The sequence below is a fragment of the Danio rerio genome, chromosome 17, assembly GCF_052040795.2.
Source record: "Danio rerio strain M-AB ecotype USA chromosome 17, GRCz13ab, whole genome shotgun sequence".
In the NCBI taxonomy this organism is placed as follows: domain Eukaryota; kingdom Metazoa; phylum Chordata; class Actinopteri; order Cypriniformes; family Danionidae; genus Danio; species Danio rerio.
In genome coordinates, this window is record NC_141037.1 from 30,502,620 (window position 1) to 30,640,000 (window position 137,381).

Genomic DNA, 137,381 nt, shown 5'->3' on the forward strand with positions numbered 1-137,381 from the left:
TTATTTGGAGAATTTATTCATAAATTCATTTAATCAATTGATGTGAATAATAACAACTTGAATTTGCTAACTTTTTCTAAAAAACAGTCGCCACTGGCTTGCTTGCTTGGGAATTGTGGAGTGATGGATTTGCTCTTCAGTGTTTGGACTTTCAGCAGTGAAATTTAAACCATACTGAACTAAACTGAACTCTGAAAACTGGACTGACACGTTGTCAATTAACTAGGACTTCTATGTTGGGCTGCTTTGACACAATCTACATTGTAAAAGCGCTTGAGAAGTAAACATGAATTTGATTGAGTTGAAATTTAAACATAATAAAACTATAAGCTGTAGGTTCAATCGGACAAGGACAAAAATCGGAAAACCAAATGAATGACCTATTGCTCTACAGATAATGTTTCTGGTAGAATGTCCCATACACAATTTGGCTTGTGTGTGTTCATGTGGCAAGAGCCAAAACATTGATCAAGTTTGTAATATTTTGATGAACTAAAAATATATATAGAACACTAAAACAGACAAACTGTTCAGCCAAAAATCAACAACAGCACCAGAGGCTTTATCATCTTACAACACTGATCAGAAAGGAGATTCACCTTTTAGATTGACTTGAGAAATTTGAAATAATAATCATAAAAAATAACAAGAATAACCACCACTGTAATAATAGTAATACTGACATTTAACCAGAACAACTTATAGTCATAAATGACCTGTTACACAGCCACAGTCTTTTTATTTTATGGAATGATTCAAATGCTTTTATACAGTTGACGGAACATTACAAAACACTTTATCTCTCCACATCATATCTGCATGATAATGTTATGTATGTTTCGCCGCTCACATCCATCTCCCTCAGGGAAAAAAAAAGAGAAAAGAAATATCAACCACAAACAATTCTTAAGCACTTTGGGAGAGAGCAAGAAAATCTATTCCACTTAACAAACTGCTCAATTGTTCAGCCGCTACTATTGTGCTAATACTTGTAAGCTAATTTCCGCTCTGGTTAACGGTGCACCGTTTCAGATCTTTGACTTCTAAAACATTGTAAAATGACATCTTTCAACACCAGAGAAATTCTCATCATACTCTCCTGCAATTCGTGACAGTTTTAAAGGCTTAAACGATGCTAATGTATGCCCTCCTTCGCCGTGTGAAACCTGTAAAATGGAGTGTAACAAAGCAAAATGTCTTTAACAGTCCTGTAAAATAACAAAACATATTCCTCCTACAAAAGATCCGAAAGGTACTTTGGAATTAAGAATAATGCCTCACATCACGCTTTTTTCCAAGTTAAAAGTGACTCTGGTCTGCTTAAAAAAACATGAGGATAAAAAGGGGAGCAACTTTGATTTTTTTTTCACATCTTTCAAAGCTGTAGAAGTATGTAAAACAACTAAAATGTCCAGCATCTCTTGTGGAATGGGCCTAATTTGTATTTTTAGCTTGTACAAAAGCACATCAACAGAAATCTTCAAAAGGACTGGCACTTTAATCTCCTCTACGATCTCTCTCAAGCATTGTTTGCTTCAATACCTGGTGGATTACGCTAATGGGAGAAGCAATCTGTCAGTGATATCTTTATCTCACAGCTGTTCCCAGGTCAGTCAGGGCACCCAGTTGAGTGGTCAGTGATACACTCATACAAGCTGCAAGGGACGAAAGCCCCAGGACATGAACCCAAAAACTGCATCGGTCTCGAATATCGCCCTTTCCAGCCACCTTAAGATGAATTTAGATGTAAAGAAGCCTGGAAAGATTGTTAGAGGTATACACTGAAACAATGCTTTGCTGCAGTAATCACGCATAGTATTTATTATACTAATTAAAATGAACACTGGTGTGATTATATAAATAATTAAAAGAAAATTATCGCTACGTTCAGCAGTTGCATAACACTGTTTTATTGCCTAACAAGGAAGCTTATAGTTCCAAGATTGGTTCCACAAAGGTACAAACTGATAAATATTATTATTCTTACAATGCCGTGTTTGTTGAAGGGCAATAAATATTAATCTGCAAAGCACTTCTGTGTAAACTAGCTATGACTAATAATGAATTGTATATGGATATTTTATCTAACACTCTTAAAAATACGTTTTTTTTGCGATTGACAGTTCCAAGTGGAACCTTTAACATTTTTTTTTAAGTTGCATTGCACAAAAGGCTAGTTTGGAAAATTATTCTTTTTTTTGTTAAAACTTTATTTGCCCAATAAAATCCAAATATTCTTATAAACTTTTCACTGAAAGGTTCTTTGGGAAACCAAAAAATGGTTCTTCCGTTCTTGTAAAACTTTTGTAATCTTTAATTATAGCGTTTAAAAAGGAAGTGTGTTCACTTATTTAATTGTTTCTTTCTGTAGAACACACACACTCCTCAAAAAAGAAAAAAAAAAGATGCTTTGAAGATTATTGTTTAGCCAACAGTTCTGGTTATCATTCAGTTCTGTTGTATAGAGAGATTTTTTCTCAAAATATTTTATTTAATCAAACAGTTCTACGTGTTTTGGATAAACATCAGAGTGGGTAAATTATAACAGAATTATTCTTTTTTATGAACTTTCATGTTAATGAATATGCATAATCATAAAAAATTATATTTATATTTTTGTATTTTGGAAATTTTAGAACATCTGTTTTGTTGTTTTAGCTGCTGTTATTGATTGACACATACAGTAGTTAACATTTCAAGTGGATTAAAAATGTTTTTCAAAATATTCCTAGGACAATATTTGGGGGTTGTTCAATAGTTTGAAGACAACTCTGAAAGATTTTGATCCACTTCTGATGTTGACTACTGGATATGTGATAGCATTTTAAATAAGTACATTTTTAGACATTTCACTTCTCGACTTTATAGATATAAAATTATTCATGGTTTGTTTTTGTTTAGTCTTGATAAAGAAAAGGTTTAAACAGTAAACAGAAAACCTTGTTTGTTTTGGAAAAATACTGCGATATTAATACAATTTCACCAGATGACTTAATATCTCTATTTATAAATCATTTATAATGTTGGATCAATTGAAATGTTTCTGCAGTGGGAATGCATCTCCATAAAATCTAATAATCTATCAATTTCCCTAACACATTTTCGATGTGGTCTGTGCAATTTGCAGTGCATTTATGTATTATTATGTGTTGTATTTTAATGCACGTGTTTAGTCAATGATTGATGAATTGATGTTTACTATTTGCATCTCCATCAAATCTAATAAAATCTATAAACTTTGTGGGGTCCTACAACACATTTTTGTTGTGGTCTGTGCTATTTGCTGTGCATATATGTGCATGTGTTGTGAGTATTTTTATGCATAGCAATTTATAAATACAATCAACAGAAAGATACAATTGAAATGAAGTATTTTATCATTTCCCGAGTCTAACAGTATTGAAGTACAGTTACTGAATGATAAAAATAAAAATAATTCAATAAAATAATTACTTGTTAAAGTCACAAGTGGTACAATTTCAATATCTGAATGCTTTTAAAATTATTGTACAATCCCTGGCAATGAAAACGCATGCAAATAAGCGATTATTATACAAACTCATAATTGCAAATTTCTTACAATGTGAGTATTGCGAATGCTCAAATTGCGATATCAATGCTGAAAAGATACATTGCGCAGCCCTAATATACTTACTCATACAAAAATGTGTAAGATAAATATCAATTAATCAACAGTTTTGTGAATTGTGGGGGGTTCTTTTTTATTTGTGATTTTTCAATCCATTAGTATTTGAAAATTAAAAATAACATATAATAAAATACATAACAAAAAAGACACCAGCAGCTCATTCAGTTGTTTTTGTGTTTTGATTTACATAATATTTATCTTCAAACTACATAAAATGGCAATAAAACGCACAATGTTTTACTTTTCAACATCACAAGTTCTCGAAACAGAGGTCAAGATCTGAAAATGCAATTCGAAAGTATAAAAGAAAGGAAAAACACCACTAAATCACCAACTACAAGCAGTTAATTAACAGCTTTATTTATTAACGTGATCGCCTACTCTTAACCCCTGGCATATGCCAATATAAACTGTTAGGATCTATCATTATATTTATGTTCAATTATTTGTTTTAAAGAAGTGTGGATACTCCAACATTCATTGAACATGTTAAAAGAAAGCGCTCTCTTTCATTTGTAATTCAAACATGCCGGACAACTTTCCAAGCACCAAGTCTCCAGACAAGGCCTGTTATTTTTAGGAGGCCTATTATATCAGTTGTTTTCCAGATTTCCCGTAATTAGAGGCTGACTCAACTGATTTAAGACAAATGCTTTGAAAAGACGGCTCAAAACATTAATTTTGTCCTCTAGTGGGATGCGTGATTTTTTTTTTTCCAATTACAGGCTATTGTTGCATGTTTGGTCTGTTCATATTCAACCGTTGCTAATAGCAGGCCTGAGTGTGGCTGTCAGTGGTGTCTTCAGTTTTCATCAATATTCACCCCAGTATAGACACTCGTGCAAAAACTTTTGCCCTCACGACGTCAGTTACACCTCTGAGATGTCAGGTGTATATTAATCTGTCACATAGGGCTTTGAAGGTCACTTAATTACTCTCTAATCAGATGTATTTCAGTGGCTGAATGACAGATGTACACTATTCTTACTGATGTTATTCCATTAGTGGTCTTTGTGACACACTGGTCCCCCCTCCTTCCATTACATGCACCAAATGATTGTCATCGAATGATAAGCGCACAGGTGCTTTGTTACTCCAGTGCAGGTGCTTCTTCTTGTGTGTTTGCAACAAGAGTAATGATCGGCTGGGACTGGGCAATAATTGCACACAACACGGCATGGCTCCGCATATACATGAAACGCATTATCTTATAACAAAGCTTTCTGATAACGTCCACATGTCTTCTATCCACCCCTTCGTGACCTCACAAAAACTCCAAACGCTTTTGATTCATTATTTGTCTCTCCTCCTCGCAGATTAGCTGTCTGAAAACAGACACACATTGCGCGCTCTTGTGTATCCCGGCACATCTGCTTTGAATAAAGACTTCTCCTGTGGTCTCGCCCTTACTTAGCAAGACTCCCTGGTTGAATCCAAGTCTAATTTTCAGTATGACACCCTGAGGTATCGCTTACCTGGCTTTAGTGGTGGAGCGGCGGCTCTTTGTGGCCAGCAGGTCGATATATGAGAGTGTTCCTGCTGGAGCTGGGCACAGGTGAAAGCAGTAGATTAAGATAATGAGAAGAGTGAGGCTGGTCTTTGTGTCCCATGAACACATTCAGCATGTGACGAGGTGGGATGTGTACTTTAGCTGTTCTGCTGGCGAAGATGTACCATGCGAAGAAGGAACCATTGTGTGTGTACATTCGGAGATAAAAAGACAGGAGACATTTATTGTAAAAGGAAAGTGTGTGTTGTGTTGGCAAAGGTAAAAGTTCAAGAAGCTGTCGTAGCTTCTTGCATAGCTTCTCATAGCTGACTCATGCTTATAGCACATTGAAACATTGTTTTATTGCATACAAAAGAAACCAGTTTTATATAGATTATAACATTTTATTTCAACACTTCCTAGACTATACAAAAGTACATTCTAGACTTATATGAAGTATAATATAGATTAATAATCAATTAAAATATATATTTTCCTTAAAAAAAATGTATTCTGTCGTTGCTTATTGCACACCTGTAGGACTTAATCAACATATATTTTAAAGGATATATAATGAACCTTAAATATATATGTCATCCAAAAGTAACAATTCAGCCATCATTTATTGACTCTTGTGTCATTCCAAACCTGTTTGTCTTTCTCCTGTGGTATACAAAATATAGATATTTTAGATTATAGATAAAATAAAGATATTTTCAAAAATATTGTAAATCAAGTTTGTTTACTACTCGCCACTCTTCATAATAAGAAAAACAAACATTCGCCAAAACATCCAGGCCCGATGATATGAGTTTAGATGTAAAAACCTCTAAATGCCATCCAAAGTTTTACTCTAAATTGAGTATTTTTATCAAGTTCCTGTGTGTATGTTCTGTAATATCATTTTTGTAGCAAAGAGTAAGTTCTTTTCCTGGTCTTTAAACAAAGGAGCTGAGGAAAATGTTAATTTTTGATAGAATGTTCAAACGGCACTTCAAACTCTTCATATATTAATTGGAATATTATAGCATTGTTCATGACAAAGAAACTAGTAGTTTAGAGCAGATCATTGTATTATTGACACAATTAATAATTATTGTAGACTAATTGATTTTGGGCTGAATGGCAATAAAAATGGCGATTTGCTAAACTGAGTTGTTGCTGTTAAAATTGACTAATAATGAATCTTAAAGGAGTAATTCATGCAAAATGGAAAACTTATCATTTATCCACTCTCATATCACTACAAACATTTATGACATTCCTCTGAATACAAAAGAAGATATTTTAAAGAATATTAAACATGCAATTTTGGATACCGTACCTTCCATTTCGATTGTATGGAGGAAAATACACAAATATCTCAAAATGTCTTAATATTGTCCAGACCCAAGGATGTAGCCAAATGCAAGTTCCTATCTCATATTGATCAACCACAAATTGTTTATGGTCCTGTGAGTGAATGAATGATTTAATTTATTACATGATTTAAAGACCTTTAGCTTTTATAATCATAAAAATACATCTCGTATAAATACCCAACCAAATGCATTTTATTTCAAAATATATGTTTTTATTTTATTAATCCAATAAAACCCAAACCAAAACCCCCTCTGCCAGCAGCAGCAGCAGCAGCAGCGGCCAATGATGTTATGAATATTTCATACAGATCAACATATAAAGAGTTTAGATGCAAAAAAACTCAATGCAGTCTGAAATTTTGCTCTAAAATTTGTATTTTTATCAAGCTCCTGTGTTTATGTTCAGTAATAATACTTTTGTGGCAAAGAATAAGTTCTTTTCCTGGTCTTTAAAGTAAAATAATTCAACATAAACAAAGGAGGCTGAGAAAATGTTTCTTTTTTGATAAAAATTCCCGATGGTCCATAGAAGTTTTTGAATCTGAACTCCTTATATTATTAAGAATATTATAGCTTTGTTTATGGCAAGGAAATTAGTAGTTTAGAACAGATCATTGTATTATTGATACAATTAACTACTATTGTAGACTATAATTGATTTTGGGCTGAATAAATATGGGATGTGCTAAACTGAGTTCTTAGTTTATTATATATATAATGTAATGTGTTATTGGGCGAATTCCATTTGAAAATGAGCCTCACTATTCCACTCGCACAAAAGGGCACAGTGCACTCTTATGTTATCAAAAATCTTTATGACATTCCTCTGAATACAAAAGATATTTTGAAGATTTTTAAACATGCAATTTTGGATAACTTCCATTTTGATTGACACAAATATCTCTAAATGTGTATTTTAATAGTGTCCAGACACAAGGATGTAACCAAATATTCCTATCTCCTATTGATCAACCACAAATTGTTTATGGTCCTGCGAAGAAAGAATTGATTTTATTACAGGAATTAAAGATATTTAACTTTTATAATCATTAAAGCACATATAAAATACCCAATAAATGCATTTAATTTAAAAATATATGTTTTTTATTTTAATAATCAACTTAAACCCAAACCAAATCCCCCTCCGCCAGCAGCAGCGGCCAATGCGGCAGCCAGGTTCGACTGTTGTCAGTGTACGTCTCGCCAACTGAAATAGCAGTGGTGTAAGACTATTTCTATTTCAGCCGAGCACGACAAACTCCAGTTCAGTGGAGAGCAGCTCTCCCTCGTTTTCCGTGAGTCGACAATCACTGGAAGCGCGCACAACTTCGTAAGTGAGGGGCTGCCAGCTGCCACGACGGGTAAGAGCAGGTTGCCATGGCAGCCGCGTTCGGAGGAGAGCTGCAGATTGGCAGGAAAAAGCGTGTCAACAATTGCCCTGTTGCAGCGCTAGAGAGGAGCCGCTTCGTGGCCCTGCACTCCTGACGGCCCCGTGCCTCGCGCCTCAGCCACCCCATGCTGTTTAATAATATCCATTCGCAGAAAGTGATTGATCTTGGACTGTGTGGTAAAGATCAGCAGTCAGAGACTTTCCATTTTCTTTCCTCAAAACTCTCCAAACAAACATAACTGCCGCAATTAGTAAACAAAGGTCTGTCTCTGCACTAGGGACGCTTAAACGCGCCGGCAATTATAACAGATCTTTTAAACCGTGTGTGTCTTCACCACGTACAGTGACAAACTGAAAACTGCGCGAACAAAACACTGCTGTGTTTGGCATATTAGGGGTAACAAAAACGGTTTATTTTGCCCACTTCTGATCGAAATTATCAAGCCATTGTCAATTTAAAATAGTCGAGTCTGCATGGGCCTACATTCTCTAACCACTAATTCACGAGGTCGTGCAGTGTGCTCTACTACCTATAGCTACACCCGTGAAGTGAGATCAAATTCGTTTTGATTGCTCTACGTCATCGATCAATTGATTAATAGATATTATTTACCTCACCCAAACTAGTATATAATACAGGTTATAATGGATTTATTTATACTTTTTATGATGCATTCTGTGAACTGCTAGCTAAATTCGTTATTGTTTAAATTTGAATTGCTCGAAGATTCGAACGTTCATTCTAAAAGAACGTCCCTGGAATTCCTTAAGTAAGGGCCTTCCACAAATTCTTGGTATTGTGCATTTCACGTTCACTTCAATGTAGTTATCTTTCCGTTTGTGATTACTGGATCCCAGGTAACAAGTCTTTTCAATTCTTTTTTTGAATTCTGGGGTAAATTCAGTGAGATGTTAAATGATTTCAACCCAATATGAAATATTTCATAAACACATTCAAGCGTTAATGTCAGAGGTCTGCTTAAAATATATGTACTATCCATACGTCTTTTAAAGTTTTAAACTTGAGTTAACTGTTATGCTATAAAGGTAATATTGTTAATAAATCAATCATTTATACAAATCATATGAATTACAAACTTGACTTTTGTGTTCAGAGAGTAAATGCACTGTGCCCTTTTGTGTTAGTAGGAATAGTGAGGCTCATTTTCAAATGGAGTTTGCCTAATAACACATTACAATATATATAGTGCACAGAATCTACACCAAAGGTCAGATCGGGTTGTAAAAATGCCAGTCCACTTTGGAGGGCACTGTGAGCGATTGAAAAGTTTCGACGGTTGTAATTTCACAAATATTTTGAGTTTATTGTCCTAGAGCTTTATGCTGTTCTGTTTTGCTATAATGTTTAACACCAGTCTTCTTTCTTTTCTCATATCAGTCTTTATTTTCCGTATTTGTTCTCAGATGGGTCGATAAAACCAAACCTGTCGGCTAACGTTGGCATATTCAGCGACTCTTTATAGGCTACACAATTGTTTTGAAAATTGTCACAAATATTTTTCCATAAAACTGACGACAAAACAGTCCGAATGTCCTCGGTACCCTGCAATCATTGCGGATTTTTACACCTTATAAACAAAGACGGGGGGGATTTTTCCTTTGTGTGCAGACAAGTGCGACTTATTTGCCATACACCTCGTCTCTTCCTGAACACTCTCGGCTGAAACTGTGAATTTGCTGTCATCGGTCTAATCACCGAGGCATTGATTTTTTTGGGACTCTGGAGCCATATCTGCCCTAATAGCCGCACAAGTGCAATTGACTGGTCTGAATGACAGTCTTGTTTATTTAAAAAGCAAGTCAAAAGAATATGAATCATAAATGTTATAATCAACTGCAGCATGACCACGGATCAGCACGCAGAAGAGTTCGGGTGAATAATTAAGGCTAATAGGACACATGGCATAGATGTAACACAAGAAAAAGGACACCTGTTTTAAGACAGAAAAATAATCGATACATATAGGTGATGAGAGCGTAGGCATGGTGATCATCGATGGCGCTTTGTGATGCAGAATTGATCTGGGCCGCAGCCTGAGAGGGGCGCAGCGGGGCTGCCGTTTGTTTAGTAAACTCCCATGAATCCAAGTAGATAATTGCTCTGTGAAATTGGTGGCAAGGGCAGCTTGGGTTCCGTGTTCCGCCCACCTAGAGGGCCGAATGAACGTCTGCATCTCTTTATTTTCTCAAATGATCAGAAACCATCGCAGCGTGAGCAGTACACGAGGAGAGAGGTATTTTTATTTGGTGCACGTTGTGGAAAGAGGATTGCGTGCAGGCCGCTGAGTTGAAACTGGGGCTCGAGCTCTGATCCTCCGAGTTGAGTCTTTGAGATGATACTGCTGGTGATGATGATGACTGCGACTGTTTATTGACTGCAAAAACAACACATACGGCATAGCTGCTCTCTTCCGATACTCATTCAGAAAATCATCCTCTGTGCTGATTTCAATTTTTGTAAGTGAGGGACCTTTACAAATTATTTAAAATAACTTTTCTAACTTTAATCTCTCTCGTTTTTGCACCTGGCCTTTTTGTTTGCGAGATAGATTTTAAGTCAAGAAATAAAAGGTTAGAACGGTATTTTATTGTTATTATCCCGTTGTTCAGGAACTGCGGTAATAAAACCAAATTTTGTTTTAATCTAAGTTCAATTGAAAACGAAATATATAACATTGTAAATATATAAACGTAAAATTGAATTTAAATTTAGAATAAAATGTACACACATTCAAAATACACACAAAAATGAACCGTGCTATTAATATAATACAATCATAAAACAGATCATAAATATGGACATTTTACATCAAGTTTCATATCATAACATTTTGATTAAATGCACTTATTCGTTCACATACATATTAAATATATGAATGCAATTACATTTGTAATTAATTTCTGTGGTTACATCTGTAATTGTTGTTGGCCACTCATCTCATTATACTCAAACCCAGCCATATTATACATATCGCTGATATTAACTGTATCCAATTACATCAAATGTGTTTTACAACTCAACACAAACACAGCAAGTGCGTTTTACCTTTAACTTTTTTTACATATGTATTTCATAGACACCTAATATAAAATTGGCCATATATATGTTTACCATATATATTTACATTTTGCAGCAGGATTGTTTTTTCACACTATTCCATTATGATGTTTTCTCACCTACTGTAAGAAAGCAACGAAAGGCCCTAATTATCTCCTGCATGATGTATTAGTTGTCTTTGAATGAGACATGTGTTGTTTACTTTCAAAACTGTAGACAATAAAAGATGATATCTCTGGAGACCTGTAATGTCTGCAGTGAGTGAAGCCTCTGGGTGTTGAAAGTGTGCAAGCTTAAACCTCTCACATCACTTGAGGGAAATGTGCCATGATACACATTTACTTTTTTTTTTTTTTTTTTTTTTAGAATAAATGCATGAGATCTCTCATTAAAATAGCTGCTTTGACACTGATCCATTGCGTATGTGTGTGTGACTAAGGAGACCTTTGTTTAAGGTTTACAAGCTGCCATACACAAACACGCATAAATCTGATATTATTTAGGCATCAGTCTCATTTCTGTCAGCAAACTGGCCAAATGTTGGGAAACATTTCAGAAAATGCAGCAATCTAGAAGCTTCAGTGGTCTTGCAAAAGCTTCTCTGTCTCCCCAAAGGAATTAACGACAACAGATATGTTTTTTATCTCCCAAAGTAACAATTTACTGGGTCACAGTAGATCAGCATGTTTCCTTCTTTACAGCAAAAACATTAGCAACAGGGGAATACTGTCTTGACAACAAACAAAATGTCACAAAACATTGCTTGTAAAATATACAGTTCTTCATTTGTTGCACAATGCCAAGGTTTTCATTTCTAATTAATTTAAATTATAAGATAAGTCTAGAGGAAGAAGAAGAAAAAATTAAACTCCAACAAAGGGATGCAAAATAACAGTCTTGGGTTTGTACAATGCTTCTGTTTTCTCTTTCTTTCTTTTTTGTACTGACAGCAATTTAATCAAACTGTGACTTCATGCCCTACTATTTGCAAATTGTATAGCACCTCTAAAACATAAAGGCAAAACATTTCACAAACAAGTTACATGGACCTTGATTACAACTGTAAACATTCTCAGCATGGGTGAGTAACGCATCACAGGGTGGATTCAGGCTACTGCAGCACACACTGCCAGACATCTAGGAGGAAGACAATGACAAATTTAAGACTGTTATTTCTCTTTTCAGTTTATGCACATCCCTCTATCCCCCTCCCCCCTCCTGCCTCTTTGGCACTAAGAGAAATGGTGACACAGTAACACTAACAGATGCCAGATCATTTTATCATAAGGCAAGATAACTGTAATATAGCTAATTTTACCTTGTATTAAAAACAGAAAAGAAAACATATGCTGCTGAAATGATAGTGGCAATAACAGTAGCAGATATAGAAACAAGGTGAGCACAGAAAAACATCTTTAACATCTGTAATTGTGAAATAGAAATCTTACAATTTATTCAAAATCACAAAATATTTTGCATCAGAAATGAATGAGGCATTTTAAAAGACATCCAAGTTATGCTCTTAATATTTTAGTGTACTTAATGGAAAATGTTTTTGTTGATGTAGAAAAAAAAAGAAATATTAAAAAACATAAACAATTTGTTCATTGATCGAAGAATCAAAAAAATTACAGTGCTCAGCATATATAAGTGCACCCCTCACAAATCTATATTTTAAATTAATATTTTAGTAGGACGCTATACAATATTATATTTGTGCATATACATTAGATTAGTCACTGCTGAAGCCAAATCTGGAGCTTATCTAACAAAATAACTTACAATAACGGTCAAAAGTACACCCAAATGTATATGTTAAAGAAAAATATTAAATAGAAATTTAAAAAAGAGGAAAATCAAGAAAAGCAAAAACTTAAAAAATGTAGTTAAATTTTGTAGGAGGCATTTGTTTGCAATATTTTACTTGAATTTAATTGCATTATCTTTTAATTTCTAAATGTTTGGTGACTAAAATAACATTTTAATAAATACAGTTGAAATCAGAATTATTAAACCCCTTTGATTTTTTTTTTCTTTTTAAAATTTTTCCCAAATGATGCTTAACAGAGCAAGGAAATTTTATCAGTATGTCTGATATCATTTTTTATATTTTCTTTTTATATCTTATTTGTTTTATTTCAGCTACAATAAAAGCATTTTTTTAATTTTTAAAAAAAAAATTTAAGGTCAAAATTATTAGCGCCTTTAAGCTATATTTTTTTTGATAGTCTACAGAACAAACCATCTTTATACAATAACTTGCCTAATTACTCTATCCTGCCTAGTTAACCTAATTAACCTAGTTAAGCCTTTAAATGTCACTGAGCTGTATAGAAGTGTCTTGAAAAATATCTAGTTAAGTATTATTCACTGTCATCATGGCAAAGATAAAATAAATCAGTTATTAGAAATGAGTTATTAAAAGATTTATGTTAAGAAATGTCTTGAAAAAATGTTCTCTCCGTTAAACTGACATTGGGGAAAAATAATCAGGGGTTTATAATAATCAGGCTAATAATTCAGCAGGTTTAATAATTCTGACTGCAACTGTATATCTGTTTAATAAATCTGTTTTATTTAAATGCACCAAAATACATTGCCTATATTCACTGGGAAATGGAGAAAAATATTCATTTTCAAAATGGGGTGTACTCAGTTATGCTATATTTTTAAAAAAGCGATATAGCTTTTATTATTTTTCTTGATTAAATATAATAAATAAACAATAAAATCTAATTATGTCTTTCTGTTTTATTATTTTTATTGAAAATTTTGTTTTTTGTCAGAAAGTAAACCAATAAAATCTGCGATGGACACCTCAACCTAATATATTTTTAGTGAATAATAAGCTAGTCTAACTATTACTGACAAATCAAGCATTGCTGAATTGTTATCACATAATGGCTATAAGGATAGCAACATTTTATTGTGATTGTAGTACAGTTATTTTAAATACTGTTGTATTATGCTTTTGCAATTTCCCCAGTTTATTTCAGTCAGTGGTTAGTTACACTAAAATGTCATTGTCAACACTGCGATTTTCTTGTTAATATTGAATTTCACATTTGCATCCAGTCTTGATAACCATATGACACGTCCAAATAATATGTGTGACTTAATCTCTTTTCCTTCTTTTTGTCTGTCTCCCTCCCTTTCTCTGTTCCTCCTTGAAGTGCAGTCACTCTGACGAGGATGAATAGTGAAAACTATTCACTGTGTCACGGGTTTGTGCACAGAGCATCAGAGGGACAGAGCTGAGGTCAATAGGAGGCACCTTAAACACCCTTATTTCCTCCCAGCCTCAAAATCGCAATTTCACGGCACTCTCATTTTGGACAACTTGATTTCGATAAAAGTTTCAATGTTGCTGTGCGCTTTTACTTGTTTGAGTTTCGTATTTGCCTACAAATAGTTTAAAAAGTGCTCAAAGTCACGCCACTCAATACTGGCATTATTGTTTCTTCAAAAGAATATCTCTTGCACCTCAAAGCAAACAGCTAGATTTTCTCACAATATCAATACTCTCATTTCCCCCTTATACCTTTATTTAACCTGGGAAAACTCTTAGAGAACAGTTTCTCTTTTGCAGCAGTGCCCTGGATGGAGGAGGGGTTAAGGGGACCAGAGTAACATGATGCAGCACTCAACTTGGGGTTAAGTGCTTTGCTCAGGTGCACAACGGCAGTACTATACACTAGGACCCTTCTGTTACCCATTCATTCTCTTAGGTGCCCCACTGGGGAATCAAGCCCACAGACCCCCAGTTTGTAGTTGGTAGCCCTGCGCGCTTAGCTAGCTACCCTATATAGGCACGCATGCTCCCTCAGATCTCTGCATCTTTCCTCCTAGTCGGTCCTGTGGAATTCCCCCTTGATCTTAGCCAACAATGCCTCACAAATTAGAGCTCCATTGGTTTGCAATCTCATCTCAAGTCCTTGTGCCCAAATCCTCTGGGCCTGTCTCTGTAACATCCTCAAACAATCGGACATCTTAACACATCTTCCTGTGTACAATCTCCAGCAGGCTGGTGATAGAGAAGTTTGCCTTGTTTGTTGGGCAGCCAAAGTCTGGCTGTAAAGCTCTTTTTTTATCAGTATAAAAAGAGTCCCCTCCTCAGAAAGTGAGGTGCTGATGAAATACTCCATGGGCACGGATGACCCACATCTATCTGCTATCTTTGGAACTATGCCAAAGCCACCATTTAGAGTATTGTCCATTCATAGTATTTCACAGGTGTAAGGATGATCATCAAGAGCCCTTTTACAGATGCCACGTTTTGCATAGCATTCGGGCAGGGTGATAAACGGTGTAGTTTACTTAAGATAATTGACTAAAAACCGAGGCTAGTTTGCTAGCATGTTTGAAGGTTAGATGTAATGTTTCTGGAATCAAATCAATTCGAAATAATCAGTAAAGAAAGCGTTTGTTTTATGCGATGATCGTCTGTTTTTCTATACGCGTTGCATTAATAATTTCGCTAATTGGTTTTAAAGTCTTGACATTACCAATTCAACATTAAACCTAACCAGACAAAGCAAAACGTATATAATTGAATATATTCACTCTATAGCCTAATATTAATATTTGTTTACAATCAGGGAAGATGTCAACGCATGCGTCGCGTGCCACGGGGGTTTGGCACCTGTTTGTTTCGTAGGCTATATGTGTTTAAATGAAAGCTGAGGAAAAATTCTCGCTTGCGCAAATGTTGTAAAATATTATGGCTCTAACAAATCCGCATGCATTTGCATTCGAAATTAACAAAGGAATTAAATTAGGCGAGGCAACGTTTTCCTCTCTGGTTAAGTTGGCTGTCTGTCAGCAGCACCGTGTTCAAGGCATACTGATAAAAGAGGTGGGCGCGGGGCTGTATGAATGAATCTGTGCGACACTATTGCAGACGAATAGTTGTACAAGATCAGAAAGTAATCTTGATATGTTTAACAAGCAGCCCAAAGCGAAGCCTGATAAATAATAAAGGAGCTTTTAGTGGATCCAATTTATGAAACATTAACTCTGGGGGCATAATGGAGTAATTAGTTTTATCTCACGTTGGATGTTATTGGACACTGTGCCGCTGAATGAAAACTTTTATTTTCTTGGCCTGACTGTAAAAGACAACGGGGAGTAATTTTCTGCACCGGGAGAGAAGGGTGGTCTCTAAATGCTGCTGGTGAGATCTGGATGTTCAGGTACAACACAGTGTTTATGTAGTACTCCCAAAAGTGTATCAAAGTTCGGATCCATGGAAATAAAAGAAATGTCAAACAAAACAAGCATTAGACTGCATAAAATAAAGTATGGACAAGGGAAACAGGTGAGGCTTTGTTTAGGTGGCTGAGGTAGATCAATATCTCGGCTTGCAGGCCAGGAATCTTGCCCGTTTTCCTCTAGCACTCTGCAGATCAGCTTACGGCTTGTAGACAGACTGTCGCCTATACCTCACTGACAGACAACCTGCCTCACCCCAAATACTACACAAAATATCTTCATTCTCTTCTCGAGCGACCGCTCGAATAAGTAAGTCGAAATCATTTCAAAAACATGTATAGGAGGAGATCGAGGGAAATAATCAACGTTATTCGTAAACAGTGAGGCACGACATGGCGTTGTGGCTTTATCAGCCTACGCGTGTTTATGATGGGACCGTCTTTAAGGCCAGGCCCATCCTACTATGGTCCTCCTCCGCCCAAAAGTCTAACCACATATAGACAGTGTTTGTCCAAAACCTTAAAATGTCGTTTAAACTTTAAAATTTGTTTAAAATACGAATAACCATATTGTTTATTCGAATTGTTATAGATTTAGCGCTCAGATTTAGCCAGACAGCATGACGTGTTGTCCACCAGGCCGAGCGGAAGTCGAAAGAATCGATAGGTGCAATTGTGCTCGATTGGCCAAACTGACAGCAAGCGGGTTTTCATGTTTTTTCTTTGCTTCTTGTTTATTTTTATTTATTATTATAATTTTGTTATTCAATAACATGGGCTTGCGTTTTACATTTGCCAAGCCTGAATGTAGTTCATTTTGAAGATGGAATTATTTATTTAAAGATTTGGAAATGCCAGCCATTGCAACTTTCCTTCAGTCGTTCGTCCATTTTTTGTTAGTTTTTTGTTTTTGTTTTTACAACATATTTGTTTCTCTACTAGTTTTTGACAAATATTTTAACTAGGCTATCAATTTTGTTCCTACTGTACGTCCACAATTCGAATAGTTTTTAGAATTGTAAAAGGAAACTGACCAATTAATAAATAACTAATGTCAAGCACCGGCAAAATAAAATGTCTACATTGGCAATCATGTTTGCTTGTGCAAATTGTAATAAAATTAAGGAAGGAATTTGAACTATATGTCAAATCATGTAGCCTACATATGTAATTTGTCTAATGAAATACAGAGTGGATCCAATAAACATGGCGTTAAATTGAGTAGTGAAATTTATGTTTACACCATTAATATTAATTCTGCAACACATATGGCATGGTATATATTCACAGGGGGGGGAAATCGGCTTAGACTTTTGTGAATGATACGTAATAATTTTACTAGAGTCTCACACCGATATGACATCACAAATAAGAGCTTGTTGCATGAATCTATCAGCCGTTTCAGAGGCGCGAGTGAGAATTCATTACAATCCGCAGTCCTTTTTGTAAGCCTGGTGGTTCCGTTTCGGACACCCAACCCGCACTGGGAGTTTGCAATTTGATAGCACGAAGGCTGTGATTCCACGCATTGTCTCGAGGCTGCTTTTGATAGATAGTGCTTTACAAGTGAAAGAGTGATGTCAGGTAACAAGAAGAATTTTGGCACCTGTTGGTAACGTTTAAACGTAAATAAAACAATAATAAAATAATATATAAATAATACAAATAATAAAACTGTGTTTTATCCTAATAATAAGTTCAAAACCAATGATTGCTAATAACTGAATTAATGTTAATAAAACTAATAATTAAAAAAATGTTTATAGTTGTTGTTAATTAGCCTGAATGAATGTTATTACATCATGCATCCCAGGTGGTGTTTCCTTCTTGTGACTAAATACACCAGACTAAACATATTGGTTTAGCGCATGTCTTTTATGTGTCACACAACTCTCCAAAAATGGCTTTAGGGTCTGTTATAAGACTGAGCAAAGGAAATTATTGCTCAAACTATCACAGTTTATTGTAACTTGGTGTAGAATTAGGTGGAAGAAGTAGATTAAAATTACAATTTAAGTTAATAAAATATGACTGATATAGGCTATATTATCAAATAGATACTAAATATAAACGCAATACGGCAAACGCCTGAACGCGCGTATACGATACAATTAGCAGAACTTCGGATGCCCTATAGGCGTTTTTACACCCTTTCACCACAAAATCTGGGAAACGTGATGGATAAATAGATATTACATAAATAAATAAATAACTTAACAGGCAAGAAATTAGTCACCAAAAGCTGTCTACACCGCTGACTGGTCACATAAATGTGGTGAAAGGAGCGCGCATTAATACTCAACGAAAGCTTTTTATTTTCTTCAATTTACAATTTTTACATTTTGAATGGACATTATTTCTAAGCTTATACAGCAACTGACTATTACGCGGGAGAATGTTGGCAAAAATATAAATTTATCATTTCGAATTGAGAAAAATTTTCATGGTCACTAGCACGCACATTTAGGGGAAGAGAGAGAGAGAGAGTATGAGGAAACAGGGGCACAAATCATGGAAACTTGGGAAACCAGCAGGCCAAAGGACACACGAGAGCCAACAACTTTAAAAATAAAATAGAAATAAACATAAACACATTTTAAAATATTAAAATGAAATATTTCACAATGTGTGTTTATTATTATTATTATTTATTACTAAATATAATCCAACTCACATTTATTTTAGTAGCTTATTCCATTAAGGTTATGTGGATATAACCGGAACACAAAAAAGTATCAGTGGAAGCTTTTGACATTGTTGTAAAACTAGACTTAAAAAATATGGAATAATTTAAATAAATGCGATTTTTATACCTTTCATAGTCACGTGTTAAAGATTAATACTTTAAAATATTTTCAAATAATTGTAAAATTAAGACTGTTTTATATTTTACACCACAAGACATAATCTCCTCTCATAATATTTAATATGTAATATGTTATATTTAATAAACACACGCAGACACACAGATAGATAGATAGATAGATAGATAGATAGATAGATAGATAGATAGATAGATAGATAGATAGATAGATAGATAGATAGATAGATAAGAACCATTGGATCAGTTTGAAATATATACAGTTCAGTAAGTATATAAAATGCTTATTTCCGGAGAGACCCTGGATTAAAAGAATTACATATTGATTTTAAACAATCCAATTTCATCACAATACAAGTTGTTTGTTTAACCCGACAGCTCCCTTCACTAAGTCGGGAGCTTTACACGCACTCATTAAAACGATTATTCACGATCTGTCGAATGTTTTCTGTCACTAGCAAATATTTTACTACAGTATGGACCAGAGTATAACTCAAAACTTCCTCCAAAACAGCCTGTTGACCCAAAGGAAATGAAGAGATTAGCATGCCCTAATAGAAATGTAAATTTCGTCTTATATTGCTAAAAGATGTCTTTTTATGCGTTTCTGTCAAATTATTTATAAAACCGCTATACAAGACAGTCTCCTTTGTGCTCACTTTTCTGAAAATGATGTACACTGTAGTTTTATTATTATTATGTTGAATGTAATTGTGTTAATGATATTGTTTTAATTATTTTGTCACAGTTAAATTAATAGCTATATAATAATAATAATAATAATAATAATAATAATAATGCTTAAACAAGTCAGTTTTTGTGCATAAACTTGTTAAAATATTACAATGTTTAGTGGGAGTATATTTCTGTATAATCGCTTGCATTTTTTTTCACAGCTTGTAAATGATATTACAGTTCGTCTTGCCACGGGGAAAACTACGTTTACGAGAGGCCATGCATTTTGCAAAGATATGAAGTTAATGTCACTACAGTTCTGCGTCATTCTAGCGCCCTCACTCTGTCTGGCTCGTCTGGCTCATGTTACTTGATGAGAGGAAACGTCATTTGCATTTTACAAGTATTTTAATGGTTCAGAGTTGGATCTGCTTCGTTAAATCGTCGTTTTACCACACCATTATCCGTCCTTTGGCGAAAGGGAATGAGCATGATACCAATGATTTTTATCACTTATTCTTACTTGGCCTTTTCCATAGTGGCTACAGTGACATTTTATAAGGCAACTAATAGGCTACTGAGATACAAAATTACACTATCATAAGCGCCAAGGAGAGATTTTTTTTATACATCTACATTTGCAAATAGCAGAACGGAATATTTAAGCACAAGCTGTCGCAAGCAAGATATTCACTGCAGATCTGACATTTTGTTGAATAGATGATCGAACAGGTAGTACGTTTGCATTAACATTTGGTAATAAAGTTAAAATGATTATCTGCGTTATTTTATGCATACTTATAAAATTGCAATTTATATGCAATCATTTTTATATTTATTTAAAGTATAATTTATACAAAACTATGCATTGTAAAAAATGTTTTCTACAACATTCGTTGCGTACATATTCCATTGTATTTATTATTTTTGTTGAAATTCATTAGTTCTGTTTACATACTGCGATATTACTCTGCTGATGTGCTTGCGTGCTGTCCCCATTTCCCCCCTCAGTCTCCCTGTGCCTCGGGGTAATAAGCAGAAACCACGCCTTTTGTGTAGCCTGTGACTAAACCCGGCTTACAAGATCTTGTCAAAAGACACAAAGGAAAAATAACTATTATTTCAAATGCATCGCTTTATGCATCTGCATACATTTCTGTGCAATTCAGTACATGCGATTGGTTCCACGATTCCACAAAATAAAACTGAAAAAAGAAAATTATTCCCTTGCAGAATTCAATTATTGGTACAATTTTAGGCCTCCTTTCGGCATCAGGTAAATTGATTGTTATAATCTTGGACCGGAAGCAGACGTAAATCAATTAAACAAGCTCAGAGCAAAAGGAAATAAATAAATTAATAAATACCCAAAAGATAATAGATTTGCTGTCACTAATTCCCATAAAACCGCTTTGTTCAGGAGCCTACTATAATGTTTAATATACATTACTTGCAAGCTATGCTTTTGATAAATAGCCTACCCTCTATTAATGGCTAATAATCACAGGATGTATCTCTGTATAACTGTAGAAAACACTTAAAATAATGCAAATGTCATAATGCAATGTAATAATACCATGTAATGTAATAACACCCTTTAATGTAAAATAAAATTTAAATCAAATGGAACATTTCTTATTAGTTTTGTATTTATTGTGTTGAAATTAATAATATATTGATTTTGGATTATTTTTCATTATTTTGCATATATATATATATATATATATATATATATATATATATATATATATATATATATATATATATATATATATATATATATATATATATACACACACACACACACACACACACACACACAAACACAGCACACCCATCAATCTAAACATAAAAAAGAAAGAGAGCAAAAGATAGAGTTTCTTTAAAATATATCAGCAAGTTAATTTACTGTCGTATGATAATTACATTTGTTTTACATTAACAAAATAACAATATTTATATTTGACTCCTAAATTTGACCTCTTTTTTGCTTTTGTTTTTGAGTGGTCACCCCGTTTAACATTTGAGTGATAACATCTTTCGAGGAGATATTGAGTTGCACCGGTCTATTGTATAAAGCACAGAGGTTATTGCATTACGGTTGGGTAGATTTAGCACAATGTCTCTTTTAAAATCATGAACAAATTACTGGAATTCACGTGTTGAAAGATAAGCTTTTTTGTACTACTGCAACTAATGATTCTATTATTGGCCGAAAAATAAGAGCAGATAGTGATCAGGCGTTATGCATTTCTCTGTATGGTCTCTACAATCAGGAGAGTTAATAAATGTGTAATAAGCAACAGTTAAATGTTCGGGAATATATATATATATATATATATATATATATATATATATATATATATATATATATATATATATATATATATATATATATATATATATATAATTCAGAACAAAACAGCAAAAAGTAAAAAAGGCAAATTGATTAATTCGATTCTGAGCCACATTTTTCAGGTCGGTTTGTAAGACCTATGATAAGGATATTAATATTAAATCCACTTTCCTTTGTTTGCTTTTTTAGCTTATCGTTGAAAAAGCAAGGAGCAAATAATTTATTTTGTGTGTGTCATGTGTTTTCCCCTTTTTCTGAAATAAATATGTAAGTTAATGTTTGTAACACATTGCAGGCCATGGCCTTCAAAAATACCCGCAAACTGTCGCTTAAATGTTTTAGTAAACACACTATGCTAATCAGATATTGCCAGACAGCTAAATTCTAGTTCTTCAAAAAAGACAAAATGTTCGTAATAAATGTACTTAGCCTACTTTGTTTATTTTGTTCGGTTAACAGTTTAAGCGACAAACACGGGCAGAAGACCACAAAATCACAACCATGGAATTTAAAGACGACATAAACAATCACTCAATATTTTATGAGGCATTTACTCAACACGGGTTACACGTTCGCAAAGTTAACCTATAATTACAACAGGTATTGACATTTCACTAATTACAAAAAGAATGTGACCTGCATGGTGGTGACCACATACAGTAAATATGCAAACACAATCTAAAAGCATTCATTACGTCTGTCCCCTTCAGAACTGTATGTAAAGTTATGAATACTGAAAAAAACTATATTTTGTTGCTGGATACCCATTCTTTGGCCTACAAAGAAACTGTATTGTTAATATATGTATAAAATGCACTGAAAATGCATTACTCAGTCTTTATTATTATTATTATTAAAAGAACAAAACAACAAGGAGCCACGGATTTGAACGGGCATTGTGCACTTATAGAACATATTTATTTAAAAAATGAAAATAAAACTTTGTGTTAATTTCTGAAAAATCTCATCCCACCAGTGTGCTCATGATACGTCATAATACTGCAAACATGATGACTGGAGGTTGTTCTGCAATGTAGTATTAGATATTTTAACATTTAAACTTAGACAGAACTGCAACTGCTATTTAAATAAACATTCTAAAGTAATCATACTGCCTTTCAATAAAAGAAAAGAAAAAAAACTATGCTTCATCCTTTTTTTACTCTGGTCACATTGCACGTTGCTGACAGTGGAATAATAAAACAGTTCCGCGACACTTGACGTTTGTATACAATCAGAAATAAATGCAGAATAATAATAATATTAATAATAATAATACAAAATACCTGGAATTCGGCTTGCATTGTCCGTTCATTCTCCTTAATTTTTTTTTTCATTTATATATATTACAGTGTAAATTGGTGTAAAATGTTCACTTACAGTCTGATCCTGTGGATGCTAGTTAGTGTATAAGTGGATTTGATGTTGACCCTTGATTCTGATGTGTGAAGTAGTCAGAAAGTCCACTGGAAAGTCCGGAGGAAAAACTGGATAGGGAAGGCCTTAAGGAGTCACACGGGAGAGAAGAGGCCGTTTGCGGGGAGGAGGAAGAGGCGGCTCGGGAGCTCATGGACGTGCTGCTCTGGGAGGTCATGGATGGGTGAGGGACATGGGGGAAGAAATAACTGGTCTGACCCGCAAGCAGGTTCACCGAACACGGATTCAAAGAGTACGTCCCGGAGCAGGGTACGGAGAGCCCACATGGCACTGAGGCGGCCAAAGCAGCCGCTGTGAGGTGGTGTGTGGCGTACGGAATCTCTCCATTTACGAGTCTGTCAACACTCAAGCCATTTGAGGCCGGGAAAGAGTGATTGTTCCCCAAACTGTTTTGAGTCAACATTGTGCTATAGGACATTGGGTGACTAGGGTAAGCCGACGACGCGCCGTTGTAACTCAACGCGCTGCTCGCCCTCGGATGGTGAAGCGAGAGGAACGGCGACATCGGCCAATATAAAGAGCCAGCTCTATCCATAAAAGTCAGTCCGGTGGAAGTAAGCCTCGCGCCTCTTTTAAACGCCAGCTTTGCCCTAGAAGTGGTCGACCTCCGCCGAAGTTTGCCCGTCGTGCCACCGATGAACACGTCGTCGCTGGAGGGGTCAAGCATCCAGTAGTTCCCCTTCCCGGGGTCATCGTAATGTCGGGGCACTTTGACAAAACATTTGTTCAAACTCAAGTTGTGTCTGATGGAATTCTGCCATCCCTGCTTGTTCTCCCGGTAATACGGAAAATTTTTCATAATGAACTCGTAAATGCCGTTAAGGGTTAATCGCTTCTCCGGACTCTGCCGAATGGCCATCATAATCAAAGCGTTGTAGCTAAAAGGTGGTTTCTCGTACTTGCCGTTTTTCTTGTCGCCTTCTTTGCCTCCTTCGCCCTCTTTCGCGTCCCGTTTTTCTTCCTGCTTCTCCTTTTCGTCTGTGCACGAGGAGTCGTGGGATGAATTGTCACTTTTAGCGCAAGTGTTCTCCGACTTTTGCTCCTGTACTTGGGCAGGTAAAGGAGTCTTCTCTTCTTCTTCGTGCACCGTTCTGTGGTGGTGTTGTTGTTGCTGGTGGTGGTGGTGATGGTGGTTGTCGCTTTGCACGGCTTCGGGAACCAGACTGTTTATACTGAACGATGATTTAGGAATCATTTTGACTTCTTTTCTTTCTCCCATATCCAACATCACAAGTAAGATAGAGTAGCAACAACCACCAGCAGCAGCAGTTGGACTTCGAATCTCTTGCTCTGGCAACTCCTCTAATTAAAAAAAACACACACGCAACAACTATTTCATGTTCCTTAAAAACACGTCGATATGAGACAGCTAGCTACAATTAATTACGGAGCCACAGACACTAAGCTGTAAAAAAATTGCTTGAACCTTTTTAGAGACTGCAGCCAACCACAGCAGCATAAGTATTAACCGTGCAGCCAATCATTGAGCAGTTCTTAGCGCCTGTTCCAGTGCGTAAGGATACACAAGATCCACCAATGCTCATGCCCAGTCAACAATGGCTTTCATTTCCCCCAGCAAACTCCTACCAAGAAAACAGACCACATAACCTCAATCAATTTTTTTTGATAATTGTAGAGTGCTGTTTCAACATATCCATGCGTCCTCAATTTGTTTTCATACCGCAGGGGGAAAAACAAAAGGGACTCTAAGGTAGCCACAAAAAACAGGTACTACTTCCTGTATCGGAAATGTATGCCTTTTAATATATCTAGAGCTATACACGTATAACCAGAGTAAATAATAGCCTCTAAACAGCGGCGGTATGGAAAGATTTGTAGCTTTTGCATGAATTATAGATCCTTTCAGACAGCGGATGGCTATTTAAACGCGTTTATAAATGTATTCGATCTCGTGTATCTATCACATTTTAAGGATTTTTTTTTTACACAGGGAGTTATGTCCGTGCATATTCTTAGCGCTCATTCGCACGTTTATATATACGATTCTGATTATAAATGTTATGTTTATCCACATATTAAGATAATAGGCATTTTTATTCCTATGTAGCGCATTTTATTAATCACGCAAGAACCACCATCGACAGCAACTATTACAAGACATTTTGCAAGATAAGAACAAATTCAACCTCGATTTATATTTTTTTCTACGAATAACAGTAATATAGTCACTTGAAAACATTAAAGAAGATAAATGATAATAGGCTGATAATAATAATAATAATAATAATAATAATAATAATAATAATAATAATAACTAACCTACTATAATAGTAATAGTAATGCAAGTATAATAATTTATTTCTGGTTGTGATTATTGGTTGCTATTTTACAATATTTTATTCACACACAGATAATAACCAATAACAGTTCATCAGAATTGCAACTTCTCTCCTTAGTGGAAATGATATAGGCTATTTGTAGCCTTTATGATGGAGAATGTCCTTTGTTGAAACAAAATAGATACACAATAGCCTACCACATGTAAAGCACAAGTTAAGACGCCTAATATTTTATTTCCAGCAATATAAGAATATACTTACAGTCATTTCTTTATTTTAAAAATAGAATAATATCAAAACTGACTCAAAAATTCACGGATAGCGACAACAATTAATTGCTGTATATTTCGGGTTGAAGTTTTTCTAATGGAAGGGATGATATGTGTGTATTTGTGCTGGGGACCTTGCAGGGGGGTTGACTGAACAACAGACACACGCACGGCACACACGCATTCACATGTGCAAACAAGTCGTACACACAGAAACACGCAAACAAACAAACAAACGGATTCCCACAAGGTGGAATTTAGAGAATAAACCAGCAAAAACTCAGGCCTTTATTGAAATATGTATTATCATATAAGGTTAAGCTTATATTTTTAAACTACTGTATGCATAATAAAACGATACTCACTGTTTTAAAAAACTATTGTTATGTTGTGCTTGTTTTATTTTATTATTTATTTTTTTTTAAATATACCAGATGCATGAATCCACATCCATTATTTTAACTCAAGATAAAAAACAACAACAATAAAAAGCTGAGAAAATATTTGCTGATTATTTGGCGACCTACAATTTTAAGGAAAATGTTGATAAATTGCTGTTGTGTTAAACACACCATTGCACAACCTAGCCTATCCAACCCCATACAACAAAAACATACAAACATCGCATCGGTTGCAAATCCGGCTATAAACATTTATATGTTATTATGACTTGCATTTAAGACCTTTTTTCTTTAACGCACAGCCCACATGTTGCTTTTAATGGTTTTTTTTATAAAGGCATTGCACCTTCCAAGTCGAAGGAAAATAGCAATTTAAGCATGTATGATTGTGATTTTTATAGATAAGTTGTTTGTATAAATGACACGTGCTCGTATATTCCACCTCCAGCGAACAACATGTTAATGTCTCCTCGCCCTTGTCTGACTGAGACCAGAAGTGGAGCAAAGGTGCAAAAAAAAAGGTTCACGCAAAAAAATAAAAATAATAATAATTAAATAAATAAAATTCCGACAAGATCAAAATGATTTAAAGCAGATACTTAAACGTCCCTTATTTGGCTAAAGTTGGTTACACATTTTCCTTTTAACCCGTATTGGCAGCACAAAATATTTTGCTATTGCAAAAATTATCTTTTATAGCCCATATCAAACAAAAGACTGCCGTTATCAACAGGTACAGACAAGCCTGAGATTAATATCATCTGATTAACGGAACAAACTTGGGACATTATTAAATTTGATGTATAGTCTGATTGTCAAAAGAGAGATCGGTAGATTTATAGAATTCATTCATTATAGCTTATAAGGACTATGTACACGTCCTGTGTTAACGAATACCAAACTGAATAAATGAGAGTATATTTCTATAATCAATTTATTCATTTATTTGCTTCAGTATTTTATTTTCATTAAATCAAAATGAATGCTTATCGATGTGCATGGAGCAAAGTAATATAAATGCTAATGGTGTACATCAAAGCTGGATATACAGATACAAATGTTTATTGAAATTTGTATAGGTAAATAATATCCAAGAACACATTTCTATAAGCTATACTATCGCTTAAAAACAAAAAACAGGATTACTTATTGGTTGTTGGTGGATAGTTGTCTGATGAAGTTGTTTTCAGCAGAAATGTAGGCACTTCTTCGGAATGACTGAAATGTTCATGAACATGTCGCTTAAATAAACACAGTTGTCACTTACCTCAACAAACACAGGCCTGTGTTGAAAAGAGAAGCGATAAACAGGGAGGTGATCCTGGACAAAGTCAGACCTGTCTTTTCTAAACTGCTGTTTGTGTCTTTATTAGGCTGCCCTCTAGTGGCGAAACAATCTTTTGTGCTTCAACTTCATTCAACAGATGTATTTTTTCATTACAGCACTAGTTTTAGTTGGGTTGATTTCAGATATAATTAGGGTTGAAATGACAAAACATATGCAAAAAATAATTATAACAAAATAAATGTTTAATAAAAATAACAATAGGCTAAATAAATGCCTACATTTTACAGGCCAGATAACTTAAATTGAAAGACTGCTTTTCATATCCTTTTCATATAATTTAGAATTATTGAATTTGTTCAAAATTTGGTATATTTAACAAGACTTATGATGAAATTCATGATAAGGTAGTAATACTGTTTGCACACCATAAAATAATGAAATCAATCATATTTTTAAAAAGGTTAAAATAAAACAAAATGTAAATGCATTTTTTTTGTGCTGGCTGTGAAGACTGTATGTTTATAGGATGCAGCCACTTATGGTGATATGATTATGCCTTTTAATGTAAAAATATAGGATATGCATTTTTAAACATGTTTGTTTATTTGTTATGTTTATATCATTGTAAACAAACCAAAGACAAAAACCAAATGAAGTTCTCAAAGTTTTTACGAACAAAAATAATTCAGTCGTGGGTAACTTTTATCATTTTGTATGTGCACTACCCGTTTAAAGTTTGGGGTCAGTAGGATTTTTAAATGTTTTAAAATAAGCTTCTCCTGCTCACCAATGCTGTATTTATTTATTCAAAAATACAGTGCAAATCGTAAAATTGTGAAATGTTATTGCACTATAAAATAACTGTTCAACAGTAGTTTATCATTTAATTTAATCATTTATTCCAGTGATTTTAAAGATGAATTTTTAGCTTCATTACTCCAGTCATTAGAGTCATATGATTCTTTAGAAATCACTAATAATAATATTACTTATTATGATTATTATTATTATCATCATTATAAATATGATTATTAATAATGGTGATAGTAATAAAAGCAACAATGACTGGAGTAATAATGTAATTTGAAACTACATAGAATAAGAAAGCAGTTATATAAAATTTTAACAAATATTTAACAATTTTCTTTTACATTTAGTAAATGCCACTATGAACAACAGAATAATTTCTTTTAAAAAAAGACAAGAACTGACCCCAAACTTTTGACTGGTAATGGGATATTTTTGAGCAATTCAGGCATCATAACCTGCAGATCATGGGAAATCTAAACAGGGTTGGGTAAAGTTACTTAAAAAGTAATATATTAGAATCACACACACACACACACACACACACACACACACACGCACACACACACACACACACACACACATAGTATACACACTTTCGCTTTGCTTTCCCTAAAAGGTAACTAAGTAACACACTTAGTTACTTTGTTTAAAAGTGACTCTAAGATTGTTATCTCTTACTTTTAAAAGTAGCTTTACCCAAGACTAAGGATATAACACTAAGGATCATAATTTTTTTTATAATTATTAAATATGTTTAGATGTGTATTTTTATCGCTATGTTTTAATCTAATTCATTTTAAACACGAACAGAATATACTGGTCGTTTTATGAGGTGAAAAATTAACAATCATTTATCAAAGTCTGTAGCGCCATCATGTGGTGGCATCATTTAGTCATTTTGGGCAAAGACCTAAAAGCTGGGAGGTGAATTGTATGTAATTATTAATAATTTAGTCTTTTCAGAAGTTGTTGATTAATTAGCCTCTTGGCATTTTTTGTCCAAAATTAATGTATTAAATATATATTTTTTTGTTTCTAACACAATTAGCCATTTTTCAAAATACATTTATGCAACTTTCGACGATGATTGCAGCTAATATTAAAAAATTCCCAAAAAGGCAATAAATCATAAAACTTTGACCCCGTTTTATTTTTTTGCTTTTGATGGACTGTCAGACAGTAAACATTTATAAAGTACAGTCAGAGGTAAGCATATGATTTTTATTTAAATACCAAAATATTCATAATAATTTTCCAACACTTTAGCAAGATTTGTGAAATCCTCATTTGCTGTAAATCATCAAATTCTCTGCACAAATATTCATCAGTCATTTGAAGTCCGAAATCACCAAAAAAAAAAAGAAAAGTTAAATAATTTGATTTAAACATTATTAATTTTAGAGAATACTGATTGCATCACATAATAACAACCACATAAAACATTTGATTCAAATATAAATAGGAACCCAATATTAAGGCCAAATCTGCCGCTATGTAAAAATTATTTTCTGAAAAACTTCATAAATCCGCTCCTGTTTTTGGCCTTGGCTTCATTCTCTGTCTGGTTTTGTGTTGGAGGAGGAGGAGGAGCGAATGTGGGAGGCTGTAGCCCTTTTATATTTTGAGACACACTCACTAAAGAGGAAAAAAAGGAGTTTATTATTATAATTTATTCCAAATCAAACATGACAAACAAACAAAATTTAAAAAAATGCACAAAACAGTCCAAGCTCTTAAAGTAGAAACTAATTTCCCTTCAGTAATTTGATTTCCAGTGACACGTTGCTGTGGGATAATCTCACCTGAGTCTTGGCTCTCTCCTCCGTCAGGGTATTTGTGTTTGTTGTAGTACGTGTGTGGAGGTTTTGGTGGTGGTTCTCTCTCTGTCTCACAGCTCTCGGTGGAGTCTTCTGTTAATATGAATCCTCAGTAAGTGTTAAGCAGAAGCGCACACACATACATAGGCACGTTGGCACACATAAAGGCACAGAAGTGCTCAGGCTCTGTTTGTTCTCTCACCCTTCTCCTGGTCTTGTGTGTCAGATGTGTCGACTGGCACAGACTCGCTCTTCTCTACGCTTTCACTGCTTGATTCTCTCTTCATTCTGTGTGGGGACAAACATGACAATCACAGGAGCATGTGAGAAAACATTGTTGTCTAATAATCAGAATCTTTCAGGAGCTGATTTGTGGGTCAGAGACGATTCAAAGTGGATTCAAAGTCCCTTTTTGGTGTCCGCATCAATTTAAAATGAAATAATTTTAGAGGTAAGTCTATCAAGTGCAAGTAAAGTGTCTGTTTTGAATGCTGTTTGTGTAATTAAAATGATGAAATATGGGTGGAATGAAGTTTCGTTGTCATTCTGATATATGTATTTAAAAAAATGCTTATTCTGACTTCTACTTATTAAAATATGTTATCAAACCAAATGGCATATTTATTGTATTTAAAAAAAAAACGAGGGTAAAAGCTATAGTGTTTTAAAGCATTGTGACAAAGTATAAAGATTTCAATTGACAATTAATTTGAATTTTGGGTCTGCACTGTGAATCTTTTTCAAAATATGACAATTTGCTGTAATATCTTAGTCTAAATATGCATGACTAGGTTTTATGGTGTATAAAATATTTGTGCTCAGCAAATATCTGCTCACAGATCTATCTTTTAAATTCATGTTTTTATTAGGAAGCTTTACAATATTATATTTGTGCATATACATTAGATTAATCAGTAATGAAGCCAAATCTGGAGCTTATCTAACAAAATAACTTATGATAATGGTCCAAAAACAAGTACAACCAATGTATAATGTAAAGAAAAATATTAAATACAAAATTAAAAAAGAGAAAAAATCAAGAGAAGCAAAAAAATGTAGTTGAAATTTTGTAGGTTGTAATTTTTTTTCTGCAATATTTTGCTTGAATTTAATTGTATTATCTTTCAATTTCTAAATATGTTTAGTGAGAAATATTGTTTGAATAATTATGTTTAAAAATAAATCTGTTTTGTTTAATGCACTAAAATGCATTGTCTATATTCAATGAGTAATGGATAAAAATATTAATTTACAAAATGGGCTGTACTCAATTATGCTGAGAACTGTATTTACCGAATAACATTGTCAAAATTTTCTATAAACCGAACAAATCATTGTCATATCTTTATGCATTCATGCTTTAGAAATGCATTTATTATATTTATGTTGGTTTCAACAGGGTTTAACACATAAAACATAAAAACAAGAACGTTTCAGTTTCATGACTTTAATGTCTAGTCAACTAGTAAAAATGTATTAATTTTTCTTGCAGCTTGAATACATACTGGTTTGTAGTATGTCCAACTTGCAGACATGCTAGTAATTACAAAAAATTTATTTAACTTGGAAAATATATTTTTTTCAACTTGTTCAAGCTTAGGTTTGTGGTTAGAACCTTTTAATTAATACTTCTGTTCAGCAAGTATGCATTAAATTGATCAAGTATGACACTAACACATTTATAAATATTAGATTTTTTCATTTATTCTTTCATTTTCCATCTGTTTAGTTCCTTATTTATCAAGGGTCGACACAGCGGAATGAACCACCAACTATTCCGGCATATGTTTTATATAGTACATGCCCTTTAAGCTACAACCCAGTACTGGTCAACACTACAGCCAATTTAGTTTATCCAATTCACTTATAACGTATGTCTTGTGACTGTGGCTGCTACCAGAGCACCCGGAGCAAACCCACTCGAAAACAGGGAGAACATACAAACTCCACACAGAAATGCCAATTGGTCCAGCCGAGACTCGAACCAGCGACCTTCTTGCTGTAAGGTGACAGTGCTAATATATATTTATTTCAAATAAATGAATGATTTCAAAATAATAATAAAATTGTGACTAAACAAATGCAGCCTTGGTGAAAAAGAGGAGGTTGTGTCATATGATAATATCAAAATGAAATGCATTGTTTTATTGAGGCCTTTTCTTAATATATAACACAAGGACTGTTTTATTATGCTATATTCTTTGTCTTTATGCTCACCATGAATACCAATGGATTTGAACTGAGAAATGAAAAACATCACATCACAGAAGAGGTTCAGTTCTGTATATAAAAGCAATCAGTGTTGTTTATATGATGTTACCCAGGATTGTCTGAAGACACAGTTGGATTAATACATTCCTGGAGCTCCTTCAGCCACTTCTGCTGTTCTCCTTGAGATGATGCAGCAAACAGATAGTGACTGCCATCACTCAGCCTAAACCAGAAAGCCCAATGAAAACAGATAATACATTAGTTTTTCACCTGAGATGTGAGCAGATGTTCCTTCAACAGCAGTTGGCATGAATCATAACTCACATGAGTTTGAACGTGTGCTCCTTTCTCCTGTAAAAAGGGTTGTCTTTACAAATAGCTCCAGCCAAATTGATCGGTGGCCAGCGTGTACAGTTCTGTATGACAAAAATAATTAAAGTCCACAAAATCCACCACACTCAAAACAATATTATAGCTCCTAATTGTTGTCGTCAACATGTGTTGGATTCACAAATGTAGGGTAAACACAACACTAACCGAGTCCCTCTTTCAAACTAGCAAATGTGTGTGTGACAATGTTGTGTGTGTAAAGCCAGATACCTCACTGGCGGCATCTTGGTCTTTAAACAGATTGAGTGTCTCCTCTTCCAGTAGTGCATAGACCGTTTCCCAGTGATCCAAGCCCTGATCCAAACCAACAGATCAATGCTCAACCATTAAGTGCTCTCACAGAAACAAAACCACACTATAAACAAAGAACTGGAGCTAAGGATGTCAAGGAGAGAGCTTTTTAATCAATATCACCATTGCTATTGGTTGGAAAGCTTACTGTATTTCCTCCTTGCTTCAGTTTAATCTCCAACGTACCCTCCATTTTGGCATCTTCTGCTCTGATCTAGAAAAGTAGGCAAATTGTAGACCAAAAAAGGTGGAAACGTCAACAGAAAAGCATAAAAATGTGTTTACCTTGGTGGAAGCAGCTGGAAAGACTATTGAGGATTCCACAGAAGAGGACGCTTGTGGTTCTGGGTTGGAAACGAAAGATTGAGGTGATGACTGAGGGACTGATGGTGGAGTGGATTGAGGAAGGTTCCTATCTTCTGAGTCTTGGTTGTCCACCAATTCTGTGACCTTGGATGGTGGATCAGGAGGGTTTGTGGATGGAGGTTTTGTGAGTGGAGGAATATACGGTGACTCAGGAGATCTGGACAGTGGCTCAGGAGATCTAGACAGTGACTGAGGAGATCTGGGCAGTGGCTCGGGAGATCTGGACAGTGCCTCAGGAGATCTGGATAGTGGTTCAGGCGATTTGGATAGTGGTTCAGGAGATCTGGGCTGTGACTGGGAAGATCTGGACAGTGGCTCAGGAGATCTAGGCAATGGCTCTGTAGATCTGGACAGTGGTTCAGGAGATCTGGACAGTGACTGAGGAGATCTGGACAATGATTGTGAAGGTTTAATGGGTGGCTCAGGTGGTTTGGATGTAGGAGGACCCCACAACTCTTTATCAGGAGTTGATGGTTTCTGACGCCTAGGAGTGATTTTTGGTTTATCAATGGTTTTCAAAAAGGATTCAGTCTCTCTTAGAGTATCGACTTCATCTTGTGAAGATGTGGTATGTTTAACCTTAGATGCATTGTGTGGATAATGAGGTCTGTAAACCGCAGTGGAGGAGGAGTCAGGGCTATCCTGACCAGAAGTGGATGGTTTGTCAGGTGATGTTACACTATCACTGTCACTGCTGCTCTTTCTTCTGAGTCCTGCTGCCACTCGTGACACCACAGGAGAATCAGTTTTATCACTTCTGCTTTCCCACAAGGCAGACCTGGGGGTAGGGACTCGGGAAGGTGTGGGTGAATCGCTGTTCTTTAGGACTGGACTGGTCAACAAGGGACGAGGGGGCAATGCTGGCCGCTCAGATGGCTTTCGCTTTAGGGATGTTACACGAACAGGCTTGTCCCTGCTGCTGTCTGTACTGTCACCTCTTTGAATTTCTTTCATCTTATTTTCCCTCTGGGAGAGCAAAGAAAGAGCAGAGAAATCAAAACGAGTGAGTCAAAGCTGGTAAATGTGGATGTTAGAAGGGCTTCAAAAAAGGGAACTGCTTTTGAATGAAATTAGCTGTTTATTTAAAATTTGTAGAAACTTTTTATTTTATTTTACTAAAGGTTTTGATGCAATTTGGGAAAGTGTCTCTTTCATTTTGCTGTCTGGAAGTGCTGAATGGATGAGCTTCTGTGCTCCTATTGTTTAGTGTTGCAGATGTGATGGAACCAGTCGGAGACCAAAAACACTAAAGATATTAGTTCTTCTGTTAGATTCTGTCCACTATGCTCTTCACTATGACATACTAATTGAGATTAAAAATTAATTCTTATGCCCAATACCCATTGTCATTTTATGCAGTCTGAACCCAGTATAATCTGTCAGTCTTAAGTTACCTGTGTTCTTCTGGCTTGAAGGGCATTGAATCTCTCACTCTGTGCTTGAATCATGGCCTCCAGATCTTCCTGCTTTTTCATCAAATCCAGAACATCTGAAACTGATTCCTGTTCACAGATTTCATTTGATTATATTTCATGAAACAGCATTATGCTATACAGTTGAAGTCAGAATTATTAGCCCCACCTGAATTATTAGCCCCCTGTGTATTTTTTCCCCATTTTCTGTTTAACGGAGAGCAGATTTTTCTTTTTTTTATTATATATTTTTATTTCGCTTTTTCAAGAATTAACAATACAGAACATCAAAACAAACAGCAAACAAACTAAATTAAAACACACACAATATATAAAATAAACAAGTAAAATTTAATTAAATAAATAAATAAAAAAGGAGGAGATACAGTATAAGCCAGTAGAAACAAAAACATTTTGTCAAATCAAATCAAGTGGTACTGTTTTAATGTAGTTCAAAAATGGATTCCAAATCTTTTTAAATACTTCATTCTTTCCTCTCAAAGAATATGTGATCTTCTCCAATGGTATACAGTTACAAACTTCTGAGATCCACAGTCCAATTGGTACATCAATGTCTGTTTTCCATTTTAAAGCAATGCATTTTTTAGCTATTGTAAGCAACATTTCGGTAAGTTAAATAGCATTATTATGCTGGAGGTTAGAATTTGTGTAATTACCCAATAAACATATCTCTGGATCCAATGGAAAATCAATTCCATGAATCTGTGATATAATATTACATACTTGTACCCACAACACTTTCACTTTAGGGCACAGCCATGTAAAATGCAAAAATGTACCTTCTTCTATACCACATCTGAAGCAGAGGGGAGAAATACTGTTTTTAAATTTGTGTAATCTGGATGGAGTATAATAAAGCTGGTGTAAATCTGGAATTTAAAGTTGAGGTTACCCCATCTCTACATAGCTGACCCCACAGGTCATTTTCTAGTGTTATCCCCAAATCCTGTTCCCATCTAGTTTTAGACTTATCTGGGTCAGTCAAATGTTGTCTAAGCATCAAAGCATCATATATTCTGGAAATTGTTTTATGTAATGGTTTATCAGAGAAAACAAGTTCCTCCATAGCAGTTAAATTGGGTATCTTGGGATAATTTTTTAATTTGACCCTTAAGCAATCCCTTAATTGCAAATAACTAAAGAATTCTTTATTGGTCATGTTATATTTATTTTTTAATTGTTGAAATGACATTAAAACACTAGCATCAAAACAATGCTCTAGATGTGTAATTCCTTTATCTGCCCAAATTTTAAAATTGTTGTTTTTAAAGCACATTGGAAGCAATCTGTTCCCCCATAAAGGTGTTTTGGGAGAGAGAAATGCCTCTTGTCCCAACATCAACTGAAGTTTGTTCCAGATCTGTACTGAGTGGATAATCATAGGGTTATTGGTTCTAGTTTTTATCAATTTTTCATCCCATGCATATAGTATATTAGTGGGACTGTCCTCTTTCATCTCAAATGTCTCCATATTAAGCCATGGAGAGCAGATTTTTCAACACTTTTCTTAATATAATAGTTTTAATAACTCATCTCCAATAACTGATTTATTTGATCTTTGCCATGATGACAGTAAATAATATTTTACTATATATTTTTAGAACACTTCTATACAGCTTAAAGTGACGTATAAAGGCTTAACTAGGTTAATTAGGTTAAAAAGCCAGGTTAGGGTAATTAGGCAAGTTATTGTATAACAATGGTTTGTTCAGTAGACTATCGGAAAAAATATAGCTTAAAGGGGCTAATAATTTTGACCTTAAAACATTTTTTTAACTCTTTTTATTCTAGCCGAAATAAAACAAATAAGACTTTCTCCAGAATAAAAACAAAATTTTTCAGACATACCGTGAAAATTTCCTTGCTCTGTTAAACATCATTTGAGAAAAATAATTATATATATATATATATATATATATATATATATATATATATATATATATATATATATATATATATATATATTTTTTTTTTTTTTTTTTTTTTTTTGTGTTAGGGGGCTAATAATTCTGACTTCAACTGTATGTATAAATAAATTTTCACAGTTCTGAAAATTCCTTTACCCCATAGTCCTCTGCTCTGAGCGCGCTCTCATAAGTGTTGAGCCAGTGCTCGGCCTGCTCCAGTTCCCTCTGCAGTTGCTGGAGCTCTATGTCTTCCTGATACTGAGCTCTCCTTTCAGTCCAGGCCTCCAGCACCCGCACCTCCAGATCCTTGAGCTCGGCTAGACGCTCCTCAAGCTGCACAGACATGCATACGGTCATTTCAGATACTGTTTACATGCTTATTTCCATCTACTTTAACCAACGTGCATATATAACCATAACTAAGTGCAATTTTTTTATTTATTAATTTCCTTCCTTCCATCCATCCATCCTTCCTTCTTTCCCATAAAAGGTCCCATAAATAGTATTACAGTAACCTACACTACCATTTGTTCTTTAATTGCTTGCTCTGAAGCTCATCCAACATAAAGCAATCCACACTAACTTTTTATCTAAAAAACACCACAAATTCAATGCATTTTTATTATATATCTGGGCATGTGTGCGCATGTTATCTTTAATAAATATAACTTCCTCTCCTTCTCCAATGGCATGTCTTGGTCATTGAGATCACACCAATAACAAACCACAACAATTCAGCAACAAAATATCAAGTGCAGCACTACATTGTTTTTTTTTTTTTATCTGAGAAGTTGTTTCATCATATACTGTACATTATATTAAGGGGAAATATGGCAACTTTTGTTTCATTTCAGTTTTGTTACCTTCTCTCTAGTTTTTCTTCTAAAAACTAATTTCAGTTCATAAAACACTTGTAAAAGTTTTTGTTTGCAAAATCGGATGTAACAGTTTTAGCTAACATCTGTCAAATTCTGATCCCCCAATTACCATGTAACATTCAATCAGCCCCCAAATCTGTGACAAACTCATGTAGAGTATCCCTGTTTTTAGACACAAGTGTCATACCTCATGACTCCATGAGTTCCCCTCCTCCATCAGACGTCTCCCATCATTTTTAACCATTTCCGATTTGTCCAGTTGTCTGTCAATCTGTGTGCGGTACTCATCATGTTTTTTAATCATCTGTTCCAGGTCTTTAACCTTGCCTCCGAATCCCTCCCCTGTCATCAGAGACAGTGTCTCTTTCAGCCAGCCCCTGAGACAGAATCAACAACATTAATGCAAAACGGCAGAAAACCACTTAAAAACCTTAATAAAAACTCTGCATACATCATCTCTCTCCATTCAATCAGATATCTTTGAACGGCCTCTGCCTGTTGGAGTCTTTGTCTGCGCTGGTTGGCTTTCTCCAGCAGGTTTCTCCAGATCTCCTCCACTTCCTGGAGTCTCTTGCTCAAACTGTCCCTTACTCGAGGTGACCTGCGGACCAAAGCTTTGCCCTCCTCTTTTCGACGAGACACATCTTCTTCTATCACTGCAAGGTCTCTCTGATGAATCAAACAGTTGTATTATTTTAAGAACAACCGACAAGCATTAAATCATCTTTAGTAAAAAAAAAAAAAAAAAAAAAAACATGACAGGGTATCGCTGATCAAACAAAACTCAATAAAGTTTCTGTTAGATTGTTATAAATCAGATCTGTGGAGACTGATGTAACAAATACAGTGTTTCTGAATATTGTGTACCTCCAGTCCTTCATGTTGACGGATGAGAGCTTGGACACTAAGCAGGTCATTCTTCAGCTCCTCAGAGTCCAGAGCAACTTCCTTCTCATTCATCCAGATCCGAAGCTCATCCAGGTCATGTTCAAACTGGTGAACTTCTCGAGCTGAATGCAGGTTCTGTCAAAAACATTCTCTTATCACCATAAGAAATCTTTGCTGGGATAGTTCATTCAAATTTGAAAATTGTCATCATTTACTCATCCTCGATTAGGGTAAAAACCTATTGGAGTTTCATTCTTGAAAAATGTTGTTTATTTTTAGTGTTACCTCTGCTCTTGCTTTCATAGCCTTGTTTAAATCCTCCCAGAGCTTGAGTAGATCTTTCTCTTTTTGTTGTGCATCTGCTGACTGCACACTTTGCTTCAGCTTTTGAACAGTGCTCAGCTTACTCTGGCCCAGAGTCCCGACCTCTTCTGAAAAATCCTCAAACTTCTTTTGCAGTGCCTAATAAGAGCAAGGGAGTTTTTAAAAAATGGGCTGAAATGATTATTGCAGTTACAAACGCTGTTTCCAACTTCTTTCAATGGAAAATAGCTAAAGCCTGCTTAAAACTACATTACTAGATAATGCCAGATGTTAATTAGTTTATTGATCACATATTTAGGTTTTCTTGCATTTGTTTCAGATTGATTATTGTTTGTGCTGATATATGTTATAGCCCCATCCTCAAGATTGTCATATTCCCTTTAAAGTCTCAAAAGTCACTAAATATAGTGACAAAATGTATAATTTGGCAACACACGTAATTTTCTAATTCAAATTAATTTCTAATTAACAAAAGTTAAAAAAGGAACACATACGTAAATATATCTTAAATCTCTATTCTGTGTTTTTGCTTTCTTGACAGAATATTTTTGAGTAATACTTACTTCCACTCCTTCCAGATCTTTTCCATAATCATCAGATTCTGCTATGGTCTTCCGAGAAAGGAGCCAGGTCTGTAGGTCTCTGGCATCTCTCTCAAATATGTAGAAATTGTACTGATTCTCCAGCTCTGTGCGACGTTCACCAGACAGTTGCAGTAGTGTCTCAAACTCACCCTGCATATCTTCAAGGCTCTTACTCACTAAATGGCTATGAAGACATATTAAGAGGTCAAAAAAGGTAATTATTTGAGGCGTTCAACTACAGTTCTAATGCTTTGGGGGTTTTATTCAGCAAGGGTGCATTGAACTGATCTGAATCAACAGTTATGGCAATTATACACTGAAAACATTTCACTTTGTTAAACTTACAAACTCAAGTTCACCAGCTGCCTTAAAAATAAAAGTAAAGTCATCTGAAAGAGATTCTTTGTTTCAACTTAAGATGTTGAGTTTAATTTATATATATATAACTAAAACTCAACGACTTCAGTTAAAACAAAGAATATCTCTAAGTCGAGTTGACTCACATTTTTCTTGCTTGCGGCTGGTCCTGCATTTATTCAATTTATGATTCACCAATCAGATGATTCCTAAGCCACTATAAATACCCTAAGTTCCATATAACAGCCATCTTGGTTTTGAAGAATCCCCTATTCCAACCCTACTCCTCCTCCTTTACTAAATGGGTGGCACAGTGGCCCAGTGGTTAGCACTGTTGCCTCACAGCAAGAACGTGACTGGTTCTAGTCCTTACCAAGCCAGCTGATGTTTCTGTGCAGAGTTTACATGTTTTTCCTGTGCTATCGTGGCTTTCACCAGGGTTCCCCGGTTTCTTCCCATTGTCCAAAAACATGCAAATTAGGTTAATTGACTAACCCAAATGGGCACCATAGACATGCTCTTAGTAAGTAGTTATCTCTTAAGAGCAATCACTATCTGTTCATTAGCTACTACAGCTAGAGGGGAGTTCTCGAGATCTACCTAAGCTCTAACTCCTCTCTCGCCTTGCAAATGGGAGGGCACCCCGGGCTCAAGGAGCTCAGGGCTCTCTCACGGGACAGCATGCCAGACAAGCTTTATAATCAATCATCAGCTAATTGTGAACTCTTGAAACAAACATTAACACAAAAATGAAATAATAATGTTGATAATATTGCCATTGAGAACTATTCTGCAGACCTCATACAAAAAAATATTAGTTAAATCAAACACGACTCACCTGTTGGGATGCTGAGACTTCTCTAAATCTGTGCCGGTTTTCAGGAGAGCCTCTACTTTTCCACGTTGGCTTTCCAACTCCAGGTCAACTGTGTCCAGCTTCCTGAGAAAAGCTTCAGTGGCCTCCTCATTCTTTCCATAGTCGCGGGACTCTAAAACAGGCTTCTGTTCCTCCATCCACTGCTCCAACTGGGAAACCTGGTTCATCACAATGGAGCAGTATGAGACATTAGGTTTAATGATATGCATGGTGCATAAATCGTAGTTCTGTGTTAACTGATAGCACACCTCTGAGAGAAAGCTCTGAATTTTCAGTGCTTGTTGAAGCAGGCGATCTTTATTCGCTGACTCCTTCTTCAGGGCGTCAAAGTTCTTCTTTAGCCCTGAAAGTTTTTCACTGATCTCACGTGATGCAAAGTGTCGTCCTCGCACCAAATTCTGTCCTGCCTCCTGTACAGCCATTATTAGAGGAGTTCGGTTCTCAATTTCCTGCATCACAACCTAAAAATGTCACGTAATGAAAAAAGATCCATTTATCAAAGCAGAGCAGATTAGAAATAGTTTAGTCAAGCAGTTAAACTTGCAGTTATAGATTCTACAGCAGACTAACCAGATGTTTTTTGACTATAGATTGTATGCTCTGTAGGGAGGTGCCCCAGTCTTTGGTGGCCGTGGCCTGCAGCTTGTCCTCAATCCACAGCAGCTCATCCTCTAAGTCCCTGTAGAACTGGAACAGCAGCTGCCACGACTCCAGAGTCTCCCTGCGGGTCTGCATCGGCTCAGCCAGGCCATTATACCTGACAGAAATGATTAAATGTCAATGTTCTCCACTTAGATGAAATTTAACACAGCAAAATCTGTGATGAGACCGCAAGTTGAGATGAGATATGCAAGCAATTGTGTTATGTTGTAGAGCTTTAGATCATTGTGGGACATCAATGTTTAATCTTAAGGAGTATTGCTCCTTTCTCATTTATTAGTTTAGCCCTAAACAATATATGTACACTACATGACAAAAGTCTTGTCTCATATCCAGGTTTTAGGAACAACAAATAATAAATTGACTTCTAGTTGAATATTTGGTTTCAGAAGTGGCTAATATGAAAGGCAAAGGCTTTTAGATTACGCTTATTTTACCAAAATAAAAGATGATCATGTTTTGAGTTTTAATTGTTTTATTTAGGACAGTAAGGTTTGGTTAGACAAACAAAAGTCTAGTCACTTTACAGAAGTAATGTACAGTAGAGAATATAAAGTGCAGTGGAGAAAGAATGAATATTGTGTATAACTCCCATGAGCTTGGACCCCTGCATTCATACATCTCTGCAATGACTCAAATAACTGATTAATAAAGTCATCTGGAACGGCAAACAAAGTGTTCTTGCAGGACTCCCAGAGTTCATCAACATTCTTCGGAATTATTTTCAATGCCTTCTCCTTCATCTTACCCCTGACATCCTCAATAATGTTCATGTCTGTTGACTGGGCCAGCCAATCCTGGAATACATTGACCTTATTTGTTTTTTTTTGGGGGGGGGGATTTGATATGGAGACTGAAGTATGTGCAGGATCGCTATCCTGCTGAAGAATTTGCCTTCTCCTGTGGTTTGTAATATAATGGGCAGTACAAATGTCTTGATACCTCAGGCTGTTGAAGTTGCCATCCACTCTGGAGATCCCTCGCACGCCCCCATACTGAATGTAACCCCAAACCATGATTTTTCCTTCACCAAACTTGACTGATTTCTATGAGAATCTTGGGTCAATGAGAGTTCCAATAGGTCTTCTGTAATATTTGGGATGATTGGGATGCAGTTTAACAGATTCATTGGAAAAACCTTCCTTCTGTTTCAAAGATCAACTATAAGTCAACTTATTATTATTTGTTGCTCTTACAACAGAGATCGACGACAAGACTTTTGTCAGGTAGTGTCCAACTATCTTACCTACTTTAGAATGCAACAGGAAATAAGTATGCAAGCTTTCATAAATGTTAAACCTGGTGATCTTCAAGGAATAGTTCTCCCAAAAAATGAAAATTTCCTGATTATTTGCTCATCCCAAATTTGCTTTTCTAGGGTTTTGTCAAGAAAAACAATGTCTAATATTTTTTTCCCAATAAAATTTCCCTTTAAAAATGACTAATCATTTTGCTGAAGAGCAAGTATATTGGAAACCATTTTTTCTTACTATGAATGTAAAAGGTTGACAGGTTCCAATGTTTTTTGGAACATCTTATTTTGTGTTTAACAGAAAAAAGACAACCATAAGGTTTGAGTGTGAGGGTGAGTAAATGGTAAGTAATATTTTCATATATATATATTGAGTGAACTTTCCTTTAATGAAGTGTAATTTATTTCTTAGTATATCCAAACATTTCAGTATACACATTAAATTGGATTACATATGGTCTGGCGGAAAAAAAAAAAAAAAGATTTGTTGCAAAGTTTGCAAATGCTTTTTACAATTGAGCCAAATGTAAGGCATCATGTAAGTATACAAGTGCAATAATTGGAAATTTTGGTATTGGGACAAGACCACTTTGTTCAGTTCCACAAATACTTCTTAAAAAAAAAAAAAAAAAAAACATACCTGTTGACCACCTCCCAAACCCTCTGCTGTATATTATCTGCGAGGAAGTTGCCCTGAGAGCTGAAGTCTTTGGCAGTGTCCACTAGCCCCTGGACTTTCTCCATGTGCGCGTCTACCATTTCCTCCAGACCCTGTAGAGCCTTAAGCAGCCTGCTAACAGAGGCCAGATCACCTCCATAGTCATCATTCGCCACTTCCACCTCCACCGACCCAAGCCACTCCTCAATGTCACCTAATGAACGCTGGAACTGTAAGGCCTAGAAAATCAGAGGAAAGGCAAAGCAAAACACAATCCAAGATGTTCCAGGGTCAGTCAATCTGGAAGTCATGAGGATATGCATGTTGATGTATCTAAGATTCATTGTCAGAGAATGACATTAAATCAGGAAAAAGCTTGAATTTTAGTTCGCCAAACCTGATACGCTTGCTGTAGACGTGTCTTCTTATGCTTGCAGTTGCTTAAAAGCTGGTCCCAGTTGTCATCGACATCCTTTATTCGTGGTTTTATTTTGCTTTTAGCAGGATGACTGAAAGCCAGCATGTTATCACCATCCTGAGGAAACATTTCTTGGTTTAGCCTGAATGCTGTGAATGCTCTGTTAATTGTGAAGTTCATGCAAACAGAGAAAGAATATGATATATTCAGGCATTGCCATACTTTAATGTGTGCCTGCACTCTGTTGCGGTTGGCCAGAATCTCTGCTTCAAAGCTCTGGTGTTTCAGTAGCTTAGCCTGCAGATTTATAGGATCTTTCCAACTCTCGTCAACAGCCACTGAGTTCTTCTCATTCAGCCATGAGGAAATCTGTACAAAATACAATTCAATTTCTGATGTACAATTTTGAATAATTTTACAAATTCAGCAGAAGTTTTTGTATTTTTTTCACAAACCTCATAACTTGCTTCCAGGAACTTTTGCAACTGAAGAGATTCTTCTAGAGCTTTTCGCCGGGATTTGCTGATTTCCAGTATTCTTTCCTTCCTTTAAGAAATTAATTTAGAATATTATCGATCTAAAGATTCGCATGACAAATGTTATGTATATGCTATTTCGTTATATATTAATGACATAAAAGAACACGTTGTAATAATAATTATTAAATAATAACTGCACCATAATGTTAAAGGGCACCTATTTTACCCCTTTTTCAAAATTTAAGATAAGCCTTTTTTGTCTCTAGAATGTGTCTTTAAAGACTCAGCTCAAAACACCCATCAGATTATTTATGATGCATTTCAGAATATTGGAATTTGAACCCTATGTAGCTTTAGGTGCCCTTCAATTTACCACTATATACTATTTGATATGTTAAAAATGTGTAATGTACCAGATCAAGATGTAACTCTGGAATAACATAAGTTAATATATAGTACACATTTAAATAATCAATAAACAAGCATTTAAAGCAAAACCATGCTTGTATATAGCTTATTTAAATATATTAATATATTATATGCTTTTAAGTAATGCAATTATACTGTATATAAAGCTATACTTAAGTGAGTCAAAAAAGTACTGTGCATTTAATATAAATCTGAAGGTCAATACATTTAATTAATCAGGTTCAGTTCTACTTCTATTAAAGCACATTAAGTGTCAATCTTCCTTCACATGGTGAGTGTGTTTTCTGTGCTTCTCGCACACCTGAGCAGAATAGCTTTTGTCCTCTTCTTGATGTTGTCAGAGTCGTAGTGGTTTGCCTGTATGAGCTGCTGAGCGTATCTGTCAACCTCTGAAACCTGCTCCATCTGAGCTTCTAGAGAGTTCTCAAACAGAGCCAGCTTCCTCTGTAGAGCCTCCACCTCCGACAATGAACCCTGCCATAACAGCGTAGAGGGACATTTGAATTTCTTAACAGGTAAAACATTAATTATTGCTTGTTAAATGAAGTGCAAGATCTAAAGCTATTACCCCTAGATCTTCATTGATCAAGAAAGCCTCCCTGTTACTCATCCAGCTCTCAGTCTGGTCAGCATAGCCCAGGAATATCTGCAACAGGTCAATATCTCGTTTTGCTTTATATAATACCTCGCAAATTTCCCTGAAAACATAAACTCTCAATGAACCACAAAAAATGCTTTTAAGTTACCTGGAGCTTCAGGGCTTGATCCAGAGTTTTTCTTCGGTCCTCCCAAGCTCGGGTAAGCATTGTCTTGGCATCATCCAGCTTGCGTAGGGCTTCTTTAATCTCTGCTGCATCACTGTGTCCAGACTTCACAAGATTCTGTCCGAAACTCTTAACTGAATCTATCCGATCGCCACGAGCATCAATTTCAGCCTGCAAACATTAAATGTAGATAAAACACAAAGTCTTCATATAATATTATCTTCAACACAGTAATTCTCAACTTTTTTTTTTTTGACTCCAAGACCCCCTACTGCTCTTCTATTGTAACAGTAGATCTGCTCATTTCCAAACGTTTTTATTTCTTGTGCCACACTTCCAGAAAGTTTTACTGAATGTTCATGAGGTTTTCATTTAAGGGATATTTTGTTTTTGAAAATAATGCGTACTCTTAAACAGCAGTTAGGACTCAATAAAATATTTACACTTTCATTTAAGTAGTATATTATATATTTAATTGTAAACTATTATGTCATTATAGTGGTTCATTCCACTGTGGTGACCTTTGATAAAAAAGGGACTAAGCCATAGAAAAATGAATGATGTAATTATAAATATATATATACATGACATTTTAAGATTTAAAAAATAGGATTTTTCCACTTTCAGAAGTCACACTTTTAAAATTCCCTCATGTTCATTTTTTTCAAAGGTCTGGGATTAAGTTGTTAAAGATGAAACCATTAAAAAAAAAATATGATGTAAATATGATTTGTATAATAAATATTATTTTAACTTGCATCTTGAGTTTTGGTTGTAGGTATGCACCAGTAAGGTTTTTTTTTTTTTTTTTGCAAGTACTAATACCGATTTTAACTAATAACTACTGATGCCGATCTACCATTTGCTCACCCATCAACTAGCTTTACATACACTACTGACAATTTTGTTCATTCAATTCACCTACACCTCATGTCTTTGGACTGTGGGGGAAAGCGGAGCACCCAGAGGAAAACCATGCGAACGCAGGGAGAACATGCACACTCCATACAGAAACGCCAACTGACCCAGCCGAGGCTCGAACCAGTGACCTTCTTGCTGTGAGACGATCGTGCTACCCACTGCGCCACTGTGATGCCCCAAAATGATTTTCCTTGAACATTAATTTGACATTCAACTGGCCAACATTATGAGAGGCACAAAGATAACAATAAGTAAATATATTTTGTACAGAGTTCATTTAGTTGCTACTTAACAGTATTCAATATTATTGAAACACTAGAATGTTCAACTCATTGATTAATAAATCATCAATATCATCTTCTTCCATGCAATCATGATAATAATTTTAAATTGAATCCAAATCTCCCAATATCAGGTGCTGAAACATCAGTGCATCTTCCTATTTTAAACACCATCTTGTCCTTTTTAAATCAGTGTAAGCCACCAATGTCTAGTAAATAAACAACTGTAAAACTGTTGATGTTAGCTTTGTGTTTGACAGAAAAAAAGATAAGTATGCACAAAACAACAACAGTCTACTATAGTAAATCAGAAAGAAAATGGTTTTAATAGATTTTAAACAGGAATAAAGCGTCTTAATATACCTTCCAGTCGTGATGTTCTAATATGAAACTCTCAGCTTCGGTTTTATTCTTAGGCAGGCCTTTCTTCACCATCTCATCACTTTGCTTGAGGGTCCAGTCCAAAAGCAGACGCTGATTCGCTTTAAACAGCTGGAGCTGATGAGACTCCTGCAATCGCTCCTTCCTACCACAGGAATCAGTGTTCTTTCTCATTTTATGGATATTTTCATCCATTCATTTTTACCACTGTACATTGTTATTTTTCTCTTATAATTGAACAATACAGAAACCAATGGTTGCATACCTTCGTTTGATTTCCTTGTCCAGCTTGACTAAAGCAATGTTGACCTCTTCCTGCTTCTTGCTAAGTTTGTCAGACAGATCGCAGTGTCTCTTCAACCGATCTTTAGTCTCCTTTTCCAGGGCCTGGTTTTACAAATTAGAGCAATTGTGTTCTTTGTAACCCTTCTTGTAAGCAGACTAGCTTTAATGAGTTACACAAACCCTCATCCTGCAGCAGATAATGCACCATGAATGGTTTATTTAAAGGCTTTTGTGTGTACAGCAGTTACTTCATTGAAAGGTGCTGAGAGTTTTTCTATAAAGCCTTTAACCACAAAGCAAGCACACACAATAGATATTGTAAAGGACATGCTACCCACAGTGCTCTGATTAATATGGATGAATGTGCTCTTTGTAAAGCAGCTGTCCGTTCTACTCACAGCGCCTCTCTCCTGGATGACCCTGGCCTCCCTCTCCATCTCTTCATGTCTGCGAATGAGGTTCTCCACACTTTCAACATCCACCCCGCAACCCTGACCCTGGAGCAACAGCATCTGTGGTCGACAAAAAATAATTCAAAAACAAATGAATGTAAGATTCGGTCATATTGTAAAGTAATAACAAAAACTCTTTCATTTTACGTGATCAAAATGAAATGAGTGATTAACTATGAAAAAGGTAATGCTTTATTTCCAAAACTCTCATATTGGGTTTAAAGTCAAAGTTGGGTTCATATTCCGACACATCTAGTTTTTCTGACTGTCACCTTCTCTCCAGCTCTGTCCCGGACCTCCTCTAGTTCTCGGATCAATGCGTGGACCTCCAACGCTGCCTCCAGCTTCCTCTTATAGCTGCTCAGGTTGCCATGGAAATTCCTCCATCTGTTGGGAACATGACAAGAAAGTCAAAACAAGCAACAATAAGCTTGCGATAACAGAGGATGAGTGCATTGTCTTAAATGAACAGGGATCTGAGCTGATTTTAATAGGAGGATGTACCGTTCATTGAGCTGCTGCCTACGCTTTTTCACAGTCACCAGCTCATCACTGTTCTGTCTCTCAAGTCGAGCGGCCAAAGTGTTGATTGTCTTGATGTGAGCATCGTCAACAGTCACATCCTAAAGGATGAAAACCACTTGGTCAAAAAATATCACTGCATTAAGAAATATTTCTCCATTGTTTTCCAAAGAAGGACTAACTTCTTATGAGTTTGCAACGACATGAGAACCTAAAACATGGGAATGACATGACAACCTATTAAGTTAAAGAGCCCCTATTATGGGTTTTTGAAAATGACCTTACATTCAGTATGTAACTAAGCTCTAAGTGAAGTGAAATACTGTGCTCTGAAGAGTGAGGGAAAGTTAGTGTTGTTTTCCCTACCCAAAGATGAGGCTGTGAAGAGTCAGTGGTTGAAGTTTATTTTTGCGAAAATACCTTAGCATTATAGCCCCAGCCTTGTGCTGTGTAACTGTTATTTTTCTGACGAGTACTTCTGTAATCTACATGCTTACAATGGGGGATTTGTGAGCTGTTTGTTAAAGGAAGGATCAGAAAAGACTATTGATGTATGGGACTTTGTCAGAGCTTGACAGGAACTTTACAGTACACAGTTCATGGATCAGTTTGTTCCTCCATTTCACAGGTAAGTAAATGTGAGTTAAATTATTGCCTCTTTGTTTTCTTTAGCTTGCAAATTATGTATTTAATTGTGTCTTGTTACTTGTAACCTTGTATGGTATCAGGTTAACTCTTTATATTCTCATATTGCATCTAAGTGCCCCCTTGTTTACAGATTTAAATGCGTTTGTGAGCTTGCGATCCTCTGCTGTTTGTTGTTGCTATGGCCACCATCAGCTGTTCCTACACACTTGCAGCGGTTGAGTTTCAAAATAGTTCAGCTTTTGCCACTGTGTGGATTAATACTGAATGTCTGTCACTGTTTTTACTTATGGTTAAGAATAACGCAATATGCTACTGTTTAACTGCAGTCGACCAATCGCAATAGACTGGGTCATCAGACCAATCAGTGCAGATTAGCATAGTGCTAAGGAGGGGTTTGGGAACAAATGAATCGCTGAAAGAATCATAAGGGAGTATTAGGGTAAAAATAAATGCATATTTTAAGACAATGAAAGTGTTTTTTGACCTTGCATGCATATCAGCATGTTGTTGAAGACCCCCAAAACCAAAATATGACCTTTTATCATGCATAATAGGGGCTCTTTAACATTTTTAGACCAAACAGAACAGCGGACTTACTCCAGAGCCTGACCCTCTGAATTCACTGAGCTTCTTCAGCAGCTGCTGACCGTGTTCATAATCCTCCCCGACATCTCCAACATTTATCATCACTTCCTATAAACCAAAGATTTTAGGGTCAATGAAACTCGACATTAATTCTGGGTATAGCAGTACTGATGGAATGCCCTCATTTATTCACCTTTTGCCTAATCCAAACTTCAACCTGTTCCACTTTCTGCAGGAACTCAAGAAAATCACGGTTATCCTCTAGAACCTTTCCACGCACCGCAAGCTCTTGCTTTAGAGCCTCCCAATGAGAGATGAGCGCTGAAACAGTCTGGCGTATCTCCTTTGATTTTGGGTGATGCATGGTCACCAGCTCATTTCCAGCCTTGAGACAAGCATGTCACAATATATGTGAAATATATTTATGAAGACTAAAAAAAGAACAAATAAATATAGGCTAATCTCTGACTCGTGAACCACCGGAGACTCACCTGCTGGACAGATTCAATGATATTTCCATGGGCCAGAATCTCAGCTTCAAACACCTGATGCTTCTGCAGCATCTTCATTTTAGTCTGAAGGTTGCTCATGTCCATTTTGGAGTCTTCTTGTATCTTGTTCATACGATCTGTGATCCATTCCTCTGCCTATATTATGAGTAAACCATGCAATTATTTGGTTTGCTTCTTACTGTTAAAGGTCACTTGGATTAGAAATGACACATTTACCTCAGACACATCTCGGCTGAAAATACAGTGAAGCTTTGAGACCTCAAGATCCTCTCTTCGTTTGTCAGACAGATCTTTAATCCGTTCCCTCCTTTCCTGAAGAGCTTTGAGTTTGTTCTTAACATTGCTGTTTTTTTCTCGTGTTAAACCTTCTGTCTTTAAACGCTCTGCTGATTCCTGAAGAGCCACCATCTACATTGACACAATGAGACACTCAATCATCTCTACTCTGTCAGAAACATCATTAAAATGGGTTTGATGTTTCAGACCATACTGTAGGCTAAAAACTAACCCACCTTATCTTCCTGAGAATGAAGAAGTTTTTCAAAGGCCTCATGGCGCTTAATCAAACTTTCAACATCATCCACCGTCGTTCCTAAATCACTGTTCTTCAACTGGATCTGCAAAGGTACAAAAGTTGTTAGCCTCAAGGACATAAATGTCTAGCTGCAAACTTAAGTCTGAAATGAGCTTGCAATCTAACACTATATATATATAAAATCATCAGAAAATAATTAAAGAAGAGTTTAAAAGTTTGTTGAAGCTGCTTAGCTGCAGTAGTACTGACCTCTTGAGAGTTGGTGATCTTCTCCATGTACTCAGTGTCTCTGTAAAACACCTGCTCCAGATATGTGTTCTCCAGCCATTTCTGCCTGAGCTGCCAGTTATCGGAAAGCTTCTCTCTCTCTTCTTGCAGAACTTTCAGTTTCTCCTGGATCTAATGGCACGTTTAAGCATATTTAGTAGAGCTGCACAATACAGTATATTGTTTGGCATCAGTATCGTAATGTGTGCATCTACAATAGTCACACTGCAGGATCTGCAATGTTGAGTCAGGATTATAGCTGACCAGCACTAGAGTTCAAAGCAAGTGTGATTTGTGGTGTGACTACAAAGTCATTGCAACGCTTAACCATAATAGAGTGAAACCATATAATTTGCATTTGTCTTTAACCCTTGTGCACTGTTTAAATTGACTACCCTTTTATGTTAGGGATGAAAACATCCACTTTTTAAAGTTTTTTTTTTTTGATAAATCTGTTGATCAACCTCAGTCCTGATCAAAACTACTAAATTGTTTAGAAAATTACAGGATTTTAACACTTTAATTGTCAAATTCACAAATGGTCACTGAAAAAAAATGTATTTTCAATTTATATAGTAATTGTGAACTAGATCACAGTCTTGGACATGTAAACGATTAGTAACAACTTTGGCTTTGTTGCATTGTTAGATTTTCATTTGTTTTCCCTAATTTACTCTTGGGGGTTCTTTTTGCCCCATTGACTTCCGTTATTACCACATTTGATGGTGCATAGATACACAGTCTTTGTTTTTGTTTACTCCATGTATTTCTGAGAGCTGAGATGCATGTATAGATTTTCTCAAACACATCAAGGTAAATGTGCAAAGGTCACTCTCACACACTCAGACACACATCCACACTCTTTAATTAGCTGTTATACTCCATATAAAATCCAGAAACTAAGCTTTTTTTGCACAAGCCTATCTAAAGGGTCAATGGTGCCAACTGATGACCAACAGTATATATTACAAATTGTGCCTCCTCCCAACAGGGAAAACCACCCACAATCAAAAACGCATGATTATATGGTATTATGATTTTGAAAAAAAAAAAATTGGTTATAATGGAAGTTAATGGCGCAAAACAGCCATCAACAATAAATTAGGGAGAAAAAATGAAAATCAATCAAAAACAACATTGTTTCATGTCTGATACGTTGATATAAGTTTAAATAAATCCAGTCCCCAATTCCTTTTTATATTTTGTGTGTTTTTTGACCAAATCAGTTACATCATCTTTGAATTTGGCAATTAGAGAGTTAAAATCCTGTCATTTACAACGCAATTTAGTAGTTTTGATCAAGACTGATGTTGATTACCAGATTTATGAAATAAATGTGAAGAAAATATTTATCTGATGCATTTTTAAAGCAGTTTAATTTAGTAGATGTTTTCATCCTGAACATCCTGAACAAGGGTAGTCAATTTGCCCAGAGTGTTTCGTTGAGTATTTTTTTAAAATTCAAAGCATTTTCTCAAAATATGTGTCAAAATAAAATTTGTCACCAAAAATCATTCTGTTAACGTGGAACGTTGAAACGTGGAAAAAGTTTTGGCTAAATTAAGACTCAAAATCATCCCAGAGTGGAGGAAAACGGTGTGTGTGTGTGTGTGTGTGTGTGTGTGTGTGTGTGTGTGTGTGTGTGTGTGTGTGTGTGTGTGTGTGTGTGTGTGTGTGTGTGTGTGTGCGTGTGCGTGTGCGTGTGCGTGTGCGCGCGCGTGCGCGCGTGTGCGTGTGTATAAGCATTTCAAAAGAGTTTAAAGCATCCCTGCACAAGAAATGTTGTTATAATTTATAATGTTTAGAATGTTTTTAGATTTGAAATCAATTGTTATTTACTGTATACATTGAAGTGTTATTTTAAATTTTGTTATTTAATTTCTGTATTTTTAGACAATCTGGAAAATCTATTTTGTATCTTTGTTCTGTTGTATTTATCTTTCCTTGTATTTTGTTATATTTTTATCCAGATGCTCTTGTCTGTCAATAAAATCACCCCAAATCAATCTGAAATTATTTATTATTTCAAAATATAGCAGTCCATATCATCCAGAGAAACTGTATTCAAATTTAAAGATATATCACAGAATAACTAAATATGATGCAATGTCAGTGTTTTCAAATATCGTGCAGCCCTATATAGTGCGTATAATCGCTTGAATATGCACATTCAGACAAATTGTAGTTTCTTACCTCTCTAGCATTAGGTATGTCATTCTCCAGAAGGCCTTGGCCCATAGACACAGCCTGGGCAAACGTCTCCTCACGGGCCACAATCTCAGCCCACAACTGTTGATGCTGGAACAACTGCAGGTCACAGGTGGCAAAGTCTCGAATGGACTCCTCTGCCTTCATCCAGCTCAGCACCTGAGAGCACCACAGGGAGTAGTCCTGTGCCTGGAGGGCAGAGCAATACAGAAATGACTATAACACTTTTCACCCAATATTTTTTGAGGGGGTTGAATTACATCAAGATCACTTTTAATTTTAAAATGTTCTGAACTGAGGATACCGTGTTGAGGAACATGTAGCGGTCTTTAGCCGATTGCAGCTCCTCTTCTCTCTGCTCCATCCGCATGCGGAGCCGCTCCCAGTTCTCCACCACCTCCTGTTGTAGTTCCTGCAACCCCACCCGCAGCTCAGGAGAGCACATGCCCAAAATAGCATCGGTTCCATCCAACAGCTCCTGCAGCTGTAGACAAATCATAAAGTATAAACACTGAAATGGAGAAATAAATAAGGAACATTTGTCATTTCTTTATAATAATAGTAATAAACAATATATGTATATGTTTTTTATGTTTTTTTTCATGGATCCAGGTATTAACTTTAGGTGTAAAAATTATTTTGAAGTTATACTTTTTTTTGTAAAATATGTTTAGCCTTGTCCCAATATATATTACACTGGATTTAGATGATAAACATGTGTATACATCTATTGACCTTTTCAACTAAAATAACTGATCATTTATTTAATTTAGAGGTGAAAGTTTAAGAAACAGTACAATCATTTATTTTGTTTGAAAACTTTGTGTACTATTGTGTAACTTTGCGTACTATGCTGTTTTAGATTGTTAGTTCCATTAGAAGTAAACATTTAACATGCAAATAAATGTTACCTAATTCTGTTAATTCCAATTTAATTCATATGTTACTTGTTATTTACATTATTCCTCAAATTGCTACAAAAGTCTTTCAGAAAACAACTTTTGTTTGTTTTATTAGGCTATTTATTTACATACAATAATAAAATGACCACAAGTCCAAAGAAATGCGCTATAGGTGAATTGGGTAAGCTAAATTGTCTGTAGTGTATGTGTTTAAATGTGAATATATGGATGTTTCCCAGTGATGGGTTGAAGCTGGAAGGGCATCCACTGTGTAAAACATATGCTGGATAAGTTGGTGGTTCATTCCGCTGTAGCGACCCTTTATTAATAAAGAAACTAAGCCGAAAAGAAAATTAATGAATGAATAAAATGACAAGTTATCCAAGTGCATTTGGTAATTTTCCCATCGCACAAAGCATCTATGCCATCCACTAGATGTCAGTATAATGTAATTTCAAAGATCACTGTCAATTCACCTCTGCAGTGTTTCCTATTTCAGTACCTGTTGCTCAGTTCCAGCCAGCTCGTGCACAAGAGCTTCATGTTTGCGTAGCTGTGACTGCACTCCTTTCAGATCTTTGGCTATGTCTTCAGGAATGGTTTTGTGCCTCTCCTGGTGCAAAATAAGTGATAAGTGAGCATCGTGTTATTCAGCAACTTCAAAACACATTTGTCTTGGTTACCTTGATCTGTCCCAGTGCATCGGTCAGGTCTTTGTAGAATTTGTGACATTTTTCAGACTTACGAAGCTTTTCTTTACGATCTTTCGATAAATCCTGCAGCTCGTCCCACGATTCTCTGTCACACAATACTATTTATTTTGAGCTGCATATTATATCTATAATCTATAACAGTATGTGCAGGTATGATGCATAAAAATTTCATTTGGGCTATTTATTAGTTTATAATATTTTTTTGGATCACACGCTGTCACCTGAGCAGATTCTGTGTTTCTCGGATGAAGCGACTCTCAGGGTGATTGCTTTTGATGAGTTTGTCAGCCAACTGTTCACAGGTGTGCATCCTCTCCTTTCCCACCTCCAGCTGCTTCAAGAAGACCTCAAATCTCCCACGCAGTTGCTATCATAAAACAAGAGGTGCTTAGATCCTGATCACAGGCAACATACATAGCAGTTTATGTAATCCTAATGAACCAGGATGAATCATTTTGAAATTTGATGACTTTTATTGGTTTTAAATATTCAAGTAGGGTTTTCAATAACCTGACGACGGGCTCCTGAAAACAATATGATGACTTGGGGCAAATAAAAACTATGAAAATATTAATACAATTAAAGCAAGAGAAATAAAATAATTACTGTTATATTGTGAAATCAATTATGTTATTTACAAAATGTGAAAAAAAATAATAAAATGAAACTGTAGTAAATTTGTAAAGTCTGGTAACATTATAATATATATATATATATATATATATATATATATATATATATATATATATATATATATATATATATATACATATACATATACAGTATCTCAATAATAACTGGTATCTGGTGCAGTTCAGTCATTTTGGAGAGATTTTTAGCAAATGGCTTGAAACTTATTAAAGGTACTTGCCATGTAAACAAAAAAAAAGTATGATTGTAAAATGTTAAAAGTTCACAATGGAATTTTTTGAATATATTGGGAAACTACCCAGAAGGCACAGGACATCAACATGACATCAGATTGATGCTGTACCCCTATGTCGTGGGGATGTGGGATGTTGCATTTTGCTTGGAATTGAAAATCTGGTTGACGTTTGAACCCAATGTCCAACCTAAAACCAACCAAACATCAACGTCTAATGATGTTACAGCTTGACATTGTGTGGATGTTGACGTCTATCAGACACTGGATTTTGACAAATAAATGTCAGTATTTGACATCAATAGACCATTTTGAGCGATGTAAACAAAAACATTGGTCCCAACGTATTTCCTTTTTTACATTTTTAATTTCTATACAGTAGCTTCCGAGAATCCAAAAAGAGCCACATATAGATAGATAACATTATGATAGCTGTTTTAACATCATGATATGATTGAATTAACTCTTGTTACAGTTATGAAATAGTTTAATAACAAGCAGGAAATGTTCATGGGCCAGTGACATGACCACATTGAAATGGTCTGCATGATGTTGGTTTAAGATGTTGGCTCAATGTTTGGTCTATGATTTTGGTCCATTTCCAACACAACCTAAAATCAACCAAACATCATTTGACGTCGTTATTGGACATCAAAATTATGTTGTCCTTAGACGTCGTGACCTAAATCTAACCAAATAATAACATCTTATGACGTTGTGTGCCTGCTGGGTGATTTCATCTACATCATACAGTATGTTTGTTACTGTGGCCAGACAAAATGATACTGAAAGCATAATTAAAACCATAGACGCACACACTTAATTTTTTCTGATTATTATTATTTCTGCAGTCTACACACCAAATTATTTAAGATTCAACACTTCATTTGAAGTTTCGTGAAGTTTTATTTTTAATAATGCATCATGAAATAATACATCATGACATGCCAGATCATATATGGACAATTAATAAGTACTGCATGAATTTATTTCATATCCTATGAATTAAATAAAAAAGGTTGTAAAATATACCATATTATTTTCACTGAATAAGAAACACTAAATGGTTAATACATTAAAACACAGACAGCCCTAAATTTTTACTAACAGTAAAATCTTGATTTTTCTGTCAGAACCCAAGTACCTTAACCTCCAAATGAAAAAATAAAGCAAAGTAGTTTGAGAGCAAATATAAAGGAGTGACAAATCTCACCATTGCATTTTCATAATCACTCCCAAGATCATTAGAGGCTGCAATCTGTGTCTGCTGAGCAATCCATTCCTCCAGTTCACTAGTCTCACGCTTAAATTCATGTAGGTGTAGAGTCTCTCGAAGCCTCTGTTCTCTGTTGTGAAGACATATGTTTGTTTTACACTGCAAACACACAGCATGGGAGGGTGTGCACTTCAGCTATAGCTATTTTACCTGACTGTCGCTGAGTGTTGAAGCTCACTCAGCTTAGATTTAATGTGGTTGCAGGGCTTGTTCAACTCCTCTAAACCCCACACACGTACAGCCTGCTTGACATTGGACTTGAGTTCATCTACTTGAGCAGCAAGTACCTCGATTTGCCCCTCCACTCCCTGGAGAAACAAAGCAGTTTGCGTTAACATGTTTAAACCCTAAGCTATTGCATTAGTACAAGCCAAAGATTACTCACCTCGTGTTGCTTTATTAGACTGCGGGTAGCTAATTCAGTCTTGCCATAATCAGTGCTGACTAAAGCTGATGTTTCTGACACAAGGGTTTCCAGCTCAGTGCAGTCAAGCAGAATCTGTCCATCAGATCAAAAACATTAACACTAATAGTTTTAATAATCGCTGGCACAAAAAGACCGCAAACTGTCCTACACCTTTACCTGTTCCCGTGTAACAGCCCTGTTAAGTTCTCCGGAGCGTTTCTCGCAGGATTCCTCTAACTCTTCCCACTTTGCGATCAATTGCTCACACCTCTGCTGCACCTCCTGACCATTCCACTGATTGGATCGGGCCATGGCTCGTCCTCTGTCCAGTACTCGCTGCAGGTACTTGCTGTGGGCATTCACCTCCGCCTGCAGGTCCTGAAAGGGTTTTCAGAGATTCAACAGTTATAACGAATGAAACTCTTTGGTACAGTCTTTGGTTTAAAGTGATTAAATGCAACTCTATGTGGAAATATAAGACTAAATTCACTATGTGTAAACTCTCGCTTAAACATACCTTATGTTTTTGAAGAAGGCTAACTGCCCCAACCAGTGATCTCTCATAGTTTGTAGTATCAGCTACAGGCTGATGCTCTGATATCCAGTTTAGCTCTAGGTCTACATCATGGTAAAAGCTGTATAGATCCACATCTGCCTCTAACTGGCTCCTGCGATGATCCAAAGGTTTCTCTAGAGACTTAAATCTGACAAATAAAACAGAGTTAAAGGCTTTTTAAAGCAACTGTAATTGTCATCAATTTATTAGTTTTTGTATGTCTAAAAAAATGTGACTTTCTTTGCATGTAAGTTTTCATTATGGAAACAGAGGAAATATAAGTACTTACAGTTTCAGGTAAGTGTCAGTCTCCTTGAGAATGCGCTGAGAGTCAAAATGGTTGGTGGCCAGGTTTTTGGCACGGGTGACAATAGAATTGATTTTCTCAGCAAGTTCTTGAGCTTCCTCTTCCAGCTGCTTGTGCTCTTTTAGTAGCTGTCTGCTGGAGCGGAGGTCATGACCCCTGATTGCATTTTGTAGCATTCTCTCAATTGCCTCAATCTTCAATTTAGCATCCTGAAAATAAACAGACATTTGATTTGTATTTTTATGGTGCAAACTTGCAAAGAGTTAATTTCGGCTGATTTAATTTAAATAAACAATTCAGATGCGAATACATTTGAAAATGAGTTCTGGTGACATTTCCAGTGCTTGCACTAGTAGTACTTTAATTACAGGGGCGTAGCGGATATTTTAAAATTGGGGGGACAGTTATGAGACCCTAAAGTTTACGTTCAAATAATTATTAATCAACCGTTTTTAAATGGTCTGTCTCTATTTCATTGTCAAAAGGTACCTAAAAAAGCAAACTATACTGTACCACTTTTTTGGTACCCTTTGCAAAGAGTACCTAGCACAAAAAAGGGTAACAAAAGGTGGAGCAAGATGTGCAACTGAATGCTATTGGTTTACATAGATACGTCACTCGCTTGTGCAACAAACTAGAAGAATGAAAAAAATGTTGTTGTCTTGATGAACAGCCACAAAGCCAAAAAGAAGAGCAGAATCTGCCCAGTTCCCCATAGTTTTTACAAGGCCATCTAAAGCGTGAGTGGTTTAGTGCTTGCCACATGTCTGTATTTGAAATATCAAACTTCTTGAGCTGATAATAATAACGTGCGCCTGATTATTTAAGCACTTCTGACATTTCGATCCTTTCAGACATGGACAAATGCGAGTGAAAAAACAAAAGAGAAGCCAGAAAAAACAAAGGACAAGATGATTGTTTCAGCAACCTAAAACATTTAAAAAATGCCACGTTTAACTACTATCATCACCTTTTGGACTATTAAGGCTGATTTATACTTCTGCGTCAAGCACACGCGTAACTTACAGCACAGCCTTCACATTGACGCATAGCCCCACGTCGTGGCCGTCAGCGTCGCTGACGCACACCTCTCAAAAAATGTAACTACACGTCGCAACAACCCATAGCGCAAGCTCTGTGATTGGTTGGCTTGGTAGCACTGACGAGTCTGGACGGGACCAAGAACCTCGCGAGCCCTATGGAGCGATTGTTTACAAGTGTGGACTCCCGTGAAGGAGCTCCGGATAGAAAGTTTTGTTTTGTGTTTACCTCATGGTTAAAGTTGTTGCACGTGTGCCGGTTCCTGCTTCAAAATGAGCAAGTTTGAGCCACTTGTACATTAAAGAAGCGTTCAGAAAAAACAAAACCCCAGTGAAGAAACTCGGCACAGGAGAACATTAACACCTCACCGCCAACTAGCGTTTCGGAAGTGTTATTGCAGAACAACAGAAACAGCGTGCACAGCTACGCGCATTGCATGCGCTGTGGGTCACGCCGATCACAGGCTTTATGAACTCGGAATGACGAAATTACTTTTAAATAAAAGGTTGCATGTGCAGGTGAAGATTAAAGATATAGACCATTGGTACCCTTTTGGCAGTGGAAACGCAAGCCTGATAAAGGTGACCCATACCATACCGTGCTGTACCACTCAGTGGAAACGAGCCATGAATACTTTCAGTACAGTCCTGCAGTAGTAAACTGTAGAACAAAGCTTAAATATACAGTACCTGCAGCAGCTCCATGAGTTGCTCCTGTTGGCCAGCCTGTCGCAGCTTGTCCCCTCTTTCAGCCATCTTCCTCTGAAGTTCAATCCACCTTTTGTGTACCTCTTGAGTCTTTTTCTGAATGCTCTGGGTGTTGTAGTGATCATCTGCCAACATCTTCTCTCCAGTCTAACCACATAAAATCCAGTCATCAGAATAGATACAAGTTTGGCAAAATATACCAGTAAACAATGTATCTGATGTGTTACTGTACCTCAATTAGTCTGTCTATGCGAACTGCATTGGCCTGCATCTCTTTTTCTGCTGCCTCATGTTTTTTAAGCTTACGAAGGATGTTGGTTGGATCTCTGTACGATTCATCCTCAGCGATCTCAAACTTTTCATCCATCCACAACAGCATCTCCTCAGCATCTCTTAAAAATTCCTATGCCAGGGAAAATTTTTAAAGCATTAAAAATGTTTTATTTGGGAGCTACTAACACATTTTAACATTTATTTTTTACCTGGTACTTTTTCGAAGCAAGTAATTCAAGCCTCCTTAATTTACAACTTTCTTTCAGCCTCTTGAAATGATCTTGAATGACCTTTGATCGCTGTTGAATTCTGGATAAAGGATAAATATGTCAGGTTGAGGAAGACCATAGACAACTATTTTTGTCTCTAATACACTTAATACTAACATATGAAAACAAAAAAAACAGCTTTAATTTTTAAAAAGGTTTATTTTTGGCATTTTTTACTTTACTGTAGGACAGTGCAAGAGCAGAATGGGATTGGAAAAGACTTGAATTTGATGCCCAAAGTGCAATGGCACTCAATGTGGCTGCGCTGCCCATGAGGATATCAGCCCCGACAGCTATACTCACTCTTTAGCAGCAAAGTTACGCTTGCTGATGAGCTCCTGGCACTTGTCTTGAAAGAGGATAATAGACCGCTCTAGAGCCTCAAGCAAAGCCTCAAGCTCTTCTTGTCGGCTCAATAAACTGTGAACACTGTCCACAGAGTCCTGTGCAGAATTGAAGTTTTACAGTAAATCGTTATGAATTTATAGCTCTTCAAACAATGTGTTTAGATGCAGGAAATCTATTAAATATCAAATCATTAATTTACCCCTAAGTCTCTGACTTTAAGTCTGGCTTCATGACCAGAAATGGTGGCCTCAATACGATCTGCTTCCATATTCAGTTTCTGAAACTCCAGTCCTTGTTCAAGCCTTCTGTTGCGACTAGACCACAGTTTGTCCAGCTGGCTCCACTCATGATCCAACTTTGTAAGTGTCTGCTGAACATCTTTACCTCCTTTCTCTCCAGATGCCACGTCAAGAGACTGACCCAGCCTCTCCATATCTTTTAATCTGAAACAATCTTACCATCAATCATATGCACTAAAACAAGAATTGTAAAATAAAGACCAAACACAACTAACTTTGCTTTCTGCAGTTCAATCTCCTGCTTGAGATCAAGGTTCTCCTTCAACAAGGCTTGAGCCGATGCTACATCAGATCCTGTCTCCTCTTCCAGAAGATGCTCCTGTGTTGCCTCAGCCCACATCAACAGGTCTCTGGTCTCTTTTTGAAAGAGTTGCAAGCGTCTGGCTTCTTCAAGCATTCGTTGTCTTTGAATGGCTTGAGCCTTTAACTGCCGCAACAAGTCTTCCAGAGCATGTACTTCTTCCATGATAGCAGCACTTTCTGCAGGACTACAGTCCTTTTTCCTTTAGCAAAGCAATAGGATATATAGTTAACAGGCAATAAATGAGGATTGTTTTAGGCAAGGCAAGATTTAGGTTCACTACTACACATAACACATTTTACTGTAAGTTATTGTTAAGGTTAAATACAATTAGTGGCAATAAATATAAAGAAAACAAGTGGTACTGCAATTGTTTAATGGCAAACTCACATCTTGGCCACACTTTTAAGATAGTCTATTTTTCTTTCAAGGGCTTCTATGTCCCTTTCAGCTTGGGCTTGTCTGTGTTCCTCAGCTTGTAAGGCTGATGGTGAGCTCCCCACATCAGGTGTGTCAAGCTGGGCGAGTCTGTGCTGGAGCTGAGCTTGGACTTCCTGGCAGGTCTGCAGGAAGGACTTCACATCAGCAGAACTCAGAAGCTCATGAGCCATCTCATCCTTTAGTTTCTGAATACGTTCCCATCTGGTCATTAAAAAAACACTTTTAGTAATTTCTACCAAGACAGTGGTAAGGTGGGGTGGTATAGTTGCCCTTAATACCTGCGAGTAACAATTCCAAGTCTTTGCTGAATGTCTTTTTTCCTGCTGTGCTGTTGTTTCAATAGCTCATCTCCAAACTTGGTAATATCATCAAGCTGCTTTCTACCACTGGCTAGTTCAGTTACAAAATTCTGCGTAGCATTGAAAGGGAAGAAGAAGTCAGTGTTTTTAAATAAAAATACCACAATGTTCAAGAAAAACAAGTAATTCTTTTGGAGTTACTTCTCTAAGCAACTTTATAAGATGCTCTGAAGGGTGTTAATGTTGACTTTCTGCTTGTGTTTTCAGCAAGGACTGACCTCATATTTGGCTTGTACAACCTCTAAGTTGTTGGAATTGGAGCTGAAAGTGTTGAGGACATTCTCCTTGTCTCCCATCCAGGACTCAAACTCCTCACAAGCATTGTAGAATCTGTGTAGTCGTGCAGTGTCCTCCAGGATCTTATTTTTTGACTGATGGGAAAAGTTTGTGTAAAATGCTTGAAAAATATTTTAAACCATCCGTAATCATAAACAGTACAATTCTCTAGAACAATGTTTTGTAAGACCTTGAATATTTACCTGTGCTAAATTGTAAAGGCGGTTGAAATCCTTTTCCAGACTGTTTTGTGTGCTCTCTATTGTGTCTTTTTGGAAATGTGGGTCTGGTAAGGTTGAGGTAGATATTTCAGCTGTGCCACGCCGCATGGATCGAGTGCGGCGAGGGCGGCTCACTTTTCTTTTTGGACTCTCAGCTACTCCGTTTGTAGTTTCAGGTGGTGCTTCCTGCTTTTGGTTGAATCAAAACAGAAGCAAAAAGTACTGTCTAGTAGATGCGATTTTATAAGAAGCCTTTTGGCTCATGAGGTTTGAATTTCAAATAGAATTGGAAATTTAATGAGTTTTACAGAAACTGGCAGCTCCCTGATGTATGTGGAAGAGACTAGTTGCTCATTTCCTCTGCTGTCCCGAAGAAGCAACTTATCATCCTTTTCCCTGCTGATAATTGTCAATATTTCTCCTCTGTCCCAGATTAGTTTAGGGCCTGAAAAAAAGAAGATAGATTGTCCACAAAAACCACCCCTGTAGAATTTATCAGATTTGACCAAAGCGCCAGTAGCATCTATCATATTTTTCTGACATGTTTACCTCTGTATTTAAACCTAATCATTGCTTGTTCTTGTTGTAAAATCTTGCTGACTGCTTTGCCTCCTTTGTCAGCTTTTTTCTCCTTCTCATCTTCGCCATCTGATGAATCACTGTAGTGGACCATTCTCGTTTGCTGGGTTTCAGTCTTAAATTGATTAAAAATGTGTCAGTGAAGCTAATAATTTCTCTGTTTTAGTAATAAAGTACATGACTTTTACAATTCATTGACTCACTGTAAGAGGAGCAAGTTGGGCAGCGCTCTTGGCCTGCTCACCCAGTCGTTTGACTTCTGAGGAATATGCTTCCATTTCTTTCTCCACTCGTTGGTGACGCTGGAGCAGAGCAGTAGAGCTGGCCTCATCCTTTCCATAATCCTCGTCAATGAGAAGTGGTTTGTGGTCATCAAGCCAAGAGCTGGCTTCAGTAATGTCTGCAAAATACTGAGAGGACAGTGTGGTGGCATTTAGGATGCGTTTTGTCCCAATCACTGCTTGATATACTGAATAATAATGTTTTATATTTTCTACCTGCTTGATGACATTGGCAGCATGCAGCCGGTTCTTTCGGATGGTGACTTGTTCTTTAAGTTGCTGCCACTGTTTCTGAAGAGTCCGAATCCACTTTTGGATGTCATTCTCATTAGGGTGTCTCCCTCTACAAAGCTCTTGTCCTCTAAATACAACCCCAGAGCACAGAGATTCCTGTGACTGAATCTCTGCCTCCAAAGCCTGCAACATACATAGATATTTAGCTAATCTTAGCAGTTCTTATACAGTCACATTAAGATTTAGCAACAGTAGTTGTCTGTTACCAATGAGTTTGTAACTCCTTTTTGTCTCAGTTGTTTTTAGTATAATTTCTAAAAACACTGACAGTAATTAATCAGTTTCTTACAGTGAGTGATGGCCACATACCTTGTGGTTCTGAATGGCCTGCTGAATTTGACTGAGGTCTCTCCCTAGTGATGCTGCCTGTAAGAGGACCCATTTCTCATAGATCCATGCTTCTACTTCTTCACAATCATGGAAAAACTCAAAGAGCTTCAGCTGTCCCTCAAGAGCTTTTCTCCTTTTAAAAATATATTTAAGATTATTTATCTCTAGTAACTTTTAATTTACGATTTCATCAACAAAAAATCTGCCCAATCCACAAGTTTGTATGGATTGGTGGGTTTAAAGAGTTTACCTGTTCTTGCTGAGACCCAGTAGGGAGTTGTAATGGCTATTTAGATCTTTAAGTTCTCTCTGGACTTTTGTGGCACCTTTGTGTTTAACTTTTAAGGCACTGCTACTACTGATGGCATTCAGAGTTTCACCAAGTGAGATGATCTGAGTGTCAATCAAGTCCTGCTTTTGCAGTAGGGCTACCACATCTGGCAGCTGTTTTCCCATGTCCGAGGAATCTGCCTGAGCCTATAAGCAGGAATGAAAGCAAAATGCTCAATGATGATGTTGCTTGTAAAACAGCACATTAATAAATAAATAACACACATTGATGAGCCAATACCCAATGAGCCCAATCAACCTACAGTAATTTGACTACAGTAAATTCCAGTGCTTTACTTTCCCAGAAAAAACAGCCTGTCATAGTGAAAAGGAAATATAAATCATCAAACCAGACATCCTTCTTTCACTGTTTCAATGTCCAGTTCTGATGCTTGCATGCCCACTGAATACACCTTCAATAATGCTCTTCTTTTGGTTTTCCCTTTTCTTCTGCATCGTGTTGATTACAGGAAACTGATTGTTGGTTTAGTACAGTAACTAATCTACTTAGATCTTGATATGTGGTTTATTAGGACATGATATGATATTTGCTGTGATTGGTCTCTGGTGCCTAGTCTACAGCTCTGCACAGGAAGTTAGGCCAGTGAAGAAATGGTCTTGTCCAACTGAGCATAATACTGAGAAATAAAGATGAATTGAATTGAATTGATCATGATGGTTTGGCTAATCAGTGTATGCAAACAAAGGAAATTCACAGTTCACCTGTAATTCCTTGAGGTCCATTGATATTAACTCAATGTCTCTAAGGACAGCAAATGTATTTGCCGCATCTCCAACATGTGCTCTCTGCTCCTGCAGAACCTGCTTCAAATCCTTCCAGCGGTTCATGATGTCCACATTTCTGTCATGTGAAAGATAGTAATGAACTATTAGCATTTTTCTATTGCATTCACACATTTAAACGCATAAGCCGATAATTCTTGGCCCCTCACCTGCGAATCACTTGTACTTTGCTGTGGTAGTTATCCCTCTCGATGACAGCAGCCATTTCACTTAAAGCACGGAAACGTGGTTCATGTGCCAAAACATCGGCTCCCAGGGCCTCCAGTCTGCGAGCTGCTATCTCAGCCTCCTCCAGCCTCTGCAGTCCTCCCAGGTCTTGTTGTTGAATCAGTTGCAGAGTGTCCTCCAGGTAGCTCTCCCTCAGCGTCGCTTTACGGCCAAACTTCTGGGCCAACTGCTCCAGCTGCTCCAGCCTCATCAGTGCACTCTGGAGAACCCGTTCTCGCTGGTGTTCTGCTCGCTCTAGCAAGGTCCAGTTCCTTTCAATATCCCCCAAGGTCTTGCCTTCCGGAGGAATGTAGTCCCTCTGGTTGTTTGCCCTCAGCTTGGTTCGTAAGTCGAAGAGGTGTGCCTCAATGGCCCCCCGTTCCTGGTATTTGGGAGGCTTCTCAATAGTACGGTATTTCTTAAAGGCAGCTACCAGATGCTGCATTTCTCGCAGGGAGTTGGGGAAGGAACGGTCATTGAGCTCCACCACCTTGGTCTTGATCCAGCGTAGCAAGTCAGACACCATACTCTCATACAGACCCTTCATATCATCCAGCTCTTTCAGAAGGTCCACAATCTGCAAGCAGATGGCAAGTAGGGAGAGAGGAACTACACAATTTAGAAAACATGAAATTCGATGAAATTTAAATGCACAGGTTTCATCTAATACATATAGCTGGATGGTTCAACAATGAGGAACAGCATTATTTGAAAATGACCTTATTTTTGAAAATGACCTTCCATTTAGTGTGCGACACAGCTCTAAGTGAAGAGAAATATCCATCTAAGGCTTAAATCTGAAAGTGTGCCATGTTTAAAGTTATTGATTCATCTATAAAAGAGTTGACTCAGAGTGGTTTAAATTAATCATAAGGGTAACAAATCTTTAGCCGTGTCGGCGTGACGTTCATACCGAACTTAAGCACTGCACATTTGTTGCGCGTGCAGACCCGGTAAAATTGAAACCCCCGGCCCCACCCACAAACACTGTAGCAAGAAAGAAGATGAAAACAAACACAGTAGCAGAACCCGGTTCAATTATGTTGTGAAGACACTGTGCTCTGAAGTGTTAGGGAAAGTTACTGTTGTTTCCCTACTCAAAGATGAGGCTGTGAAGAGTGGTTGAAGTTTATTTTTGCAAAAATACCTCAGCATTATAGCCCCAGCCTTGTGCTGTGTAACTGTCATTTTTCTGACAAGTACTTTTGTAATCTACATGCTTACTATGGGGGATTTGTGAGCTGTTTGTTAAAGGTAAGATCAGAAAAGACTATTGATGTTTGGGACTTTGTCAGAGCTTGACAGGAACTTTACAGTACACAGTTCATGGATCAGTTTCTTCCTCCATTTTACGGGTAAGTGGGATTAAAATGGTTACCTCCTTGTTTTCTCTAGCTTGCAAAATGTGTATTTAATTGTGTTTTGTTACTTGTAATCGCTCCATGCGGCTTGTACTGTATCTGGTTAACTTTTTATATTCTCATATCGCATCTAAAACCATGTTAAAAACACGGCACATGGCGCTTTACATATTTATATGCGTTTGTGAGCTTGCGATCCTTTGCTGTTTGTCATTGCTATGGCCATCGTCAGTTGTTCCTACACACATGTTCCGGTCAAGTTTTTAAAATAGTTCAGCTTTTGCCACTGTGTAAATTAATACTGAATGTGTATCATGGTTAAAAAATATAGCAATATGCTGCTGTTTAACTGCATTGCATTAATGCACTCCTGCATTGGGCTCACACATACATTCTGCACTCTGACTACTTCAACAATGTTGATAAGCCATGGTGGGCATTTCTCTCTGTCTTGCGCTGAACGCAGTCAACAATCGCAGTAGACTGGGTCATCAGACCAATCAATGCAGATTACCATCGTGCTAAGGAGGGGGTTGGGAACAAAGGAATCGCTGAACAAATCTTTTCGCAGTTTTTGGGATAATTAGGTAAAAATAAATGCATAAGACAATGAAAGTGTTGTTTGACCTTGCATTTATATCAAACTGTTGTTGGAGACCCCCAAAACCAAAATATGACCTTTTTACAATGCAAAATAGGGGCTCTTTAAAGGGAAGGTTTATATTTAAAATAAATCTGTTATAGTAATACATTAAGTTTTGTCATTTCAACAACTAACACAGCACACAAATAAAAAAAAAACTTTCAAAAGTAATTAAACACAATGACAGTGAATTGGGTCATATGTTGCTCTGTAGCTTAGTGACATTGTATGTACAAAATGCTTCAGAATATCTCCTTTTACTGTATGTTCCCCAGAAAAACATTAAGAGATACAGGTTTGGAACAAACTTAGAGGGAGTGCATTTTTAAAAAAAAAAGAAAAATAAATGAAAGACATTTAGACCACATGGGGTTGTTGTTCAAACAAGGAAAATTTGAGGTTAAAAAAAAAAAAAGCTAAATAAAAAAGAAAAGAAAATCAAGTAAAATAAAGAAAGTATATATTTGGCCACAGTTTCTATTTCACTGAAGCATGAGGGATTTAGAAGGATGTTTCTTTGTTCAACAGCTACACTGACATCTATCTACTTGATACACACCTTTCCCACTTCTGGAACAATCCTTTGCGGCTCAATAATTGAATGTCTCATGTTCTGCCATCGCAACCACTCACTGCTAAAATAGCCACTGAAAGCCATTGTCATCTGGTATCCCAACAGCGTCACACCTGAGAGCTGGCAGTCTTACCATAAAATGAACACAGAGTCTTGACATCTCAGAGCCTGGCTGGACTCATCTTTGTCCCTTCCATCCATCCGACAAGATCTGTCTGTCATTGTTTAATACACTTTTGTGACAGCTAACACTACTCCACAGCTGTGACCCAGTCAACACATGCCAGTATTTCTATTCACACGTGTGGACATGGTGGTGAGTGAAAGTGTCGCACTGCACAGGCAGAACAGGACACTTCACGCCCCTGTTTCTCTCTCCATGTGTATCCTGCCAGCATGTTAATGGCATCGCCTGACCTCTGAGCTCATCTTCACTGCATCAGCTCCCTTTGTTTTCCAAAGAGTATCTGAGGTTGTCTCCTTCCATATCCTCAACATTATCCAAAAGGTGTGTCTTGATTATACGATGCAGGGAACTACCTGTCTTGTTTTGTAACATTTGCAGCCGTACAGTTTACACTGATCTGATTAAGACCAGGACTCCTCCTTTTGACCCACAGTCAAATCCAGTAATCCCAAAGAGGCTATGAGATTACAGTCCTCATTCAACTGCAGTAAGTGCAGTTCATATGTTCAGTAACAGAGGGCGCCAGTGCTTAACATTTCTCAAAAAAGCTCTGTGAGTACGAAAATCTCTGAGGAATATTTCTAGTACCTTGTTGAATCTATATGCCACGAAGGATTAAGGCAAAAGGGGGTCCAACCATGTACAAGTAAGGTGTACCTAATAAACTGGCCGGTCAGTGTATATATCCTTATATAATATTAATTTAAATATAATATCTTAAATAAAAAGTTTAACATAAGAAAGAAATGTAAATTCTTCATTTCTAGAAGCTGTTGACATATGCATTCAGTCAATTTGTACACACAAATTCCATTATTTTTGACAACAAGACATGACAACAGGTTTACATACGGATCTTATTTCATCCAATCAACAAACTGGTGCAGAGATTTAAGCCCTTGCACATTTTTTTCCTTTTGTAATATCTGCTTCATTCACACTTGACATCACAGTATGGAAGAAAACGTGTTGCTAAGTTGCAATTTTAAAACTAAGTATGATTTAATAGACTGATAGTAACTAACCTTAGCTATCCTCTTCTGGATAGTCTGCCCCTGCTTCATTTTTGAGAAGTAGTGATAGTACAGAGAGACGTAAGTCATGATGGACTTCTCATCAGGATGGGGCACCATCACATCTTCAACATCGAGGAGCTGCATTATGCCAAATTCATCCTCTGCCAGAGCGAAAGCATGGGTGAGGCTCCTTTTTGGATCATCCTGGCGGAGTCGGTTGTAGTCAAAAAGATCAGGCCTGGAACAATGTTATGATAACATCATTAGACTAGAGATTAGCCAAATTATGCTGCTTATCAAAAGAGGGTGCGATCCACTCAAAATACTACCGATGGGCATGAATTAGAGCATTGAAGGCCAGTCCATCTCTCCAGCTGCCTGAGAAGTCTTGCACATTTACATTGGTGTAACCGGCAGTCTTACGTTGACACCAGATGAGCAGAGCTTCTTTGGCTGAGCGCCGAGCCGCACTGGCATCCCCGCCGGCCTGAAAACAATACAAAATGTAAAAAAGGTGACAAACACATGCAGCTTTAAATGCGAAAAAGACAATCTTGAAATTTTACCTCAACTATATTGATGTTCCCAATCTGGAAGCGGAGAATGATGATCCAGATTAGACCCAGGATCAGGGTTCTGTCTCCATCCACCACATTTTCTGGACCAATCAGATCTACACGGATCTATAGTTACAAAAAAGAGGGCACAATATGATTCTGTAGTTATCCATTTCATAGTTCAGTGGTTCCCATAATGGGGGTCGCGGGACAATGAGGGGGGTTGCTTAGAGTTCTTCAAAAATCTAATTCTTTTTATTAAACTATTAAAGTTACTACTTTTTATCCATAACCTACTGAAGAACAAAGGAGTAGTTAATAGTAACACTGTCATAATAATAATAAACATTAAAAAACAAAAAGGCCATCAGCCCTGGGCTGATTACGTTATAATAAAGACACACCAATAGCATCAGATTGCAGCACATGAATTTTATGGCACCAGGTTAAAATTTCTGTTACCTTTACGGCACTCACACACATTAAAAATAAATACAGGTCACGACTGAACATGGACGATGGTCTCGGAAATTCACTCTTAAATTAAACGATAGGCCTATTGGTGTGTGTGTGTGTGTGCAAGGATTATAAATCTATAACCACTTTGGAAAATATTGGGGGTCGCAAGTGACTGGTGTTGTTATTTTTTTGGTCATGGGCTGAAAAGTTTATTATAGTTAAAATCTGTTAATTTGCATTTTACCTCACAGAAGTTACATAAGTTTTTTGGGGGAAACAAAAGGCCATATTTACTATTTGGTTATTAAAAGATTATGAGCGGGATTTACAGTACAATAATGCGATTGGACAGTTCATTTTCAAGCTGACATTATTGCATTTGAATTTAGAGCAGTTTCTGATTCAGAGTCAATATTCATTAGCCATTATTTAAATGTATCCTGCAAAGAGTTTCACTAGGGTTTGTGATAGCCAATTTGCACTGTTATTAAATTGACAAAAAGCATTTTGTTCCTGTGTTGTAGTAGATTATACTCAGCTCTGCTAACATGCACTGCTTATACTAGATTCCATTGGTCATAATGGAAATGAGGTACTGTGTCTGTTTGGTCACACTTTATTTTGATGCTCAGTTTGTTGAATTTAAATTACATTGCATCTACTTGTCAGCTAATTCTCATTAGATTATAAGTAGACTGTTAAATTGGTGTAGGGTTAGTGTAAGTTGACAGGTACTTGCAAAGTTTCTTATAGTCAGTTAAATGTCTGTTGAAGGAGCAGTATCAACATATTAAGCAGGCGGTCTACCAATACTCAAATGGACCATCAAAATAGTGTTACCGCCTGATCTATTATTTGCAACTGCTATTACCTTTCATCTGGGACTTTAGGGCATTTTATGGGTCTTAATTGTTTCTGTTTGTTAAATCTGGCCCAATATGTTTTCAAAAGGCAGTTCAATTTAGCATTTTATTGTACTGCTTTACTTTCGGGTTACCTTTGATTTGAGGAAAGTGATGGCAATGCTGTTGTTTTCCAGACAGTGAACTCTTAGTGTGCGTCGACTGGGAGTGGGCAACTTCTCTCCAGAAATGAGCTCCAGAAGTCGCACAAGATGCACACCAGTTCTTAATTCGGTGAATACATCAGTCAAGACAACCTTTTCCTTTAAAGAAAATACACAGGATTACACACATTCCCATCACACCCCCTTTTATACCTGCAATCATTAAGCGGCCGCAATACAAAGTTGCAGACAGTGACATATGTGTTCCTCTATCCAATGACTGCATTGGTTTGATGCATCATAGTCAATTTTAAACAAGTTTGGGCATCAGCAGCCTTTGTTTTAACACTTTACTCGGATAATTGCCACTGTATTCCATTATGACGTGACTCACTCGCACTGCTCTCAGTAAAGCTGTCCTGCTCTCCGCTTTCAAGCAAAAGCCTTGCAGCCACTCCCTAATCCATGTGTTGTGGGAATCTGATGTCTCTCAACAGATCTGCTTACTGCCTCCAATAGCCTCTGCTTACCCAGGGAATGAACCGAGGGATCTTAGAGCACACCCTGCTCCTTTGCTAGGGCTTCAGAGATGAACACTCAAGAACAATAATACAAATCTGCTTGCAATTATTTCTCAGCTTTAATCACAAACACAACGAAAGTCTCTGCTAACTGCTAACTCACATAAATCAGTAACACAAATGCTACATGTTTGGGTGGAGTACATTTTCTCAGAAAGCAATATTTAGTGTGTGTTTTTTTTTTTAATGAACAGCATGACCTTTTATCATAAACATGTTATGAACGCTGTTGTTTGATACAGAACAATACACAGGAGCGACTGAGGAAGGGGAAAAGGAAAAGGAAACGTTTAAAACACATGTCATTCTTGCGGACAGCTGCCTGTATACAACTATTAATATATCTGGGTGCCCTGACAAGGAAAGTTGTCGTTGCGCCGCTTGTCCTTTTAACATCTTCCTCCTGTTAGTGTTTCTTATGTAACTCAAGTCTCTTAACTGGTTCACGTAACAATAGCAGTAGGAGCTAATATACAACCACTGGTAAAGATATACAGTGGAAATATCTCATATAAAAAGCGGTATGGGATGACATTCAAGGCGGTACTGTTTCCTTCCTAAATCTAATATTGGAGATGCTAATGTAAGACTGTGAATGACAAGTTATCAGTTGTGCTTTTCCCTTTCCTGAGTGGATCTGGAAAGCTGGTGTGTAAAAATTAACTTTCGAGTTTTATGTGTACCTGACACTTCCTTCCTCGGTCTCTACTCAATACTCAAACCCAGTCTTAGAGTGTGTTGTAATTAATATCGGTTTGGTGAACTAAGCTAACTGTCTGTCTATTGTAAGTTAGGTATACAGTTGAAGTCAAAATTGTTGTCCCTCCTGTAATTTTCTTTTTAATTTTCTAAATGATGTTCAACAGAGAAAAGGATTTTTCACAGTATTTCCTATAATATTTTTTCTTCTGGAGAATGTCTTTTATTTTGGCTACATTAAAAGCAGTTAGTTATTAAAACTATTATATTTAGAAATGTGTTTAAAAATCTTTCTGTTAAACAAAAACTGGGGGGAAATATACAGGGGGCTAATGAATCAGGAGGGCTAATATTCCTGACTTCAACTGTACACTACCTGGACAAAAGTCCTGCCTTCGATCCCAATTGTTAGAGCAACAAATAATAACTTGACCTCTAGTTAATCATTTGGAAAAGTGGCAGAAGGTAGATTTTTTCCCGTGAATCATCTGTTAAACTGCATCCCAATCATCACTAATGCTGCAGAAGACCTATTGGAATCCGCATGGACCCAAGATTCTCATAGAATTCAGTCAAGTTTGGTGAAGGAACAATCATGGTTTGGGGTTATATTCAGTGTGGGGGTGTGCTAGAGATTTGTAGAGCCTGAGGTATCAAGACATCTTTGCTTCTCATTACATTACAAACCACAGAAGACAAGATCTTCAGCAGGATAGTGCTCCTTCTTATACTTCAGCCTCCACATCAAAGTTTCTAAAAGCAAAGAAGATCAAGGTGCTCCAGGATTAGCCAGCCCAGCCACCAGATATGAACATTATTGAGCATGTCTGGGGTAAGATGGAGGCATTGAAGATGAATCCAAATAATCTTGATGATCTCTGGGAGTCCTGCAAGAACGCTTTCTTTGCCATTCCAAATGACTTTATTAATAAGTTATTTTAGTCATTGCAGAGATGTATGGATGCAGACCTCCAAGCTCATGGGAGTCATACACAATATTCATTCTTTCTCCACTGCACCATGACTTTATATTCTTTACTTCACATTATTTCTGTTAAGTGACAAGACAAAAGTCTTAGCAAAGTCAGACCTTACTCTCCTAAGTAAATAATTAAACATTAAGGCATGATCATATGTTATTTTAGTAAAATAAGTGTAATCTAGATGCCTTTGCCTTTCATATAAGCCACTTCTGATACCAAATGATCAACTTGAAGTCAAGTTATTATTTCCTGTTCCTAAATCTTTGATAGGCGACAAGACTTTTGTCAGGAAGTGTATGTATAAGTTGTACTGTAATGGATGCTAATTAAAAAAAAAAATGTATGACCTTAACCGGGTTCAAGGGTTCACATCTAAAGGCAATAAACTGGAGTGAGCACGTCACATCAGACGCTAAAGCCAGTCACAAGACTGGAGTCATGATCAACATTTTATTACACTAGATATCATCAAGTCATAGTGATATCAAGTCACGAATCATGAATGTTTGTACATACAGATTGCTGTACCGGCAACAGATATCACTGATTAAACATGGTGGATTTTTATATATTTATAGCCACCACAAAATCATTTCTGTGTGGATCATGATACGCTTTAGTTTGTTGTTTCCTGAGGATCAGTTCATACCCCACTCTTTGAGAAGACGCTGTTCATCCATTTTGTGTAGGTCTTCTTCTGCACCGTCATCCGCTGCTCCTGAAGCTCTCGAAATCGGCCATCTGATTCCTCTCCATCTACCCGTTTTTCCATGACTGTGTCAGTTTCTGATAACAGCACATAGAAATGTTTCAGGGATACTTGTATTTCTTATTCATAGGGTTTGTTCATTTAGCTGCCCAACATGAGCTTAAACATTAAACCACACACATAGCTGACAAGGCCTTTGGATTTTTGAAAACTTTTGGGTGGTTATAATAAAAAAGGATTGTAGCAAGCAAATTTCATTGTGAAAGCTAAATGTGACTCAAGATATGTCATTTTCAGTTTATAAATCTTCCCAATTCTCTGGTATTTAAGAGGAAGTGAAAGCAGCAGGGCAATCATGCCTGTCCTGCTGACAGTGTAATTATGAACTTTAAATATGACTTTATAGATGCATTTTAAAGCATCATAAAAATACCTAGCATTTCCAGATTGAGTGGTCTGAATTAACACAATCACTGTATTGGTCATCAAATGAACACCTTGATGTGATTGTATGTTATTAGTAAACTGGCCAACTTTCTCGATAGGTTGTAACCCAGTGTTTGGTCAAATATGGATTTACCCAACAATTGGGTCGGTCCATATTTGACAACATTGGTTTACACCAACCCAACATTTTTTAAGCTTATTTTAGAGTTTGTAAAGCGTTGTAGAATGTCATTATGGCACTATTGTATACAGATAAATATTACTTTTCATCTTTATTCACAATGTAGTAAAAGTGACATGTTTGAAACAAATATAAGCAATTATACTCTAATATCACACATCAGTTCAAATCAGAATAAACTTCTTTTTTTGTGCTTTTACATAATATCAGCAGCAGATTAGGTGATTTAGCCATGCTGTTATTTGCACGTCCAACCAATACAAAAGTTTGCAAAAGAAATGTATGACGATTATGATGCACAGAAAGCTGAATTGACTTACCCTTCTCTTCTCACCTCCTAAACACAGTCAGTGCCAATAACAAACTTTCGTCGTAGGCAAGAAATTCATGATTTGAGAATAATCCGCTAAATCCTCTTGAAGAATGATCAGTGTTAAAGAACTGAACTGAACTGAACTTTGACGCTGCTGTAATGGACTGAAAGGGAGGGTAATTCTTACTCACCTGACACGGCGCTACTTGAAGGGGTAAAGGTTGAAATTATACTGCGATTCAGCAACACAAGCCTCTATACTGGCTGATCTAGGAACAGGCCTGGCAATCACATTCTAAGCCATTAAGGGTTAAAAACAGTAAAAATGTGGTTCTTTAAAATGTACATAGTGAGGTTTCTTATGTGTACTAGTTTAGAATTTAAAATAAATGTATGGAGAAAGAATTCTGATTTATAACAGAAACTTTATTACATTTCCTCATTTCCTTTAAAGGGCTGTATAAAATTCTCATCTTTTTTACAATGATTTATACATTAACAGACGGCTGCAGGTGATGTATACGTCAAAGGCTCATTAAAGTATAGAAAGCACCATCAAACAACTATATTAATGCACTTAAGTGTCTTGAAAACTTTAACAAAACGGCTGCAATCACTTTTTACAGTAATCCTAATTTCACACAAACATAAAAACACCAACGATCTTTAATGTTGACGAGCCATTAGAGCTGACCTTGTGTCAAAGAGTTACACGTAATTTACATCAGAGATGACAAAAACAATCTGCATGTATTAGTTAAAATGCACATATGGTTATAACTGACACAGTGTTTAACATTCATCAATATTAATGTATTTACAGCATAAGAGTTCATAATGAAAACTGATTTCATTATACAATTGAATTGTTTTTTTGCACAGAAATATAAACACTATTTATTTTGATTGTGTGTGTGTGCGTGCGTGCGTGCGTGTGTGTGTGTGTGAGAGTGTGTGTGTGAATAGAGATTTATAGAGAGGAGATAAGTATCTAAAATATTTTATTAAAACATATTTTTTTTAAGAAAATAAGGAATTTTATTTAGAAAAATGCAAAGAAACTAGTTGGCAGACAGGATTCCAGTTTCTCAAAACAAATCCCAATGATTTTAGAAATGTGTGTCTCTTCTGAATACTGAATATTTTTGCAAGATTATTATTTATTTTTATATAGATGGACGTATATTTCTTTAAATGCTTGTTGTTATAGAAAAAAATATTCTTTACAATCCAGTCAGTCAGACAAAAATATTATAGACAACAAACAACTTTGGCAAAACTCAATGTTGTTTAGTATAATGCTGCTAATAATGTGTCAAACATGTTATTCAATCTCAAACATAGCACAGAATGTGTGAAAACAACCAGTGTGTAAAATGTGCTCATGTTTTAAAAAATAAAATATTAATAAACTAAATTTAATTTGCTTAATGAAATGCTGAATACTTCAGTTTCCCTGTATCAAAAATGCCCACAAAGGTTCTGTTCCTGCTGCTGCTAAGACGCGGTTTAAGTCAATCACAAGTGGACAACATTAAATACAGGTGTAACAGACTGAACACTGATTACTTTTGTAGAGTAAATCAAATATGCACAAAAAAAACCTGCAACAGCAAGTGCAAACAGGAATCTCTCTCATCTACTTTGGATCTGCTTAACAGGTGTAAACAGCGCCCAAAAAAAAGTCTATTTTACACGGTGTCAGAATGAGTGAGATGAATGCGACTGTCAGTGCCTTTGTCGTAGTGTGAGTGTTTGTTTTGTTTTTTGGCTGTTGTTATGTATTACACAATTGTTATTTATTATGAAATGTAAGATTCGTGACATAAGTTGAAGCACTGCATAAAAATATATACTGTTACTGCCATCTAGATTCACAATCTGCTAGCATACGATGGAATAACATTCATTTAGGAGTAACTACATAAATATATACATCTGTAAGCTGTAGATTAGCCAATAAACATTTGATTTGATTGTGTCTTTCAAAAAATATGTCATGTGGATGTGGATACACAAGGTGTTAGTGCACTTCCATTTACACCTATTATAAGTCAACAGTATCGCCAAACACAAAAGATGGTTCAACCAATGTCTTCCCTTTAACCCTTTATCAGTTGAAGAACCATATATGGTAACTTCTTTGACATCAGTTGTAATATTTAATTACATAATATTTATTTTATATAAGTCATAAAAGTTCAAAAGTCTTGTAATAACCCCAAGTAACACTCCAGTTTTTTTTTAATGAGTGCCCTATAAAGGGTTAAATGAAGGAGTTAAGACTTGAGTATTGAAAGCCAGCAGCTTTCTGATGAATATAGTGATGTGAAGGTGATCAGTCCTCCTGGTGGTTGTACAGGATGTCCGCAGTGGGGTTTTTCCTGTGTGATGGAGGCACTAGGTGATTGGGGAGCTCTATGGGGAGCTCAAATCCCTCCAGTTTGATCTTAATAAGATGCTGAGCCAGAGCAAACTCTTCATCGTCCAGCATCCCGTCCTTATCGCAATCCGCCAGCTTCCAGATCTTTCCCAGAACAGTGTTGGGCAGGCGGGAATTCATCATCTCCTTCTTGGCGTTGATGCCAGTTACCCTCCCGTTGACAGGCATCAGTGTGTAGAAGATTTCATCGTATCGATGTTTGTCACGACTCACGATCCAGTCCTCAGTATCAGCTCCTGCACTGACCCCTTCACCGTAACCGTGGCCAAAAGGCCCATCAGATGAGTCCTCAAACGCTCCGCCCTTCACCATCTGAGGCGGCTGTTTGCTTTCTTCCTCTCGGATCATGTTCATCAGGTAGGAGATCTTGGTGGACAACATTCTGTCCACAGATTCAATCAGTTTCACCTTCATAGAAGGAAACTTGCTGAAGTCGTAGTGTTGCAGTTGCTCCTGCATTAGTAGGTGACAGAAGGAGACATTTTCATGTCAGATCAACGATAGATGAAACACACTGGCTATTCTGTTTTCATTTTTTATTATGTTTAATAATGCATGTTTGGAGATCATGGCTGAGGCATTGATTTGTAAAGTACAGCCAAAACATGACTCATCCAAGTTCTGAAGTGCTTATTTCAGTGATATGATGTCTAATTCTGGAGCGAATCAATGTGGCTTGCTGAGGCCACAGTCTATTTAAAGCATGGCCTTTACCAGTCAAGTGCTGCCTGGAAGTGTTCTGGTCTGAATGTTCATTGTGAGTCGATTAATGGTAATGGTATTTAAGTTAGAGGCTGTATGTGTATATGTGTGTGTATGTGTATGTATGTATGTATGTGTATGTATGTATGTGTGTGTATGTATGTATGTGTGTGTATGTATGTATGTATGTATGTATGTATGTGTGTGTGTGTGTGTGTGTGTGTGTGTGTGTGTGTGTGTGTATGTATGTATATGTATGTATGACTGTATGTGCTGTTTATATTACTGAGTGGAAAGAACACAGCACATCCTTCTTAATCAGATTGCACTTGATTTTACTGTAAGTGTATGCACATACATGCACATCTGGTGTACTTACCAAGGAAACTAGTGGCATATATTTTATATAGGGAAGTACGTGTGTTATGCTAAGGTTTAAGTATTGTTCATAGTTATTCTCCAGTTTATGTAATGAATATGATAGTACATAGTATCTTACATGGTATGTACATCTTATGTACTGAAACAGGACTGTAAAGCACAGATAACATCTGGATGTTTGTTCTCTCTAAATCACTGCAAAGGTTTTTCAAACTGTTCTTTATTTTCTATAAATAAATGGAAAAAAAGAGAACTATATCTAACACTAAATCACATTCAGTCTATTGCATGTTATGTGAGCAAATGCTAGCTGCAGTTCATTCAATGGCCACCGGGGTTTCAGAATCCTATAAAGCCCCTGCTGTCTCTTCTTATCAAATAAAACACTGCGTACTTGAATGTTAATTAAATGCAAAAGACCAGATGGAAGATGTTAATCTTAGAAACCTGCAAAAGCTTATTACAGTGCTTTATTGGCATCTTGTTTTCAATTATATGTCAGTTTTAACTGAATATACTTTACATTTTAATGAGGTTCTGGAGTCTATACTGAGAATCATGCTGGGCAAACATCCTCAGGCAGGACCAGATCAAAGTTAAAGCTGGGAAGTCAGGGACTTCACAACATGCATTTCTCAAATCTACAAACCTGCAGTGTTGGAAATATGATTCATGCAGGAACAACTATATAAACTGTCCCTCTAAATCAGGGATGCCCAAACTCTGTCCTGGATGGCCAACCTCCTGCAAAGTTTAGTTCCAACCCCAATTAGACACACCTAGGCTTCCTAATCAAGCTCTTACTAGGCTTTCTAGAAACATCCTTGCAAGTGTTTTGAGGCAAACTGGAGCTAAAATCTGCAGGACACCAGCCCTCCAGGACTGAGCTTGGACACCCCTGCTCTAAATAAAAACATGCAGAAGCCATAACATGACATCTAGTATTGATGTGCTCTGTAGACACAAGCTAAGTCTTACCTGCATTTTAATGACATTAGGGAAGTCTCCAGGTGAGATGTGGTGTTCCCTCTGCAGTATCTGGTAGATCTCAGGCAGATGGGCAATCAGTTCTTCCTTTTTCTTTTCTTTCCCGAACAGGGAAGGCATTTCCTTCTTCAGGTAGCTGATGATGTAGGCATGCACCTATGACACACACAACAGATTACAGTCGGTATATTCATAAGGGTGAGGTTAATGTGTACTGTAAATAAAGGCCCATTTTTCTTAACATGTTGACATGTACATATCCACACAGAGCTATGGATAAAAAAAAAAAACTACAGTAAGAGACTATTCTGTGGGCTTATTAGATATGGGTTTGAATAAAATCCTAATATCAGTTTTATTCTCAAATGTCCTCATAATTTCTGATTTTCTGTTTTTAAACATTAAAAACCATTTAGGGCACTTTTGTTTAGAAAATAGCAAATGATCACAACAATAAGTTTTCATTTGTTGTAATTGGATATTTGGGTCAATATTCCAACCAAATATTGATTTTGTAACACTTCTGGAACTACAACATTAATATTGTGTTGTCTGAAAATGAATTTAGCAAAAAAAAAAGTTTTTTTAAATGACATTTCTTGAAATGTTAATAATTCTTTATCAGGAATTATAAAAGTAGTTATTGGAAATTAAACTTTCAGAGAAACTAAACTAAAAAACTGGACTTTAAATTTTAATAGCAAAAAATAATTTATTAATTATAATTATTATCTTTTTTATATTATTATTATAACATTAGAATTTATAATATTAGTAATGAAATAATAATTATTATTTTTAAATAATTAATTGATAAAAAAATATTTCCATATACTGCGTGTATATTGTGAGTGTGTGTGTGTGTGTGTGTGTGTGTGTGTGTGTGTGTGTGTGTGTGTGTGTGTGTGTGTGTCTGTGTGTGTGTGTGTGAGTGTGTGTATATATATATATATATACTAAATTTAGACCTAAATTTTTTTGCACAATCCTTATATGTAAATATCAGGTTTATAGACCATCTTATGGTTTAACATAACTTTTCAGCCCGCGACTCCCAAAATAACAATGCCAGTGACTCGCGACCCCCAATATTCTCTGAGGTGGTTTTAGATATACAATTCTTGCAAACAACAGCACACACACACACACACACACACACACACACACACACCAATAGGCCCAAGTCTGTTTATCATTTTATTTTGGAGGATGCCACTTAGAGACCATCCTCCATGTTCAGTTGTGGCCTTTATTTATTTTTAATGTACGTGAGTGCCGTAAAGGTCAACATTTTTTACCTGGTGCCATAAAATCAATGTGCTGCATTTGACGCTACTGCTGTGTCTTTAATATAAAGAAATCACCCCCGGGGCTCGCAAAAAAACGAAAGGTTGATGGCCTTTTTGTTTTTTATTCTTTATTATTAAGATGTTGACAATGTTACTATAAACTACTCTTTTGTTCTTCATTAGGTTACGGATCAAATGTAGTAATTCAAAAGTGTCTGTATTTACACAAGCATTTTCCTCAATAAAGAGGAAGCGCACCACAAGAGATCCAAATTAAGCCTAGACTTTTTTCCCTTTTAAGCCATGTTTATTCCTCTTAAGGATGATTGGCGGCTGGAGGAGCACAGGAAAGGCGTAAACATGACGAGTGGCAAGACTAAGTGGGGTGGAGAGGTTAGGAAAAATAAGGGCCGTGCTCTGCTCAAGCACATTACACACATTCCTTTGTACCACGGAAAGGGACTTTTCTGGGCTTTTCCAGGAGATGGAGAGAGCCTTTAACTGCCTCACATGGCTTAAGCGTTACAGGAAGGCATGCACGGGGCTGCAGGATTCCTGTTTGCTGGCCGTGTTTGGAAAATATTGCGGAAGAGATAAGACGCACTTTCTGTCATGGTTCCATGAGTGAATTGTTTATAGCGTCCAGATTTAAGAGCAAGACGCAACCAGGTTGTGTTGAACAAGGCTCATGTGGCACAGTGTGTAAGTTCAAATAATGCAGTCAGCCAAAAACAATAGCGGATGCACTAAGGTCAAACACAAGACTAAATAACAGACAATGAGCAGCAGTGCTGGAAGGTTTCTAGCAGCAAGTTATTACACATAATATGCACATGCATAGTTAAACACATCACAAAGTTCTTATCAAATTATGTTTGTTTTGTCAGTCATGGATGAGTTCGGTTTTTTTGGATCAGCAAAAAAAAAAAGTATTAAAAATGTTAAATTAAAAAGTATTCATTTATTAATAATAGATTGCATATTGATAACCAAAAAGTTAAGTTATTCTTTCACTTGCTATTAAAGGAACAGTAGAATAGAACGCGAAACAAATAAGAAAAGGTGTATTGTCCTTTGCAATATAATCAAAGGTTTCAGATGTTCACAGATCAGTTTTGGCAGTTCTGAAGTGGTAGATGGCTTTTGTGCATATTTAATGTTGATCGAGCAAAAATATCTTTGTTAAATTCCTATTCTTGCTAGGGAATTTGAGAAGTATATTGTATTATGTCTGACAAATTATACCTAAAATCTTAAACTCTTCTTCCTTTTTTTACCAAGTTAACATGTTGATTTGACTAATAAACTTAAAGCCAGCAAATATTACAATCATTTTGGAGTCCAGTTTGGGACAAAAAAAAAAAAAAAAAAACTAATATATATTTATATTTTTTATATATTTATATATTTTTAGAGGTTTTCACCTTTATTTGGATTGGACAGTGGAGGTTTTACAGACAGGATTGGGGAAGGATTGGCAAAGAACCTCTAGCCGGGAATCAAACTCGGGTCGCCATGAGTACCTCAGTGCTGAGTCGACACACTAACAACTAGGCAATTGACGCCGACAAAAATAAATAAATAAAAAAAATATATAAATAAATATATATATATATATATATATATATATATATATATATATATATATATATATATATATATATATATATATATATATATATATATATATATATATATATATATTGATAATAGAGAAATTAAGTAAACATTAAAAATCTGTGGAATTAACAAAGCAAACCATTTTTATTTATTTTGGGAACATATGTACTGTATATTCAAGAATATTGGAGGGAAATACAGAAGGCTCTTGAACACATATTTAAAAAGAGATATACCTATACAAAGTAAGTTATTATATTTTGGCTGTGCAAATCCAGATTTAGTAACAGCAAACAATGAATTCCTGATGCCTGCTCTCATGGCTGCCAGTAAAAAAAGTAATCACACACAGCAAGAGTAACAAACCTTAAATAATTGCATAGATGCAACTATTGAGATCTATACAATGGAAAAAATCACTTCTGTAGTTAATTTAAAGAAGGATATATTTCTGGGAAAATGGAAGAAAAGGGGTTGAATATATTTTAGTTAGAAGACCTGATTTTCTTGCAATAAACAAATAGAAGATGCTCAACTGATACATGCTAATGTGTGTATACGTATATGGTTATATATACAGTTGAAGTCAGAATTATTAGCACCCTGTTTATTTTTTTCCCCAATTTCTGTTTAACGGAGAGCAGATTTTTCCAACACATTTCTTAACATAATAGTTTTAATAACTCATCTCTAATAACTGATTTATTTGATCTTTGCCATGATGACAGTAAATAATATTTTACCAGATATTTTTCAAGACACTTCTATACAGCTTAAAGTGACATTTAAAGGCTTAACTAGGCTAATTGTGTTTACTAGGCAGGTTAGGGTAATTAGGCAATTATTGTGAAACGATGGTTTGTTCTGTAGACTATTCAAAAAAATATAGCTTAAAGGGGCTAATCATTTTTACATTAAATGTTTTTTTAAAATTAAAAACTGCTTTTATTCTAGCAGAAATAAAACAAATAAGACTTTCTCCAGAAGAAAAAAGATTATCAGATATACTGTGAAAATGTCCTTGCTCTGTTAAACATCATTTGGGAAATATTAAAAAAAAAAAAAAAATTGAAGGGGAGCTAATAATTCTGACTTCAACTGTATATTTCTATTGTATTGTATGTTATTACCATGTGTATAATGAAGATGGTCATTTTAGATTATTCTGTAAGGAATTATATCATGACATGCATTCTCCCCCTGGATGTAAATAGTGCTTTAATTTTTATTATTATTTTTAGGATATTTTTCTTTCTATAATTTAATAAAATTTGAGCACAATGTACAGTTAGTACACCTGACAATAATGTACGTCGATTGTATATCACTCAAGGTCACATATTGAGATTCAAATGTACCTTGAAATGTTGTACGACTACTCAATTGAGTGTTCACAATAAACATAAAATAAAAAAATCTGTGCAACTAGTTAATGAATTAGTTATTATAGACAAATGTAATAACTAAACACTTTAACAATAAACTATATTGTCGGCGGCAATAGCCTAGTGATTAAGTGTGCCAACATATAGCATCAGTGCTCAGGGTGACACGAGTTCGATTCCCGGCTCGAGGTCCTATTCACATCGTTCCCCTCTCTCTACTCCCAATGCTTTCCCGTCTGTACTCCACTATCCTTTCCAAATAAAAAAGTGCAAAAAAAAACAGTATTTACATTGTAAACTATATAAATACTGTAATTTAGCATAAAATATATAATAAAAGTTAATTATGACAATATAAACAATATAAATGGTGTTTACCAAATCTAAAAGTGCAAACATATGTGTCCATGTGTCCTTCAAATCTGTGTCAACTACTACATTAAAAGCATCTCCTGTTTGGACCACCAACCTTAGCAAGACGAGCTCGTTTAATCAGGTCATTCAGCTTGCGCAGGGCAGCGTTGCGGGGCAGACCCTGGATATCCCTGAAGAGATCTTGTGTTTCGGCTTCGAACAGGCGCCGGTTTTCTGCATTTTGGAGAGGTTTTGCCCAGAAAGAGCCCAGATAAACCCTCACCACCTCTGGAGTGTTGATCACTTTCCCCAGTGACCACATCAGGGCTCCGTAAACCCGCATCAGCTGCTGAGTGTCCACCTGATCGGCCTTGTTCAGCACCACACGGATTTTGTCATCCTGGCCACGGAAAGCTCGTATGGCTTCAGAAAACTCATCAGATATGTCTAGCTTATGGGCATCGAAAAGGAGAATGATGCGGTCCACTCGCTCTCCAAACCAGCGCAGAACCTCGGAGAAATCATAGCCTGTGATGCCAAAATAGAAGAATATAGAATTAGAATCAGTAGAATAGGATTAGGATGACAATAATATATACTGTTATACAGTGTTAGAGAAAAGTGTTTAGGTGTACAGCATACAAATAGTAAAACAATTGTGATAAACAATAGTATCATATCGGGTTCCAAAATATCATCCAAAATATTTATTTGACACATACATTTGTCATGTATGTTAATACTTCAACAGTATTTTCATATGCTTATAGTTCTTTGATGTTTGGTAATGGTCACTTATAAAAAGTATAAAATATAAAATTAAACTAGAAAAGTAAAGTTTGTAGATAAAGTTTATGGTGGCTTGAGAAAGTCCAGTATGAACGTTTGAAGTAGTTAAAAAATTTAAATAACTGAAGTAGTTTTAGTTTGAAACAGTTGGCATAGATATCTACATATGTCTTAACATGTACTAGGTGGGCGATGCAGTGGTGCAGTAGGTAGTGCTGTCGCCTCACAGCAAGAAGGTCGCTGGGTCGCTGTTTTGCATGTTCTCCCTGCGTTCGCGTGGGTTTCCTCCGGGTGCTCCGTTTTCCCCCACAGTCCAAAGACATGCGGTACAGGTGAATTGGGTGGGCTAAATTGTCCGTAGTGTGTGTGAATGTGTGTGTGGATGTTTGCCAGAGATTGGTTGTGGCTGGAAGGGCATCGGCTGCGTAAAAATGTGCTGGATAAGTTCATTTGCTAAGGTGTTTAGGCAGTTGCTGAAATGTTCTCAGTGATTGCTAAGGTGTTGCTAGGATGTTCTAGGCAATTGTTAAGGTGTTAAAATGTTGTTAGTATGTCCAATGTAAAGTCAATGGCAGTTTTTTTCTAATGGAAGTCATTGGGACGGTTGCTAGGGTGCTGTAAGTGGTTGCTAGGGTGTGGCTAGTAAGTTGAAAGATCATTGATTGGCAGACTGGTAGTCGGAGTTAAATGGGCTCAACTTTAGGTCATGACAGTCTGGCGAAAGTTATGAGGTCACAAAGGTTAGTCAAATGTTAAGTCAATAGGACGTTTCTGAGTTTTCCGGATCAGTTTTCAGAAAAGCGCAAATCGGATAAGTTGAAAAAGATATAGGTTTGTAGTCAGTTTGGTGGTTGTGTAGTATGGACAGTCTAGGAGGAGATGCCTTCTTAAAATAGTTTACAAAAAGACTTAAAAGACAGAAGAAGAATACTGTTTATGTAGTATAACAATATGTTAGCTCTCAAGCCACCATTATATATGAAAAGAAAATAATTATATATTTTTTATTTTATATTTATTTTATCAATAAACATAATAAGATAAATATTAATAGTAAATAAAACTAAATCCAGAGATTTTAGACCAACATTTTTTTAATAAAAAAAATATAAATACAGTACACAAAATTGTTTAAAATTGGTATCTGACAACTGGAAAATATGAGGCTAAACTGTTCTTCATGCATAAATAATGTTTACACCTTTGTTTCTGTTGCTGGAGAAACAAAAGAGAAGGAAGCAACCATCAGCTTTCTAGCTGTATCAGTGCACAGATCAATGACCATGCAGAAACAGGGACGCAATATTAGTCCTCATTCACACTAAAAGCCCATCGAATGTGCTGGTATAAGTTCAGATTTTAAAGCAATGAGATAAAGCTTAACCAACCACCAAACAGTCCAGAGGAAATTACGTTGCTCCGACGACAATGGCATGGATTACACATGGCTATAAAAATTTTACAAAAAGCTCTGCCAAGATTTTACAAAGGAGGAGCTCAGTGCTTAAACTGTGAGAACCATTAATGCTGTTCCATGTAAGGCAACCTAGAAGAGAGAATTAAAAGACTTTTCCTTTATCAAATATATTTTAGTTGTTTACATTTTTTTATATTGGGTCCCATAATAGGTACCATTTCTTTTAAAATATTTAACTTTTTTATTTTTTTAAAAATACAACAAATAACAAATTATATTAAAAAAATGGCTAAATTAATGCCCCAAGTCATCAACTTCTTGCAATAATTATTTAATCAATCCTACTGTATACCAGAAAGCCTACATACAAATCTAGAAAAATAAAACTTGAATCAAAATACAAAGCAAGCACCACAAAATAGTGTGCATGTATCAATTTTGATATTTAAAAACCAAATATTGATGCGTGAATGCAGTGGTGCATTATGAGATATGTCTGAGTCGCTAACATAAGAGGAATGCAACCTCAGCTGAGAAGAACTAAAGCAGGAACAGATGTGGAACGCCCATGTGTCGTATCCCTCACCATCAAACCTGCGTCCATACACTATTCTCCCGCTCTGCCACCAGGCCTAATCTACAGTCTGCAGACCCTCTGTGTATGTAGATCTGCCGCTGTGCATCTTCAAAGATAACAACTGCACAGCACAAACAACGTGGTCATGTCTCAAAACTGCTCAGCTTTATCATATTTAAAAAACCCAACAACTCTTATTTTGTTAATTGATGATCTTGTAAGACTAGTTACATGCTGAGGTACCAGAGTGCTGATGTAAAGCCCACAGTGCATTTGGAGAGCTCAACTCATGCTAGCGAAATGAGCGAAAAAAAAAAAAGGCGAGAAATGCTGACCAGCGTGTCTGCTGGTGTCATGTCATGTAATGGGAGACAGGGACGGAAACGAGAGAGGAAATTTACGATGAAACAGGCCAGATCTGGTGACTGAAATGAAAACTAATGACTACGGCATTATGATTGTCCACACTGGAAACAAGAGCATCGGTTCTCCAGGGAGTGGACCAGCCTAAATCTATTTTCAATGGGAAGTGGACACAGAGACTCCAGGCTGGAGGATTTCGCCAAGGCTAAACAGCGGAGTCCATGCTGTGTTGGTCAAGTGGCATAATCAACAGGGCTAGTTTTATCTAAACAACCGGCTATTCTCTAATAAACATCTTTGAGGGAAAAGTTGAGATGACTGTTAGAGAAGAACAGTCATAGGAAATCATATAGGACATCATTTTGATATCCTACTGCATGTGCATGATGGTCATGTGACTGAGTCTGTACATACAGTAACTCCCAGGCTTTGTCTTTGTCACACAATAAAGGACGGACTGGGTCTGAAAGGTCATACTCTCGTAAAGTAAACACTGTAGCTACTGACCTCTGCTTATGCGCTGCTTTTCGCCAGATAAGATCCCGGGTGTGTCGATGATGCTGATGCTCTGCAGAACTTGGTTGGGCATTTGTGAACAGATAAACCTAGCAGGACAGATGGACAGTTTATCACCTCATGTTAACGAAGGAAACTCTGGTAGTATCACTACATTTGTCTGCTGATTTATTTAATCGGAGACATTGAGAGATAAAACTGCATTTCTTTGACAAGAATCAGGTCTAAAATTGTTTTAAATGGGATACTGTAGCAGTGACAATGAAGGTCAAGACTACAATGCAGTTTTTTGTTCAGATTAAACAGGACAGAGTTTTCTGTAAGGGAGAACATTTCCAAACACAGATTTATTTAGTGTGTAGACGAAGACAAATGTTAATAAACAAATAATCATTGTATCTATTCAAAACACTTATTGTTGTCAAATCCATTGACAATATACGAATATGTGTGACTAATAATATAATATAATATAATATAATATAATATAATATAATATAATATAATATAATATAATATAATATAATATAATATAATATAATATATGCAGGAATTTAGCATAACTCAATTTTAGTGCCAATATGTGATCAGATTATAAGATTTAGACACGTGACCTTCCCCGGCTTCTTAAAAAACCTGTAGAACCAGTTATGTGAAGGACTCAAGTCATTTTTCCCAGTAAAATCTAAAATGCCACATTTACAGTAAATCATGTTGCAGTAAGAATGAAGCAGTAAATCCTGCTTCTGGAGAGCCTGCAGAGTTTAGTAACTCTGCTTCAACACACATATCTGTAGTTATCGAACAAGACTGAAGGACTTGTGATTAATTAGGATTGGAACTAAACTGTGATGAGGGATTTGTTCAAAATATAGTCATAAATTTAGCTCAATGTTGTCTATAAAACATCATTTGAAAACATTATGTCTATGTAAACATTATATTTTATCTGTCGATATGATGCCAATGAATTGCAGAGCTCGTACAGACATGTTTTTGTATCATATGTGGAGTGTAAAGTGGCACTTTACAGTAAGAAGAATTATATTAGTCTTAACGTAACCTTAACTTGTATTCTATCTGTTTTAAATTACCACGCAAATTATAATTGTGAGATATAAACTCATATCCATTTCACCATTCATAAGATTAGATGCTTTCTTAACTGTTGTTTCCTCACTGCTGAGAGGATATTTAGCTATTAAAAGAAAAGAGTGCAGCACGTGTTTACACATTCATGTAAAATTTAACTTTCAGCAGTGTCAATGCCATCTGGACGTCTGTATATTCCTCAATAGTATTTCTAATTTCTTCTAATGCAAGAAAGGGAAATAATTTCACTGTAACAATATCTGAGCACAGAAATATGTTACATGCACACGAGTAAAATGTTGTTGGATGTAGATCAGGTAATGTGTTGTTAATAACAGTGATAAACTATTCCACCACCTCAGGGCAACAACTTTAGGAATGTGTTCAGTTCAAGCTCATTTGTATAGCATATTTCCTAATCATTATCATTCCAAAGCAGCATGTTATTACATTACATAACAGTCAAAATGAAAATTAATTCATGTCTCAGACATTCAATTAACTCTTATTTAAAAAGGCTAAATCTATCATTTAATATTACATCTACAAATCTTTAGTGTGAGGGAATATTATTGTCATGTTTTGGATTTCAACACAGTCTCAAGAGAGTTTGAGGATCTTACTTTTTTTTTTTAATAAAAGCTCATAGGAAATTGCAACATCTCCGTACAAACATCACCTGTCAGCTGCAAAGCTGAATGACAAACCGAGAAAAAGAGGAAGTGGCATTTCACCAAGTTTCATTTTCAAGAAAATTTCATATGCACTTTATTCAAAAAGCCAGTACTTAAAAAAAAAAAAAATTGTGAAAAAAAACTGCTGTATCCAAACATGCCATCACATGACGCACAACGAGGTCCATAGGAAACAGAGGGCATTGTTTTGAGGTTCCTCTGGACAAGAGGAGATGTTCTCTGTAAAGTGTGCCTTTGACCTCTATAGTGGTCACTGTCAAAGAAGTACTTACACTATTTCCCCTCCACATAAATATCCAGCAAACAGGAAAAAAACCCTTTGTCTAACTGTCTAGATACTAAAATTAAACAGTAAAACTTGTGCTGCACCTACAGTAATCTAAAAGAAGAAATGGCCGAGACCCTTTACACGATTTCAGAGAAAAGATTTTTGCCTGGAATAGAAATGCAGGCAGCGTGGGATAAAAGAAAGAAAAGGATGAGCTGTGTTGAAAAACACGTTAAGCTAATGGGACGGAGATGACATAAGTGCAAAACTACAAAGCGTTGTGACATAATTGAGTTTAGTCTTTTTATAGTTATATTGTAAACCTTGAACTGAACTTGTGTCATTCCAGAAAGATTTCCTTCTTATCCTATGCCACTGTCAGAGCTAGATAATGGAAAAGCCTTGTTTTGGCAACCGCCCGGGCAAGAGGGACATCCGTTACAGACTGCTGTAAGTAAGAAAATGTGCCCACATCCGAGATTTCCCTGCAACATGACATGATGTCTAACAAACGTTCTCCTGGCTCAACCTTGACAGAACATCTGGTGAACACTAGTATGCTGTTATCAAATAAATTAGCTCTTAGAGGTGTTATAGACTACTGAAAACCAAGAAATATGTTAAAAATATTTATCATTCAGACTGTGAATTTTACAATTTATTTACATCTTAGAGTTTCTATCCAGCATTTTAAAGCAATATGCATACAAAAGTATAGAATGGAATAGTTATGGCTTGATGGTGAAAAGCAATCATGTGATTTACAAGACATGCATTAACCACTCAATTTTAACTTAATATTATTAAAACAATCTTTTAATGAATCTTACAAAGCATCAAAATGAATGTGGTATGGATTTTTAATAGAGGAACAGAAGTCTTGTTTTAGTTTTATGGGTGTTTGTATTGGTGTGAACTCACTCTTTAAATCTACAAAAAGGTCTTTCATCTGAACAAGCAAGGAGCCTACAAGTATTGCTTTGCTTTAGACACTTGACTACTAGTCACAAAACTCACTGACTCACTTTTCTTGGGCTTATTTCCTGCTTTATTAGGGGTCACCACGGTGGAATGACCCATCAATTAATCTGGCAAATGTTTCATTGTCACAAACTTTAAAACTTAAAATCTAATATGTAATCATTGATTTTCTTCTGCTTTTTCCACCTTTAACAGGGGTCACCACGTTGGAATGAAACGTCAATTACTCTGGTGATGTTACAGTCACAAACTTTAAACGTTATTCTAATATACAATCATTGATTTGTATTTCTCATTGACTATGACTTGATAATGTGTGTGTATTGTATTATTTGTAATTGAATATTGATAATTATGTAACAACATCCTGCTCTGGGGCTACAGATGCAAATTACCTTAATAGTTAACTCTGGCACAACATGTCATGTAAATGAATAAATGCACACGTAAAAAACACATAAAAAAATAACTCTAAAATGCGTCTCTTGCCACTTACCTGTTTAAAAATGAATTTCCGAATGAATTGAGTTTGCGGAAAGGTTTCTTGGGGTCCACAACCAAGGCATTTCCAGGAACCACCCCCTCATTATCGTTGTACATGACAGCAATGAATCCATCTGTTGTTGGTTCGGGGCCAATTCTCATCCCTGGAAAATCCTGCTCCAGAAGATACCTGCAGGATGGAGAGGTTAGGTATTAACACTCCACTACTTAGTGAACTGGAGCAGAATGATCATGTGACAGCACATGACAACCAAAAAATGTCTCTGTTGCTTGAGAATAAAAGAATGGAGTAACTGCTACCTACACAGCTTTAGGATGAAAAACAATGCAAATCGATAAATGTAAAAGATTCTGAAAGATTAAAGCTAAACAGTGGCACCTGAAGCTCAGTCAATTGCGAAAACAGACCTATTCATCAGTCTCACTCTTCTTTAAACTTCCTTCAAATGCAACAATCCCTACCACATCCTGCCAGAGGATGAGAAAGTGTCAAAGGTTTCCAGGCAAAGAAACACACATGGCTTGTTGTTAAAATCTAACCTAAACATAAGGGAACTATTAATCTGATTACAGTCATGGTTAAATATGGTTCAGTTTTTCTTAGTGCACGTGTAATGCAGAAGATCCTACATTTTTTGGAGACAGCATGACTGAAATCTATTTTAAAGTGCTAATAGTGAAAAATTTGCTGTCAATTTACTCACCCACAGGCCATCCAAAAGGTAGGTGACTTTTTGCAGCAGCAGCAGAAAATTAAAGATGATTTTAGCTAAAAATGATGGTACTTTGTGGTTTAATAACATACAAGTCACTTGTTACCAGTACCACGAAAGTCTAGAAAACATCTACATGCAGAAACAAAACAATGACAATAAATCAAGGTCTTATAAAGCATAACGATCAGTCCAAACAAGAGTCTAAACAATATTAATATTATTATTACCTAACAGGCTGAGGTGCTGATATTGTTTTGCCTGTATTTTTTTTTCTTACTACGCACACCCATTACCTAGGCATGGAACAATAACCGGTTTCAAGGTTTACAGAGCTTTGGAAAAGTCAAGGTTTTAAAACTGCAAATATTTTCTTTTATACCGTTTCTAGGGTATATGCAAGTTTGTTTGTTTTTTCAGTGTTTCTTATGACTTTTTCATTAAGTTTTTTAGAGCAACACTTACTGATAGGATGTTAAAAGGATGAGCTCTAATTTTAGTGAGTGAAAATTGTCACGTTATGCGTTTTAAGTCCATTATAAGGAAACAGCTTAACGTGGCTTAATGTACCTCAACACTGACATGGAAAACCCAAATTGTTTGTATTGTTTAAAAGAGTGAGCCCTAATTCCACAGATAAAGTGATCAATATCACGTTAAGTGTTTTCTCCCCATTAAAGTGTATAATAAGAAAAGGCTTAACATACCTTCACAACAACTGAGGGAAACCAAATGTTAAAAAGGCTGTCCATAAAAATCAAAGTTAGAGTTAATCACAAGTAAAATTTGATAGAAAATTGATTTTCCCCACTTGTTGTTGAGGTACATTAAGCCACGTTATGCTTTTTCCTCATAATAGACTTTAATGGGGGAGAAAACGCTTAATGTGATGTTTTTCACTTTATCTATGGAAATGGGACTGCTTCTTTTTACAATAGTTGGTGTAAATTAAAAGTACAATTTGACAAAAACTTAGGTTTCTCTTGTTGATGTTTAGGTATATTAAAGCACATTAAGCTTTTTTTTTTTACGTTAAGTTTTTTATAATGTCCCAGACTCCCAGCTACTGGTCAGCTCACGATTCAGGAATTGTTTGAAAAACAACTCACTTATACACCAACATATAAGCATGCAAAAACCTGAATAAAACTTTACTTTATATTCAAAAAAAAGAAAGGCATCCAAAAAAATGCTTTTTCAAGTTGTAATGAAATGTAATGTAATGACGCTTTTGAAACTAGTCAGTGATTTATTTCAATTGTTTAGCCAGACATGTTCAAAATAACAAAGCTAAAATATTTTAAATGTTTCTTAAAAAAATATTGTGTTCAGTGGAATAAAGGTTGTTGTTGTTTTTTACCCAGACATTTTAAAAGAACTAATCAGAATATTGTGAAACAGTAAAACCGTGATATTTTCATGAAAGGTTATCACACTGTCAGAATCTTATACCAGTCCATACCAATCATTGACTGGCATTTTAGAAAATCACCAAGAACCACGGTTTCAGCTAATAACTTTAATTTTCTTCTAAAGAACAAAAAGTCAACTTCAGTTCATCTCTTGCATGGCCTGAGGGTGAATAAATGAACAGTAAATTATTTTTTGCATGAAAATCCCTTTAAGCATTCATTATTTCCTTGTACATGACCTAACATTACGAAGAGCTTAGTTATAAACCAGTTCCAGTTTGAAAGAAGCTTAACATGACACAGATCTATTGGGCTTTCTTATTCATTCATCACTTTAAATAGCAGGACCTCATGAGCAACATCACATACATCAAAGCTAGAAGGTTTTGACCTACAGCAAAAAGTCAATAAGAAGGATAATGATGCTTTTACGAGTTACTTTCATACACTCCAGCATTCTGAATCTCTTCATGGATGAATGGACTATGGGAGCTGGCATATACGCAGTTTTTACACACCCTCCGTCCCCACCAAGGTTTCCAGAACCACAAAGAGCTGACTGTACTGAAACTCACACGTGTACAGTATGCTCCTATGAAATAAAATAACTAATAAGAATGTTATAAAATATTTAAAATATGGTGAAGCCTTCAAAAGTTGACTTTCACACACCACTCAGCCAAAGCAGTTGTTTTACCTTATGAAAGTGGTCTTCCCAGTGGAATACTGTCCGACCAGCAGGACCATGGGTTTGCTCTGGAAGTCCGCCTCCTCCAGCGCCGGTGAGTGAAAGTCATGGAAGAGGTAGGTTTCCTCCAGAGGCAGCAGCTTTTTAGTGTAAAGACTCTGAAGTCCTTCGGTCACTGTTTGAAACATGTCGCCCTCCTTGTTCCTTCCACCCTGTTCCTTATTTACCCAAGTGAACATGTTGTCGTTGTTCTTGCAGTCCTCTTTTATACTTGAAGCAACCCTAGTTCCTCTTTTGTGTATTGAAGGAATTGAAAACCGTTCCAAGGTTTTTTCCTTTATTTGTCTTGAGTGTTGACACAAGACCGTCCACTGTCCAGCTGTGCGTGTGTCTGACTGCCGCCGCCGCCGCCGTGACCTCACCTGTATCCTTTTATGTGACGCTCTTTCTCATGACGCTCGGGTTAAATATTCATGAGCTGGTAACTCGCGGAGGGTGGAGCTTGTTTGGGCGCAAAGTGTGGCACTGCAGGCTGACTGACTGTTGCTGCTTCTGTCTGTGGAAACGAACAGGACAGAAAGCTGCTGACCTGGACAAACTCAAAACCCACAATTTGAGAAGTGAAATGCTTTCTTGCTTTTAGCGCGCGATCTATTTATTTAAAGATGTTTAACAATTGATATCTGAAGCAGTTTTGGCAGAGCAGATGAATGTATTGTCACTCTGTGTGTTATTTACAGGGGCGGATTAAGTGAATTGGGGGCCCTAAGCAATTCCAGCCATGGGGCCCAAAAGTTCTGAAATGCACCCTTTCTATTTTAATTTATTTTTCATTGATTTATTTTGCAGTTTTATTCTTAAATCACTCAATCACTCCTTTTCTAGCTTTTGTCTTAATGCAAAATAATAACAATATGTAAAGCATCTTGTAAAACGTTTTAACTTTTTAAAAAAATGAATTCACAACTAAAAATAATATATAAATTATTTTGTTTTAAAAACTAAATCTATACCTAATTTGACTGCTTGACTCCTCTGTGACTGAGGGTGGGGGATACATTTGCTCAGATGTAAATTTTTAGACCCTCATTTAAAATATGACAAAATTATGTTATATATAATTTATAGGTATAATTTATAGTTATAAGTATTTATTTGGGGGCCCTCAGAAGCGGTCACCTATCATGCTTATTGGTTAAGTCCACCCCTGGTTATATACAGTCATGTGAGAAAAAGAGATCACTTTAAAATAATGAGGTAAAGATGGTTTTATACTCTCACATTCGTTCAGTGACAGCTCCAAAGTTTACCATAGAACTTTGAATTTTCGGACTGAAATCACATATACTGTAGGCATGACGTCAAACCAAAATTACCACCATCTAATTGACTGAACATTGTTGTACTTTCATAGTCATTGACGGCTAATATGATTTCACTGTTTAGAGTTTGCAATGAATACTTTTCTGAAATTATATAATTAAGGAGAAAGTCTGAATGTGCCAATATAAAACCAACTTGACCTTAATCTTTAAAAAGGATCATTTTCTCTGGATTTGATCTTGATTCCATGGATATTTATTTTATTCTATGAAGGTCTAGAATTTTTTCTACCTATTTTAAAATTAAAAAAAAAATATTATTTTGTACAACAACAACAAAACTCTAAGTCACTGTAGTTTAAGGCTAGGAAAACGTTGTTTCTGTAAACATGTAATAGCATTTGTTCCTAATTTCAAATATAAATGTAATTTAAAGTCTTTTTCCATATAAATTATTCATTTTTAGACAACACAATACAAATTTTGTTTAACAGAGAATTTAAAAAATAATTATATTTCATATAAAAACCAATTTAGTCACAATAAATAAACTTTCTTTAAAAAAAATTTGTCAGATCTTTTAGAAAAAAAACATACTAGGTACTCCATACGTAGTACATCCAGAGAAACAGTATTATCAAATAGTCTAGTGCAGTGATGCCCAAACAAGAGCTCGCAGGCCAAAGTTGGCCCGTGGTAACCTTTGATCTGGCCCACCATCCCTTCTGAGAAGAGAAGGAGAACGATGGGGATGGTTTTGAGATTTTAAATTTAATGTAAACTTTTGTTTGTTTGATTGTTAAAATCTAACTGAAATAAGGGTTTCAACCGAATGGTGTAAATTCATCCGATTTTTAAATGTACACACCCGATCACCTGACAATGCAGAGACTTTGGTGAGCAAATCAAAGCAAAGGCAGATTCTGCCTGAATAGTGTATTCAACACTGAACTCCCCTGTGTGTTATAAATGTTTGTTTTTACTGCAATAAGTGTTCATTTAAAAAGTTTATACTGCATTAGTTAATACGACTAAAAGTGATGTTTTATGTTTATTATGAAATGTTAGGAAATTACCTATGGCAACTTTGATGTAATATAATTTAATATATTTACTTTTGGCAACGGCTCTCAATGATATTTGGTGTTTGGACTTTATACTAAAAAGCTAGTGTGTGTGTGTGTGTGTGTGTGTGTGTGAAGGATATGGACTGGCTACATTGTGTCACTGTGACTGAAATTCCCCTGTTATATCAGCGAGGTAAACAATGTCATTCAATCTTGTGCGTTTACGCCACCTAGTGGTCAGTAATGATAAAAGCATTTTGCAGAATAAATGACTGCTAAAGTAAGATATGCACCATTACACTGGACAAAAACCATTGTCAATAAAAATGACGAATCTATTACCTAACATATATGTATTACATTTAATATATTTCGTTATGTAATTTTTTCTGGGTATAAATAGAGAACTTACCAAAGCCATTGAATAAATATTGACTCTAATATAAAGGTGGGCGTGGCTCAGTAGCCCTGTTGTAAGTCTATTAACGACTTATTAATCACCTAAATAAAACTATAAGTGTTTCCTTTATTTTTTATTGGCGCAATCACAGTTAGTAACAATGGGAAATGCATTATTTTTATTTAAACACTATTTTAAAGATACACTTGCACAATTATAGATTTTTGGTGCGTGCGTACAAGTATAGTCAGATTCGTCACTAGAACAAGTAATTGTTTTTGTCTTATAAATGGGTAATAGCTTCCTGCTCAGAGACAGCAAACCACCAGTCACCACTGCAGAAAACCTGGACTCTATTGCAGCTTTCATTGGCCAACAACCATGTAAAGTGACCATTCAGTTTGCTCTGATCATCGTCATAATTATGTAATGTTGATGCCTTTACAATACCAGAGCAGTGTGTACAACTCTTGGACATATTTTAGAGAATGCTGTTAACTATTTATTACTACTTAAAATATTTGTGAAAAGACATGTTGAGTTTATCATGACGATGAGCGCTAAAGGTCACAATTGTACACAAGACGATTGTCTTTTACATTTCCTAACATAAAATGTTTTTTAAAAAATGAAAAACTGCTTTCTATTTTAGCCAAAATAAAACAAATAAGACTTTCTCCAAAAGAAAAAAATATTATCAGACATACTGTGAAAATTTCCTGAATCTGTTAAACATCACTTTGGAAATATTTTTAAAAAGTGGGCTAATATTTCTGACTTCAACTGTATCTCCTTTAAGATTCAACCAATCAGAAAAGACTGAAATTTTTGAAATGTTTTTAGTTTTGTGTACGTCAGACATGAGTGGTGTTTGAGGCTGTGACTAACAACCCACTAACTCGACCTATTAAAGACATTATGCAAAATTAAGCCCCCTTTGAAAGGTTTATTGGTATAAAACAATATAAACGGATAGCATTTACAGCCAATAAATACAAATAAAATGTAAATGACATGAAAGTGCACATGCATCAGTGGTGTAGTGGACGGGCATGCATGGCGCACAGTTTTTTGTTGTAAAAATCCTCTTTTCATTTGGTGTAATTTGTATCTTAATTTTAATGTGGTTATTGTTGGTCAGTTATTTAAAACAGTTCAAATAACAAAAAAGTATGTTAAAACAAAAGTTTCCGCAGCCAGGTATAGCAAGATGACTTGCATAGGAAGATCTATTTAAGATTTTCTGATAAAAAAGGACTTCAGTTTGACACATCTATAAGAACAGAACAATTTTATACTGCTATATGTATACACATATTACACATTCAAACAATACTTGTGCAAAAACCATCCCTACCATGAAAAATGATCTGGATTATTGTATGTGTCTCTGGCAGCATGGCTGGAAGCATAAAGGCATTATTTCAGACTGTTTTCAAAAATAAAATACAAAAAAAAAAAGCACAAAATAGGTTTGGATGCATAGCATCTATTAATTGGAACATTACATTAAATAATGTGTCAAAGTGGTAAACGCAGGGAAGGTTAAGTCAAGTAAGAATAGGTTTTACATGCATTAAAACTGAGGTTTTGCTTTTTTTGACAATGGAACCAGCACAGGCTCACTGTTTAGTGCCAATGTAGTCCTTCATGAATGCTCATAGTCAGGTCCTTTATATCCACTACACAGAAACACATCCACCGCCCGCCCACCAACAGAAACAAGACTTCCTAGTCACAATACTCCTCTTCATGTCAACTGTTCTCATCACACCACCACAACACATCAGATGTCAGCTCAAGTACTGATTTGCATATTAAACACAACCACCAAAAAACCATCAAACACAAATCTTGTCATAATTACCAAACACAAAGGGTTACCTTCCAGACTTTACAAAGACTATTAGCCTCAGCTGCATTCATACTCAATGAAGGCAAACCCAATGACAAACGTTAACGGCTTCCTTTCACTTTGGGCTGGATGTTAATCAACCGTGCCAACCATTTTACTGGACACACACTTAAAAGTACACCATCTTCCTTACATTTCCGGATTAGATTAAGAGCCAGACAAGTTTAAAATGTGTACTGTCGGTGTGCCTCCAGGAACGAGGTTGGGAATCTGATCTAGTAACCATTCACTTTTGTTTTTCCTCGAGAATGTCTCTTGGATTAGAGTTGACGTCTTACTCTTCGCTGCATTTGAGATGTGGTTGACTTGGGAGATTTCGTCTACTCTGTGCTCCTCTTAAAGGCTGTGACCATCTAGCCCAGCAAGGCACTGTTGTTTCCAGAAGAGCACGCCATCACACGAGCCCAAACTCCTGATTTGGTCTGTTAGAACCCCACACTTGTGGGATGCTCCTTGTTCAGCATCGCCCTCTGAAGTCTTGGCTGGAAGGGGCTCTGCGTGACTCTTGATTTTAGTTGGACCCGCTGAAGTTGAACTCAAGGGTCAGGGAGGTCTGAAGTGTCTACAGTCACTTTTATAAAGATGGTGTCGTCTTTGATATAGGTTCCATTTTCTAGCACAGTCTGAGCCACAAAAAGCGGACAGCCTGATGCGATGTTCATTTCGCCAGTGGGCCGGCGAAAGCTACTGCTACTGGGGTCCGGTTTAAAGGCATCGCCTAAGTGTTTTCTTGCCGGCCCCTGGTCCATTAGCATTAATGTTACTTTCTGTTTAAACGGCCATTGTAGCAAGGCATCATATTCACCACGCATGACCACGAAGAAGAGCGAGAGATGTGTGCCTTTGCCCATCCCATCTCCATTGAGATAGACGCGGGCGCACATCTTATAGCCGAAATACCCCGTGTAAAAGGGCTGGCTGTAGAGCGAAAGGGTTTTGGAGACCACAGCTTCCTGTTTCCGCCTTTTGTAATCCCGAATCTTCCAAATGAGAGTACCATTGAAGCTGGCCGTCTCCAGCACCTGCAGCTTCAGATCCATCTCTGCCAGCCGCACGTCGTGAACGCTCATCAGGTCATCATGGCGTGTGAGCTGCTGCTCTAAGGAGGCTGAAGACAGGGTTGACAAATGTTAAAAAATAATCAGTGTTAGGGTCACACATCAGTACTTGTATTGGTGTATATTAGGGATGAATCAGTACACAAAGTTGATGGTTGAGTACTAAGATTTGAAGTCACGGTTTGGTATGTATATTTTTGTTTAATTTAACAGTGGTTTGCTAAACCATATTATAGCTTTTTGCCTTTATTATGATAGTACAGTAGCTGGACAGAAAGCAAAGTTGGAGAGAGAAAGGGGATACGGGATCAGGAAAGGTCTGCAAGTTGGGACTTGAACTTGAGTCACCCAATGCACAATGGCGCTATATGTTGCCCACAAGGCTATAGGCAATGTTATTAAAGATTTAAAAGTTGTCTTTGCTAATGCTGTCATCTATAGAGCCATTACTTGCAGATTACGATCATTTTCACACTAGGTAGTTAAAAAAACTCAACAAAGCTAGCCACCAGGCCCAATTCACAGAGAACTCATTTGCCCTGGATCATATTTCTGGTACCATTTTTCTGGCAGGAAAAAACATGGTCCACACAATAGTTCTAGGAACTGTGAAGAAGGTGCGGAAGTCTCTTACATTTATTATTTATTAGTAATAATCAATAATTGGGTCCCATATTATATTAAGTGTCCTTAACTAATACATACTTAAACTGAAATTATTAATCTATTACAATGTACTTATAGTGTGAATGCATGTTTATACATTGTACTTATGATTGATTGAACACTGTTGACCATCTATTTCACCTTAATCCATAGTTAAACCTACCCATACCCCAAAACCTGTACCTAACCTCACCTAAATCCCACCTTAAGAACACCAGTTGTGTTCTGCAACACATTATGAACACAGGATTATATTTATTTTTTTGATGTGCTGTAAGAACCTAGTACTTAAGGCCACTTAATATCAAATAGGACCAATAATTGAATAAAAAAAGGCATAGATACAAGTGGAGCCATTGTATTAATGTCTAAATGATAAAATCTAATTCATTTCTGAAACTGCAATTGATACACTGTATTTTAATGCGTTTCATAACAGATTGATGTTCATTAAATAATTAAGACATCACTGATAGTTTAAGTAAAATATAAGGAATCTATAACAAAGTGTGAAGCTGTTTTATTGACCTTTTTTACCCAAGTGATTAAATGAGACAAGATCTTTATCCATGTTAATTTTGTGCTATAACCAGTTGAAAAGAGGAAGAAATTATTGCATTTGAACTGAGCATTCAATTGCCTATTATTGTTTTGTTGTACTGTATTTCCTAATAAAATAGAAATTAAAGGATAAGACTGTCCCTTATAAGATTAAGCACAAAGCATCTTGAAATTATTAGACAGAAGATGAACTATTTAATGCCTAGTAAAGATTTTTGCAAGCATCATCTGGCACAGCATTGACTAAAAGACAGTAAGATATATATATATAAAAAAACAATGTATTTATTCAGTTCATATGCATACCAAACTGAAAGACTGACATTTTTATACAAATATATGTAGAGTTATACCTCTAATATTTATAAAATTTTCTTACCCAGGGTATGAGAACCAGAAGCAGAATTGACACAGCTTGAGTCAAGAGAAGAGACCATCGAGCGCATGCTCTCCACAGAGCCCCTGAGAGTCTCCACCTCCTCCCTCATGGCCCGCAGTGGACGGAGCTCCCGCAGCTCCATCTCCACCTCCAGCAGCTTCTCTGAGTGAGAGCTCATCAACATCTACACACATACATATACAATTGAAGTCAGAATTATTAGCCTCCCTTTGATTTATCTTCTTTTTTAAATATTTCCCAAATTTCCAAGCAAGGAAATTTTCACAGTATGTCTGATTATATTTTTTCTTCTGGAGAAAGTCTTATTTGTTTTAATTCAGCCAGAATAAAGGCAGTTTTTAATAAATAAAAATTAATTGCCTTAACTAATTGCCCTAACCTGCCTTGTTAACCTAATTAACCTAGTTAAGCCTTTAAATGTCACTTAAGCTGTATAGAAGTGTTCTGAAAAATATCTAGTCAAATATTATTCAGTCATCATGGCCAAGATCAAATAAATCAGTTATTAGAAATGAGTTATTAAAAATATTATGTTTAGAAATGTGTTGAAAATATCTTCTCTCCGTTAAACAGAAATTATGGGCAAAAGAAACAGGGGGCTAACATTTCGTTCATAGCTGGGTTTCTGGCGTTTAGAAATTTGTAGAAGTTTGGGGGAAAAGGGGTTTAAATGCATCTTTCTTGCACTTATTTTGCCCATAAATATACAGTGGTAACAATGTAATTACAACATGTACATATTATATAAATTACACAGTAGAGAAAGTCTAGAGTCGGTAAGATGCTTAAAATGTTTTTAAAAGTCTCTTACAGTAAATTGATAAAAAAATAATAATATACAGTGCTCAGCATAATTGAGTACAGCCCATTTTGAAAATGAATATTTTGCTCCATTTCTCAGTGAATATAGGCAATGTATTTTGGTGCGTTAAACAAAATAGATTTATTAAACAGATATTTAATAAAATAATATTTTAGTCGCCAAACATTTTTAGAAATTTAAATATTAAACTCAAGCAAAATATTGCAAAAAAATATATAATAATGACAACCTACAAAGTTTAAACTAAATTTTGCCTTATTGTTTGCTTCTCTTGATTTTTCCTCTTTTTGAAATTTCTATTTAATATTTTTCTTTAAAAAGAAAACCTTTTTAACGTTTTTTTGACCGTTATTGTAAGTTATTTTGTTATATTAGCTCCAGATTTGGCTTCAGCACTGACTAATCTAATGTGTATGCACAAATATAATATTGTATAGCGTCCTACTAAAAATATTAATTTAAAAGATAGATTTGTGAGGGGTGCACTTATATATGCTGAACACAGTAAATTCTTTGATTCATCTATCAATTAACCAATTGTTTATGTTTTTTAATATTTTATTTTTTTTCTACATCAACAAAAACATTTTCCATTAAGTATACTAAAATATTAAGAGCATAACTTGGATGTCTTTTAAAATGCCTCATTCATTTCTGATGCAAAGTATTTTGTGATTTTGAATAAATTGTAAGATTTCTATTTCACAATTACAGATGTTAAATATGTTTTTCTGTGCTCACCCTGTTTCTATATCTGCTACTGTTATTGCCACTATCATTTCAGCAGCATATGTTTTCTTTTCAGTTTTTAATACAAGGTAAAATGAGCTATATTACAGTTATCTTGCCTTATGATAAAATGATCTGCCATTTTAGTGGAGGAAAATTTTTAATTTTCAGCAGCTATTTAACCACTTTTTAGTCTAACATGGTCCTTCAAAACAGAGTTATTATATTTAAATAAAATTCAAACAAAAGATACATTTATGAGATTTTGGTTTAATGTGTAACAAGAAAACGTCAATTAAAATTATTGATAGAGGTTACAAAATCTATTAATACTAAAACAACACTGCTTCAGAAACATTATTTTAAACATTACAAGTAACTACAACTACTAGATTGCATTGTTAAATGTTCAAAATCCCCTAAAACATTACTTCCAGGTTTGAATTTTAAACACCTGACTTTCAATTACAGTTTCAGACTTTGAGGCGCTATAAAACATGGAAGTGTCTGTCAGACAGAAGTAGTGCATGGTACAGCAGACTTGCGTCACTTTAAACAAAGTAGAAGTTATTTTTAGCTTCAGCAAATGATTTTAAAAAAGAAAAGAAAATATAATGTCTTGTTGGTGATGGCTCTCACCTGCATGCTGACCAGCTTCTGCTCCAGCTGCCTGTTCTTTTCTCTCATCTCCTCATACTGACGCTCCACCTCAGCAAGACGACTGCTGAGACTCGGCAGAACTTTATAACGCTCCATCAACTCACTCTTCACATCTTCAACCTACACACACGCACACACACATTAGTCAGGGCTTATCTGTGACTGAGCTACATGCATGTTAAAAATGTAAACAGCAAAAAGCACATTCATTTTTATAACGGAAGCAAGTGGTGTTATTAAAAGAGTCTCTTATATGTGATAAATACATAGTGACATGCAGTAAATGAGAAGTGTATTGACTTTTACCTTGGCTTCTAGTGTGGTGTTTCTGACTGCCATCATTCTTAGATGCTCAGATGCAAAACTGGACTCATGTTCCCTCATCTCTTGATTCAGCCCCTTAAAAAATCCATTCAATTTAATGTCAATATTGTTCACTGCAAAAACGTCATTTTAGAAGACTTTAAAGAAAAAAATTAAAGAAAAAAAATATTAATAATTACAAAATTAATTAACATCAAAAAACAAAATAATAATAACAACAGCATTTTATTCTTAGTATATTCTATATTATGTATTAACAACTTTGAAAATGCTTTAAGATGCTCAAAATACATATTGTTATAATTATTTTTTTTTAAACATTTTTTTTTTAAAGATGCACAAAAAAAAAAGTTTAGCATTTTGGACCCAACTATATATATGAAGTACATTTAGATATAAAGGATGTAAAATATATTAAGCTTCACACGCTTTTAGGTCAGAATATTTTTTGAATATTTGTTGAATATTTGTTTATAACATCTATACTATAAATGTCTATTGACAAACCATTATTGCATAAACAATTTTAACAATTTATATTTGAAAAAAAAAATTATATATTTTGTTGAAAAAAGCTACAATAATATTTATGTTGTTTTTGTTATTAATAAAATGGACTGTTTTTGATAATAGTTATTGAAATTATTCAAATTAATTAAAATAAGTATTCCAGAGGGATTAATAATTATACATTTTAAAAATTTAAATAAAATGTTCCTAATTTTATTTCAAGCAATGAATATTTACAGTGCTCAGCATATCTATCCCCTCACAAATCTATCTTTTAAATGAATATTTTTAATAGGAAGCTGTTCAATATTATATTTGTGCATATACATTAGATTGGTCATTACTGAAGCCAAATCTGGAGCTTATCTAACAAAATAACCTCCAATAACGGTCCAAAAACCAGTATACTAAAATTTATATGTTATAGAAAAATAATAAATTCAAGAGAAGCAAAAAAATGACAAATTGGTTTGAAAAATATTTTGTGCAATATTTTGCTTGAATTTAATTGTATTATCTTTCCATTTCTAAATATGTTTGGTGACTAAAATATTATTTTATTAAATATTACTGTTTAATAAATCTGTTTTGTTTAATGCACCAAAATACATTGCCTATATTCACTGAAAAATAGATAAAAATATTTATTTTCAAAATGCTGAGTACCGTATAGAGGACGCATTGTATAAACAAAAAATTTAAAAAGGAGCAAATAAAGTAATAACATGATAATAACATGGTCACATTCGATACGTTACTACATTTCTTGTTATCACATTAATTCATTACTGATTAGAAGTTGCTGATCAGATACAATATTAATTTATTTTTAAAATATAAAATTTTATACAAAAAATCTTCATGTTTTAGTATACAAGTATACAGATTTTAATAAAGTTATGTAATGTAATGTATTTTTTATTTATTTTCACATCAGCATTAAAGGCTAGTTTCATGGCAAAAACATTTCAATAATAAATATACAATTAAAAATCAATCATCAAATAAATACTAAAATAAATAGGTTAGTAACATTTTAAAAATAATGGTCAATTAGTTAATGTCTGTACTAACATTAACTAATTTTGAATAATCTTGTAAAGCATTTATTAATCATAGTTCAACATTAAAAAAAGCATTATTAGAATCCAAAGTCGTGCTTGTCAACATTAGTTAATGCACTGTGAGTTTACATGAACTAACGTTATTTAACTTAAATAACATTAACCAACATTATCAAAAATGAATAAATACCATAATAAATGCATTACTAATAGTTTGTTGATGTTAGTAAATACATAAACTAATGGAATATTATTTTAAAGTTACCAATAAGGTATATATAAATAATTCTTGTATAAATTAAATACATTTTTATTGCTAATACATAATTTAAAAAAATTCTAAATAATATTTCTGGTGTCACTTTGCAAAAAAAATTGACGAGAAAAAAATTGCAGGACAGTCCTGTAGAATGTGTGTTACTGTGAGAAGAGTTGCGCACAGATTTTGATAACACGTTAAGAGTTAAATGCTTGTTTTAAAAGGGTTAAAGTTGAATGTTAAGGTTAAATATTAATATATTTCACACTTAATTTTAACCACATATTTTAAAATAAAAATCTACTCTAGTAGGAGAGACTGAAAGTCACCTTGTAGGAGCATCCATAGCGAATGAAGGAACAGGTCACCTGAGCCTTTGGACAGTCATGCTGGTGACTTGACAGCTAAGAGAGACACATCCACACCATAAATATACATCACAAAAAATAAATCTGCCTAAAATGAATCAACTCATTTTACATCATTCAAAAGCAAAACACACACGTTAGTAAATGCAGTCCAAGCCTACCTCACTTCTTAGAATAGAAGAAAACGAGCAATGATTAGGACATGCTACAGGAAATGCAGGACAGACGGTTTCTTTGTGTTTCTGCAAAGAGAGACGACAAAAACACGGCATTCTGACATGTTTCAAGATGCTCACGCTTAACCAAACCAAAAAAACTGTTAGTGTCTAGAGTAATAATGACAGGATTAACCAGGCGGAAAAACAAAGCATTACTGAAGTGAAAACACACATCGATCATTCTCTAAATGACAGTCTGCATAACGGGAGATTCCCCTAAGTTCCTTGTACAAATGTGAAACTTAAAGGTCATGGGACATTAATGACAGCACACAAGGGGAATACTTCTCATAGAGGAACCGAGACGTCCACTAATTCCAATCAAGGAAAAAAAAAACTCAATGATATCTAAAAAAAAAAAAGCTTGCTTGAATTTCTAAGTACTTTCCATGAGATTTCAGGTCCTTTTTATAGGAACTGGGGGGTTTTGGGCAAAGTGTGGTACCTGTAATTCAGTGAGGGCCATTTTGAGACTGCAGAATTCACAGGTGACCTCTCGGTGTTTGCATTTGCGGCTTAGGTGCTCGGGCATATCTTTCCTCATCATCTTCTCCTTACACTTTCCCAAAGGACACGGCACCTCGAAATATGGACAAATTACCAAATGCTCCTGTTCAAAGCAAAAAAAGAGATGGATTTAAACAAAAATCTTGGCTACAACCCACATCTCCTTACAGTACTAAAATGATTTACAAGTTCTAGTCTCAGATTTCTTTGCGCTCCAGGCTGGTTCTAGTCTGGAGGAATCTACCATATGATATGTAGACTATTGTGTCTGAGAATCATATGACTTACCATGACCTGCTGTAAACACATTTGTTCTTTACATCCATTTTTCTCACTTCGGCAGTAGACCTTAAGAGCCATGATTTCCCTATTGCAGCAAACATCCCGGAATATCTTGCATGGAAAAAAGCAAAAAAACAAGATTGTTTTGTGTGCTGCCTGTTATCCAGCCCTCATTACTTTCACTTGGAGCTGTGTGAGTGTGATTTATTATGTAACGGAGTGGGTGTGTCCTTGCAGCGTTTGGCTTCACTTTCTTACCTTATCTTCAAAAAGTGGTAGTAGATCAGCTGGACACACTGGGTTAGGCTTACTGAAAAAGAAAGATGGTTCTAAATGTAAGCAAACTTTGTAGTAGTAGTTCAAATGACTGGTGTTTTATAAATAAAATCCTGGAAATACCCTAGATTTTTCAACATGAAAGAGATAGCTTTACTTTTTAGTTTATTTATTTATTTATTTATTTTTGTTTAGTTTATTTCTTTTTACAATACAAACCAGTAATCCAAAAAAAAAAAAGCGAACATCAGTACATATATTGGAAAAGTTTGATATTGCGGTATTATATTTTTCTGCGATAAATATTGTGATATGAATACAGTTTCAGAAGATGGTTTGGATAGCTCTATTTGATGGTCTTCCAGGGAGTCTAACAGTATTCGGGTACAGAAATTGAATGATCAAAATACAAAAAAAAAAAAAAAAAGCTTTTCTTACTTAGTTTAGTTTTGTTTCTAGTCGTAATATCAAAAACATTCTTAGAGCAAGTAAAAACATTCTTTAGTTTTTACCATCAGAAGAAATAAGTGAAAAATAAAGAGTTTTTTGCTTGTTTTAAGGAAATAATCTGCCAGTGAGGTAAATTAAATCATCATGTTTTTGCTTTGAAAAGCAGATATTTACTTAGACTAGAAAAGCAAGAAAGATGTTTTTTGTTGTTGCATAAATCATATAAATTCTATATTAAAAAAAGTGAATAAATACATTTTCTGTAGTTCCTTGTCAACTATAATTCAGACTGGATGTTGAATATCTTCGTGATGTGACTATTGCAGATGCATACATTGCGATATCGATGCTAAAAGGAGATATTGTGCAGCCCTAATACACCACATAAATTTGCATGTAAAATAAGTTTAAAAACAAAACTAAAAAGAAGTCAACTGCGTAAGATTGCTATATCTCTTTCTTAATGCTTGTTTTAAAGCTTTCACTCACTCTATGGCCATTCGAGATAAAGGTGACTTATTTTATTTAGTTTATTCACTTTAAGGTGAATACTAGTATCTTGAAAATACAAAAGAAATGTTGCAATTATGTCAAAGACAACATAAATAGGTTATTAAAACTATTTTGTTTAAAAATAATGTTCTCTCAATTAACACTGGGTACATATTTTTAATCTCACACAGGAAAGGTGGATGTCACCTGGAATTTAACTATCACCAAGGAGTTTCTGCAAAAAAAAAAAAAAAAACTGCATGTTTTACAGAAAAAGAAAAAAAGTCAACAACATTTGAATGGACTGAGGATGAATAAATGGCCAGAAATTTTTCACTAGTGAGTGAACCATCTCATTAAAGTAATTGGATTTAGATAATATTAAGCAGTTGGCTTTATCACATGATGATCTACTTTATCTTATTAAAATCAAGGAGTAAAAGCACCCAAGATGGGCTATATGGTCAGATTCAAGCGACTGAATCTACTGTTCATTAAGTGGTGGTCAGGAATGCATTTAGCCAACATTTGATGATTGGATTTCTTAATTTTGCACTAACAATGTATATTTTTTGGGGGGGGGGGGCCTTAAAATATACTTACAGCACACTTTTTTATGTTTCTTCTCCAAAATCTTATTTACATTTTTTTTTCTAAATGTTAAGGGCAAGTTTGGTTAATTTAAAACGAACAACAATGCCACAATCCTGCTGTGCAGCGTGCACCAAACTAGTAGTCTGTGATTTGTAAAAAAAAATATAGGTCACGCAGCTTCCAAACAAACTCAGGTGCAGTTTGACATGCATCAATGCAACAAAGAGCAAACACGTCTAAACTAACCAAAAAAAGCACATAGTGTCACAAGATGCTACCATAAAAAGGACAGAATGCTGAAGTATTTTTTTGAATCATAGTACACATCAAAGTTCACAACAGACATAGTAAATGCATCTCCTTTTTTTGACAAAGGAATACTTGGCTCTGTTTTGAATCCTTTTATACTTTTTATATAGGCCCTTTATAAGGATCTCAGATGAAATACCACCATATATATACACTACGTACACACAGAATAGTCCAGCAAGTACTTTTGTTAATCATGTTTGCTTTGGTTTGTGTCATTAGGTTCAGTCTTAAAAATTACAATGTGAACAGCTAAAATATAGCTTTTCTTTTTTCTTTGGCCAAACCAAATGTCCCAACTATACTACAAAAACTAAAACAACTTTCTAATCCAAATATTTAAAAAATCTTACGTTAAGAAGAATTGTCTAGATAAGAAAAAAGCATTGTCTGGCAAGAAAAATAATCTGCCAATGGGGCGAGCAAAATACTCTTATGTATTTCAAAACAAAAGCAAGATTATTTTGCTTATCTTGTTGATTATTGAGCTTGTTTTAAGGAAAAACTCACTTAAGTTTCACATATTACTTATGAAAACAAGACTGTATTTTATGCTCGTCTAAAACGTTCTTCTTGATTTAAGAAAATTTAGATATTTAGACTATAAACGAGACAAAACCTCTATGTAGGAAAAGCATTTTTTCAGTGCAGAACCAAACTATAAGTGTGAACACACTTAAACTATTTCTTTCTTTCTTTCTTTCTTTTTGTTCATTCATGCAGGTTAGTGCAATCAAATCTCTATCACTGGAGACACACTTGAAAGGAAGGTATGAATGAAAATCAAGCTAAAAAAATGTTTTATGCAAGCATAAAACAGCTCTATGATCAAATATCTAAATCTAGGGTTAAATCGAAATCCTTGACTAGTGATAGCTCCTTATTATTATAACATTCACATTATAGATATTGTATAAACCTCACTAATAATCCTTCACCCACCTGAGCAGTTCATTGATGCAGCTTTCACAGAAGCGATGTCCACACTCAGTCTGGCGTGGGTTACAGAGCACTAGCCTGCAGGTCTCACAGCAATACTTGGGCTCAGGCGTCGTGACAAAGTGGTCCCGGAAACCGCCGTGCAGGGGAGAGAAGCCTGGTTCGGGCCTGGGCCGCTGGGCCATGGAGGGCATGGCAAGAGATGGAGGACGCTGCTGCAGGGGAATCTGCTGTTCCACATTACGCCCTGCGGACATGACCTGAAGAGAGATAGAAAAAACACACAGGTTAGGGTCTAAACTCAAATAAAAAAACAAAAACAAAACAAAAACACACCAAAACGATGAAATACACATTTTCTTAATGTAGTTAGTTATACAAAACGTGTAAACATTTTTACTTAAAAAAAAACTGAATCATTAGTCTACTGTCACTGTTTTTTTTTGTTCAAATCATAGATTATTATGTGGGAAACATTAATAAAATGTAGTAAAGGGCTCTTTTGAGATCAGGTCCAAACCTCTTTGGGGAAAAAAAAAATCGATTTTCAGCCATAGTTTGAAGAACACAGTTGTTGATCAGCATTTAGTAGGATTATTGTTCTGACCCTTTTATATCAGCAGGTTTTGGTGGTTTTAAGGTGCGACTACCTGAGGTCCCTAAAAGCATTTGGACATTTAAGACACACTTAACAGTCGAAAAGTTTATCAAACCGAGAGGCATCCGCAAACAAGTTACGATTGACTTTCAGATGTCTAACTTGACTCTTGTAATTACTTTTACTGGTCCCGAGTTGATTTTAGTGAATGAATGAGTCAGTTCCTCTGAAGGTTACCAGGTGTCCTATTAGAGGAACCGCCACTGTAGTTCTTCATATCATCTGTGGGCATTTCAAATGCTTGAAACTAGCTTTGCAGACAACTCTGTAAAAATGCTGGGGTCCACACAAGCGATTTGCATTGCGTTAAGGGAATTACGTTAACTCAATACAGATTTTACAAATTTAAGTGGATTGAACATAAAACAATTAGAAAAAAAAACTAAAAAAACACATAAGAATTGTGTTGTGATAGCTTCTTTTATATAGGCAGTTTGACCAAAAATAACATTTGGAGTAAATACACTCAAAATAAATTTTTTTTTCTCGTTAAAATTACTTATTTTTAATGAACAACACAATTCTTGAGATTTCATTGGGACAACATTTATTTATTTATTTATTTATTTATTTATTTATTTATTTATTTATTTATTATTTTTAATCCACAAAAGTGTTAAGTTAACTTAATTTGTGTTGGGACAACATAAAATGATTGCGTGGATCCCTGCATTTTTTACAGTGTTTTATTATACAATATTTTGAGAGGATCATGTGACAAAACACTAGAGTAATAACTGCATCATACGGGTCACAATCCACGGTTCGGAACACACATGACCCGACACTTTTTACATTGAGCGTTATCAGCAACAGTAGTAATAACAGTACATTTTTCACAGTACTAAATATTTTACTATTTATTTTTATTCAGCTGATTATTTCTTCATTTTATTATTAATTATTCTACAAGTTTTAAGTTCTGTTTGTAAAACCAAAAGTGTCTTGCAGTACTTTTTTTGTAATAAATGCAAAGCAAATTACATTTGTCTCCTAACCTTTATGGCAGATGCAAAAAAATGCTCCGATCCGTGACTAAAAAGAGCTATAATGGGATCCGATCTGTGAGATTTGTGATCCGTTACACCACTAGTTCATCGACATCACATAAATAAAATATATTACAGTCATACACAATCACACATACACAGAGACAGCTTCATTATATTGTAATAACGCAATAACTTTTTAAAAATGTCTTTCAATTTATTTATTACTTTTAAAATTCTACAATCAACATACAAATTATATATTTTGATTATCTATATTAAGGATGTGGTATATTATTTGTATCTTACCATGGTACAGTATCTTACACTGAAAATTTAGACAAGTTGATGATTGATAGTTTTATATTATGGAGGATAACAATCAAAAAAAAGTGACCCACAAGTTTTCAGTCATCTAAAAAATCTCTCATGTCCTTAATTAATGTATATCATCGTCACACACTTACTTTTAAATCTAATTAGATTGGATTTGAGTTTGTCTATTCACCAACACAAACCTTTCAATTTGACAGACACAACAACAAACAATTCCAAAATGATGTCAGCAGTGTCATTTCACAATTGTTTATGAAAAACATGACAGCAAACTAAGCCATGACTGAATTATCACCTTCTGCGAGTAAGTGACGCAGGCGACGTCAGACCCATTAACCCCTTAAACACCGTCCAACATCCATATCCGTTTCACATGTTGATCCAAGCTTAGACAGACAGAGAGGTAAGTCATTTCCATATGCTAATGTCTGCAACCAAGACGACGCTTTGACATTGTGCTTACATTGCCACATCAACAGCTCCTGACCGGCAGCTCTCAGACTGGGAAATCCCTTCATAACAGGCATGGCTCGCTAGCTCTAATAATATCTCTTCTATGAAGCAGCTTCATGCTAACCGCACACGCAGGAAGGTCCCGGATCCGTTGCCGAATGCTGGAAGAATTCCTTTAGGCACAGGACACCACAGTTATTTGACAAGAGTGACTGGTGCCCACCACACATGCCTCTTCTCCAGCACAGAGACTTTACGACACACAAGAAAACTGGAATTAGGGCTATTTATGGAGCGCTTTAGAGCTTGTCCAAATATGTTAAATGTGAAAATTAGAGCATTACACTGCAAAAAAAATAAATCAATTCGTCCTGACAGCATATGTTTTAGTTCACTGTAACATATTAAACCAAGTAATCATGCTCTAACTTAATTTTTTAAGTTACACAAGCTGTTTTAAGTCAGTTTAACGTAACATAAGTTCAATGGACTCAAGGTTAATTTGATTCAGCTTAAAAATTTAGGGCAACCAGGATTTTTTTACAGTGTACTAATATAGTTGAGTCTAAAAAGCTTTAGTCAGATAAACTAAACCAAATAAAGCAATAGTTCTTGATAAAGAAACATTATTTGTATTGTTGTTTGCTATATAACCTATTCGCCATCAGTGATTTAAACTACTACTAACAAAGTTTAGCAATGCAACTCATCCCACATTAACTGGACTACAAATGAAAATGGCGAGGCTTGCTGAACAAAGGTGTGCTACTAATTTTCTTACCAATTAGTTTCATGATTTGCACCAGATGAATGGGTAAATAGTTAAAAAAATTCCCATTAACTTACAAATTCACATTCCCTTTTGTAACTAAACACCTTTGTTTTGAGTCATAAAACCAGCACACTGTTCCCCTTGACACAGTTTTGTACACCCCCAATACCCTTTTAATATGCTTTTAATATGTCATCCAATGATTCTTAAGCAAAAAAAAAAACAAAAAAACTCTGACAAGATATTTGTGGCATACAACATTTAAGTTTGTGCCATTTCTGTATATAGTGTTAGCATGTTTTGGTCAGAAATGAAAAAATATCACTACATTATAATCTAAAAGAAAGAGTTAAGCAAACTGTTTAATAGGCATGTGGCAATAACTTGTTTTAACGTTTATCCCAGTTTGGAAAAGTCAAGGTTTTAATATGATAAAAATAATATTCTGCTATATAGTTCCTAAAGCGTATGTAAATCTGTGTGTTTGAAACTAATGAGGAGAGCAGAAGTCAGTGATTTATTTAAACTATTTAGCCTGACGTGTTTACTGCTCCAAAATATTATAAACGTTTCTTAAAATGAAATAAATTGTGTTCAATAGGGGAAAACGTTTTTTTTTTTGTTTGTTTGTTTTACTCAGACATTTAAAAAAAAAATAAAAAAAAAATATATATATATATATATATATATATATATATATATATATATATATATATATATATATATATATATATATATATATATATATATATATATATATATATATTTAAGAGCAGTAATCACAACACAGTGATATTGTGGTGTTTTTATCCCATCAGAAATTTACACCAGCCCATGCCTATTTTTTCAATTACTTTCCCTACTGTGTGTGGACCCTGCTCTGTTAAGGCTGGTTTTTACTTCTTATATTATGATTTATATTTATATTATTATGATATTATACTTCTGCCGATGACACAAGTACAGTCCGGTGCAGCCTTCGCATACCCGCGCACCTCTCAAAAAATTTACTTACTCTACACGTCACTCACAACCACACATATTGCAAGCTTTGCTATTGGGCAGCGCAGAGAGCTGCGTTTTAGGCAATGTGTGTTTTAATTTCAGTTCTTCAGAATTGATGTTCATTAATAATCGTAGACAGTAAATAGTGTGTATTTCCTTCAATTATTTTAAAATAAAGTAATCCACCTTCCGTTCCAAAAATCTCTCACTTAAAATATGTGAGCATATTTACTGTACAATACTTGTCAGTGAACTATGAGGGCAAAAACATAAAATAAATAATTACAATAATCATTCATTAATCACAATCGAGATAAAATATTTAATTAATCCGGATTTTGATTTTAACCCAAATTGTTCAGCCCTTGTTGATTGTGATCTGTTTTATATTTAGGTCTTTCTTAATATAACAACAATTACTTAATCAAAACATGATTTTAAAAATGTACGATGCTTTCAAAGTGAGAAATGGTGTGAGATGAACTCATGATCTCAATCTTGACCAAATAAATCTTTTTATGACGTAATAGTCAGTCCCTCTATGATTTTGGAGGGATATTTTTTGGCATTTTGCATCCTAAAATTACAGATTTTTGATGTTTTTTCTCATAACTTACTTTATTAGTTTCCATTATAGACCCTTTTCACATTTCTAGGATTCTCAGCAACAGAAAAGCATCATAGTTGGGTAAACTTAGAGCGCAGTGAATCAAAGAGTAAAACAAATACTTTTTTTACAATCCTGTTTCCTGAAATTATATAAAAAATAAAAAAACACCACAATGGTGTTATAAAGACTTTAAGAAAAAGGAAAAACAGTGTCTGATTACAGCAGCCAGAGGAGAGAATAACCTCAAATTTACTCTTAGCCCCATAGATGCTGCATTAGAAACAACTCGCACACACATTAATTTGTTGTGTGAAATTCAATGCAAAGATGATATAATACATACATATAAATGTTTATACGTTTAAAAAAATCTTAATATTAAAACCTTTCAAGGATTTAAGATTGATGACCGTTAAACACCTTATAACAGTCTTGTGAAAAGGGTCTATCACAATTAGCTGTGAAAATATACCAAAAATAAATTTAAAAGTACAATTTTGATCTCTAGAACCATGCGGGGACACACACACAACAATCTTAATGCACCTCCACTAACACCCCAGAATATACCAGCAAACATGCTAAAATCTATTGAATTAAATAAAACAAAAACAATTTTTTTGCGGACAAGCAAACACCAGTCACTTATAATTGAAACAGTTAAACGTTTGCTGCCCTGATAAATAGCTTTTGGAGAGAAAAAAATGACAGCCATGTTTGGACAGCCATGTGGGATGCTCATATTTTCACACACACACTTAAGTCACACCCATCAAATAATTCACACTCTCAGCAAGAAAAGTTAAATCCCATCTGACGTACACAACACATTACAGCCTTCATGACGGGTGTTTCACACACACTCTCTGTGGCTCAACATGCCTTTTGTAAAAATACAACAAAAGAAACCAGGCTTATTCCAGCTCTACACTTACTTGGACACTTTATGGCTGAACAAAAAAAATCCACTGATAAAATTCAAAGGAAAAGTTCCAATCAAGATAAGTTGGAAAGTTTAGTGGAGCTCCTCCTGAAGTTTGTTTCTGTTTTACTTCAGCTACAGGTACTTCCCTTCATTTATCTTGTGCCTCATTTTGATGTCAAAAAATAAGTCCACCTACTCCTACCTAAATTGTCCCTGAAATAATCCACAGAAAACAATGCTCTTCATTTCACAAACATAATAAAAGAAATACTCAGAGTACGAAAAGAAAAAAAATCCATGTACTGGTGGCTGACCAGAATGTGCAGTTCTCTAGGGATTTCCAGGAATATTTAAGGGGCTTTTCCATTTGCTGCCTCATCCCTCTCTGTCACTGCTGACAATACACATACACACCCACTCATGAACGCACACACACACAAAGTACATAAACACCCATTAAGGAAATAAAGTTTGTATGGCAACTGCAATAGTTATATATATATATATATATATATATATATATATATATATATATATATATATATATATATGTGTGTGTGTGTGTGTGTGTGTGTGTGTGTGTGTGTTTGTGTATATATATACATACACACACACACACACACACATATATATATATATATATATATATATATATATATATATATATATATATATATATATATATATGTGTGTGTGTTTGTGTATATATATACATACATACATACACACACACACACACACATATATATATATATATATATATATATATATATATATATATGTGTGTGTGTGTGTGTGTGTGTGTGTTTGTGTATATATATACATACATATACACACACACACATATATATATATATATATATATATATATATATATATATATATATATATATATATATATATATATATATATATATATGTGTGTGTGTTTGTGTATATATATACATACATACACACACACACACACACACATATATATATATATATATATATATATATATATATATATATATATATATATATATATAAAGGCTTAACTAGGTTAATTAGATTACGATCAAAAAATAGCTTAAGGGGGCTAATAATTTTGACCTTAAAATAGTTCTCAAAAAAATAAAAACTGCTTTTATCTGAGCTGAAATGAAAGAAATAAAGCTGTCTCCAGAAGCAAAAAATATTATCAGACATACTGTGAAAATTTCCTTGATCTGTTTAACATCATTTGGAAAAAAAATAAATAAATAAATCAAAGGGGGGCTAATAATTCTGACTTCAACTGTATAAATTTTAGCAAAGGCTACATTTATTCAGTCAAAAATTTGTTATAGAAAATGAATATTGTAAAATAGTAAGTAAACCATTGTTCATGCCAGAAATTATGTTATTCATAATTTATATATATGCAAGTAAATAAATAAATATATTAGCAATTTAAATATAAAAATTGAAATTTACATTTTATATATATATATATATATATATATATATATATATATATATATATATATATATATATTAGGCTGCATTTATATATATAAATAATCAATAATACTGAATAAAAATAGTAATATTGTAAAATAGTAAAACATTATTTATGCCAAGAATGATTTTATTCAATATTCAAATGCATGCAAGTAAATAAATAAATAAATAAATAAAGCAATACAAAGAAAAATATATAATTATTTTTATAGTCTTAAATTATATTTTTAACAAAGGCTGCATTTATTCAGTCAAAAATACAGAATAAACTTATATTAAAAGTAGTATTAATAGTAAAATATTATTACAATTGAGTACATGAGTACACATTATATACTTAATATTATTAATTTAAATGGACTATTTTGTATGCAAATATGTTTAAAAATGTATCTTATTAACACCAAATCTCAATTTTCAGCATCATTGCTCCAGTCTTCAGTGTCACATGATCCTTCATAAATCATTCCAAAATATGGATTAGATGCTCTAAAAACATCTATTATTACTTAAATATTATTTTCAATGTTTCTTTGATAACTAGACAAAACATTTTTCTTGTGTAACCTTATCTATAACTTCATCATTATTACTCTTAATTAACTCATTAATCTGCATTTACAGTGTGAAGCATTGACTTCTTTTCTTCTTGTCTTTTAAAAAGGTAGAGTAAATGTGTCAAACAAAACAAATAAAGCTCATTCCAAGAAGGAAGCTTGAAATTGTGCCCTGAATTTCACCTCTAGTTGAACTACTGCCATAAAGCTAGATTTGTTAAATAATTCAAGTGTGCAAACAAAACAAAACAAAACAAAACACAACCAAACACACTGCTGCCTTCAACTAAGACTGAAAATCCAAGATTAACACAAGACCAAGGTAAAGCAAGCATCAGTGTCAGAAAGAACATAATAGCAGAGAAACCTGCAGGTGAAAAGTGAAACACAATCCATTCAGACTGTTAGTTTAGAGCTGAGAAGCGTCAAGGTAATACGCTTCTCTTCTTTGAATGTGCTGCAGGAGATCTCATAACAAAAATGAAAGAAAACTAAGAAGGGGAATATCACCTCTTTCTGGCTGACCTTTTATAGAGGAAGACATGTGTGACTTCTACAGGTCATTTACAGGAAGGAATAAAACCCCATTTCAGATATAAACACATGTGATGATGATGGGTATTTAGATAGCGATGGGGTTGATTTTTACATGAAAATGCAAAGATGTTCTCTTCTCAGCCTACCCTTCAGCTGAAATCAAACCTCAGAGGAGCTCTAACGGATCACAACACTTTACTGTGTTATTCTGAGAGTGAAACTAAGCTGGATTCAGTTTTGATCTTCAGACAGCAGCACATGTCAGAGATTTTCAGACTTCATTTAGGCCAATGGCTATTCTCTCACCATCGACTGATGTTTTTATTTTGTTGACCGTTACTTTATTCACGACTGAAGTTAGAGATAAAATCGATAAACAGCTTTTATAGTGATGATATTGTGTTATAGAGGGCAAAACCCACTTGTGCAAAACACCAGACTTACAAGTTTGATTTTAGAATTAAACATAATCCACGTATTTATGACACACACTTCTAAAAAAAAAAACTAAATTTACATTTATAATATTTACATGTTCCTCTTTTTGAAATGCATCACCAGCTTATTGGGTACACTGATGGTGAGAATTTGGATTTACTGGATAAAAAATAAAATTAAAACAAATTACTCAAAGCAGTCCAATAAAATTAGTTTAATAGACAGTGCATTTATTCACACTATCATTCAAACGGTTGAGTATGTTTTTTTTATTCATAGAATTTTATTCAGCATGTGCGCATTTACACAGCCCATAAAGAAATAAAATCTGAAAATATTCTTTAAAGTAATTTTTACTCCAATAATCTTGAAAAAATGTGATGGTTTGGACAAAAAACAAATTACATTAACCTATTAAGAGAACTTTTCAGCAGTGGTAATAATACAAATTTAAATTATGGCGAACTAATTTATAAATTCTGAAGGATCATGGGACACTGAAGACTGGAGTAATGATTAGGCATGGACCAGGTATATGTTTCTGATGGTAAAATAACCTTGGATAAAGCTATCATGGTTTCACAGTATTGTGATTACTGCTCTAAAATAAGTTCTTTTTAAAAATCTGGGTAAAAAATAAACCACTTTACCCCCATTGAACACAATATATTTTATTTTAGGAAACATTTATAATATTTTGGAAGAGTAAACATGTCGGGCTTAATAATTAAAATAAATCATTGACTTCCTGTCTTTGACCGTTTCAATAACACAAATATCTTTAAATATCGGTATAGCAGAAAATTTTTGCGAATTTAAAACCTTGCCTTTTCAAAACCACGATAAACCTTGAAACCGGTTATCGTCCAATGCCAAGAAGTGATGCTGAAAATTCGGTCATAAAATAAATTTAAATCCATCATGTAATAAAATACATTTTAAAATATACTAACATCAAATAATTTTTTTTAGTTAAATGAATACACTATTTATTTTCTTAAATCACAGAACGTAAACCTTTTTAATAATATTGACGGTTTAGCTGCCATTATCATGCTTACCATTAACACTAATAATAATTATAATAATAGTATTTCCTAAATTGCTAAATTACTGCTAAAAACTAGTATTTTCTGATTAGAACATAGCATGTGTAAAAGCAGTCTACGCATTCTCTGCCTTCATAAACTGCATCCAACAGTGGAATACAGTATGCCATCATGGTTTTTTCCATCAGTAGCGTACAGGCCTAGATCATGCAAGAATTTAGCAAGTTAGGTATTGCCCCAAAGGAATAAATAGCATAGAAAATTAAGCAGCACATTTTTGGTGCAGTATGAAGGCTACAAAAGCACTGCATTGTACACAACAAAACCATATAGAGTATGTGGAATTAACAAACCATCAACTGGTCAATCAATTATCACAGTGATAATGAAAGCAAAAATGTTGTCTGCATAATAAATGCATAAATACAAAGTAACGTTTCAAGACACACACACACACATCTATGCAAAGGTGAGGAGGTCTTCAGTCAGCAATGGAAGCAAAATCCCCTATCATGCATTTATAAAGCAGCTGTTAACATCTCGACAGCCCTACATCTTTCAATAACTACAAGAATTAACTTAAAGCCCCCAAAACATCCATATTTGTCCAGGAGAGCAGGTGAACATCTTCAGATCAAGCAAGACACACTTTAAAGACTGTAGGAGAACATGTAGACTTCGGCATTGCTCTAACCGTTTACCTTTTACTATCACAAGCTACCGTTGTTCTTTATTATTGTTTTCCACGCGGTTGTGTGAAGTAACGATCCACTTACATGAATCAGTTGGTCAGCGATGTCGTCCGATGTTCCAACCGTGTTTCTCTGAAGAATTTCACGAATGGAGCCACGGATGGTCCACTCATATGACAGACAGACACACACCGAGACAACAACGTCCAAATTTACGCGGCCACGGCTGCGTCCTCGCTTCTCAAACAGGCTACAACGGCCGTCGGATCAAATCGGGTCATTTTGACATCGGAATGTTCTGCAATGGGCTCGGTTGAGGTGCACGAAAAGGTAGAGAAGCCGCCACTGTGGCAAGGGTGCTGTTGATATCTTCACTCGTAAACTGGAAAGCCCCTGGTCTGACTTCCTCAGGAAATCCCCGTCATGAAAAAAATTGTAAAAGGACGCCATAGAGAAAGAACCGGGATGTGGGACTCATAGCCGCTGGGTGTCGCTAGAGTTTAGTCAATTGGAATCGCTTTCATTTCAGCGACTTTTTCCCACGTGCTTCTTCCGATAGATGATTCGTGCATGACTTTTCAAATTTACTGACACATCGAGTCACATACCGCACTCAACTGAACCGCTTCTGTTCCAGCACACATGTACAAAACGTTTACGTCATTGTATTTGATGAAACTCTACGTTTCTTATTATGAGCGGTTTTCTTTTTTTTAATGTTGCAATATTCAGAAATATGCTTTCTTATTCGGGATTAACAGTTTTATTGATTCTCAGGCAAATTGCAGAATGGAATACAGAACACAACACTGTAAATAATCAATATTTTACACTAACAAACCCAACCCAAACTAATCCCTAACTACTTTAAGGTCCTGTCTTGGGTCTCATTAAATACAGTTAAAGCTTTTATCTTTATATAATGAAGAGAAAATACAATAACAAAAAAAAAAAAATGAATATGTTCTGTTCAGTACAGTAAGTACAAATCGCATTAACAGTCACAATCAGTATATTTCTCACACATTTATCACGGTTGCATTGCCAAACAGGTTAAGTACTATTTAGAGCTTGTCCATTTGCTTACAAAACTTTTTTTTTCCAATTGCTGCCACTCTAGTAAGTTCTACTGCCCATTCTTGAATTCTGATTTTCAGCTCCTAATAATTATTTGTCTGCCAATCAGTAAATGTATTTATCTTTTATTCTGTTGTCTGTCCAACCACCTATAGGACATAGTGAAATATGAAAATCTAAAACCAAGCAAATGTGCTCATCAACTCTTTTCCAGAAATCCTGAATTTTTTTTCAAGACCCTAGAGCATGGACTAAATCACCATTCTCGGTCTTACATCTCCAACAATTAAGTAGTAGACTATATTTTAAAAGAAAAGAGTCTGAAGAGTCTAGTAAAAACAGTATAATCTTAAACTGTATAAGGTGTATTTTAGCATCCCTATTTGCTGTTTTATCATTCTTTAAAATTCCATGCCACTCTTTGTCATCAATGTCAGATTCAAATCTCTCTCCTATATTTTCTTAAAAGCCAGTGAAGTTCCATCACAGAGACTTTGAATCAACCTTAAGTACGTGAATGCTTCTTGGCCCTTTTTATATATTGAAAATATTATACAGTAAGCATCTGCTGTGTAATAAAACTAAAAATTATACAAAGGAAACTTGAGGATTAAACCAAATGCAACAATGTGTGTATTATTCAGAATCAGAAATTATTAATAGTCAGTTATTTAAATCATTGCTATTTGTTCATTTTAGCTAAATTAACTTTTATCAACATACTACAATAATAGGTTTTGCCTGTTTTTTTGAAGATGGAAAATTTAAGGGAAAACACGTTTGTATTCTTAGTTCACTTTTTGCTACTGGTGTCCTGAAATTTTATCCTACCTATCAGATAATGCTATCAACACTGTTTTAAAAAGTTCTGAGGTTGAGGTTTGGGACTAGGTAGGTTAGGGCGATATTACAGCTTCATATCACTACTCCACGTTAAAATTTACACGGGTAGAAAAATTTGATGGGTAGCATATTCAGTCATTAAAATGTGCTACATACTTTTTGAATGGGAGGTAGGACAAGTTGACAAGGTATAAGAAAAAAAAGACAACGCCAGTCTTCATTATCTTTTTAACTAATTTTAGAAATAAATAATAAAAGCCCACATATGAAATAACAAAAAGCTTTTAGTTTGAATAACTCTTCTCCCAAACAATAGAATATTTTGAAGAAAAAATACATTCATTTGACATCAGAATTAAGAAAGCTTAGCATGAGGTCGATCCATCACAAAACATATTTATTAAAATGAAAAAGTAATTGTAATTCCCCTTTGACAGATATTAGTTCTTAATCATTAACTGTTTCCTTAAGTTAATGAGTCTTGATTTAACAGTGTAGATAAGTGTATATAGACGTTTATATTAGCATTTCTTTTTTTAAATGCATGCAATATTAAATGACAATTTTAAGATTAATTTAAGATGTTTTTGTAGTCATCAAACTATACGACTTTAAGAACACAGCTACAGCAAAATCACAAAAAATGTATTGCTTCTTAAAGTTTGTTTCTATATTTAATAATATACTACACATTTTATTTTTTGGAGGATCAAACCATTTTTGTCATTGCCCATGTTTAATTACCCAGGGTGATTAACCAAACAGCCTTCCAAACATCTCAAATGTGACGGACAAAGGTAAAGATCTGGACCATCTGGTAGTATGATTCCCTTAATTTTATTATGACTAATGTGACATAAACTGTTTACATATACAGGCCAGTCTATGAGCACATCAGTGGCACCCACACACACAGACACACAGAGTTTCACCCCAACCATATACAGGTTATCTGCACACATAAAAGTTTCAAAAGGAGTTCACACTAGTATGGTACCATTACAGCTATTAGAGGGGAAAAGTTGGTCAAAACAAAAGAGAGTGCATGTATTTAAAATAACTTATTCCTTTATCAAATTAAACATACAAAAGAAACAATGAGTGTATCTACCGTTTATACCTCCAAACACCATAATAATGAAGGATGAATGGGGAAAAAAGAACAACTGGAAGAATGGAAGTAAAAATTTAAATGTGCTGTCATATTTTGAAATTCCTAACTACACTTGGAATAGAAAGCTTGACCTCGGCATGAAGGAACTGTTCACACATGCAAAAAAAGTTTAAAAGAAGATTTAAAAGTTCCAAGCAAGAACAAAACAAATACTCCCATTCCATTACAACTCTTTGCTGCGGCCGTTGTTGCAATCAACATCCGCAGCCAAGAACCCTTTTGAGATAAAATGCATTTCAAATACACCATGTACAAGGGTCCATGATTAAACATTTATATATTATAACCTAAGTCTAACCAGTTCGCTTGAATAATATATGAGCTGCTATCCATTTCATTTTTAAAAGTATATTACAATTGCTTTTAAAATTATTTTAACTTCATCTGCACTGACATTTCCTTTTATCTATATAGTGCAGTTTTTATTCACCATTTATGGAAATAAATATCTTAATAATCCAACCGGAAATCAACTAAAATCTATTTTAAAATAAATCATGACTAGATAATATGCTACAATAGCAAAAAATCAAAGGTAACTGGAAAGGGATGTTGTATTAGGACCAAATACTCTGAATATTCCAAGAAAAAGGAAATGGTAAAGTGTCTCCTTCAGACATGAGATCTTTCAAGACCATAATTCAATTAGATTGAACTGTCCAATGGCTTTAGGGTGGGTTTATGAACATGTTATTCCCGCAATTATAATTTGTGGAGAACTGCCGGAGTGCCAGACGGGTAGAGAACACACAGAAACTCTACTGTTGGCAGTGATGGTTAAGTGTCCTAGTTCCTACCGTGATAAAGTGTGCGCCCCCATGCGGCAGCACCTGTTACAGAGTCCTGGAATCAGCAAGGGAGTGAAAGTCGGAGGGTTTATTTTAGGGCAGGGGGGAATGTCCATCACGAAGAGACTTCGTTTGAGGCCTATGAAGCCTTAATGCCTCTCACGTACAGCTGCGATTATCAACCGATCTGAGCTCGACCAACCGCTGTTGGAGAACTCAGGAAACCGAAGGGTTCTGTGTTTCCATTGGCGTTTGTTCCTGAAAGAGATAATTTGATGATTATTCTCAAATGTGACTGACTGGAAGGACCAGATGCAGAGAAAAAAAAATTCAATTAGATTCAGAATTTCCAGCCTAACTAGAATCTAAAGCAAAATTTGTGGGAAAAGCCCATTAAAGGGAAAGTTCACACAAAAATTGTAATTCTGTCATCATTTACTCATTTCAAACCTTTGAGTTTCTTCAAAAGAAGATATTTTAAAGAAATCTGAAAACCTGTAACCATTGACTAACATAGTATTTGTTTTCCTACTGTGAATGATGTATTTTTTTATTTAATGCCACGTCAAGGACAAAAACTATTTTGATGGCAAAAGCATTTCATTAAAAAAAAAAAAAAAATGCAGTTAAAAACAATAAACATGTATGCATACATAAATTAAATATTAGCGTTAATACATGATAAAAAATGTTTTTACAATCTGGTGAAATTTTGCTAAAATGTCCTTAGTGTTCATCTCATAAAAAAAGTCTTCTGGAGTCATAAAAGCAGGACAGTCCAGTGGAATGTGTTTTACTGTAAGTGGTATTATGCAGAACAAACACTGAGTGGGGTCTTCACCTTTTAGCAAAAAAAAGTTATTCTTGTATGTCCTTCCTACTATGGAAGTCAATGGTTACAAATTGCAGCTTTCTCCTGTTAAAAAACAAAAGATATTTTGAAGAAAGAAACTCACCCTAAACTTTTAGGAGTTAACAGTGAGAAATTTGTCATGGTTGAACCTTCCCTTTAACTATTACAATTTACTGATGGGAACCTGAGGTTAAAATATCTAGTGACCTCTGTTTGGTTTTCTGCAGGCCCTGAGGTTGTGCCGTCTTCAGATGACACCTCCATCTTCTCTTCATCTAAACCCTTGCGTTCCTCCACACCGTGCTCTGCTTCCCACTCCTGCAGCACCTCGTCCAGGTTGAAGCGACGCCGGTAATTCACAAAAAAGTTTTTGACTTGCACCACAGACTTGTTGCCGATCACATCAGAAATGGCCTGGAAATCCCGCCCGTACTTCCTTATAGCTACAGAGAGAGGGAACAGAGGATTGTTCAGAATTGCACCACTTAAATGCTTGCCATGTAAATATTCATCCCTTATCCCGTAAGACCCACAAACATTTGACAAATGTGGTCAAAAATTACCTTGCACTGCAAGCAGCTGCTCTTCTGTGGTCCAGCGGGTATTAAATTTCTGGTTCGACTGAGGAAAACAAAGCATATATATATATATATATAATACCATTCACGTATAATGTTGTGAAAAGGATAATTCACCCAAACATGAAACTTTACAACTTTCTTATTTCTGCTGAACACTAAAGATGATATTTTGAAAAAAGCTTAAAAGCTGTAACCATTGACATCCATAGTAAAAAAATTAATAAATAAAAACATACTATGGAAGTAAATTGTTCAGCTTTCTTCAAAATATCTTCTTTTGCGTTCAACAGAAGAAAGAAAGTGAAACATGTTTGTGACTGAGTGTAAATGATTTTTGGGGGAACTATTCCCTTTAAGAAGAGCATTTATGTTTGGTGGGAGAATCTAAAGAAATATGAATATTGTTACCTCAGATGGCCTGAACTCATCCACACCAGTGTCCAGCTTTTCTCTGAGAGCACTATTGTGCTGTTTAATGCTCTGAATCTGTAAAGAGGTAGGAATTATTCACAACATATTAAAATGTATTTATTTTTGTTTGTTTAAGCTTGTATACTACATTTTTGTTGGTCAGATTTACATCCATCTCTGCCTATAGGCCTGATATACAAGTATAAAAGTCTGCTAGCCAAAACAAAATTTCCAGAAGTCTGGAAAACTACCACTGAACCATGCAGACTACAAAACAAGTAGGCTTCTCCTCCTCTGACATTTTTTCTTCTATTTGCTACTATAAAATGTCTCGCTTGAAGGCAATTATACTACATTAACAGCTTTATGAATCTATTTCACAAAAAAATGTAGTGTTAAATATGTAGAGTTTGTGCAAACATATCCTCATCACCTTGAGCAAGTGCTTCTGTAACTCCTTTCTTTTAATATTGTCCCTTTAGCTGTATGTTTATATTGTTACTGACAAGAAAATGCAGCTACATCTGTAAATGTTGCTCTCAGCAGTTTTCGGATGTCCAGTAACACTGCTGCTAAACTATTTTAAATGTCTTTTTATATCTAATCATCACAGACAGCATACTAGTGATTTAAAGGGACCCAAAACTAAAGTTTAATTACTGTTTACTCATCCTTAATCGGTTCCCAACCATTAGATTTTTTTTTTTATTAAACACCAAAAGACAAAATTTTGAAGAAAGTTGAAAACCTGTAACTATTGACTTCCATAGTAGGAAAAACAAATGCTCTGGAAGTCGCTGGTTACAGGCTTCCAACATTTTAAAAATTATCTTCATTAATGTTTGACAGAAGAAAGAAACTCAAAGGTTTGAAACAATTAAAGGGTGAGTAAAAGATTACAGAATTTTTATTTTGGGGTGAACCATCACTTTAAAATCCAATATATAATCGCCTGAAAGGAAAATTATGTTGCTGGGATGAAATAAAACTCCAACCTGACGTTTTATGGCAATGAGCTCCATATCCAGCCCTCTCAGCACACTAACTGCAGCCGGGCCACTGCTGGACATTGCAGTCACATCATCAGCACTTAAATACATTCCTTTGGGAGGTTTTTTCTTAGCCCTGTTCAGGTTCCTCCCTGCAAGACCCTGGGCTTCCTTCTTTACATGCATTGGCTTCTCTGCAAGAATTGCTGGCTGCAAAATCAGAAACAGCCATTTGAAAATTTGAATAAAAACACCTTTATTGATCTAGATTTACATATGCATAGTAGGGGTGGTCAAATTAATTGTTTTTCAATGCACCACGATGCAGATGTAGACAGTTCAGTATCTGTTCAATAATAGATTCTGATCGGTTATTATGCACTGACGTCTTTTATGTGGCGGTAGAATACTATGGCAAGGGAGGCGAGTGCGAGTAATTAAAATGAAGAAGCTTGGACAGTCATTCACTGACATTGAAGTTATAGCAGAAGCCCATATTTTACTGCTATGGAGAAACTGAAAGTAAACTCCATCTTATGACTGTGACGTTTCCACTGCTCTCAGCTGTTATAGCAATACTTGTGGATACAATCCAGTTAAAAGACTGTCTGCAGAGTGAGTTTTCACCACCGCATCTATCATGGATCAGCTGTGATCATAGTTGCCGTTTATCAGTGTCACTCATTGGTAAACAGCGCGAGAGCATTAAAGCCCATCACAGTCCTTTCTGTTGAGCACTTGACCAATCATAGGCGTTTAACAACATACTCAACAATGTTCAAAAAGCAAGCGGGATAATTTTTACATTTATTTATTTGCTTTTAATGCTCATGTTGTTCTGTGCATGTACTTGAGTTTTGTCTGATGCATTCAAAGCAATTGTTTTCTTTGAGCGGGTAAAATTAAAGGTACAGTTCAATATCTGATTGCTTGTATGAAAGGATAAGATTGTATTACAAATACATATAAAATGTATATACAATTATACATTTTAATACAAGAATTCTTGTGCTTCGAAGTAAAATATTAAATTGTATGAAAAGCATTATCAATGCACAGAGATATCAAATTGAACCAAATCGATGGCATGATAATTGTAACCGAACCAAACAGTGAGACCTGTGTAGGTTCACACCTCTAATGCATCATTAAAAAAATGGTCAGAAAAACAGATTTAGTTTTTTACCTTTTGCACAACTGCAGGTTTTGATTCTTGTTTCTCGGTTCCAGAAGTTCCCTTAAAAAGAGAAAGATAAAAGATGAAAAAACACATTCATAACACTTTTTTTTTATTTGCAGTGTTAATTTAGCAGAACATACAAAATAATTCGTTCTTTTAAATAAATAAAAACAAAAGAATGTAAAAAAATCATGTGTAAATATATAAATCAAGTAAAGATTGTATTTCACCTTACTCTTGTCTACAAAATTGTTGATGCAAAACTGACACTAATGAGACATTATGATGTGATAGTACACAAAAAAAGCATTACCTCTTTTTTCTCTTCCTTATTAGGCTCCAATTCTGTATCCCCTGGAGAGGTGCTACCATTTTCTTCTTCTTCATCACTTCATGAAGAAAAAAAAAATGTTTAAAAAGTGACATTTCCTTTTCAACAACTACAAAGCATTCTAAAAATAGATCATGCTAGCATTCCATGACAGCACAACTGATCTCGAGACTCTCAGAACCAACGAAAACACAAAAAGCGACAGCAAACATCATATTAATATTTTCATGCCACATCTGACCTTTCTTCTCGCTCTCTCTTTTGTTTGCGTGCATGGCGGTCCATCACGCTCGTTTTGCTCCGAGTTTTCTTCCATGAGTAATAAAACCTAACCAGGCTTGCAATTGACTTGTCTGGAAGCTGGTACAAAAAAAAACAAAAAAAAAACAGTTGGAAAAAAAATTCAAGCACTAAACAATAGAAACATCAGACACACCATAATAATACATCATTACCCATGATCAAAGCTGACAGTGATTCAGTTGTAGTTCTGCCAAAGTATTAGAATTTAGGACTTGACAGAACCCATGTGGTCTTCATATGCATCAGCGACTGCTTATTATTAAGCTGTATTTCTGAGGCTCCTTGTGATTGGTTGTCACTTCATTACAGGATGCTGATTCTCTCAAGTGCATGTTTTATTTTAATTGAGAGCGTGGTTTCAGCCATTTCACTTACCATCTGCTGGATGCGGTGAAACGTCTTTCCATGAAAACTGAAACCCTGTTCAAACAGCACCTTGTCTTCAACTGTCCACTCGTCTGGAAAAGGGGTGAAGTTGGGGAGATCTGCCAAAGATTTTTCAATGTTGTGTTTGTGCCAAAACAGCATGCCCAATGCCTGGTAAACAAAGAACCACATCATGAGACTTAAAGTTAATTTGTTTAATGGTGGGAAAACAGGAAACATTTAATAGGACATGTGGAAAGGATACTACACAGGCCCTACAAATATATAGTTTCCTATAAAAAAAAAAAAACCAACAACCACATTATAGGTAGGTGTGTGTGTTATAGACCAAATATTTATATATTTTCTCCAGACCTGTGAACAATACATAAATATGACTGTACAATTGCCAGTAGGTGACAGCAATGACGATCTATACATGTGATTCATTGAATCATTCATTGAATCAACCTAACAGAGTTGCTTTCAGACACAAATGTTCTGCCCTGGCTTTGTATAAAACTATTTTATTAGTGAATAAAAAGAAAAACAAAGCTGCCAGTATTCTACTAATGTGAGACTTACTCAATTCTAACCCCATGTTGATTGAACAAAATCTGATACACATTTGTGCTTACATTCAGAAATTGGGGGAAAAATTGGTAAGAAAGAAAGAAAGAAAGAAAAAAGAAAGAAAGAAAGAAAGAAAGAAAGAAATTGCCAAAAGGAAGAAAGAAGCGAAAGAAATTAACAAAAGAAAGAAACTGGGGAACGAAAGAAAATGGTAAAAATTAGGGATGTAACGGTATCAGAATTTCACGGTACGGTAATACCTCGGTATGAATGTCACGGTACGGTATTTATTGAATCATTTACAGGAAAAAAAAAACTTTTGAAAATACTCCAAAAAAGTGCCAAAAGTGTCAATGACATACAAATTAGCCATCTATCTGTTAGCTTTGAAACAGGAACTTCAATTTTAATAACAAAAAATTATTAAACCATGTAAAAAAATAAAGTTTCAATTTAGTATTGTTAAAAACTCATCACATTTAACATTTAATCACTCACTTAGATAGAGATGGGTTTAAAGGAAAATTATCATATAACTATAATCTGGTAAAAGCTGGTATCTCTGGGTATTTACAATGTCCCCTGCAACAGAAAAAAACCCTCTCATTTGGGACTGAGGATTCTGGGACAAGAGAGATATGACTTGGCCCATGTTGACAGCAGTGGGGTAACATTGTGCATTGTCTTTCCCCCACTTGAGAGGACAAACCATGAGTGAGATAGAGATCTCTTTGCGGTACAAGTCAATGTCTGCATCAATCTGAACAGTGTGCTGTGTTTCTGCAGTCCCCATGACTGTTATTAGTCGTATTCCCCAACTTGCAGGCACGTGCACACATAGGGCTCAACCTGTGCAGTGCACATGCCCTTTTTAGTCTTGGATAGAAAATGCCCTTCCAAAACGATCAAAAGTGCCCCCGCGACGCGACACAACCTCCGTCCAGTCCAGCCCTTCAGTAGGCGCGCGATAACACCTCTCTTGAGTATGCGCGCTCAACCCCCCCTCGGCGCTTTACAATACGCGCGCCACAACACAGCTGATCAGAACGCGACAACACCCGCTTTAGGTTCGATCATTTCCATCTTTTTTTCATCTCCGCTACTAGCAGCACACTCCATTTCCGCATTACTGGATCTGTAGCGACAACAGACCGCAAAGGATTATGGCCACGCCGGGGCTGATGGGAAATGAAGTTTCAGCTACCTCCCGTTCGCTTCATTCGCCTGAGCAAATTTTCTCAGAAGACCTATAGTTTTACCGAGTCATGCGACTTCGGTAATATCGAAAAAAATTAATATTGCGGTATGACGGTATTTACAATACCGTTACATCCCTAGTAAAAATACAAAAATACAAAAAAAAAAAAGAAATTGGCAAAAGAAAGAAAATGGCAAAAGAAAGATATTGGCGAACGAAAAAGAAATTGGGGAAAAAAAATAATTTAGCAAAAGAAATTTGCAAACAAAAGAATGAAGAAAGAAAGAAAGAAAGAAAGAAAGAAAGAAAGAAAGAAAGAAAGAAAGAAAGAAAGAAAGAAAAAGAAAGAAGCGAAGTAAGAAAAAAGCTAAAGAAATTGGCAAAAGAAATTGGCGAACGAAACAAAGAAAGAAATTGGGGAAAGAAAAAGTAATTGGCAAAAAAATGGCGAACAAAGAAAGAAATTGAGGAAAGAAAAAAGAAATTGGCAAAAGAAAGAAAATGACTAAAGACAGACATTGGCAAAGGAGAGGTGAAACAAATTAGCTAAAAAAGAAAGAAAAAAAAGAAATTGGCAAAAGAAACAGTTGAAACGAAAAAAAGAAAAAAGTAAGAAATTTGTGAAAGAAATAAATTGGCAAAGAAAGAAGCAAAAGAAAAAGAAATTGGGTAAAGAAAGAAAGACGGATAGAGACAGAATTTTTATCATTCTCAATGGTCAAAAAAATTGCTAATGACATTAATGACATTATCTTTTTAATAAATATGCCATACATAAATCAATCTTTAAAAAACTAAGTGCATTTGCATTTGAACTGGCGAAATGACAAGTGACAATTTAAATGTCAGCAATTTTTACAAACAAAACACAACCAGAGGTGAGTCAAAAGTAACATGGTTTAAAATACAGAGCAGTATATTTTAAGGAATGACACTGCCTGCATTCCATCAGCTGCCTAAACTTTTGTTTCATAGTGCCATCTGACACTTCCTATCTTCAAAACTCCAACTATCCCAATACTAATCAAATACAACAGTTTGTGCTGAATAGGAGCTAAATGAAAGCATATCTCTATGTCCTATCATCTTTGAAAACTCCTTTTTAGTTATTCTTCGACATTGTTTTTCTGGAAACTGAAATCCTCACCCATCCACTGACTAGACATGATGACAACATCCTCAAACAGGAAAACTTTAAATAAATCGCCTTCATTTTCATATCAAACCACTACTGAAAAGACATTAAAATACTAAATAGATTATGAGTGTAACATTTGTTTATCAAACTAGTACATCTACACTTTAAATCCCTTATACACAATTAGTGCCCTTGAAACATGAAATGAAGATGGGTCCGGATTTAATTTTATCTGGGTGCAGATCCAGACCTTGAAAGATATCAACGATATTTTTGCTTTCATAACTTGATTTAGAGGGCGTCACGGTGGCGCAGCGGGTTGGAGCCTCAGTTGGCAGTTCTGTGTGGAGTTTGCATGTTCTACCTGTGTTCGCTTGGGTTTCCTCTGGGTGCTCCGGTTTCCCCCACAATCCAAACATATGCATTATACTGTAGGTGGATTGAATAAACTAAATTGGCCGTAATGTATGTGTGTGAATGCAAAAGTATATGGGTGTTTCCCAGTATTGGGTTGCAGCTGGAAGGGCATACGCAGCCTAAAAACATTTGATGGAAAAGTTGGCAGTTGATTCAGGTGTGGAGACCCCTGATTAATGAAGGGACTAAGCCGAAAAGAAAATGAATGAATGAACTTGAATTACAGTCATTCGCATAATTATGTCATTCCAACTGCAATCCAATAGGTTTCGTCTTGTGCTTAATAATTTTGGACTCTCAATAGGCTGTTTTTGTTGTTGTTTGTTTTTCTTGTATTTTCATGACTCTGAGGCTTAAATTTGATCACCAAATTAATCAAATTTATATTTGTTAGAAAGTTTTTTTCATTCTTAGATTTATTGCCAAGACTTCAAGTGTTTCATGACTTCATCCCTTCTCGTCAGGATTATTGCAACACAGTGAAACTGGGTGTGAGTCAAGCCTCTTTTTCTCATCTGCAGCTTGTCCAGAATTCAGCTGCCAGGCTTTTAACAGGCACAAAAAATAAGAGCACATCACACCTGTGCTGGTTTCCCTACACTGGCTAAAAATCCAGTTTAGAATTGAGAACAAAGTAGTGTTGTACTGTATGTTTTAAATCCCTCTATGGCCTGAGTATATTTCTGGGCTAATTAATATACACCAACACATGAAATCTCTTCGCTCTAAGTATTGACTCTATTTGACATTTCTGCAATCACGCTTGAAATGACGAGGTGATGGAGCCTTTTCAGATGCAGCTTCAAGACTTTGGTACTATCTTCCACTCTCCTTAACAACATTTTCCACTTTGGAGTCATTATCACTGAAAACACACTTACTTTCTTCAGCTTTTAATCATGTGTTGTAAATTTATATATTTTGGCTCCTTGTATGTCTGCATGTACTATGTGTTTTTATGTACAGCATTTTAGTACCCATTGTTGTTGGTTGAAAGTGCTCTAGAAATAAATTGAGTTGAGTTGTAAAGTCAGAGATAACGTCAGCTCACACAAGTAATCGTTCCGAGATTGCTTAAATGAGGTGGTCTCGGCTCGATTGAAATGAACCCTGGAGCGGTTCGATTGCAGTGAGAAAGCGATCTGATCCGAGCGCGGTTATATCACAGTGTTTTATGGATATGTAATAGGCATACGGCTATATGAAGAGAGAATTATAAGTAAGGCGGGAAGTTTCGCGAGTCTCCGGATGCCCGCAAACGAGTGATGATCTCCCGGTAATTTCGCGTCTCCCTCCCGGTCCTCAAATAGGCATCAGCGTGCACCCTTCTCACCCCTACCCACCGCATCTCTCCTCAGACACGTCGCGCGCTCGCACCTTGTCAATCACCATCAAACCACCTCCTCTCCTGACAGCTGAGCGGGACACTGCAAAATAAATCCTGACACTCTGACCAATGTGAGTCGGGTTTACTCGCACGTGACTTGTTTTGGCTCTTTTGGTCCGATTAGAAACTTTGCAATATGAAAGCGAACCGCTCCAAGAGCAAAGAGCAACAATGTAACATTTGTAATCTCTGTTTCGGAACAACTGAATCGATTCACAGGTGTGAAAACACACTAAGATATTATCACAGACATAAATATTGAACACTTCTCGTTTTTATTACTTTTCAAGCAACAAATGTAGTTTTCAAACTGTGATTTTACCTGCTCCATATTGTACCCATGTTTTTCTTTGGCTATTGCAATATATTCATCCACTGCAACAAAATAAGACGAAACAATAATCAGCATATAGATTAAACTAAAAACCTTAAGACACAGAATGTTTTTACATTTTTCATTTCATCATAGAATGGAAGAAAATATTGCATACAAAAAAAAAAGTTGCTTCTTCATTTAATAATTTACTTAATTTCAGTCACTACATCACAGGTGTCAAAGTTCCTGGAGGGCCACAGCTCTGCACAGTTTAGTTCCAAGTAGGGCTGGGCGATTAATCGAAAAGTAATCGAAATCAACATTCAGAATCTATAATCAGAGCAAATTTTTCCAGGTCAATTTTTACAATTACTTTCAATATTGTGTGTGGAGTCACGTGACCCAGCATTGATAAGGCTGAATTTTTTTCTGATATTATACTTCTACCATGCACATGTGTATGGTCCGGCACAGCCTTTGGATACCCACACACCTCTCCAAAAAATTTAAGTACCCGTCACAACGACATGTGGCACAAGCTTTGTGATTAGTCGCTTTGGTGGTGGTGATGAGGGTGGGCGGCACGGAGTCCCGTTTTAGACAATGTGTGTTTTAATTTAAGTCTTTCTGCATTGAAGTTCAATTAATAATCGCAGATAGTGTGTTTACTTCAATCATTTTAAAATCAAGTAATCCACCCATCATTCAAAAATCTCACACTTGTAACATGAGCATATTTAATGTACAAAACTTGTCAGTGAACTATGAAGGCAAAAACATAAAATAAATAAAATAATTGTTCCTTAACCATAATTGAGTTTAAATGTTCAGTTTATCAAGATTTGGATTTTTGGCCAAATCTCTCAGCCCTAGTTTCAAGCCTAATAAATAAACACATCTGATAAGGCTAATTTAGCATTTTAGGCATGTTTGATACCTAAAGATAGGTGTGTTGAAACAGGACTGGAACTAAACTCAGCAGGGCCGCGGCCCACCAGAAATTGTGACATTCCTGCAATAGATGAACCAAACAGAATGGGGAAAATGTCTATTTTAGCTATTATTAACTGTCTGTGTGTTGCAGAACTGCTGAATCTCACATACTGCGTTTATGATAGGAAGTATTATATAGCAATAAAAAAAGCAGTGACAAACAATTGACTTGTTTCAAAATGATTGCCTATTGGAATGCATTACTTATCTGTCTCTTAACTGGTTACTGCCCAATGACTCGTTTATAATACATCCTATTAACAACCTCATAAATTACTTACATTTGGCCTCTGGAATACTTGTTTTGGGAATCCACACCAGCATTCCCAGATTCTCCCTCTCATGGCTCGCCTTTGCTACTTCTGATGAAAAAAAGAGACGTCAGTGTATTAAACAAGAACATATCCACCTATTTGCATTTCAAACTAATATAACAACAAAGGCATCTATTTTTCCTTTTTTTTTTGGCTTTTCCCACAAAACTTTTAATACAATCATACTAAAAATGTTTTAAAATTTTGCGAACAGAAAACCTAATTCAATTAATTACATCAAATGGGAATGACCACGTGTAGCGAATTTTATTATAATTAAAACAATCACTAATAGCTGAACAATCACATTAAGAAAGAAACATTAAGATAAATTAATTAAAATGAGTTTAAACCAGAATTACAGAAATTCATTTCTAAATAAAATGAAAACGGGTTATTGATGTTAAATTAAAAATACACAATGATTGACACTTATCTGTGCTCATTAGCATCACCTTAAGTTTCAAACACTCGGCAACCAACGAAAGTTAATTTCTTTCATCCTGTGATTTAGTCTTAACAACTTTATCTTAACCACTTTAAAAGCAAGTAAGACACGGAATATGAAATATTAATATCATTATTGAAGATATACTAAACGGAGGAACTATTCCTAACAACGGGCAGTGTTTGAGGCTATCCCGACATCCACCCTGTGCTGTCAATAAACCTTCCAACACTCAAAAGCCACAAACCGGGGTCATAATCGGGAACAACTGCCTGATACTGCGGTCCAACTCTCATCCCGCCCGCACCTTGAGAGGAGCAAACAAACAAACGAGTCGGACTGATTACATTTATGAAAAGTGCATGAACTTGTGAAGAGAGACCGAGGCTACCACCATGACTTACCATGCTCGTCATCACTTGAGGAACCCGAACTTCCTTCCTCCCATGAATTGTTACTGTTCCCGTTTGAAGTAAAACTTTTGGTCGGATTATTTACAGAGTTCCTGCCCCTCCTTTTACCCGAAATCTCGGTGGTGCCCTTCTCTAACATTGCGGGCATCTTGACAGCGAAACGCAAAGCTGCTTGAAGGAAC

General features: G+C 35.4%; 5 protein-coding genes and 1 long non-coding RNA gene across 15 annotated transcripts in view; 1 reads left to right on the forward strand and 5 right to left on the reverse strand.

Moving 5' to 3' along the window:
* Positions 1-11,602: 11,602 nt before the first annotated feature.
* On the reverse strand, positions 11,603-24,899 carry foxg1a (forkhead box G1a). 2 transcript variants are annotated; one of them, XM_087288576.1, is made up of 2 exons: positions 23,411-24,899; positions 11,603-12,105 (listed from the first exon to the last, which is right to left on the reverse strand). In XM_087288576.1, the coding sequence occupies exon 1, from the start codon at positions 24,693-24,695 to the stop codon at positions 23,433-23,435; it is 1,263 nt and encodes a 420-aa protein (XP_087144702.1). In that variant the 5' UTR covers positions 24,696-24,899; the 3' UTR covers positions 11,603-12,105; positions 23,411-23,432.
* Positions 24,900-29,742: 4,843 nt separating this feature from the next.
* On the reverse strand, positions 29,743-75,442 carry sptbn5 (spectrin, beta, non-erythrocytic 5). Of its 8 annotated transcripts, none has more exons than XM_087290640.1 (71): positions 75,242-75,442; positions 74,234-74,370; positions 71,313-71,480; positions 69,866-69,982; positions 69,629-69,786; positions 69,309-69,537; positions 65,461-66,095; positions 65,231-65,369; positions 64,428-64,654; positions 64,157-64,310; positions 63,770-63,970; positions 63,476-63,682; positions 63,243-63,387; positions 63,002-63,138; positions 62,676-62,882; positions 62,415-62,567; positions 62,116-62,246; positions 61,787-62,038; positions 61,311-61,598; positions 60,996-61,239; positions 60,752-60,891; positions 60,389-60,488; positions 60,139-60,309; positions 59,889-60,053; positions 58,141-58,367; positions 57,813-57,999; positions 57,473-57,673; positions 57,275-57,388; positions 57,040-57,197; positions 56,827-56,959; positions 54,952-55,097; positions 54,701-54,815; positions 54,520-54,630; positions 53,420-53,599; positions 53,101-53,304; positions 50,890-51,039; positions 50,618-50,722; positions 50,322-50,513; positions 50,085-50,240; positions 49,787-49,978; positions 49,606-49,701; positions 48,343-48,461; positions 48,111-48,225; positions 47,785-47,898; positions 47,367-47,488; positions 47,084-47,246; positions 45,501-45,689; positions 45,323-45,400; positions 45,056-45,228; positions 44,302-44,392; positions 44,069-44,215; positions 43,826-43,963; positions 43,411-43,667; positions 41,429-41,615; positions 41,107-41,319; positions 40,820-41,016; positions 39,604-39,808; positions 39,002-39,178; positions 38,696-38,851; positions 38,280-38,497; positions 38,016-38,205; positions 37,107-37,283; positions 35,005-35,112; positions 33,530-34,576; positions 33,393-33,458; positions 33,164-33,247; positions 32,888-32,979; positions 32,673-32,786; positions 30,555-30,640; positions 30,338-30,442; positions 29,743-30,170 (listed from the first exon to the last, which is right to left on the reverse strand). In XM_087290640.1, exons 2-71 carry the CDS (start codon positions 74,354-74,356, stop codon positions 30,037-30,039), a joined length of 12,420 nt encoding a protein of 4,139 aa, XP_087146766.1. In that variant the 5' UTR covers positions 74,357-74,370; positions 75,242-75,442; the 3' UTR covers positions 29,743-30,036. The 8 variants fall into 8 exon arrangements, with proteins under 8 accessions (XP_087146766.1, XP_087146762.1, XP_087146767.1 ...); XM_087290636.1 differs by having other exon boundaries at positions 30,338-30,445; XM_087290641.1 differs by having other exon boundaries at positions 62,676-62,879; positions 75,242-75,427.
* On the forward strand, positions 74,990-77,227 carry LOC147839958 (uncharacterized). The gene is made up of 2 exons (XR_015513459.1): positions 74,990-76,519; positions 76,603-77,227. It is a non-coding gene; the product is annotated as an uncharacterized LOC147839958 (long non-coding RNA).
* A 116-nt stretch (positions 77,228-77,343) lies between these two features.
* Positions 77,344-94,848, reverse strand: ehd4 (EH-domain containing 4). Its single transcript, NM_001386837.2, is given in 6 exon segments — positions 77,344-78,130; positions 79,739-79,903; positions 84,511-84,923; positions 88,049-88,146; positions 91,590-91,766; positions 94,420-94,848. Coding segments are annotated over 6 exon segments (1,641 nt in total). The 5' UTR covers positions 94,650-94,848; the 3' UTR covers positions 77,344-77,572.
* Positions 94,849-98,131: 3,283 nt separating this feature from the next.
* traf3 (TNF receptor-associated factor 3) lies at positions 98,132-121,506 on the reverse strand. Of its 2 annotated transcripts, NM_001003513.1 has the most exon segments (11): positions 99,168-100,222; positions 101,779-101,962; positions 103,991-104,131; positions 104,318-104,410; positions 106,498-106,572; positions 106,698-106,778; positions 107,200-107,364; positions 107,550-107,654; positions 107,802-107,853; positions 110,607-110,863; positions 121,191-121,353. In NM_001003513.1, coding segments are annotated over 10 exon segments (1,722 nt in total). In that variant the 5' UTR covers positions 110,861-110,863; positions 121,191-121,353; the 3' UTR covers positions 99,168-99,650.
* Positions 121,507-123,844: 2,338 nt separating this feature from the next.
* The window catches only part of rcor1 (REST corepressor 1), a 13,625-nt gene continuing 88 nt past the window's right edge, over positions 123,845-137,381 (reverse strand). The window contains 13 exon segments of the mRNA NM_001080041.1: positions 123,845-125,246; positions 126,049-126,284; positions 126,405-126,462; positions 126,831-126,908; positions 127,829-128,032; positions 129,009-129,059; positions 129,316-129,391; positions 129,575-129,693; positions 130,012-130,173; positions 135,038-135,090; positions 136,306-136,386; positions 137,034-137,093; positions 137,191-137,381. The exon segment at positions 137,191-137,381 is cut by the window's right edge and continues 88 nt beyond it. Coding sequence (NP_001073510.1) covers positions 125,205-125,246; positions 126,049-126,284; positions 126,405-126,462; positions 126,831-126,908; positions 127,829-128,032; positions 129,009-129,059; positions 129,316-129,391; positions 129,575-129,693; positions 130,012-130,173; positions 135,038-135,090; positions 136,306-136,386; positions 137,034-137,093; positions 137,191-137,347 — 1,377 coding nt within the window. The 5' untranslated portion in view covers positions 137,348-137,381 and the 3' untranslated portion in view covers positions 123,845-125,204.

Coding starts and splice junctions, on each gene's coding strand:
- foxg1a (XM_087288576.1), bottom strand. CDS start 24,695: ATGTTGGATATGGGAGAAAGAAAAGAAGTCAAAATGATTCCTAAATCA.
- sptbn5 (XM_087290636.1), bottom strand. CDS start 74,356: ATGGAAAAACGGGTAGATGGAGAGGAATCAGATGGCCGATTTCGAGAG. Junction 58,368..59,888: donor AACTCATGGAGCTGCTGCAG/GTACTGTATATT, acceptor GTTTATTTTCAG/GATGCTAAATTGAAGATTGA. Junction 30,171..30,337: donor AGGAGAGAGCCAAGACTCAG/GTGAGATTATCC, acceptor TTTCCTCTTTAG/TGAGTGTGTCTCAAAATATA.
- traf3 (XM_087288948.1), bottom strand. CDS start 110,860: ATGTCCGCAGGGCGTAATGTGGAACAGCAGATTCCCCTGCAGCAGCGT. Junction 107,854..110,606: donor TGCATCAATGAACTGCTCAG/GTGGGTGAAGGA, acceptor TTTCTTTTTCAG/TAAGCCTAACCCAGTGTGTC. Junction 101,963..103,990: donor AGAAGCTGGTCAGCATGCAG/GTGAGAGCCATC, acceptor GTATGTGTGTAG/ATGTTGATGAGCTCTCACTC.